This window comes from Cornus florida, unplaced genomic scaffold, assembly GCF_030987335.1.
Source record: "Cornus florida cultivar Cherokee Brave unplaced genomic scaffold, ASM3098733v1 CherokeeBrave_3.0.0_Hap2_Chr11, whole genome shotgun sequence".
Taxonomy (NCBI): domain Eukaryota; kingdom Viridiplantae; phylum Streptophyta; class Magnoliopsida; order Cornales; family Cornaceae; genus Cornus; species Cornus florida.
In genome coordinates this window covers 100,718,321-100,860,555 of record NW_026775581.1, presented here as the reverse complement: position 1 = coordinate 100,860,555, position 142,235 = coordinate 100,718,321, and the positions used below count along the sequence as shown (strand labels likewise).

The 142,235-nt window shown below is 36.8% G+C and overlaps 9 protein-coding genes, 1 long non-coding RNA gene and 1 pseudogene across 14 annotated transcripts; 5 read left to right on the top strand and 6 right to left on the bottom strand.

The window, feature by feature from the left end:
• Positions 1 to 3,485: 3,485 nt before the first annotated feature.
• Positions 3,486 to 12,057, bottom strand: LOC132283868 (uncharacterized). Its single transcript, XM_059785903.1, has 6 exons — positions 11,245 to 12,057; positions 5,386 to 5,438; positions 4,786 to 4,873; positions 4,579 to 4,677; positions 3,852 to 3,988; positions 3,486 to 3,771 (listed from the first exon to the last, which is right to left on the bottom strand). Exons 1-6 carry the CDS (start codon positions 11,887 to 11,889, stop codon positions 3,735 to 3,737), a joined length of 1,059 nt encoding a protein of 352 aa, XP_059641886.1. The 5' UTR covers positions 11,890 to 12,057; the 3' UTR covers positions 3,486 to 3,734.
• A 5,151-nt stretch (positions 12,058 to 17,208) lies between these two features.
• Positions 17,209 to 24,645, bottom strand: LOC132287147 (beta-galactosidase 1). The gene is made up of 19 exons (XM_059789664.1): positions 24,199 to 24,645; positions 23,918 to 24,013; positions 23,713 to 23,825; positions 23,547 to 23,613; positions 23,328 to 23,420; positions 23,059 to 23,202; positions 22,443 to 22,531; positions 22,232 to 22,337; positions 22,047 to 22,134; positions 21,134 to 21,252; positions 20,877 to 21,041; positions 20,532 to 20,704; positions 20,309 to 20,418; positions 19,707 to 19,816; positions 19,404 to 19,514; positions 19,213 to 19,323; positions 18,609 to 18,814; positions 18,185 to 18,521; positions 17,209 to 17,805 (listed from the first exon to the last, which is right to left on the bottom strand). Exons 1-19 carry the CDS (start codon positions 24,370 to 24,372, stop codon positions 17,695 to 17,697), a joined length of 2,523 nt encoding a protein of 840 aa, XP_059645647.1. The 5' UTR covers positions 24,373 to 24,645; the 3' UTR covers positions 17,209 to 17,694.
• A 20,368-nt stretch (positions 24,646 to 45,013) lies between these two features.
• Positions 45,014 to 51,817, bottom strand: LOC132285575 (uncharacterized). Its single transcript, XM_059787768.1, has 7 exons — positions 51,561 to 51,817; positions 51,347 to 51,468; positions 49,683 to 49,772; positions 48,827 to 48,879; positions 46,880 to 46,982; positions 46,234 to 46,339; positions 45,014 to 45,248 (listed from the first exon to the last, which is right to left on the bottom strand). Exons 1-7 carry the CDS (start codon positions 51,781 to 51,783, stop codon positions 45,238 to 45,240), a joined length of 708 nt encoding a protein of 235 aa, XP_059643751.1. The 5' UTR covers positions 51,784 to 51,817; the 3' UTR covers positions 45,014 to 45,237.
• A 1,109-nt stretch (positions 51,818 to 52,926) lies between these two features.
• Positions 52,927 to 59,817, top strand: LOC132286094 (putative pentatricopeptide repeat-containing protein At1g17630). Of its 3 annotated transcripts, none has more exons than XM_059788359.1 (2): positions 52,927 to 55,715; positions 58,940 to 59,802. In XM_059788359.1, the coding sequence occupies exon 1, from the start codon at positions 53,195 to 53,197 to the stop codon at positions 55,358 to 55,360; it is 2,166 nt and encodes a 721-aa protein (XP_059644342.1). In that variant the 5' UTR covers positions 52,927 to 53,194; the 3' UTR covers positions 55,361 to 55,715; positions 58,940 to 59,802. The 3 variants fall into 3 exon arrangements, 1 of the variants encoding a protein (XP_059644342.1); XR_009472679.1 differs by lacking the exon at positions 52,927 to 55,715 and adding an exon at positions 57,208 to 57,645 and having other exon boundaries at positions 58,940 to 59,817; XR_009472678.1 differs by lacking the exon at positions 52,927 to 55,715 and adding an exon at positions 57,760 to 58,757 and having other exon boundaries at positions 58,940 to 59,817.
• Positions 59,818 to 63,562: 3,745 nt separating this feature from the next.
• Positions 63,563 to 67,887, top strand: LOC132284452 (3-epi-6-deoxocathasterone 23-monooxygenase CYP90D1). The gene is made up of 8 exons (XM_059786564.1): positions 63,563 to 64,061; positions 64,356 to 64,680; positions 64,994 to 65,143; positions 65,246 to 65,491; positions 66,018 to 66,107; positions 66,233 to 66,418; positions 66,523 to 66,644; positions 67,529 to 67,887. Exons 1-8 carry the CDS (start codon positions 63,820 to 63,822, stop codon positions 67,620 to 67,622), a joined length of 1,455 nt encoding a protein of 484 aa, XP_059642547.1. The 5' UTR covers positions 63,563 to 63,819; the 3' UTR covers positions 67,623 to 67,887.
• Positions 67,888 to 76,838: 8,951 nt separating this feature from the next.
• Positions 76,839 to 90,090, top strand: LOC132285131 (protein FLX-like 3). Of its 3 annotated transcripts, none has more exons than XR_009472443.1 (6): positions 76,839 to 76,956; positions 78,634 to 79,174; positions 79,329 to 79,480; positions 82,484 to 82,563; positions 82,686 to 82,875; positions 87,876 to 90,090. XR_009472443.1 is itself a non-coding variant. In XM_059787298.1 (5 exons), the coding sequence occupies exons 2-5, from the start codon at positions 78,645 to 78,647 to the stop codon at positions 82,767 to 82,769; spliced, it is 846 nt and encodes a 281-aa protein (XP_059643281.1). In that variant the 5' UTR covers positions 76,839 to 76,956; positions 78,634 to 78,644; the 3' UTR covers positions 82,770 to 83,030. The 3 variants fall into 3 exon arrangements, 1 of the variants encoding a protein (XP_059643281.1); XR_009472442.1 differs by having other exon boundaries at positions 82,686 to 82,948; XM_059787298.1 differs by lacking the exon at positions 87,876 to 90,090 and having other exon boundaries at positions 82,686 to 83,030.
• A 1,775-nt stretch (positions 90,091 to 91,865) lies between these two features.
• Positions 91,866 to 95,077, bottom strand: LOC132285129 (phospholipase D alpha 4). Its single transcript, XM_059787295.1, has 4 exons — positions 94,979 to 95,077; positions 94,171 to 94,731; positions 92,872 to 94,072; positions 91,866 to 92,764 (listed from the first exon to the last, which is right to left on the bottom strand). Exons 1-4 carry the CDS (start codon positions 95,063 to 95,065, stop codon positions 92,328 to 92,330), a joined length of 2,286 nt encoding a protein of 761 aa, XP_059643278.1. The 5' UTR covers positions 95,066 to 95,077; the 3' UTR covers positions 91,866 to 92,327.
• A 3,624-nt stretch (positions 95,078 to 98,701) lies between these two features.
• LOC132285130 (protein gamma response 1-like) lies at positions 98,702 to 102,373 on the bottom strand. Its single transcript, XM_059787297.1, has 4 exons — positions 102,138 to 102,373; positions 101,832 to 101,939; positions 99,707 to 101,116; positions 98,702 to 99,456 (listed from the first exon to the last, which is right to left on the bottom strand). Exons 3-4 carry the CDS (start codon positions 101,112 to 101,114, stop codon positions 98,753 to 98,755), a joined length of 2,112 nt encoding a protein of 703 aa, XP_059643280.1. The 5' UTR covers positions 101,115 to 101,116; positions 101,832 to 101,939; positions 102,138 to 102,373; the 3' UTR covers positions 98,702 to 98,752.
• Positions 102,374 to 120,572: 18,199 nt separating this feature from the next.
• On the top strand, positions 120,573 to 121,655 carry LOC132286257 (PRA1 family protein F2-like). The gene has a single exon (XM_059788539.1). It carries the CDS (start codon positions 120,677 to 120,679, stop codon positions 121,262 to 121,264), a length of 588 nt encoding a protein of 195 aa, XP_059644522.1. The 5' UTR covers positions 120,573 to 120,676; the 3' UTR covers positions 121,265 to 121,655.
• A 14,407-nt stretch (positions 121,656 to 136,062) lies between these two features.
• LOC132282712 (uncharacterized) lies at positions 136,063 to 140,991 on the top strand. Its single transcript, XR_009471830.1, has 2 exons — positions 136,063 to 136,514; positions 139,116 to 140,991. It is a non-coding gene; the product is annotated as an uncharacterized LOC132282712 (long non-coding RNA).
• Positions 140,992 to 142,024: 1,033 nt separating this feature from the next.
• Positions 142,025 to 142,235, bottom strand: part of LOC132281689 (pleiotropic drug resistance protein 1-like) — a 5,713-nt pseudogene continuing 5,502 nt past the window's right edge.

Genomic DNA, 142,235 nt, shown 5'->3' with positions numbered 1-142,235 from the left:
TTTTGTTTTTTTCCGTCAAAACAGAGACTATTTTCAGAGACTGAATGAAGGAGACCCTTGATTGTGAGATTATGCCATAAGATTTTTATGGAATGTGATGTTTTTCATGGATCATTTAATTGTGAAGGCAGTTTACCATTTTTTTGATACAGGTCAAGTAAAGAGATCATTCTTGTTGTTGATTTGAGTCGTTCCCTATCCCACATGATTAGGCATCGTAACATTTTGTCAACCGAGGCTTGAGAATCCGGTAAAAAGTAACAATAAAAAGCTGTTAAATATTCAGAAATGACGTATTTTCTGATGAAGTTAAACAGTATTCATTCTACTCCGGATATGTGATTGCTTCAGTGGATCGATTTGATTGTAGGGTTTGTGGGTTAAGGCCGTGATCAAGAGCAATAGAAAGCTGTGTTGTTGTGCTCTGGGTGTTTGGAATGAGACGAGTTAAAATGGATATGGAGCTTGCTTTGAGAGGAGTGCTTCAGTTGATCTTTTAGTTATTATTTATTTTTCTTTTGATTGTGCTTTACCCTATACCTGCTTAGCGTGCACGCCTGCACGATAGCTTTGAGTCCTCTCTCTCATCTAAGATTTGGGAGTTGGACCCTTCTGATCATATATATATATATATATATATATATATATATATAATTTTGCTTTGTGTCTGAAGGCGTGTCTTGTATTTTATTTTATAGGTAGCCTACTCGCAACCATGCATATGTTCTCTAATTATTTATCATTGCTCCTTTGTCACGCATAAATGTTGCCTCACTGAATTCAACAGAGTGCTTGTAACACATTCATCAGATAGCTATGCGTTTGTTTTTTTTAAAAAATTTCTAGGCGGCTGACAAGCTTTACATGAAAAAAAATAAAAACTCGGGAAGTTTCAGAAATTGCGCACTGCCTAATTGAAATCAAGACTCTAATTTATCATTAGGCAAACTGAAGTGACCCCAGAAATTCCAATTTCCAATAAAACACATGAATAAGTTGTTTCCCGAGCTTATTAAAAGTTCATTTCCTGTAACATGTTGGCATAGTCTCGTGCATTCCAACGCCAGACCATGTTTCAACCTCCCTATGAACTTCAACAGTTGTGAAGATATTAATTCTGCTGTGTTGCATTTTTTTCAATGCTCAGTCATGGATAAAGGGCTTAACAGCACCTTCATTACTCTTATTCCTAAGATAAAGGTAGCAAACAAGATTGGGGACTTTAGGCCTATTGCTCTTTGCAATGTCATCTATAAGATCATTACCAAATTGTTGGCTAATAGATTGAGTGTTGTTCTTGATCAAATTGTGGGTAAGGAACAAAATGCTTTTGTCAGTGGTAGGAAAATTCAGGATAATCTCATCATTGCCTCTGAATTATTGAGAGGCTTTGGAGCTAAGCATACTCCTCCTACTTTAGCTTGGAAGGTGGATCTTCGAAAGGCTTATGACTCAGTTCAATGGGAGTTTCTGTTTAGTCTTCTACAGCTCTATGGCTTCGGAAATAAATGGATTGGTTGGGTTAAAGCAGCAGTGACAACTGTTCGATTTTCTATCATGGTGGATGGAAGTCCACATGGTTTCTTTCAACCATCAAGAGGCCTTAGACAAGGTTGTCCACTTTCCCCTTTGCTCTTCACTTTGGTCACTGAATATTTATCTTCCATGTTTGAATTTGAGTGTCTAAAGGGGAACTTAGTTGCTTCTCCTGCTGCTGTCAAGGCAAATTGTTTGGCCACTCACCAATTTTTTGCTGATGACTTGTGGTTGTGAGAGCTAATATAGCTTCAGTATTCACTTTGCGAAGGATGATGAAACATTTTGAAGAAGTCTCTGGCCTGGCAGTTAATAAAGAAAAATCAGAAGTATATTTTACAAGGTCTGTTAAGAGGAAGAATACTGTGCTGAGAATTTTGGGATGCAGGCAGGGGTCTCTCCCTTTTACTTACTTAGGCCTTCCTATTTCTGACAGAGGAATTAGGAGGTTGGATTGTAAACCTTTGATGGATAAGGTTGTTGCTGCAACTACTAGATGGGCTGGTATGAACCTTTCAATGGCAGGTCGCATTGAGTTATTAAGAGCTGTGGTTACTCCTATGGTTTTATACTGGTCTTCAGTTTACAGTATTCCTGCTACTGTCATTAACTTAATTGAAAGAAGGATGAGAAATTTTGCTTGGGGGCATAATGAGATCAACTTCAAGCTGCATAGCATGTGTTGGAAAAGAGTCACTTCTCCAAAAACAGAAGGAGGTTTTGGTTTAAGGCAAATTAGTGACATTGATAAAGCTGCAAAGTGTTCTTTAGCTTGGGACTTCCTTCTTTCGAAGGATAGGTTGTGGGTAGCATGGTTCAACAAACGCTATTTAACTAATGCTTCCTACTGGTCTGTTATTCTAAAGGTTAATCATTCATCCATTTGGAAGAGCATTGTATCAGTTAGAGATACTCTTAAGGTACAATGTTCTTATCGCATTGGCAATGGTGATAAGATTAAAACTTTTATGGATCCATGGTGTGAGGGTCAATTTTTATCAGAGGTTTTCAGTTATAGAACCTTGAGACAGGTATCCTCTAATAAGCAGATTGACTTGAGCAGTTTCATTGTTCAAAATCAGTGGCAGTTCGATGATGTTCCATTTGTTGTTCAACAATTTTTCCAACAATTCAAGATTCATGGTGGTGAGGACCAGTTATTGTGGAACAATAAATCTTTTACATTCAAAGCTGCTTGGGACTCTTGCAGGGATTCAAAACCTGAAGTTTTTTGGTTTGGTTTGGTTTGGAATGGGGGTAGACCTCGATGGTCTGTGTATAGTGCTTTGATTATTCAAAATGCTGTCCTAACAGGTGCTAATTTGCAGCGTAGAGGAATCTCTTTAGCTTCCAGATGTGGCTTGTGTGGCTGCAATGAAGAACATGTTGATCACATGTTTGTGAAATGTGTGTATGCTTGGGAGGTCTGGTGTGGCTTAGCTGGTATATTTCATTGGAGTGTTCAAAAGCTGAACTCTGTTAGCTCTTTCACTGCTGACCTGCAAGCTCAATTTTACATTAAATCTTGCAGGAACAAAGTGCATAAGATGTTGTTTACAGCTTCTATGTATTATTTTTGGACTGAACGAAATGGTAGACTTCATACTGATGTTATTCGATCTCCTTCTTTCCTAGTCAAATGCATTGTCTGGGATGCTCTTGATATTGCTGGAATTAGTCTTCAAGATTTTTTAAGTTCATAGGAGTTTCAGGTTGTTGCAGGTTTTGTCTGCTCTTCCCTAGATGTGCTTGTGTGTCTTAGTGAAGAATTGTCTTCACTTTATTCTTGTACTATATTGTTTTATCTTACAAAATTTTTCTTCATTTAGGAAAAAAAAAAAAAAAAAAAAAGAACTTCAACAGTTGTGACTATCAACACTACAATGTCTCTTCAAATATAAAAAATTAAAAAGAAGAAAATAACACACATGAAATAGACACAGAAAACCTAAAAAGAATAAAAAATCAACTTGAATGATGAGCATGTTGTAGTAATCAGAGGAGAACAAAATATGGCATATAATATACTTCGACATATGCTTGGGCAGATTAGCTTAGCTTTTGGCAGGAAAACCCAAAAAGAGGATAAATTGTTATGGCCATGTAAAATTGCAGAAATGGCGCTTGATTTGGGGTATTAGATTGTGAATGCTGCTGTTAGTAAAACCAATTAGCACATTCGCAAGCAACGCCGACCATCAGCCTGAGCATGATCTAGGTTTGCCATTTCTCTGCCTGCACATGCAAAAACATCATTATTGATGAGCAGTGCCAAAAATGACTACGGATTTAATATTGTAAGATCAGAAACCAACCAAAAAGAATCTTTCTTCTCCTGTGCTAGTAACTCTTCAAATGAAATTTCGTCAAACTCAGTATCTGTGCTATCTGTGCTTTCCATCAGCTCACCAGATTTGGCTTTCAATGCCATGCAGGCACCAATTTCAAGCATCTTCAAGTTAAACGGGAAAGATTATAATTCATTCAGCATCATCATCGAACTAAAACATAAGACTTCATTCTAGGGAGATATGTTCAAATCCGGTTTAAGTGAGATAATATAAAAGTGAGGAAGATAAGGGCGGATACTACAGTAATCTTATCAAAGATCGTTTTTAAGGAACAAAACCAAGATACTTTACCAGAGACCATCATCATCTTACCAAAGATTTGACAGATTGTTTTCAAGGAACAAAAACAAGATACTTTACTAAAGACCATCGCATTATTTCATCTAGCTTACTTTCAATTAAATGACAGCTGTATTTCATCTAGCTTACTATCAATTAAATGACAGCTGCACTTCTCTAACCACGGTACTAAGATTGACATGTAGCCATGTGCAAGGTTCTCCATAAAAGGGTTCCCAACTAACTGAATGTAGTCACTTATTAGTCATTTGCATAGTAATCTCTAATCAGCATTTTCAAAACTAGCAAGCACGAAGAACATTCAAATTCAGGCCAACACAATTGATATTTAAAGCCTCCTATGGAGTTAATGTCTTCAACTAGGTAAGTTATAAACCAAGGTCCTTATTACCTTCTTGTATGCTGGCGAAAGCTTAAGCTGTTGCTGGAGCCAGTTATATACAAATGCATCTTCTTCTAATCTCTTCTGTTCTAATTCTAGCTTATATATCTGCATGTACCCAAAAAAATTAACCATCTTTATATATGTAAGATAATAACAACTCCTATTTGTTTTTTACAACAGGCAGAAAATCAATAAGCTAGTTCTGTCATCAACCTGTTGATGAAGACGGTCAAATGAAGACCTGTCTGCCTTGAATAGTAGAGCCTTTGTTATTGTGAACTTCCGTTGGATGACCTCAGACCTGTTCAACAAGAAAATTTGGTTATGATTTTAATGATATATATTCAAGGAAAAAGGAATTATTTTAAAGCCTATGTCACAGAGAAAATCCAGAATTATTCAAGAATGTATCATATGAAGGTTGGAGATCCATGGTACCAAAAATATTCATATTTTGGAAGCATCTCGAAAGAAAAAATTGATAATTTTAAGGAACGAAGTAGGAAACAAAAAAAACATATGTTGTTCAGAAGCTAGTCCGCTAATAGCTAAATTTGGAATCTTACAACTCTTCAATAATTATTCTTACCGTTTAACTTTATCATGCAGTTAAATTGCAAACTATATAAAAAGGATTACATATCTTTACTAAAGAACACATAATTTCAAGGATAATAGGTGTTACTATGGTCACTATCAATCTGCAAAAAGATGAACACGTGTCTGTTGCATGTTCAGACATGCACACACACACACAGAAAAGAAAAAGAAAAAGAAAAAGATCAGTTGTCTACAAAGAATTTGATAACATACTTGTGCTTTAGCTCATTTCTTGCCTCAACCAAGCAATTAACAAACTGTCCAACCTGAACACATAAGCATGAAAAAGTACATAACTGTAAGTGCTGTTTCAGCCAAATCGTTCATAGCTTGCATTATATGATTCATCAGTTAAAAAAGAAGAGAGAGAGAGAGAGAGAGAGAGAGAGAGAGAGAGAGTGTATAACTGGGGCAGAAAATTTATTTGCACCAATCAAATCAACAGGCCAGGTTTCTACAACTATTATGTTTCACTTGTGACATAAACTTCACGCCTAACTGAACAATGAGGCTCTGTTTGATCCATAGATTTAGTTAAAGAAAGGAAGAGGAAAAGATAAAGAAAGGAAAAATAATTTCCTTGATTTTTCCTCTCATGCTTAAATGAGATTGGAATTTGAAAATTTCTCAAAAATGATAGGACATGAGCTAAAATGCAGAGACAGATTTTCAATTTTCAAATTTATTGCACCATCTTATCACTAAAAAAAAGTTTGACAGAGTTCTTTTCTGGCACCGTGCAATCACATGCAAAAGAGTCAGAAGCATTCTGCTTGCCCTTTCTATCCATTTTACTACTCACAGTTTCCGAAGTCAGAATACTCCAAGACAAGCAATTAAAAGTGATAAAACCTGCACATCTATAGTCATACAGCTAATTATATACACTATAAAATTATCTGGCATATCCGCAAGTCAAGTGCATTATTCCCCTTGATTTGGAGTACACTTGTTCGGTTAGCATAGACACTGTTCATGAAGCAAAGTCATCGTACAATTCTAAAGTAGGATGTGAAAAATAACCGGGTTCCGCCCATCAGGCAGGTCTACATTAATATGCCTTTTGGTACTTATACTGATCCTGCTCACTAGAAAGTCAAAAACTCAACCTTAGTTTGGTGACACTTGATTACTGTTTTCCTTTCATAGTTATAGATAAAACGGTTTGCTAATAGTCTATCACATGATTTATGTTTATCTATAGTTTACTTTATGATATTTTTATATGTTCTATACATAGTTGTTAAAAGGTCAAGGCGTTTGCCAAACAAAAAAAAAAGGTCAAGGCGCCCTAGGGTCTATGTTGTCACACCCTTTTCTTCATTCTATTTTCATTTACTTTACATCATTTTTCTCAACAATGACCTTTCACAAAATATTCTCAACAACCAAATGAAGCCCACGGTTCTTTAACAAATACACACATCCATACCCATCCCAACACAATATGAAACCCTTAAACAGACGAGCCTTTTCCATAAAGCAGATCCACCAAAAGATAAATAATAATCATAAAAATAAATTGTCATGTAGTTGCACCATATATCTAGATTTTGGGGAATGGAATTGTCAGGCCAGAACCCCAAGTGAATAACAGCATTGCTGTGCCGATAAAACATATGATTATGAAGACAATAAATTCAATGCTAAATTGCCAATTGCAGAAAATTCACGCAACAAAATATTAGTAATTGTTAAGAATGGGTTAAAAATAGACATTGCTGGCTCAAAAGAGGAACTCAAACTCTTGTTTTTTAGGATGGTATAACCAAAATCGAGAAGTATTGCAAACCAAAGAACATTTACAAAGTCAAGATATGCATGTGCCATAGAGAAAGAGAGGGAGGGAACGAGCCATTCCCAAGAATATGAATTTAGCAATTGCAAATATTATGCATATATGAGAAACTAACTGAAATCCTCTTGACCTACATAAAGAGGAGATAATGGTTCCAGGGGTGCAATGATGGCTGCAAGTACTCCATCCAGGACCACACCATAATATATGAGGCAGTAGATAAAACCAACAATGGCTAATTATATGTACGGAAAGAACAGAAGTTTAAAGAGGATGGAATAGATGTTGACCACGGTCCTTGTCATTTCCCTGACAACAATAATTATCTTGGCATGGCAGTTTTTATGACATTACTCGCTATTGGCAGAGATCAACAAAAAATGTGCTACTGTAGGTAATCAGTTCCATATTCAAAATCATAAAGTACAACAAAGAAAACAATAGGTCCTGCATGCAATATTGTAAAGATCTATAGAAGCAAGGTTGGTGTACCTAGTTGAAGCGGAAATATCAACACTGTAACTCGTAAAGAAAATAGATGTGTTATGGGAATGAATCATGCGGCAATTACAATGACAATCACATTCTTATTTTTCGAGCTGTCCTACATAACATATGCTTGCCCATTCGCACCAGTGCAGATAAATAGTGTTTTTCTATGCGTGTGAGATATTCTGAATGTATGAACTTAGTTTTACATCCTTATGTCACGTGGAAGTCTGTGGAAATGAATTATGCGACCATTGCAATTTTACAGTTATGACATCTGTTACTTAATATATGCATGACCACTAGTTGTTCATGTGTTTGTGTGATTGTGTGGACATAATCAAGTGAAGGTGTTCAAACACAGGCGATGACTTAAGCCAGAGCTTAGGCGCTACAGTAGCAGACTTTATTGAGCACTTTTGAAAGTTGACACAGACCTCATATTTCATGATGGCACTTATTTATTTATTTATTGATCTTGTAACCTTCTTTTCCATTTCAGCAAGCATTAACTGCCAGTGGTTAGAGTCAGTTGTGAATTAGCCTTAGGCTCAGGTGCAACAGAAAGCAAAAATTTTCATAGGAATAGCATGGATGAATGAGTATGAAAATGGGACTTTTCAAGTGACGACTGGGTTGGTCCAAACTAAAACCCAATTGATCTGAAATCCAATGATGGCCTGGGTTTGTAATTTTCTTTTTCCTTTTTACAATAGGTAAGTATACCGACATATACATGCCCACGCTGAGTATTGAACCCTTCACCGGAGGTGGAGGACATATACCTCAAGCAAAGACTTTGGTTGGGCTTGTTATTTACAACATTGCTTAGCAGATAAATAATAGAGTTGTGGACGGGGTTATCCATATTTGGTTTTGCATAAATTCATGGATAAAACCAAAAACAGTATCTGAAATCTGCATCAGTATCCTACATTTATATATCATATTAGGCCAAAATTAAATTGGCACTCAACCAGAACTGACATTACAAACTAAAGTTGGATTGGTTTTATCAAGTTAAGAAGCTTAGTTTTATCATCAATATCGGTTGAGTGTTGACTAAATTAATTCGGTGAGAAAAACGGGTCCATACTCAAGTTAATGCTAGACAGCATTTTTGTTTGGGTTTGATTACCAAACCAATCAAAAGAAACAGTTGCACCTGGAACGTGGACCACGCTGGAACATGGTATTGGTATAGATACTAGAACAAGGTATGTCACATACTCTAAATGTGGTAAGATCAGAGTATGGCTTCCATAGTGACATAATTAGAATATGATGAGGTGACACTAGTTGCTGGAGTGGTTTTCTTCAAACCTTTAATGACATAATTAGAATATGATGAGGTGACTTGAGTTGCTGGAGTGGTTTTCTTCAAAACCGATAATGAGCGGTGAATTAGTATTATTAAAATGCATAAGTTGTCCAAAACAATGGGAAACTAGTTGTGTTAAAATCACGTAAAGGCATTGTACTACCTCTATCCAAGACATGTTGGGGCTCAATTTGTTATTCTCCTTTCTTTTATTCTTTTCCAGGAAAAAAAAAGATCTATACAAAAAAGGGGGAAAATAATGACATTTTTTTATGAGGATAACGTTCATAATTGTCAGTATTTTGCCTTCTAAGAACATCACCATCCAGCATTGGTCCCACTTATCTGAATGCAATTTGGTTTGCCTTGCATCTTCAAAAAAAGAAAAAAAGATATTTTTCCTTTTCTCTCAACTAATGAAGAATTGGATGAAATCCATGAAACTTGACATCTTGAAAACAACCCATAATTAAACCGTCTTACATCAGTATCTTTGCTGGCATCCAAACTAAATTTACTTGCTGATACTCTACTAGAATCTTCCATGTGGGATATGTATTAGATCATTCAAGCCCTACATCATTGGTATTCTACATACGTTGCAACAATCACAAGTAACAAAATTGAGTTTCATATTAAACTTTTATAACCTCTTCCCTTTTTAGTTGAGTGACATACTTATCGGACACCATCAATGATCACCATAAGGATACATCAGAAACTTGACGGATGGTACACCCTAGTGTTTGTATGCATCAGGTGGACAACTCGTATGAGTCCCCAAAATCCTTAGATAGGAAGTTTCGACAAAAACAGTCCTAGTACCTAAATACATAACTAACCCAGTAACCCCGATCCCTGATACCTGACACATGTACCTCAGTAACATATCATGCATACTTCCTGGACTGCCACCAACTATCATCTCCAGAAAATCCAGAAAGAATCCTCAGCCTGGTATTACCTCATGAATAATTGCCTCACCCATCATTCAAATGGTATATAAAAGATTAAATATTTTGAAAGCCAAATTGATAAGCTTGTAAATGTATGGGTTTATAACAAGCTAATGTAGGCTGGCTCTACATGAGACCCTTACACCTTGTAGGATCCGGAATAGGAAACCTTCTAGCTTCGCTAGTCCAAGAAATGAATTGTGAAATAGGCCAGGAAACGTACACTTCTGCAATCCCTCTTCCTTGAAACACAATCATCATCCTCCTTACCTTTATCCCATACGAATGGGGTTGTATAACCATACAACCTAAGTCTACTTTACCTTCTAGGCAAGCAACTCCATCTCTTCTAACCGATGCATCTTTCGGTCTATGTTTGTGTATGACCATAACACCCAAGTCTACTTTAGCATGGAGATATATTGCATACGGTTGTGCAGGTGGCAAAGCATAAACTCTTTAGAGTGACCAAACCATTCTTACAGGCAGCAGTTTGGGCACTCACGTGACAGCCTAGGTACTAGAAGTTCCTAAAAGCTTAAGCTACCCTTGCCTACACGACCATGATGTGGGGTGCCGCTCAATTTTAAGGGTGTCTGTCTAGGCACTCGGGTGCACATCTGAGCAACGGGATAATATCTCAAAGCTATTTCTTCCCCAAATTATTATTCTAAAAATTATATCTCAACAATCAGTTCTTTTTTTTTTAAAAAAAAAAAACATAAAAAAGTGATATTGATGTGAGGGTTATAAGAAATCAACTTTTTAACTCAAAAGAACTTGAATGTAAAAGGATGCAAGTCACAGGAATTGATAAAGTAAAGAATACAGAGTATATTGTTACTTCAAAGTTGAAAACGTATTTTATTTTCCAGTTGAATATAAACTTTGATACCGTAATTGTCAACAATATTCACACTAAATGCTCATTTTGTGTTTTCTTTATACCTTATACGTTGTCAATATATTATTTATTGAAAATAAAGTAAAGTTTAAATGAAGAATTATTGCATTTTGCTTATGTGAATTATCTAGGTGACCTGTTCTAAAAGGAAAGTCTATTGCCCTGAATAGGGGTTGCCTGGACGTTTTGACAATCACAGAACCAGGCAAAAGCCAATTCTAAAGTTTTTGGCACTGGTGAAGAGGTTTCCACCATCCTCCTAGAAACACATGTTTATGTTTGAATTGAGGGTAAAGAATCATCCACTGATTATCATGAATATCAATAGATGAAAAAATGGTTAAACCGAAACTAATCTTATATAAGAATTCCAATAACACTATTGAGTACAGCAGCAGAATGGCAAGTCAGTATAAAACCAACCCAAAGAAAATTATACATATCTATAAAACTAAACAATCATTAAATAACAACAAAGTTGAAAATTCCTTTTTGAATTATTTTTTATTTTTTTATTTTAGTTTCTATACAAAGAGTGAATACCTAATGACAATGAAGAACATTTAAAACAAAAAGACAAAAACTGGGTTAGAAAATAGAAAACCTGAGCCAGTGTCAAGCCATTAGCCTCATGGGACTTCACAAGCTGATCATATTGTTGCTTGATCTTCCTCTGTGTTACACTAGACGACGACGTAAAGGGATACAGACACACCAAATCTTGCTTCTCCTTCGCCCCCAATCCCTCCTTCCCCACACACCTCCCATCGCCACCGTCTTCAGAGTTCGAATTAGACCTCTTCTTCTTCGCTCTCTTCTTCTTCTTACTCTTCTTCCCACAATCTTCCCCACCCGAATCAACCCTTTCCCTATCCAAACCCGGCCCTTTTGGAACCGGTTCACCACACCCCTCATCACTGAACAGAGTATCCCATTTGGGCGAATTGGATGGTAAGATCTCAAGAAGAAGCGAATGGGTCAACTGGGTGAGGTTTGATTCATGGGTTTGTTGGGTATTATCTACAATTTTCGAGAGAGGACATTCGATAATCGAGTTCGAAGCTTGTTGCTCTGTTCTCTTGAGTCTTTTGTAGAGGGAGAAGATGAGAATGGAGAGGGAGAGGAGACAGAAGGTGAAGAAGAAGAGAGGATAGAACATGGGTTGTTGTAATTTCGACTTATTGTCCATTACAGGTGGAGGATTAGATAAGATGAGATAGAGAAAGGGCGTAGAAGTAGTCGCCGCCATTGATAGTCATTTACACACAGAGAGAGAGAAAGAGGAGAGAAAAAGAGAATTGCGTTTTGTTTTGTGTTGTTGTGTAGTTTAAAATGGTCCAACCCAATCTAAAGAGTGATACGTACTCAGTCCTCAATTTCTATACCTAGTAACAGGGGATGATTCTCTGAATGTTCTAATCCAATCCTAATCTTCTATTTCTGTTTCTCTCTCTGCTTTAGATTGAGAAAGCTTGTGGCTAGAATGACGGCAAAATGTTATTGAGTAACATGACAACCAAAATTTACAGTTAGTGCCTAATAATAAATTTTCGAGTTAAAAGATTGGATTTACTTATCTCAGCAAAATAAAATTACATCATTATTCCTTATTATCTTTTAAATTTATTCCACTTTTAGGTATAAAATTTTATTACCGCTAGAATGGAATGGAATTTTCCTGAAATAAAAATTAATTTCGCAAATAACATCACAACTGTGATCATCACCACTCGCATCACCACCGCCTTCTATCATTTCACCACCACCATTGTTGCCTCGCCATTGATTTCCACTACTACTGCTTTTGCCAATATCACTACCACTAACATCGTACCACCATTCTATAGCAATTTTTCATTTTTATATTATTTTACGCTATATTTTTATATCAGACTATTTTAAGTTCGGATAAAAAAATCATCAATCATATCATTTTTCATAAAATAATAATAATGAACATTTCATTCCATTATTATTCTCTTTTCATTTTTATTCCATTTTAGTCTTGGGTGCCAAAATAGGCAATTAAACTCACTTTGATTGTGGTATAAATTTAGCTTCTCTTTTAATGCAAAAATTACATATCTCCCTGGATTTAGTGCTTAATAATAGATTTTCGAGTCAAAAGATTGTATTTACCTTTGTGACCAAAATTAAATTACATCATATTGATTATTCTCTTTTCACTTTAATCCACTTTTCAATGATATAATAACAATTGAGAGTGAAAAGGTAAATCACTACTCCTTTAAACTTTAGTACAGTATTTAACAGTGGGAGTTCATTAAAAAAAAAAATTTTGAACCACGGGGTCCATGAAGGTTTGGTGCAATATTAAACAAGCTAGTTCATTAAAAAATTTCGAACAAGAAATGAGGTTAATGAGAGTATGCTACACCTTAGTGGAAGTAAATGTAATTTATTATGTTATTAATTGAACATGATACATATTAAGTGCTTCCAACGTGACAAAATTTCGGTGTTAAATTGAATTCAGCAAGTTGATGAATGTAGTCAGGCCTGTAAATGGGTTCGATCTAGGTCGGATCAAGCTCAATTTGATCCGAATCCAATTAGATTAGTATTAGTATTTTTTTTAAAATCCTGTCTCATAACCCGATGGATTATTTAAAATATATATTTGATTTTCATTATTAATAAATACCTGATCTGATAACCCCAACTTGTTAAGGTATAATCTATTGTGAAAAAAATAATATCACAAGAGATCGGCAAATAATGATTAGGGAAAAAAATAGGGAAGTTGAGAAAAAAAAAAAATATGAATTAAAAAAAAGGAGTGAATAATTTAGGTATTTGGCTATTTGTTACAAGTAATAAAAACACTTGAGGGAAAAAAAAAGGAAGAAAGAAAAAGATAATGATAAAAATAATTTGATAATATGTAATATTATAACATAAATTAATATATTAAAATAAAATATATGCAATATTAAAATATCAGATTGAGTTCGTTTTTTTCTCGGAAAGTATAAGCAACACACTATAATGGATTTGGATCCTTTAAGTGAAATCTTCTTTAAGTTATTCTAAGTTAAATTTTCTGTCGATTGACCGTGACATTTAAATCTATCTACGGTGAATCAAAGCAATTTTGCAGTTTAAATTTTTTTACAATTTAGATTTCAGAAAAAAGATAGTGAACTAGAGCTTTTAGGCACCAAAAATCACGTTAATGTCGTTAAAGTATGGTGATTCAAAATTTTTCAAATTTTGGTAAAGTAGATAGATTTTAAATGTCACGTGCCAATTTAGGATAACTTTGAGAAAATTTAACTTGAGGGATCCAAATCAATAATATTATGTCTTTACGGAGACTCAAATACTCAACCTCTCTCCATTTAGGAAGGAGAGCTTATGAATCTGAGATAGTACCCATTAATCAAATTGAGTTAACATCGGATAAAAATCAATTCAATTATAATTAGAGTACTATACTTACACCAAAGAATTAAGCAAAATTGTTAGACTTATTATTTCTGGTTGGTCAATGCATGTCAAATATAAAAAAAATACTTCATTATCTAATTCATTGGTGAACAATCAAATATAATAGACTTAATGGTTCTCCCAACTCATCAGTGCAAGTTTCATTATTCTTATAATTTATATCTATTTTGTTTAAGTAACTAATTATTGTTATTGATTAAATTTTAATCCATGTATGAATTACCAGAGAAATAAAAGTGACATACATAACAGAAGTATGTAAAGTGCATGCCACCAAAAGAAATGGTCCAAACTGACTGGTCTTCGTGTCTTGCACTCTAGATTCAGTCTTCTCCATCTAGGTTGAGTGAGGTTGAATATACTAGAAGCTTTTTAGTTTAAAAAAAATAGGGAAGTCGAGAAGAAAAATAAAATATGAATAAAAAAAGGAGTGAAGAATTTAGGTATTTGGCTATTTGCTAATAAAACACTTGAGAAAAAAAAAAAAAAAGGAAGAAAGAAAAAGATAATGATAAAAATAATTTGATAATATGTAATATTATAACATAAAATAATATATTAAAATAAATTATATGCAATATTAACATATGAGATTGAGTTTTTTTTTTTTTGGGAAAGTATAAGATTTTGTTTGGGTGGAAACAGCTAGAAAAGAAAGGAAAAATAAAATTTTAATAAAAAATTTAGTTTCCCGCATTGAGTATTTTCCTTAAAATTTTTCCACCAAAAAACACGCTTGAAAATTTTATTTTCACGTAAAAGTTCACAAAATATCAATTATACAGTTATATATATATGTAGAATATCAATGATAATTTGGATAAAATTTCTCAAAATAGTTCCTGCTTCTAAATAGAATTTTTTTATTTTTTTTAATTGTCTATTCTATGTTGCAATTCTAACCACTCATAATCCGTATATATATATATATATATATATATATAGGGTGAAATATTTGATTTTCTCCCAAACACTAGTATTGCTTCTTATCTCTAATTTTTTATTTTTTTTAATTTGTTTATCTTAAACTAATAATTAAGTTTTACTTAAAAAAAATATTATGAAGCCTTATTCTAAATATAAATAATAGAAATAAATATAAACAATTATATATTTGAATTTAATAATCCATCATTTTACTTTATAAGAATAATTTTGATATGTATAATCATTTTCTTTTTACTTTCATGCTATCTAAACTAATAAATTAATATTTTTTTATAATTTTTTTGGATAAATTTTCATGCTAACTACATGCATGTTAGAAAATCTATTTTATTTTCATTGACTTTACTTTTCTTTCACTTTCTAATTTTTTTTCTTTTATTGCTTATTTTCATCTAACCAAATAAAGCCTGAGTAACGCACACTATAATATTATGTCTTTACCGATACTCAAATTTTTAACCTCTCCACCTAGGAAGGAGAACTTTTGCAATATGAGATAGTGCCCATTAATCAAATTTAGTAATCATCGAACAAAAATCAATTATAATTTATATATATTTTATTTAACTAACTAATTATTTTTATTGATTAAATGTTTTAATCCATGTATGAATTACCAGAGAAATAAAAGTGACATACATAACAGAGTATGTAAAAAAGTGCACGTCACCAAGAGAAATGGTCCAAACTGACCGGTCTACGTGTCTTGCAGTCTAGATTCAGTCTTCAAGGTTGAATATTCTAGAAGCTTTTTAGTCTTTGTCCTTCAATGACGGAACAAATTCTATTATTTTTATAAATTAGACCATTTATCTTATCTTATCTGAAAATGCATATACTTGGTTTAATTAATATTTACTATATAGTTTTATCATTCTTTTTCAGCTTGCATATGTAGTCTAGTCATTTCAAAAACATGTGCCCATGGGCCTACACAAAACCGGCCAGAAGCCCAAAGGCAAGGAAGAAAAGTCCAAGTAATTAATTGGATGAAAAAGGAATTAACAAAAACTTTACAAAGAAATGGTCCAAGCCCATTAGGACCAACAACCCTTGGCTGAAATTCAAACTGTGGAACATCAACAGACTGACAGAGGCATTGAAGAAGAGTTATCGCAACCCTAGATCAGGTGGGATAGAAAAGAAGGGTTCCTTTTGGTTGGGAAAAAAAAAGAAAGAAAAAAGAATGGATTTATACTATGTTTGGGAGCAGCAAATTTAACTAAATTTCTTCAGATTCCAAACTCAAGCAGCCGGATTCTGTGCTTCCAAATGTAACATTAGGGGGATTCCCATTTGATGCAATTAACACGGCAAGAGGCCACTTGCTACAATTGACAAAGAGATTAGGAATCGAACAGATTCAATGATGGAGTTCAAGACTTTGATCGGAAATGAGGTATCACTCTGCAAAATCCTAGCATTCCTTTCTTTCCACATATGATATCACTTTTTTCTTTTCAATTGGACAATGCCCATTTAAGGAAACTTTGACAAAAATTAGGATTGACATGGAATCCACATTTAAACTGTAGAGCATTCAAGATCATTGAAGAGAAGGAACATCTATAGAATAAATGTGGATTCCATGTCAATCCTAATTATTGGCAAAGTTTCCTTATATGGGCATCATCCAATTGAAAAGAAAAATGCACTTTTTGAGACGAAGGATACAAACATTAGGTTGGATTAGGGAATTCAACACTCTTTTCTCTAGTGCTTAGTTTTTCTTGCATAGCAAGCCAAAGGCAAAAATAGTGTTTTGAAATAGCTCTAGAGAACCAAACAAGACTATGACAAAAAGAGTGTTATTGTCATTAGCTTCTTATAGAGCACAAGTGTACCTAAAAACCCTAGGTAAACTCACAGTATTGGACCAGAACATCAGCAAAATAAAACTTTCCAGACAGTAACTATGACCTCCTATTATTTAGGCCAGCTTATACTTCAAGGGGACACCTCTATTTTACTGGAGATCCACCAAAGATTTTGAATTTCAGCCAAGCTAGTAAGGAAATGAAACATCTTATATGACTATGAAAGATAAAAGAATGCAGTTCAGTCTTTATATTACAGTATTGGTTTGCAGTTGCATAATACAGCTACAGCCGAAAAGCCTGAAATTGATGAAGTCACACACAAAAAGAAATAAACCAAGACAATATTTCATAAGCTTGATATAATTATCACCAATTTCAAAGCCTTCTTACAAGGACAAAGCGACGAATCAATTGCTTCCAAGAGAGGGATTTACACTGAAAATAACATTTTAAAATCACTAAAAACCAAGAGCTTATATGTTCTATGATTAGGCACATGGACTCGCTTGTCGGTCCCAATGTGCCAGTAACCCCCTGTGCCTCCAAACTTTTTCTGATATGCGCAGGCCAAGATCTGGAAGACAGCAGCTAGTTTCTATACATAAATACTTCTCCAACAATCATCTTCACAATCTTTGTGGGCTTTGCACCAAATGTTGTGTTGTAAATTTCTACAACCTTCACTCTAGCAAAAGCCAAAACCAATCGTCGCGGTGATCTTGAACGTGTTAAAATTTGCTAAAAATGTAAAAGATCTCCGAAAATTTGTACTTAAGTGTAAAAATAAGTTCATTGTCATCAAATGCTCTGCATCATCAGCCGCAAATGGCTTCTACAGAGAGTTTCTTCATGACACTTGGACATGGATCTCCTCCAAACATCGCAGGTGCTACAGTTACTGAGCATGACTGCTGCCCGATGCAGTACTGCAAGATAAGATTCATGTATTTAGTGTCCCAAAAAGGGGGGAAATGGTGATTGATAAAAGATGAGCATAGTGACCTAAATTATAATTTGACACTAAACTTGGCTGCTTAAATTCAGGCAAGTTGGTTGTTCCATGTGAAAACTGGCAAAATATAATTTCCCAAAGGCATTGCTGAATATGTGAGGAAGGGAACAAAACCCAACTTCGGAGAACAAAGACAAATAGAGAGTTGCTAGAAATAACCGAACAACCTGTTTGCCATAATTTGAAAATGAATTTTCACTACTGAGTTAACAGCACAAACACATTTGGTATCCTTGCAGAAAGTATAATAAAATAAAAAATGGCATAAACTCAATTGAGATATGAGAATATACCTTGTAAAATGCATCATAGGAGTGATGGGCGTGACAGCTTCCCTCTCGGTAGCTTCCACAAACCCCTTCTGGTGTTCCAAAACTAGCAAATTTAATTGATGAAATTTTCTGACCAGGGGCACACCAAAGGTGGGCTTTAGGCCTCAGGGGTTTATTGACTTTACCAGAGGACTGCAACTGCCAATTCACAAGAGTTGGCTGCCACTCATAAATATCAGCACATACACTTTGTACCTCTCTCTTCACCAAGGAAATACCAGATGGATTTCCACCCCATTCTTCAAACACAACCAATAAATTCCCCGTCGGATTAAGCCAGGAACGAGGAACGTGATACCTGAAATTATCAATCACTGGTAAGTCAATTAACTATTTTATCACATTGAAAAACAAAGTTCGAAACCAAGTAGGTTTTTTCTCTCACCATCTTTGAGACGCCTCCCCACAATTGCTAAGGCATTTCTTCTCACTAAAATAACCGGCATAACTACATGCACCACAACTACCAGATGCTTTGTAGCCAGGCCAGTAGCGTCCGATGCTTTCACCATTTATCCATACCTGACCTTTACCCATGCTATTCATATCTAGAGCCAAAGGTTCATTTCCGGCTGGAGCATTGAAAGTAGTCTGAAGCATGACAGAGAGAAAAATGTCAGTCAGCAGCAGCAGACTCCGTAGTAGTGTTTTTTTAAGGGTGTATTCGGGTGCACACTGTTCACTTGAAGCATTATCTGATTAAAAATATTCAGTGTTAATGGTTAATGAATGAAGACGTGCTGTACTTCTTCCTTATTTTTTTGGTTGAGGATGAGCAAATTTCTGGAACAGAAGAAGAAGAAGAAGCAAGAGAAACAAAGGAAGAAAAGAAAATTTGTTTTCATGAAACAAAAAATTGTTTGTTAGAAACTAAATTTAACACATTAGAACTGTCTGGTGCACCATCCAAATAACACTTTCAGAATTTACACATTTTATGTATTTTGAGAATAACAATGAAGCCTTGGCCCAAAATTTGAAATACTCACCTTGTACCATGTCAGTGGCTGTTTTTGAGCCACCGACAATCCTTCGATCCACTCAACAGAAGAACTCCCACTGAGTGAATGAAGACCCAGAGCTTCTCCTTTTAGACCAATCTGATCAGGGACATTCCAGTCAAATAATTATCAAGGATTTAGGGCAATGAACTAAGACAGTAAAATCCTTGAATACAAACCTTGTAAGTCCATTTCTGCCATGACAAGTCTCTCTTCCCCTCATTGAGACCGTACAGTGAGACAGGGCCAAGAACACCAGCATTCCATGTTTCAAAATGTGGACCAATATTCTGAGCTCATAACACAGGCAGTTCAAAAGCATAGAGAAGTCAGATTTAAATTTTCATGAAATATGTTTTATGAACAAAAGATCTGTTTGTCAGTTTGGCATGACTGGGTGTGTATTTTTTTATTTTACATATATATATTTATATATATTCAGTATAGGCATTGTATGTGTGAATAAGAGAAAGAGAACAAACCGGTAGACCCAGAGCAATGCTTAGCAGTGTAATCTTGTTAAAACCAGCTCGCAGATTCACACCCTTACTAAATGTTAGTTTTGGGTATTCTAAACTTCCATAAATAGTTCCTGTCAAAAATTAGGAATGTATTAAGAGGAAATAAGTAAATGATGTCCAGTTATAAATTCAGCATTGCCTAAAGTAGTCTTCTTTGTTCTTTTGATTAGCAAGCAAGATCTAGGAAGGATGATATCTATTGCGCATTGGTATGCTTCATACTAATCATCAAACAAAGTTATAGTGTCCTACTGTCATGATTTTAGGCAATTTTATTGTTTTGTTTAGCTTAATAAAATAGCAACATCATTTTTGGCAGTAAAAGTAAAAGTCACACAGAGCAGAGGTAAGGATAACTATAGAAGTGACTCCTTTCACCTCATTTTCTTTACTTAAAAGAACTTAATTAAAAGAGGACAATACTGGCACCCACTTATATATATGCATATTCTAACAACTCAGCCAAATAATAATAATAATAATAGATACTCTAGCGATACGAAGATGTTTATCATAGAAGTTGCACTGAAGACATTTTTAATGTTGACCAATATGCTGCCCACCTGACAGTTGACCATTGATGAAAACATGCAAAGCATGGCCAGCAGATAAAACTGAAAGTACAGGCCACTTCCCACTCTTCAGAAATCCTTCGTTACGGTCAATCTTGACACTAGGGTTGAAAGAAAGTATGAATAACACAAATGAGTGACTAAACCGGTGTAATAAAAAAAAAAAAAAATTGTTTTTGAAAATCAACAACGTGCAGCATTGTAGAGAACTCACTCTGTCGTGTACCACAAATAATCAGAGGCATCTCTGGTGGTATTTATCTGCTCCAATAACCCAACCATTGTAAATGAATTTTCATCGTAAGAGGCTGTCTCTTCATTGTATGACTGCCAAGAGAATCCTCCACGAACAGGACTCATCTTCATTTGTGCACTTTGAGCGCCAACCTGTACAAAGATTTCAGTTTGATGTCAATTACTGCAAAACTTTTGAGGGGAACTTCCTGCAATGTATTTTAAAGCTTTCTATTTCTTCATTCTCAACTAAATATAAATATGTGTGTATATACTAATATTGAGAATAAGGATAAATCCAATTTAAGTAAGAGCCCGTTCTCACCCTTGCTGTGTTATAAACTGTGTTCTTGCAGTCTGGAAGAATGCTGATAGACCAAGGAGGCAGGTTGTAATGCATATTCCGGAAAGCCACTTTTGCAAAGGAATGCGAGTTGTAGTTTGCAAGGAATGCAGCACAAGCTCCAGACTTTGATTTAAAAACATGAGCCTGTATGGTAACAATGAAGAGGAGTGACGTTCAATTTCAGGACCAAAATAAGATAGGAGATATGGTTCATAGAGAGCTCATGTAAATCTAACCTCTTGATAGTTTCCAAGAGGCGTCACAGTGGAATCTCCAGATACTAGCGCTGGCTCACACAGCTTTATTGCTCTATGCAGATCTTTCAAATGGCCCCATTTAGGTTGTCGTAGTAGCCCTAGACATAGCAAGAGTCAATACTCCATAAGTTTTCTGAGGAACATAAAATCTTTGAAGGTTTTACAATTTGGATCCTGTTCATAACATGATACAAAATAATATATACCAAAACTAAAATAGGTGGTCCGGAAACTCTTATTTGGTGTAAGTCAGAATTTTGAATGAAAAAGACAATTAGTTATCTTAAATGTATGGTGATAAAAATTGTCCATCTGAAGAGAAGGTCCCACCACTGAATTGGTTAATGTATGCATAAAAGATTAATATTTGCTTGGACATTGTAACCTTAATGATTTACAACAATCTTCATACCAGGATAAAAATAGATATAGTTATTCCTGACCAAAACAATTAGAGATAAACTACAAATAGGAATGTCGCATTCAGTTGACCTTTTGCCTACAAGATCTAGTGTCACCCATCAAATGAGGGGGTTCAGGTTCTGTACAATAAGTGGAACATCATCATGTCACCACAGGGGTATAGCTGTTATTTCCCCCACCCCCAACAACAAAAAAATATATCTACTGAGTTTCCCCTCTTGCATTTTGTAAAATGAAAGAAGCAACCTTCACCATGGTGTTGCGAACTGTCTATGGTGATATGCTGGCAATTGCAACACTTAAAGAAAAAAGCTGACTGCAACCTCAAACCTGCCTTCTCTTACTTTAAATTCAAACTAGTATAACAAATATTAGCAGCCATGTTGCATACCACTCGAAATATATGATACGTGCTTAGAAGAACAATGTCAAGATGAACAAACTCCAAGATGATGATCATGTGGCATACCGAATTCGTCAAGAGGAGCATCATAATCATAGCTAGTGGTAATAAAAGGGCCACCAGCTGTCCTGCCGAAGTTTGTCCCTCCATGATACTGGAAGCATAATAGCAAAGGAACAAATAAGAATAATTCAGTTGAACTCATCCATATATTTGATTCACTTGGTAAATACATCAAACAATTCGCTTACCATATAATAATTAATGAAAGACCCGCCCTTCTGTATAAACCTCGCAACTGAAAACGCCAAATCTTCAGCTGGACGAGAAGGAACTGGACCTCCAAACTCGGTAAACCTTTAAGAAAAATTTAATGAAACAATCAAAGAGGTAAGGCCTCACAAATCTCTGATAAAGAAACAGAAAATTAAGCCAGTATAAATGACAAGTATGAAAATTTACCAGCCAGTCCAAGCTTCAGTCCATATCTTTGGTTTATAAGCCTTATTTGGAGAGAAGTAGTCACAGTAGAAACCATTGCAAGTATTTATCTGTGCATGATGAACAAAAATAACAAACTCATTATTTGGAAGCATAGTCATATACTATAACTATTCTAAAAGATCCTAAGATTCAAAGAAGAAGTTAAGGAAATAATTGAGATCCTGTAGGAATGAGTATTTGAGTTAAATATCGACTTCTTTTGTATTTCTAGAATTGAAGAAAATAAAGTAAATATTTTTTTAGACACGCCACTATAATGGAAATTGAAACAGATGTGATGATAATGACAAGTAGACATGGTCATTGGTCCATCATTACAGAATTCAAAAGGCCGGTGGATAATTAAATAAAAACAGAAACACAACATATGAGAGTGAGAGAGACAGAGCAAAGCCTAGCCATGTGCAGGGGGATAATTATTCAAAACCATACTTGACCACTCAGGGGACAACACACTGTTACATAGCAACCCCACTTAAGGATGAGGAAACATAACATGGAAACAATCAAGAATTGGTGTAAGAACATAACAAAGAAAAGGCAAAAGAATTCACAAAAAGGCTATGATACTTACAATGGGGTCAGGGGCATCATCTTGCTTGCACATGACCCATGGGACTCCGGTGCGAAGACCCACAGCCATTTGAGCTGCCCATTTCGAATAAGCTCGACCAGGAGCACCAAGTTCATACTCCATGGGTCCATACTCATTCTCAATCTGTCACATACATCACAGAGAAAGATGCTTCTCTCAATTTGCTTACTACTTTTATTGAATGATAACAATTTACAACCAAAAACTTAATTGGGTAAAAAATGGAATACTTTCAAGTTTTCAACTACCTGTGATAGAATTATTGGACCACCCTGAGATTCGTACAACTTGTTCACTTTCATCATATTCACAATCTTTGTGGTAAATTTTTGCATTGCAGCCTTCATTACAACATTTCAAGCAACAAAATCAGAGTAAATATTTGCAATCAAATAAAATAAATGGAACAGAAATAGAAAATGAAAATAAGGATGATGAGAATGAATCTTCATATGCAAGAGCCTTACCTTAAAAGGGCCATTATCTGTTCTGAAACTGATACCTGGAACATATTTGAGCCAAACAGGGAAACCCCTGATATGAAACAGAAAAAGTGCTCATAAAAATCAAAACTTAATATAAAATACAAACCAGTGGTTCCTCTTTACAGAAAATTAACATTAATCAACTCACCCAAAGTTCCATTCAGCACAAGCATAGGGTCCAATCCTGAGATGAACATATAGACCTGCTTGCTTCACCAGGCTTATAAACTTAACCAGGTCATACCTTCCCCCAAAATAGTACTACAAAAATAAATTCAAACAATTTAATTAATTAGTATTAATATTAAAACACCCACAAATAAATAAATAAAATTAGAGTTAATTTATATTACTTTGCCAGGTTGAGGTTCATGCCCATTCCAGAAAACATAGGTCTGTATAACATCCAAACCTCCTTCCTTTGCCTTCTGAATAAGATCCGGCCACATCTGCCACAACCCCACAACAACAAAAGAACTCAAGAACAGACTACACTCAAAAGAAAACTTAGAGAGAGAAAGAGAAAGAGACCCATTACTGAAAACCGTCAATAAAACTGACATGGTGAAAAAAAAAAAGAAAAAAAAAGGAGGGAAATCAGAGAGACTCATGAAGTACATTGACAAATATATACCTCAGGAGTGCTTCTTGGGTAGTGAATGGATCCAGAAATAAGGATCCTCCTTTGCCCATTAACAATGATGGCCTTACTGTCATATGAAACAGAGGCTGTGCCACCAGAAACCCATGAACACAATAACACCAGCACCACCACCAACACCTTATACATTACAAGTTTCAAACCCATGACCAAAAACCAACCTCCTCTGTTGTGGCTTCACAAAGCAATGGCCTTTTTTCTCCTATTTCTCTGACCCTGGCACTTTATTCTATACTTGGAAAGACACTGCGTTTAGAGAGAGAAAAAAACAGCTGTGTTGTGTTTTTCTTGTCACTGATCTTTTATTTTCTTTTCTTTTCTCGAGAAAGTGAAAATGGGAGATAGAAATGTAGATAAATAGTAGTAGCTAGCGGGTGTGCATATTTAATGGGGTGGGTTGGGGACTTGAGAAAAGGGGAGGCTTCATAGCTGATTTTAAACACACAAGCATGTAAGGTCTGAAAGAAAAAGGCAGGAACCATTGTGGTCCATGTGGGACCCACATGAGTGGACCCTTTCCTTTATTTTATTTTATTTTATTTTATTTTATAGATATAAATTTGGAAATAGATCCTATATATTCATGTGTATGCATCAATATAGGGCATACTTTGGCCTTACATATACACTAACACGGAGTTTCATTCTATAAATATATTTTCTACTCAGCTTTGTAACCTTTGTTTATTGCAACTTTTGTGTATTGTGTATTGTGTATTGAAAAAATGATTTTTATGCTAAAAAAGTGGATAAGATTAAAGAGCTGTTTGGCTGTTGTGAAAAGGTAATATAGACGCGTTTTTTTTTCTGTACATGCACAAAGATTCTCTCTCTGCACAATCCCAAGACGGTCGTCGGTTCCTACTTTATTGGCCAATACGTTTATGCTTGTTTTTTGGTAGTGTCCAAACGTTTCCTTATGAAATACTATATGACAATTTTGTCCAAGTATCATTTGGCAGTATCGGTGCTTTAAGGCTCGTGTATTACTGTATTAGTACCCTTTTTTGGTAATCAGAATCAATATGAACGAGTGATGATGATCAATATGAACGAGTGATGATGATCACTCTTTGAAAGTTCAACTAATAATGTTTGTCACGGGTTGGGTATAGGGCACACTAGCACATATAGTTCCCTATGAATATAGTGGCAAAATGGGAAAATGACTCCAACGCTAATCTGAAATTTTACATTTTTTTTTGTTTTTTGTTTTTTTTCTTTCCACAAACAAAATTGTCCACTTTCACTTTGAGAAATTGGAGAGAGATAATTAGATTCCCACTATGAGATTTCTCAAAAAGGTAATAAGGGGTTAGGTCTAGTTAATACAGTAACCAATAAGAAAAAAAATAGTATATATATATATATATATTATAATTTGATAGAGGTATTAGTTTTAATGCAGAAATAAACAAATAAGTACCCAAAGGGCTATACATTGCATAAAAGTATAAAACCCAACTCATATCAAATTATATATATATATTAGTTTTAATGCAGAAATAAACAAATAAGTACCCAAAGGGCTATACATATATATATATATATATAATTTGATATGAGTTGGGTTTTATACTTTTATGCAATGTATATATATATATATATATATATATATATATTTTATACATTGCATAAAAGTATAAAACCCAACTCATATCAAATTATATATATATATATATATATTATAGCCCTTTGGGTACTTATTTGTTTATTTCTGCATTAAAACTAATACCTCTATTTTAAGGAATTACGTAGTAGTTTTGTTTTTGTTTTTTATCAAGCAAATACTTGCAAATACACCCTCACCTCCCCTCTAAAGGATCAAGAAGGGTTACAATTAGTTCTTTACACTTGTAAATTAAATCTTACATAACTTTGATCAAACGGATTGGTGTGATTTAAATTAAGATGCATAAGCAGGTGATATTATTTTTAAAGTCACCAAATCCGAATTAGTATTTATATATCATTCTTCCTGTAATTTTTATGTGACAATGTGAGCCTTGAGCCCCATACTAAAAACAATCAAATCACTAGGTGTGATTTAAATTAATGAGTAAATGCTATTGTCAAAGCGCTCTCGTCTCGCGCTTATAAGTCACACTATTCTTATTTTTTAGAATTTGAAAGAAAGAATTAATTAAGAAATAATCATTTCCAATAAGAAAACAAATCAAGTTTTTTTTTTTTTCTAACTTATCTCCGCTTTCTCTCTTTATCTCTCATGATTAACACCCTCGACCAATTAGAGTGGAGAGAGAGAGGCTAAAACAAGATGCCTCTTTCTGATAAAGGGAACAAGAATAGAAGGGCATAAATAATGAACATTACATTCCATCCAAAATCAAGCCGCTTTACAATATCAAATCTTTCAAAAATGAACATTATAAAGGTAGATTGGTTGAGGGTGTTAATCAAGAGAGAGAGAGAAAAGAGTTTGATTTGTTTCCTTATTGTAAATGATTCTTTTTTAATTAATTGTCTCTCCCAAATCTTTAAAAATAAGAATAATGTGATTTATAAGCGTGAACTCTTTAAAATTAAATTGCATAACTTTTAAAGGTATGATTTTGGAAATTACCAAATCTAAATTATTGTTTTAGAATTTCTACAAGATTCTTCTTATATTTTCTATGTGATAGTGTGAGACTTAAGCCTCGTATTTAAAACAATAAAACTATCCCATAGAAAAGATTAGTAGAATCAAATAGAAATACTAAAAATCTAATAAGCAATTAGGATAATGGAGAATCTTTCGCTTTCATAAAATGGAATATATGGTTGTTAACTTAGTGAAAAAAAAAAAAAAAAAAAAAAGGCCCATGCAATCTGTTATGACTTATTTGTCCCTCAACGAAGCAAAAGAAAATGGCTTGCATGCACTTCTCCTACTACCCACCAATGTATGATTACAAACATACCTACCTGCCCCAGTTTTTTAGACTTTTTGTAACCAAATCAATGAACATCACTATTCACTAATATACCATTTTAAAACCAGTTAGGGAACAATTATCATATGATGTACAACTCATTTAGTTTATCAAAAAGGATTTGACAAAGGGTATATTGGGTATCTCACTAATTAAAAGTGACGGTGCGTCGGTTCCTTTTTATTGTAATAAAAATGTAAGTTCTCCATGCAAGAAATTGCACGAATAATATAATAGTATTTTAATTAGGATTAAGATCAGGTCGTGTATAATAATTTTGCAATTTATAAAAGACGAGTGTGTATGCGTATTCATTCCTCTCACCAACTCATAATTTATGGTGAAGACAATATGATTTCCTTTATGTTTTAAATCACAGATTCTGAGTATATTTTGAAATAAAACTTTTCAAAATATTTTTTTTTGAAAAATATATATTTTTTTCAGGTAAAAGCAAATATCTACGTTGAGGTTGAGAACGAGTCCGTAGGGTTGGACATGTAAAATAACTTGGCAAAAATTGATGAATATGTTATTTTTGTTAAATTTTAATTTTTTTTTTCTTTGTAAATATTTTACGATAACCAAATATAAGAAAATAAAAAATAAATATATTTTTTGAAAAATATTTTACTTCTAAACAAACGGAGCCCAGAACAAAATAAAAAATATTGTGGAGAAAAGGCCACAAGTTGCAAGAGAAATAATTTTTTCGATAATTACGTGTGTAGGTGCAAAATTTCGCTCAACCAATAATGACTGAGAAAAATAAAACAACTCACTCAAAAACAATAAAAATAAATAAGAACAATGTATAGAGAATTGTGGAATTGCTTCATCCTTTATTAGAGGTCTTAGCCTCTATTTATATACAAAAGATTGCAAAATTATGGTAGGACTCGCGTTGCTTGCCCTCCAATTCTTTCTATATAACCATTCTTTTCTAATAGAGTTCTTTCCATTGTTGAATCTTCCATACATAGAAATTGCCTTGTACAGAACTTCCTATCCAAATTTTCCTTCTACAGTAAATCCTTCAAATGGTAGGATTTGCGCATTCTTGGGCTGAATATATTTTGATCCGGCTGGGCTTGGGTAACAGGCCGGATGTTAAATACTCATACGCTGGGCTGACGACAAGCTGGGCTGATGACTTCTTGATTCGGCCCTGATGGAAGTTGGAGGATAACTAACAATGGTCTTGGGCTGTAAATACCCTCAATTTGGGCTTGAGCATGATAGGCCTTATATGTCCTTGGAATGTAGATATGGGTAGTGGTGACGTGTGCGCTTCTTATTGGAGGGAGTTTTTTCCCTCCACACTTTGCCCCAAATTCCATTTTTAATTGAGTGACGGCTCCTATTAAAGAGGGAATTGAAACCGGTTTTTACTTTGCTTCAGAAACGGTTCGTGGTCTTTCATTCTTAATCCGTCACACAAGACTTTGCAAGAGTTACATTTGCCCTCGCCGTACTTCTGCGTCCTTCATTCCATCGCTCCATCGCTTTGTCAGGTTAGTTTCGCATCTTTCTCTTCAATCTTTCATTATGAGTACTTCATCTACTCCCGAACGTGTAGACCTTGGGGATTCTGAATCCACACCTTCATCTTCCCCTATTCGCATTAGGGCTCCCCCTCCTAGGGTTTCTACAGATCGCCCTTCGTTGAATCCATCAGGTACTTCCCCTCTTCCAACCGAAACATCCACCTCAGGCTCCGATTACGTTCTTACCCATGAAGAGAAGAAAACAATCATCTCTATTCGCCGCATCAAATTCTCTATTGCTTCGGTAATAGAAGAATTTGATGTTCCTGAAGGAGTAGACATTGCAGAATATCCCGAGGGTGCCGATTTCACCTCCGGCGAGGGGATTGAGGAGGATGAGTTGCTTCTTTCGGTAGGGCACCTTAACGCCCTCCGATTCCCTCTTCATCCCTTCTATCATTTAGTTTTCAATAAGCTAGGTCTTGCCCCCCTTCAAGTAAATCCCAATTTCTTTCGCATCCTTTCGGCGTTGTTGGTGCGCCGGAAATTAGAGGCTCTGGATTTGACCCTTGCCGACCTTCTGCTTACTTACAATATATCTAAGCATGGAACCGAGCCTGGTCGCTTCTTTTTTACCTCTCCCCTTCATCAAAGGATATGCACGAACCTTCCTTCATCCGAGAAGAAATGGAAAGAAATGATAGTTGTAGTTAAAGGAAAATGGTTCGTGTCCCAATCAATTGCGCTTCCCATTCCGCGCAAATTCGGGAAATTAGGTATAGAATATTTAACCTCCCTTCATACCAAGTGTTCTGGCTGTTTTCCTTGCCAAGTCTTAATATTTCGCCGTATTTATGAATTTCTTGGTGTTTTTTCAGCTACATTCCCAGCCTCCGCAGCAAGGAACAGACTTTCTTTTCTTGAGGAACGAGTCTGGAGTGACCCCTCGCCTATCGAGGACCTGCTAACTTCCTCCAACCTCAAGGACATTGCTTCCAGTGCCGTTGCTGCAGACCTTATGGATCTGGCTTTACCATCCTTTGACAGTTTCCCTATGACCGAGGAGGAGATTTGGCGGGCTGAAGCTTTAAAAAAGAAAGCCGGAGACGCCCAGCCCTTGGTCGTCATTGGCTCAACTGAGGATGAGGTGGAGGTTAAGGAACCACCATTGAAGAAATCTCGCCTCAACCCCTCTTCCTCTGGCAAGGGCAAATTCCCCTCTAAAAACAGAGGGAAAAAAACTGGAGAGGCCGAACCTGAAGATGAAGTCAGGGCCTTTGTTCTTCCTGAGACTGGGGCTCCTTGGACTCCTTCCTTCGCCAGGGCTGACAAGTCAGTCCTACACTCAGGAGATTCTGTGGTTACAGACCCTTCAGCTGCACTGGCGGTGGCTCGAGGAATGTGGCTCCCAAAGGACGAGGAAGCCATCAGCCAAATGGGGTTGGAGCAACTACTCCCCTCTGCCCCAGTCCGGGCCATAGAGGTTCGCATTGCACCTTCAGAATTATGTTACTCTTGCTTGCTTGTGTTTCTATTTATGCTTATATTTGCTTCCCTGTTAAACAGAGTCTCTACCACACCATGGCCCTCTGCGCCACTGCTGAAGCTCAATCCCTCTCCATCAAGAAGTTGGAGAAGGATCTTGACAATGCAGAGAAGAGAGCCACTACTGCCTCTACCAATCTGAAGATAGCTTTTGAAGCCAAGGATGCGTATAAGAGGCAGTTGTCAGCCTCTGAGGCTAAGGTGGATTCTCTTCAGGCCGATGTTCAACGCCTGACCGAGGCTCTTACTACTTACTTCAAGGCGGGGAAGCAAATGCAGGGGAGCTACTCCTGTCTGGCGCACCTGGCTAGTGCTAAAGCATTCCGGTCTGGCTATAATCAGGGTTCAGGCCCTAAGACGATGGGTCCGGACGCCTTTGACAAGCAGGTGGGGGTGCACTTCCCATACGATGAAGGGCCAGAGGCTTTGGAAGCTGAAATTCGCTTTGCCGAGATGGTGAAGGCACACCTGAAGGGTACTCCCAGCTCCCCTGCGCCTGCGGCTACCTCAAGTCCTAATGTAGTGGATGCTTTTGAATCTACTCCCTTCGATCCGAAGAGGAAGTAGAACTATGTATTTTGTTTTTATGAACAGCCTGTTTTGGGATAATGAATATAACTTTTCGTTTTAAGCTTGCCTGACTTGTTTTTGCTGTATGTTCTTGATACTGTTCATATTTCTCTGATTTAACTGTTAAATGAACCCTCCTCGCCTTCTACTTGCCTTCAGTAGACGTATACATACTCTTTCCTTCTCATGTGTTCCTGATGTGGGGTGGAATATGATGAACTTATGACATATCCGCATACACAAGGTATTAGACACTTGGAGTCCGGAGGAAAGAGTTCTGATCTGAGTATCAGAGGTCTAAAGCGAATTAGTCCTGGGCACTGAGTGTGGAGGAATATTGCTGAATAGGACACTTAGGGTCCGAAGCTGTCTCGGATACTCAGGATCCGAGGCGAATTATTCCTCGGCACTGAGTGTGGAGGACTAGTGCTGAATAGGACTCTTAGGGTCCGAAGCTGTCTCGGATACTCAGGATCCGAGGCGATGAGTATTGCTGAATAGGACACTTAGGGTCCGAAGCTGTCTCGGATACTCAGGATCCGAGGCGAATTATACATTCCTTGGCGTGGGGCCGGAGGGGGGTTTTGCCGAGCCGAGCACTTAGGGTCCGAGGCGAGAGAACTACTCCCCGACGCTGAGCCTGAGGGGAGGTTTCGCAGAGCCGGACACTTAGGGTCCGAGGCGAGAGAACTACTCCCCGACGCTGAGCCTGAGGGGAGGTTGTGCCGAACCGGACACTTAAGGTCCGAGGCGGATGAATTACTCCCCGGCACTGAGCCTGAGGGGAGGTTTCGCCGAGCCGGACACTTAGGGTCCGAGGCGAGAGAACTACTCCCCGACGCTGAGCCTGAGGGGAGGTTGTGCCGAACCGGACACTTAAGGTCCGAGGCGGATGAATTACTCCCCGGCACTGAGCCTGAGGGGAGATTTATCTCATATTTTTCCTCAAATCACTTATTATGAGGCCGAAGACTCAAAAATGATAGGAGGCCAAGAAAGCGAGTAACAGTGGCTGTGAAGTTCTCCATTTGTTGACTTTAGAGACCTGCCTCCACTGATAATCCCTTCTTGGCAGCCAAATGTTGTGGACCACGCATATATGAACCGCATTTCTTTTCTATTTCTATCCGATGTGGGACATAGACTAAATGTTGTCAAAAAGTCGGTGTAAGGAATGCCTCTGGTATTGAGCCTGACAGCCTTAAATACCAGTGAGCCCTCCTTATACCGTAATTAACTATTTGAATATTCCCATATATAACAAAATGTGGCACATACTGTTTTGTCGATGTGGGATAGCTTGTGTAAGCATGCTGGGTCCTAATTCATGTGTTTTGTGTCTTGTGTGCATGTTGGTTTTTGTGTTTGTGTTTTTGTTCTTTTTGTGTAAAAATCATTGTAAATGCTTTGCTTCTAACGCATAGTGCGACTTGGCGTGCGCATAAAAGTTGCGTAATCATAGAGTTCGTATGCCCCAATTTTTATAAAAAGAAACAAAAATAGAGGAGAGTTGTGTTGAAGATAGAAGCAAAATAAAGAAAAGTTTGGCTGACTGTGGACATATTCAGCCTTATTTGTGCAGAACTTGTAGTAAAATTGACAAACTTAACTAATGGAAATACCTTTTCAGGTGTATTGCGTTCCAAGGACGCGCAATGGGACGTCCGCCAGCTTCGGCCAAACGATATGCTCCTTTCCCCACTACTCCGGTAACTCTGTAGGGTCCGGTCCAATTAGGTTCTAGTTTCTTTACATGAGCTGTCTCCTGCTTCAAAACCCAATCGCCTACCACAAAACTCCTGAACCTGACGCGTTTGTTATAACTGTTACACACCTGTTGTTGGTATGCCGCGAGTCGAATTGCTGCTGCATCTCTCCTTTCGTCCACCAAATCAAGGTTATGTTCGAGTTGTTGCTCATTGTTCCCTTCCAGTACCAAGGATGTCCGAAGGGTTGGGATTATGGATTCAGTGGGAATGACAGCTTCGGATCCATATGCCATAGCAAACGGGCTTTCTCCCGTGGGTCGTCTTGGAGTGGTTCGATAGGCCCAAAGCACTTGAGGGAGATTCTCGTACCACTTTGTCTTCAATTTCTCCAATTTTTTCTTCAAGCACTCGAATATCGTGCGATTAGTTATTTCAGCTTGCCCATTGCCTTGTGGATGACTAACTGCAGCCAACTTTTGCAAGATTCCATGTTCGCTAAAGAATTTCCTTGTACTTCTGTTATCGAGGTTCTTACCATTGTCCATTACGATGACTTTTGGTACCCCAAACCGGCAAATAATGTTGCTCCAAATGAAATGTTTTACTTCTTCGTGGGTGATGCTAGAGAAGGCTTCAGCTTCCACCCACTTGGTGAAGTAATCCGTAGCCAGAAGCACATGCTCCTTTTTGTCCATGGTTTTGGGCAATGGTCCTACTATATCAATCCCCCATTGGGCGAACGGCCATGGATTAGCCATGGCATGCAAACCCTCGGCAGGTTGGTGCTTTAAAGGACCATGGCGCTGACACTTGTCACATCGTCTTGAGTATTCCTCGGCATTCCGAGCCAAGTATGGCCAGAAATAACCTTGGGTTAGAATTTTGTGTGCAAGGGATCTTTCTCCGGAGTGGTTTCCACAATCTCCTTCATGAACTTGTTTTAGAATTGTGAGAACCTCAGTAGGGGTTACACACTTGAGATAGGGGCCGGAGAATGACCTTCGATACAACTGGTTATTGATGATGGCGTACTTAGCCGCGGTAAGCCTAAGCTTCCTTGCCTCAGCTTTCTGATTCGGGAGAACCCCTTCCTTGAGGTAGGCTTCGATTGGATCAATCCAGCAGGGCTCGCGTGGTACTTCCGGGATCACCATCACCTCTTGCTCGGGATTAATGCTAGGTCCTTCGAGAACATCAATTGGAACAAGCCGAATCAATTCTGCATCTGAAGATGATGCGGCTGCGGCCAATCGATCTGCTTCGGCATTTTCATCTCGTGGTACCTGATGGAACTCGATTTGATCGAATTCTCGGATAGCACTCTCTACAGCATCTTTGTACGACTTCATACGTTTCTCCTTGGGAGAATATTGCCCTGTCACTTGATTGATCACAAGCTATGAGTCACTAAAAACTTTTAAACATCATACCTGTAGCTGTTTAGCTAGCCGAAGTCCGGCGAGCATTGCCTCATACTCGGCCTCGTTATTAGTAGATGGGAAATCTAGCAAAATTGACTGCTGCAGCTTGGTACCCTCGGGTGTTGTGATGTCAATACCGGCCCCTGCCCTTTTCCGGTTGGACGAGCCATCAACTCGCAACTCCCAGTATGGCTCTGGAAGTGTCGGTTCCTCAGGTTGATCTTCGTACTCTAGTAGGAAATCCGCTACCGACTGCCCCTTGTGAGATACCTTCGGTGCATAGGTGATATCAAAAGAGCTAAGTTCAATAGCCCATTTTGTGATTTGACCAGACAGGTCTGGTTTAGCTAGGATAGCCCGTATAGGGAAACTTGTAAGTACCACTATGCTGTGAGACTCAAAGTAATGTCGAAGTTTCCTCTTGGCATAAATTAACGCCAGGATTACCTTTTCTGTCTTACTGTACCGTGTCTCGGCATCCGTCATCATTTTGCTTGTGTAAAAGATTGGGTGTTGAACCCTGTCTTCTTCTTTGATCAACACTGCACTTGTTGCTACAGCCGATACTGCCAGGTACAGGATGAGAGTGTCTCCGGGCGTTGGAGCAAAAAGGATTGGGGGTTTTGTCATGTAGCTTTTCAATTGATTGAGAGCTTCCTGCTGCTGAGGTCCCCACATATCCTTGTTTTTGGATCGAATAGCATCAAAGAAAGGTTTATACTTATCAGATAATCGGGATATGAACCGGCTGAGAGCCGCAATTCGGCCGGTTAGCACTTGCACTTCCCTGCGGGTTGTCGGCTCCTGGTTCTGTATGAGTGCCTTTCCCTGAGCTGGGCTTACTTCTATTCCTCTTTTATTTACGACGTGCCCAAGGAATTGTCCTGACGAAACGGCGAAGGAACACTTGGTGGGGTTCAGCTTCATATTGTATCTCTTGAGAGTATCAAAGACCTCCTGGAGGTGCGTCGGGTGGTCCTCTTTCCGTATACTTTTAACCACCATATCATCGATATAGGCTTCAACTGTATCGCCCAGCAGATTGCTGAAGATTTTATTAACAAGTCGCTGGTAGGTGGCTCCGGCATTCTTTAGACCGAAGGGCATCACTCTGTAGCAGTAAGTGCCCGTTTCTGTGATGAAAGCAGTTTTCTCCTCATCGTCAGGATTCATGGGAATCTGATTATAGCCGGAGTATGCGTCGAGGAATGTGAGCCTTTCATAACCCGTCGTAGCATCCACCATTTGATCAATCTTGGGCAGGGGAAAGCTATCTTTTGGGCAAGCTTTGTTAAGGTTGGTATAATCTACGCATACCCTCCATTTCCCATTCTTCTTTTGAACGACTACCACATTTGAGAGCCATTGTGGGTATTGCACCTCTCGAATGAATCCTGCTTGTAACAGTTTATTTACCTCCTCGGCTATTATGCGATTCCGTTCAGGTGCGAACCGTCGGTGCCTCTGCTTGACTGGCTTGAACTCTGGGTTAACCCTCAGACTATGGCATGAGACTGCAGGATCGATCCCCACCATGTCCGAGTGATCCCAGGCAAAGACATCCGAATTGCACCGAATGACCCTGATCAATGCTTCTTTATCTTCGGCTGTGCAAGATGAGCCAATGTAGGTGATCTTCTGGGGGTCTCCGAGGATTACCTCTATAGCTTCGAGGGACTCCTCGGTAGGTGCTTCAGCTTCGGCTTCCTCCTCTGACTTGAGATACTTGGGCAGAGGGTACTGTAACTGCTATTTGATCGTGTCTTTGGGATTCGCCTCTGACTGAGGTGACTTCGACGCTCTCTTTGCTTCATGTAGCGTTAGCATGTAACATTCTTTTGCAGCAACCTGGTCTCCCCAGAGGTTGATGACCTCTCTGCCATCCGGGGATAAACACCTCATTACTTGGTGAAGTGTAGAGGGGACTCCGTTCATACGATGGATCCAACCTCTCCCCATAATGAGGTTATAAGATGGATGAATTTCTGTTACGACGAAGTTTTCCTTCAGAGTCCTCTTTGCTGCAGTAACGGATAGATTGATCACCCCAAGCAGATTCACCTTAGTACCATCAAATCCCATTAGGGGGCCAGAAGTTGGCCTGATGGATGATAGTGAAATCCCCAACTGATCAAAAGCTGTTTTTGTAATAATGTTGGCGCTATTTCCCGGATCTATCAGCACTCTCCTGATCATGTAATTCGCTACCAGGAGGCTGATGACCAAGGGGTCCTCATGTGGGCGCTGGACTCTAGAAAGATCGTTGTTACCGAATCCAATGTTGATGCTGCCTGGTGCAACCGTGTTTACCGAAGACAACCTTCGTAACTTATGAGCCTCTCGCAGCCTGGATCTGTACAACTCTTCAGACTCTTCATCATCCTCTGACCTTCCGTGTATAGCATGGATAACCTTTACCTGACCGCTCTCTACCCGTCGAGGGTTAACCTCCCGAGGTTTTACGTGCTCCTTCGTGGCGAGATACTCCACCAATTCTCCTCTCGCTATCATGCTTTCTACTTGTCGCTGTAGGGACCTGCAGTCATTGGTGGTATGCCCATAATCTCTATGGTAGGCACAATGTTTGCTTTTGTCCCTCTGCTCCAAGGGTTACTTCATGGGCTGAGGAGTTGCGAACCTCGTCTTATTCTCTTGGAATAGGCGCGCCAAGGTAGTACGGAGAGGGGTAAGCCTGTCCTCTGTCCTTCGCCTTTTCTCAGACGCTTGGGTGACTTGTGTGGCGGTATGAGGGACCTTCTGCATCCTTGTGCTCGCAGCTTTCTTTCGAGACTTGTTTTCCACCGTGACGAGGGTAGCGTGCTGTGCACGGTGGGCTACGTTTTCCTCCAACCGGATGTAGATTTGTGCCCTAGCGTTCAAAGTCTGCATATCCGGGGGGGAATATTTGACTAAGGATGTGTGAAACTTGGTTCCCTGGATCATCGCCAACTTAAACGTTTCGATTGCCGTGGCAGGATGGCAATCTGCTATCTCCGAGGCCTCCATGTTAAACCTGGATAAAAAATTTTGCAAAGTTTCTCCCTTCCTTTGCCTTATGGTGAAAAGGCTGGCGATACTTTTCTTCTGCTTCTTATTTCCGCAATACTGGGCTAAGAACATGGTGCACAAGGTCTCATAGTCAGGGATAGACTTGTGTGGCCTATTCCTGAACTATTCTAACGCTGCTCCGGTTAAACTGGTAGGAAAAACCTTACACATCCACGGATCGTTATGATCGTCCAGTGCCATCTTTTGCGCATAATGATCGAGATGCCGAGAGGGGTCTCCTGCCCCATCGAACTGGGTGAAGGATGGCATAGTGAACTTCTTCGGCCTCTCCACAAGATGCACCTCGTCAGTAAAGGGGGTCTTGACCAAGGAATTCTTGTGCTCTCTAGCCATCTCGGCTGGTGTCTGGACTCTCAAGAGCTTCTTTTCGTCGAAGGCATCTTGTACACGTGCGCCATCTGGAACGCCATTGGACCATACCGTAAGCCTACGGCTAGACTCGGCCTGTTCGTCCTGAGTGCGATGCGGGAGATTATCCGAAGCAACCGCCTCGGATCTCGTCCCTTGCTTTTGCTGAACCTCACTAGGTCGAGCCCCGTTGGGTGGTGTCTCGTTAGCTGGAGGCTCGTAAACCGGAGGTAAATTCCGGGTGGGAGGTGGTGCCGCAGCATCGCCTGGTGGTGGTTGTGGCGTTAGCCTGGCCATGGCCGTGTGCAGCGTATGAGTCTGGTGCTGAAGCGCAGCTATCTGGGCGACACTCGTATCGTTTGCTTGCCGGAGTGTCTCAAATTGGTGCAAGAACTCTTCTCGCATCTTTTGCATCAATTCTATCTGTTGATTCATTACTGACTCTCCGTTTGACATTCCAGACACGATTAAAGGATTTAATTTGAAGAACAAGTGGGAGTATATTTCTATACGCTTCCCACAGACGGCGCCAAAGTGTAGGTGCAAAATTTCGCTCAACCAATAATGACTGAGAAAAATAAAACAACTCACTAAAAAACAATAAAAATAAATAAGAACAATGTATAGAGAATTGTGGAATTGCTTCATCCTTTATTGGAGGTCTTAGCCTCTATTTATATACAAAAGATTGCAAAATTATGGTAGGACTCGCGTTGCTTGCCCTCCAATTCTTTCTATATAACCATTCTTTTCTAATAGAATTCTTTCCATTGTTGAATCTTCCATACATAGAAATTGCCTTGTACAGAACTTCCTATCCAAAATTTCCTTCTACAGTAAATCCTTCAAATGGTAGGATTTGCGCATTCTTGGGCTGAATATATTTTGATCCGGCTGGGCTTGGGTAACAGGCCGGATGTTAAATACTCATACGCTAGGCTGACGACAAGCTGGGCTGATGACTTCTTGATTCGGCCCTGATGGAAGTTGGAGGATAACTAACAATGGTCTTGGGCTGTAAATACCCTCAATTTGGGCTTGAGCATGATAGGCCTTATATGTCCTTGGAATGTAGATATGGGTAGTGGTGACGTGTGCGCTTCTTATTGGAGGGAGTTTTTTCCCTCCACAACGTGTGGACGAAAATTGCGCGTGTCCAATTATGAATTATGAAATGATATAAGAGGCCTGAGCGAAAAAAATTTATATCACAGCAAGTAGGAGGTCTCTTGCACATGTATAACATTTCATAGGACACTTGCGGTCAAAAAAAAGTTTGCTATGTAGAAAAAATTTCATAGAGTAAATTATCTAAACGCTATACTAATTAGGATAGTGGGTAATGACCTATCTAAAATGAAGTACTTATAAAACTTTTTCTTCTTAATTTTCTTTTTAGGTAAGTTCTTCTTTTCTTTTATTTATTTATTTTTTTCTATTTACCAAATAGATATTGTATTTAGCAAAATGCATGTAACTATTCTTAAAGTTACCTTTTAAAGTGGATGGTGAACATTGAGTAAAGTTACTAAATGTAAAAATAATTTTAAACGATGAGGTCAAAAAATCTAAAACAGAAAACCCATTCATGTTGAGTGCATTTTCACATTATTATGAGGAATTGATTTTGCTTACAGAGTTAATGGGATCAAGCTGTTGTTTCCAACAACCATTAGTTGTATGTTGCTTTCAGCAATACTTATTAATGATTTTTTGACAAACTGCTTCAACATTTGAGATCCATCACAATAATTATAACTAATAATTGAACTCATTATTTTGTTTCTATACACAAACCTGAAAAGAAATGCATGTGGGTCAATGCATTTTATTTTTATTTTTTAAGAGCTACCACCCATTGAGTGAGACCATGTTCCTAACTCTCAAAGTCATTTGTCAAGTAAGGTTGAATTAAATTCTTAACCACTAGTTTTAAGAGGGTCAAATGGATGAAAAGTCATTTTATAGGTAAATTAGAAAGAAAAAAAAAATTGATAACTACTTACTCGAAAAGCAAGAGTAAAACTAGTGACATGTGACACAATTTTGACCACTAATTCTAGCTCTCCGCATTTTCCTCACTACCAACATCTCTAAACATTCATTTAAGGAATGAAAAAAAACACCACATTACCATACTGGTTTGATTATTAAGTGAAGTATAAAATAAAAACATGAGGGGTAGTTATAAAAATGAAGACGTGGCACATTTTTAATCATTGGGTAGATATTTGGAGATGTTGATAAAGAGAAATACTTGAAGAGGATCAAAATTTAGGTAGTATTATTTATTTCATGACGTTTGTTCATTGTGTGTTTTTAAGGTTAGGAGTTTGAAATAAAAAGACATTTTTTTGTATGTAGTGATAAGTCTGTATTTTTAACTCGAAATTTGGCAGCGTTCTTTCAACCCAGGCACACTCACCCACTAGTCGGGAATCCACTTCCATTTATTCTTCTCTTCTACGAAGCACTAAGACCAATGAGCGGGGAAGTTTATCTTAACTAGCGATAATATTTATTTAGGCGGTGATAATGTTACGTACATCTAATTTTTCCTAAACGGTTTAGTGAGTCAATGACAAAAGCAACCTAAATTTGCGCTCCAACCTTTCAAAGACCGAAGCCGCCCACGCTTATCCCTTATGCCTTCATGGTACAAAATCTTATCCTATTATTTAGAAGCCCTATTCTAATTTGTGCAAGGAATTAAGACATCCAACTCACTACAATTAATGTATCATGTATATGTCTGTATCAATCAATATATGCATAATACACACAAATTTTGGATGATTAGCTGTAAACTTTTTCCAATTGGGCCAACATGCAGCACATTTTTTGTGGTTTTCTGTCAGCAACCTTCGTAGATATTGACCCCACTCACTCCCTTTTCAACAACATTTTTAACAAATTATAAAAGCCATCTCATCTTCTTCTTCTTCTTCTCAAGGATAATGACATGTCTGGTTAATTATCCAGATCTCTCATTCATGAATACTAAGAACCATTTCCACTACTGCTCAGTCAACAGGACAAGCCCAAGACGTGACCCATAGTGGGTTCTTGTGAATATTAACTGTGCTACATTACCATGGTTGGTCAAATAGCTGCTCTATATAGCATTATCAAATGACCTAGTTGATAGAACCCCTAACTCTTTGAGCCGTTTTCGAGTCCCCCCTCCTATAGTTTGTCAAAAAAAAATGCAGCAATTATTAGTTTAAGCAATAGAACATTAGTCTAATTGGTACAACATCTCCTTCTTTAAAAGAGCCTTGCAGTGGGTGAAAATAATAAATTGCATAATTCGTCATGTTCACTTTTTCTACTTTTTTATATTTTACATATATGACTAATCAAAACTTTTCGATCAAACAATTCACGCTAACTCAACGACCTTACAATTATTTTTCAATTGTAATTAAACTTATTGATGATCACAAATTTCATAGAGCAACAAGATGAGAATGACACATCACCAAAGCTGTTGGACCTATGAGGCTGCAGCAAGATTAGGATGACACATCAGCTATCTTGGTGGGACCGTAGGACAACAAGGACTATATCCATTAAAACAGTGTGATGAAACATATATATATATATATATATATTTGACTTGGTAATAAGAAAAAAATGGCCGTATGACATCTACAAAGAGCGTAAAAAATGATCGTATAAAGATCAATAAATTATGAAATAAAAGAAAAAAATTAAAAAATAATCTTCAAATTTATTGAGAAACAACGCACCAGCAAAAATTACTAAGAGAAAAAATAATAACGGGAGTAACCCACAGGATGGACTAGTTTGCCACATATATGTATATAGAAGGATTTGGCTATGCATTACCATCCACATCAAATAGTTACACTAGATAGTGATTTTGGTGGGGACACTTCTTAGAACTATCACGCAGTGGGCCTCTAATTGTGTGAACTTTCGAGGGAAAGTGTGGGCCCATATGAACAAGCAAAGCTGTATATTTGTCATCGTGGGGGTGGACTTTTCAAGTTGAGGGCCTACTTGGCCTTTTAGATATTACGAAGTATTAATATACAGAATATTTGGGCCGAAATGATTTTTTTTTTTTTTTTTTTTTTTTTTAATCTGACAAGAAAACAGTCATGCGACACAAGGCAAAAATATGGTACCATTGTCCAAACAAAAAAACACATTCATCACCAAAAGACACACAACTATCCAAAACAAACACCCGCAAACATCAAGATATCATTCTTGACAATTACCTTACCTACATCTAAAAGATAATTGTCAAAAAAGAATAATTACTTTTTTTTTGTTCCATTTCATTAAAAAATACATTTGTTTGATTATATATATATATACATATATAAAAGACGATAACAATTTTAAATAATATATTTTTCATTATCTTTGAGAATTATTTTAAGAGAATAGAACTATGGTTTGAAGTATCAGTCACGGTTGTGGTATTAATAGCGATTGCGATATAACGGATTCAGACGATGTAACGGATTCAGACAAAGTCAGTGTAAAATGTCACACACAATACGGCAAATCATAAATAGAACCAAACAATATATATGAGGTAAAACACATGCATATGTAGTAGAATCAGGTAAAACACATAATTTATTTCTACAAGTTTCCAATGGCACTATGTGACATCTCATAGTAACGAGAAAAGAAGTTGCTAACATTTATATGTGTGAACATCTTTTAACTTTGAAATCGCATTATGAAAATAATCGTAAACACAGACGGAAGACTGTATAAAGTGAATAATATTTACACAGATTGGGAGATCGTGACAGAAAGATTCAAGCCACCGTGAAGATCGAGAAAATAGTGTACAAAACAAATAATATCTACATGGGGGCGAGTCAGAGGCTGATCATGACAGACTCTTCTGATGAAGAAACTTTGAATTTATTAAATTTCTGATTTTTTATTTTCACTATTATTGAAAAGAGAAAACCAGTTTAAGGGAATAGAACTAAAAATAAAAAAATGATTTTGTGTGGTCTGCATTGTCAACAATCTCCACCTTACCTTCACACACACACACACACACACACACACGTCTGTCTGTATGGTTATGTATATGCATTGAAGAAGAAAAAGCGCACACACACACACACGTCTGTCTGTATGGTTATGTATATGCATTGAAGAAGAAAAAGTTTTAGGTGTTAAGTGCATTTCACCTAGGAGTCGGTGGAATGGACCAAAATAGTGATGAAGCAAAGGCCAATACCATTAGTCCTAATTCCTAAACTAATTTAATATATATATAGTGTTTGCAGTACATTGACAAGTACCTAACTTACATTATGCTACTTTATTCCCATTGATGAGTACTTCTACACGGCATTCTGACCACACCATAGATTGTACAAGATGCCAACGATGATGATAATGTTTGCCATTTACATTGATAAAATGCAGACTCATGCTCTGGTATCATTAAAAAACATTATTACGCATTTTCATACAAATTTATATATATATATATATATATACACACATATATATAGGCAAGTTTGTCTCAGATTTACCTTTAAGTGCTTTCCCTAAAGAGAGATTGTTATATTATTTAGATTATTTTCTAATTATATGATGCATTTGGAAACACTTTCTAGAAGTATAAATATTTATTATTTACATTGCCTAAGTTCCTATCTAAAACAAGCAAGTAATACCCAAAATAAGAAAAGGGTTTTTATTATTTATTATTTATTTTTATATTACCTTTGGCCTTTGGGTGTCTTTATCAGGGGTAGTGCTTTTAGGTAAGTACTTCCCTTATGCACACTACAACTTAACTGACCTTGAGGACTAGGGTACAAATTTTAGTTGAACCACCATCAACTCTTTTAATTACTGGATTTCAAACTACTGGATTTCCAGTTGGCAGACCTCATTTTCACTGCATTAATGCGGAGCCACAGCTCAAACTTACCACCTCTCTCTCTCTCTCTCTATATATATATATATATGTGCACACGAGTATACATTAATAGTATATGGTGGAAATGGTGGGGCCAACCCATGTTCTAGACTTTGTGGCCCCTTGGCCATTGCATGCTGATGGCTGGTCAATGTCACAGTCACAGTCACAGTCTTCAAGGACAATGGACGCTCAACAAACCAACCCTACAGAGAGATTGACTGTCAGGACATGTGAATTAAGTTGCACATTGGGCTAATCCAAGATATTCTGAGTCTTTTGGCAGTACAAGGGGGCCAATAGTTGCACTTATGCCATCTATGTTAGTGCCCACATGCCTTTCAACATCAAAACTGTAAAACCTAATTTTGATCCCAAAAATATCATAACTAAGTAACAGAGATGGACATTAGTAGGTGGTATAATTTCTCATCTTTAAATGAAAGGTGAAATGTTGAAACGTTGCTAACCATAATATCATGAGTGTATTCGTCTGCTTCAACTTTTAGAAAAATAAATAAATAAATACTGGAGCTACTGCAGATGAGGATGAGGATAACACCTATATCTATGTGTGCATTATACACACTGCAGCCTTAGCCACGCAAACTTTATCAATATGGCTTTTATTTTATTCCTGAGAAAGGGAAAGGGAAAGGGAAAGAGAGAAAGGGAAAGAGAAAGGGAAAGGGAAAGGGAATGCTATCTCTGTTATGTGATGGGCTTGCCACATACTCAACAAGGTTCTTAATGAGAACCATATCCAAACTTCCAAGTCTAATTGGCCTACATGATCCAGTAGAACAGTAATGTTTGTGTGCGTAGTAGCTTTTTGTAGATGCAAGTTATACAAAAAACAGAAACCCAATTGCCTATTCAGCTATCCACAGTGTGGGGTTCTCTATTGATCTACTGAAATCCAATTGCCTTATCTGTACAAAACTATGTATAATATATTTTTTTAAGGTTCTTGGTGGATATGAATGGAAAAAAAAAAAAAAAAAAAAACCCTTTAGAATACTTTTTATTTATTTATATTATTTATATAGACTTTTAGAATATTAAAGTTCACCCAATTACAAACTCATATCCTGACACTCCATAAAGCAATAATTAGCCCAACTAGTTATATTGACGTTTTTAATTCTAAATAGGAATATATTGCAACATTTGAGCTCATATGTTTTTCACAATATGTGGTTTGTTAATATAATTTATTTTTCCTCAAATTGTCCAATGGCTTCAACTATTTACTCCACCCAAAGTTTTCGATAACCATTCTATCATCCGTGCTCCTCAACCCCCAAGAAGAATACGCGCGCGCACACACATATATAAAATAATATACACACATCTATTTATGGCATTACACTCTACACTAAGTAATGGACAATAGATACATTGATATACACAAGGCATACACACAAACTCTTGCATATCCAGAACTTTGATCTCATGCATTTGTGGTGCAACTTGAGCACAAAATGTAACAGGGTGAACATGAAAAGAGAAGCAGCCAAATAATTCCCCTATACCATGGTTTTTGTTTTCGTTTTCATTCTGTTTTATTTGTAGTATATTAGGGCATTAGATATACCCTTGTAACCACGTGACGGCCAAATCATTCCATTCTTTGATAATGCTAAAACAAAGTTTTTATCGGGGGTACATAAAAGTGGTTATTATTCACCAAATTTCTCCAGAATTTCAGTTGAGTTTTTCAAATATGTAATTGAGAGAGACTGATTTGTTAGAATGCTAACGAATGTGAATTACCAAATTAGTAGTATTTCAATCAAGACAAATAGCGTTTCTGACAAAAGCATAAGACGTAAACTTCAGATATTGATTGATTTTTGAGTAATTTCTATACAAAAATGAATCTTTGAAATCTCTCACCAAAGGGTGCTCTGTAATTGACAATGAAAGATACATGCATGCCGGTTCATGGCACAAACCAGTCTTCACCCCCATTTCCGAAGATGATGATCCTCACTCCCTGCCTGGAGGAAAAGGGAAGACAAAGAAATCATCATTCAATCATCTGGCAATGGACAACCACAAAACTGAATATAAGTACGTCGAAGAAAAGCTACAACATCCAACAAAAATGCAATATCTGCAATCCTTCCCAGCAGAATATAAGGGATCACCTTGTAGCAGCATAACATGAAGGGTTCCCTTGGCAATATTTAAGAATATAAACAAGCATGAGTTTTCATATAAACACAAGTATCTCTCTATAATAGAAAAGGACAAGAGGTACGCTAAAATACCAGTCAGTCAAATTGCAATTGAGTGAAACATAATATAGAACCCGACAAAGTCCTTGAACCTATATCACTAAGATCAAGAAACAATTAGCGAATTGACAATTCATGCCGCTGGATTCTCCCGATTCATAAAATGTAACAGTTCCCTGTCCGTTTTCAAATACAATGAAACACCCTTGGTAAACAAGCTAAGTGATATATTATACTTCACTTTGTCATGAGATTTGGGAATTCATTCGATCAGGCAACAATACACAGTCCATGCCCAACGCATTTACCCAAGTCCATAGATATCAGAAAGATGAGTATGGGGTAACACGGAAACTAAAAGGGAAAAAAGAAACCCCCCCACCCCTCCCTTCTTTCTTTCATAAGGGATTATTTGCCAGTTGCGATGTCCTTCTACAGTACCTATATCACTACATTCTAGATGAACAGTTTCAACATAGCCAACGGTACCAGAAAACAAAGAGAGTCCAAGACACATGAAAATAAAGAATAACCAGGAAACATTCATGGATGCAAAAGCATGAGAAAAAGAAAACCTTAACACAAATATGTGCAGTGTCTCCCCCACAAGTAAAAATAATAAAACAAAATGAATATGTGCAAGGAAAAATGTAATATAAGAGTATATAGTAGCAGGTATACCACAGAATATGTGGAATGCCCAAGAACTGTAAGAAGATGTGCACTCTAGATATTGTTAACTTACTATTTGCTTCCTCTAGGATAAACTGGGTAGAAGCACCAGACGAGAATCCCAACTTCAGCATGATTTCTTCCAAACGCTTCACATTTGTCAGGTATAGATAACCGATCTACATAAAGTCACAGAACAACATTATTTAAACAAAGTCAAATAATTCTGCTATATTATAGCTCAGGATTCTTCGGCAGATATCAGAAGACAAGTAGAAAAATGATCAATAAATCAGCTAACTAAATAAATATTTGAACATCACAAGGTTGCTCAGCTGAAATCATAGTATGACTAGAAAATAATACTCCTAAATCTCTGCCATTCTGTCGCAGGAAGTGTTTGTATGGTCATTTTGCATTTTCACTTTAAAATGATGTGATCAACATTTATTTGTTTGTTTGAACTTTGAACTGAGTAACATAAACAACCACGCAAATACTCGATGCATTTCAACAAAGCTAAACACAAACACCTATTGTTGGATATCATCCTTCCAGGAATGAAATAATATGTTTCTTTTTAGATTAGAAGATCCCAAGAAAACCGCCAGCCACAAGCAAACTGACTAGTGTTTCAAGTCAAGCGCTCAGTTGAACCAGTTTACGGTTCCATTTCGAATATAAGATCTCAAGAGAACAAAAGGCATAAAGGAACTGACTAGTGTTTCCAGTGAAGATGCTCTGTTATAAACTGCTACACCAGCACGCTTTTTGGGCCGTGTTTTAGCTGCGCCAATATTTTTCCCCCACCGAAGTACACCCCTGCAGTTTATGCTTATCAGATTCCACGATTTAAATTAGAAACTTTGCATATGATCAGAACGGTGGAGTATTCCCCATCAGCAATTTCAAACAAATTGAGCAGATAACTCTTATAAAGATTTACATAAAAGGCACAACATTTACAGAGGTATTCTGAAAAAAATTGCAGATGACGATGTGCATAGACTTGATCATAGGAAGAGCCCAGCAGGTCTTTGAAGTAATAGGAAATAAATAAACAAAGAAAGCTCTCCATAGTAAATTTAAGTTGAAGGACTCTAAAATTATGCAACACAAATCAAGAAATTCACGTCCCAGGATATCAAATTTAAAACTTTTGATGGCCTAGAAACAAGCTAATTGATAAACTTTAAAATAGGAATAATTATATACTGTTTACAAATCCAAATTTTGAGCAATGTGAGAGTTTGGGGCAACACGTTGGAACTGCATACCATACTGAGTCATCTTGCATAACTGGTATCAACTGTGCGTTGGCAATATTTTAAGATACTCCGGCATTTGTTATCATATCACTTAATTCGTATTGGAAAGCCAGGGGTTATGTGAAGCCATGAATTCCATTTTCTCCCTTCTTTTTACATTTTTCATTATCCAACCATTTTTTCTTTTCTGATGGGCATTTTTCATACAAACCTTCTAAAACTCAGTGCGGCATGTATCTTCTGGTGTATTTCTTGTATCAACTATGCACTGGGAATACATTAAGAACCTGCCTCAGCATGTTGTCATCAAATTACTAGATAGCCGTTGAAAAGCAGGTAATGCATAAGAGTCACAAATTCCTTTTTGTGCCATCACTTTTCACATTTTTCAAGTCATAACCTACTTTTTCTTTTTCTCATGGGTATTTTTTGTTCTATGACCTATTAAAAGTCTCACTAATCCACTTCCGCCCTCAACCAGTCCACCTTGTTGAAGAAATTTGGAGATTCTCTGAAGGAGTTTTTCCCTTTTCTCTTTGATCTAGATATCCATTTTCAGAAAGAAAATAAAAATGAAAGAATGTTTTCTTAGTAAAAGAAAGCAAAGCTGAGGCCAAGAACATTCGAGGTATAGAACAGCCTTATGTGAGCCAAATAATAACAATTTACGAAGGCCAAAAAAGAGAATTCAGCAATAGAGACAGATAGGGAGCACCAAAGACAAAGACATTCTTGAGTTTTTTAAATTGAGGAGCTATAGGTTCTCGATAGGATTCTTCTATTTTGCTCTCTAAACTTGCACAAAAGCAAAAAATAGGAGCCATGTTTCATATAATCAGATTGCCTGTTAAGGCAAATTAACACACCAGAAACTCAGCATACCTAAAATCAAATTGCATATAACCTGGACGATTCTCTAAAAGAAGAAAAGGAAACCACAAAGAACTTGAGCAACCAAACAATGAAAGAGAAGGTGGCCAACTGATTCTTTTTTGTTGACTAGCACAACAATATAAACAGATCTTTATTGTAAGACGTGTATTAAAAACTTTAATATCCAAGACTGACAACTCTGGTAGTGGTAACATAGGCCCAAAACTCAAGGAGCCAGAAGTAACTCATATCCTCCTCCTCCTCATCGTCCTTGCTTTTATCCCAAACAAATGGGGTCAGTTGTGCGGAAAAAAAAAATCTGCTTCCACAACTAGGGCTAGACTACAGATGTCATTCATTTATTGTTTCTACCATGAATGATATTCATAAAATTAGTTCTAGTGTTCAAAATTCTGACCATTTTTTAAATTATTCACAATATGAAAGGTAACTATGGTCATAAAGTCATTTGCCAATTCAACATATCAAGAAAGACCTATGCGAAGCATAAATTATAATACTAACCTTTCCTCTTCTGACAAGTAATTATCATTGAGAATTTTCTGGAGCAATGCATCCTGAAACTCAGCAAACACAAATATTCAAACTATTATTATTATTATTATTATTTTATTAAATATTCAAACTATTTTCACAGGAAAAAACCAATAAATTCAAGTGGAGAAAAGAAAATAAAAAAATAAAAGAGAAAGAAAGACAGAAAGAAAAAGGTTAATCTATTTGCTAGCCAAGCAACTAACTACTATCTTAAAGTCCCATGAGCAGAAAAAGTGGTCTAAAGAGAGAGAATGTATAAAAAATAACTTTATCAAACACGAAACTCTCTTAGATGGTGCTTGAACTCTAACACAAAACAGATGAGTGTGTTAATTCTACGTCAACAGCTTTAATCCTATAAACAGAAGAATAAACATATTTGTAGGTGGAAGGTACAGAAAGGAAAGGGTCCCCCACCCCCCAACACACACACACAGAGGGCAGGGAAAATAAGCATCTACAGCAAAAGTTACAAATTAAATAACTTAGTTGGGCAAAAAGAAGACGGACTTTTATCGTTTAATCGGCTCAACATTATACCCTAGCGCCTAAAGATGCTTATTTATTTTTGTCTAGGTAGGATTATCATTCTACATTTTCCCAAAGAACATCCACTGTGGATAGTGGTTCCATACCATAATACTAATCTATTTAGACTGACGCAAGCTCCAGGTTCAAGGGAAAGGTGTTCACTCTTCGAAAAATTTGAAACAAACCGAAAAATAAAGAATAAAATTATCTACAATATATATACATGTATACATAAACTTATTGCTGACTTTATCTAAATATCAACAAAAGAAGGAATAAGAACATTTCATACTTGGGCCTCACAACGTACAACAGCCATCACACGATCATTGTATTCTTCAATATTAAGCGGAGGAAACAAAAAGTGTCTCCGAGCATAAAGCTGCAATAATAAGATTTCGTAAGTTAAAGTTCCAGAATATTCGTAAAACTATCAAAAATTCGGTAAGAAGATATGTTTAGCAGCAACTAAGAAAAGACTGACTAGGTGTGTTATGGATAACTTTAGGATCATGAGAGAATTACAAACTACCTGATTCAATAATAATGTAGATTGCCTTTTGTTAAGTACATTGATTGGCAACTTTTGAGTCCTTTTTGACTTATAAATTTGAACCTCTAAACGTTTGTAATGATGAGTAAGTATCTGGTTTGCCAGTTGACAATATGATTTTTATATTGCAGATTTAACCTGTCGCTCCATGCAAGATGCTTCCCAACAAGCTATGTTACATGGACTCGGGTATGTATCCATGCGTCGGACGTGTCAAATCTCTAAACAGGAGGACACACGGACACAGCTAAATATTCATTTTATTAATTATTTTTTTTTTATTTTCTAGAGTAAAGTAATGTTTTTATCTAATAATGTTCAATGTAGGCATTTAACTCATTTTAAAGTAATAATATAATGTCATTAAATGATATGATATGCTTTTAAAGTACATGTCCAACCAAAAGTGTTGGACACATATCCCATACCCATGTCCGAGGGATACGTGTCCGACACGGGTACTTCACTACTTTTGGAGAGTCCATGTAACAGAGCCAACAAGTTCTTAATAATTCATCAAACGTCGTATCATATCCTTCTTCTCAGATCCATCAAAGTTCAATTTGCTGTGATCTGCTGGAGTCCTCCTGACAACATATTTCCAATCCTTTATATGTTTATTTAATTCTGTATTTTACCACAATTTTCCATCAGTAAGTTAGGGTTATTTGCTCTAATATATTCCAAACATTTTATTCTAGCCCTCCCAATTATACAAAAAACAGTGGCTTATGCAATGCCCAAAGAGAATACTGTCTTTCCATGTTTTAAAAGTTGATTCATTAAATAACAGTATTTCCATGTACATATGCTATCGTTCTACTTCCATTTGGCACTTTATCCCTTTGGAAGAATGTTGCATAGTGGGAAAGTGCTGCATTTATTTCTGCATTATCACAAAATACCGCAGAACACATACTCATATGGGAAATGTACCTTGCTTAGAGCCTTAGATGAACAGATGAGATTACATTGCGAATTTTCTTGTCCATATATGGTTTGTGCGAACAGATGAGATTAATTATCTTAAACACACTATCTAATTGTGAACTTGACATTGCGAATGAAACCCAAAACGTGAAATGCCCGCCATCCCATCCAGGAAAGGCCATTAAAGGTTTTATAGTATTTCGAAAGGAAACCCATTACTTGTTGTAACTTCAACACATATGAAGCTAGTACTATTATATTTGATATTTTCCTCAATACAGTAATCTAAAATAAGGTAGAGCGGAACTATGTTCTAGCGTAATGTTTTGTCAGAATCTCATGCATGCAATAAAAATATATAATTTAAGTCATCTATAAACTGTTTTGGTGTCAGGGAATTAAGACAAACAGTTGGTGAACATCACAAACAGATGCTAAATAATCATCAATACCAAAGTATAACGAATACAAACCTCGTATATGCAGTCTCCAATGTAAGCTAATGATGCCGCATTATACACAGATCGAGGTTTCTCCACTTTCGGTGGATTTGGCAACCATGTCTCGTAACCCAGATACGTTTTCTCCAATTTCACTACTTTCCCGATCAACTCGTGTTAGTTATAATCAAGTACACATAAATATATATACACGCACGAATATATATTTGATAATAAGTGAATTTACCTTGCTTGGAGTTTTGAACATGGGTATTGAGAAGGATTGAAGCAGGTGAGTCCGTACGAGTTGTTGAGGTAGTAGTTGTGGAGATACTTGGTTTAGGGATTTTGGGGGTTTTGGGTGTTAGGCGGTGAGGGTTGTAGGAGAGTCTCTGCTGTGTGTCCCATGAAGCTTTCACCTTCACTGAAAGTGAATGTGAAAGTGAAAGCATTGGCAGAGCAACGGCCATATTCTAGTATGAGAGGGACAAATGCAATCCTTTGCTGCAGGAAATAACCAAAATCCACTGGGGTCGGACATAGACGGGTTGGGTCGGGTCAAGTAGTCACCAAGCTAGACCACTACTTATTGGAGCCCGGATCCTTCGCACTGTACAAGTTATACGGCACAGATGTGATTGCACAATGTTACACGGTTGTAATGGCTTATACGTAAATAATCACTGGTTTTGTTTGGCCTTAAAATATTTTTTTTGTTTGGACTTAAAATATTTTTTTAAAAATATTTTTTTATTTTATGGTGTTTGATTGTAGTAAAATAATTATAAAAAAAAATTATAATTTAACAAAAATAACTTATCCATCAATTTTTAACAAATTATTTTACATATCCCTTCCGATTGACTCGACCTCAATTTCGACATAGACCTTTGCCAAATATCGACAAAGTAAAAATAAAAAAATATTTTACGTCGAAACAAACGGAGCCGCCTTAATATAATTCAACACGACAAATTATTGATAATTTTGTACATAACAAGCTTTGTTTTTTTAATCCCTTGTTTTGTTTAAATTGTAATAAATCTAGACATAGTAAATAAGCCATTTTGATGAATACATGTTACTGTAATAAATTAATATTTCATACAAAAAATAATTAAATAATAAATAGAAGTTTTGTATTAAACTTTAAAATTATATTTTATAATAAAACCGTTCATATTATCTTACAATTAATTGTAATAGAATTGAACAAATTGTATATTATAATAACTTATAGTCATGACATAATATATGAGAACCAAATTTATTTGAAATCAATAACATAATCACATAAAAATCACAACATACAACTTTAATTTCAATTATTTAGCACATGAAATTAGAAATCCAAAAAAGAAAATTGATTTTTTTCCTTATAATTTGAATTATTTGGTATGCTCGCATTTAGTATGCTCACTATATGGTAAAATAAAAAAAAATTCTATTACGTGTTTGGGACATTTTGTAGCATAGTGATAATAACCGTATCACAAGCGGGTGAGACCGACCCGAGACTGCGTCGTCTGATTTGGTCCTTTGGACCTTTGGTTGCTCTCTTTTTACCCGGAAAATTGAAGAACTTCTGGCGCTAAACATCCCCTAATAAGCAAAACCTTTCAATATACTCTCTATGCCTCTTCTACTCTCACCAACAAGTCTACACATACAACACGAGTCGCTGTTACAGCCGCTCCGGCGACCCCGTTTCGTACAGTGACCGGAGAAGGTAATCCTTTTATTACCCTTCTCTCTCTATATGCCTCGTTAAATTCATATACTACATGATTTCGTACTTTTAAGTCTTCAATTTTGTAGATTTCAGTTTTGAAACATCTGGTTGATGACAACACAGCCAAATTGGAAAATCTTATAACCTTCATGCTTCATGGTTGTTCTTCGAGACTTCTCATTTCGAACCCACAATATCTCTATCTACCCAAACTCTCTTACCCATCAAATTTCAGCGGTTGGGTCTCTATTACCAGTCACCATAACCGAACCCAGATCAAGGCAGGCCACTTCTGTAGCACCCATAATGAAATCTTCGATTTCTTTGATCACCTTCTTCGACAATGCACTACCATTCAACAATCCAAACAGATACACGCCCAAACTGTTCTCACTTATGCATATCGGTCTGCATTCTTGGCTGCTAGGCTGGTGTCGGTCTATGCTCGTTTCGGGCTTCTTCAAGATGCCCGGAAAGTATTTGAAACCACCCCAGTTGAATGCAATTCGAATTTGCTTTTATGGAATTCAATTTTGAGAGCTAATGTTACGCACGGAGAGTATGATGAGAGTCTCAGGGTTTATCTTCGGATGCGGAAACTTGGGGTTGGGGCTGATGGGTTTACTTTCCCTTTGGTTGTAAGGGCTTGCGCTATGACGGGTGATTCTGAAATCTGCAGGAATGTTCATACTCATGTTTTGCAGATGGGATTTGGACACCATCTTCATGTGGTGAATGAATTGATGGGTATGTATGGGAAGCTCGGGCGAATGGAGGATGCACGTAGGCTGTTTGATAGAATGACTGTTAAAAGCCTTATTTCTTGGAATACGATTATTTCGGGTTATTCGCTGAATTATGATTGTGATAGTGCTTTTGAGGTCTTCCATCAGATGGAAGCTGAAGAGCTGGAACCGAGCTCTGTGACATGGACTGCATTGCTCTCGAGTCATGCCAGGTGTGGGCAGAATGAAAAAGTTTTGCAATTGTATGGTTTCATGAGAAAAAGAGGAATTGGATCTACAGCTGAAGCACTTGCTGTGGTTATATCTGTTTTGGGTGTGTGTGACGAGGGTGAGGTGTTCCATGGATATGCCATAAAGGGTGGTTTTGGGAATTACTCATTTGTGAAAAACTCACTTATATGTATGTATGGGCAACACGGAGCCATAGAAGATGCTGAAAATTTGTTTTCAGAAATGAGCTCAAAGAATATAGTGAGTCTGAATGCTTTGATATCATCCTATGCTGAATCTGGTTTATGTGATGAGGCTTATGCTATATTTTCACAGCTGGAGAAGTCAGATGGGTATCCAATGGTGAGACCTAATGTGATAAGTTGGAGTGCTGTTATCAGTGGATTTGCTTCAAAGGGGCGCGGGGAGGAGTCCCTAGAACTATTTCGGAGAATGCAGCTTGCTGAGATGATGGCCAATTCTGTTACAATTTCCAGTGTTTTGTCGGTTTGTGCAGAGTTATCAGCGCTGCGCCTTGGCAGGGAAATCCACGGCCATGTAGTTCGAGCTATAATGGATAGTAACATTTTGGTGGGAAACGGGTTGATTAATATGTATACAAAATGTGGAAGTCTTAAGGAAGGGGATTTGGTATTTAAGAAAATTGATGGTAGAGACTCAATATCGTGGAACTCAATGATTTCTGGGTATGGGATGCATGGACTTGGTGAGAATGCTCTATATACTTTTGAGGAGATGATTAAAGCTGGATATAAACCAGATGAAGTTACTTTTGTTGCTGTTCTTTCTGCATGTAGTCATGCTGGGCTTGTTGCTCAGGGACGTAAGCTTTTTGATCAGATGGTAAGAGAGTTCAAGATTAAACCCCAGATGGAACACTATGCTTGCATGGTTGATCTTCTTGGCCGTGCTGGGTTTCTGCAAGAAGCAAGTGACACTGTGAAAAACATGCCAATGGAACCTAATGCTTGTGTTTGGGGAGCTCTTCTGAACTCTTGTAGGATGTATAAAAATACCGATGTTGCAGAAGAAACTGCTTCTCGGATTTTCAGCCTCCACTCTGAAACTTTTGGGAGCTACATGCTGCTCTCAGATATATATGCTGCAAGTGGGAGATGGGAGGACTCTGCAAAGGTGAGATTCTCAGCAAAGACAGAGGGTTTAAAGAAAAGCCCTGGCCAAAGTTGGATTGAGGTGAAGAAGAAAGTATATATGTTCACAGCAGGGAATGCACTACAAACAGATATGGAGGAAGTTTATAGGATACTTCAGGATTTACGTCTTCAGATGAAGATTGAAAGCCATGTACCTGACAAGCTAGTATTTTTTGCTTTCTAACATCAACACAATGAAAATTGAAGCCAAACACCAGATTAGTCCTATCAAATTCGATGTCATTTCATGTGAATTTGTAATTTGCTCAGTGATTTGGGGTTCAGTGGAGCTTCAGATATGGCGCTGTCCGGTCATCGTTGAGCAGGAGTTACTATGACAGGGCAGAGCCACCGCGCAAGTTTGATTTGGATGGGTAGTGGGTTGAATCTGTTTGAGAAGAATTTCTATGTAGAGTTGCCGGCTGTCGTGGCAATGTCACAGAGCGAGGCAGATGAGTATAAACGGCAGTGAGTGATCACCATTGAAGGCCAGGATATGCCGAAGCCGGTCTAGACTTTTCATGACACAGCCTTTCCAGGTACTAGTTTTAACTTTTAACATGACTTCTCATAGGAAAATTTGTTATATTGCAGCATGATAATGGTGAATTTGAAAAACTTGTTTATGGTTATGATTTATCATATGTTGTAACTTGTTTAAGGTTATGATTTATCATATGTTGTAATGCAGTGGTGGGAATTTAGGATTGGTTGGACTTGGTTGATGGGCTTACAATAAACTTTGATTCGAATTGCCAATTCTATTATAATTTGACAATGAATTCAGTTTGCTTGGGATATATTATTTGGAAAGGGATAATGGTGAATAAAGTTTAATGCAATTTCATTTAATTTGCATGAAGTTTGGCGGAATACTCCATGTTTTGCAAGGTTCCATTCTCCAATGCTAATGGTATTGTGTACCTCTCCTGGACTGCAGTGTCTATTATCTGTGCTGTGCTTCAACTGTTTTTCCATCTACCTATAAAAAAATGTCTTATATTACTGCATTATTATTTTCATGTTTAATAGAAATATTATTCATCAAACTATTATTTCACCACATTTATTATGATTATTTTTAACTGAATGAAAGAAATGAAGAACAAGTATTGAAAGACTAGCGGTGGGATATTTTGATACGGGAAAATTTGTATAGGTTTAGCAATATAAAATCAAATCCCAAGCATATGACTCCAATAAATTAAACCTTTTTTGTCACAAATACTGCAATGTACATATAAGAATTAATCTTTTACACTACATGGCCCTTAGTGTGTTCAATTTTGTCACAGTACTTCATGTGTTGCTCGTTGGTCACTCACAAACCTAGCTTGGCGTTTCAATTGGTTTTCCCTCATACATTACTTTTTAGGCTACTACATGAGTTTCATCATGATATAACACTTGTTTGACCTTGACAAGTTCAATCTCAGTTCAACAAAGCCTCATAAAAGTCCCAATAGGGGATGGGCCGGTTGGCAGTTGGGTATATGAATTCTGTTTCAACATTCTGCTCATCTCTTATATAAGTGTTTTGGCACCCTCACAATCACTTTCTATGCTTGAAATATTCCCATATGCAACTCGTGGCTCCATTTTTAATGGTTACAAGTCCCCACTTTTCTTCTTCTCCTCCCTGCCCCTTTTCTATATGATCTATCTGAGGTAATGAAGTTGGTTACTCGAGAATACTCAGGTTTTCAGTTTTCTTACACTTTGTCACTAACCATGCTACTCGAAATCAGCATAATGAAGTAATTCTTTTAGGTATACCTAATAAAATTAAGGCATCTATCCTCAAATTTTTTTTTATTTTTTTGGTAATTTCTGCATCCAGCTCTTCCTGCTCATTAAACACAATCGTCTTAGTTTGTTGAAGCGTCTTTTAGTTGTATAGAACATTTGTGGAGTGGTGGTTTGGATTGATTGTGTCAATGCTTTATTTCTTTTTGGGTGGTTTAGGTATCCTGCTCCTGATGATCATCCACCCCCCCCCCCCCCCCCTTATTGGTGGGTAGCTGGATTCCAAGTGGGTGTTCTAGGTACCATTTGAGTTGGTAGCCTGTGGGCCAGGGAGAAAGGATGCATTAAGAAATATACAGTTCCTAACCAAAGAAAAGGAATATACTGATTCTTACATTTCTTGCATTGCATAGTTTTTGTCTCTTTAAGCATAGGGGAGAATGTCTGGACCTTAGATTACTTCATGTCTTATTTCCTTTTTTTGTCCTTTTCTATTTTGGATCTGTGGTAGATGTGAAGGATGTGAATATATTATTAACTATGCCTTCCTGGGATCCATTGAGGATTATGATCACTGCATTGGTCAAACAGGAAGGACTGGGGCCGAAGGAGCAACATACGCTTTCTTAACAGCTGCTAATGCTAGATTTGCTAAAGAACTTATTGGCATCCTTGAGGAGGCTGGATAGATGGTCAGTCTTCAGCTGGCAGCTACAGGACATGGTGCACCTCCACCTCCATTCTTAATTATGTTCAGTTATAAAGGGGACCGGGAGTGATTTACCCAAAAGGAGGGGGGGGGGGGGGGGGGGGGGGGGGGGGGGTGAGTGTCCGAATTTATCTGAATTAGTGATTTTACATTTGTATATATGCACATGAATAATGTACTTACATTTAGGTACATAAATCATTTCTATGTTTCATGGAAATTGAATAGTTCTTCTGTTCTTGATGTTAGCATTTGAAGGTCCTAATTCAGTGTTTCTAGACTTGCCATTGAGCAAACCATAAAAGAGTCCCGCTAAGGGGCAACAGTACAATAATCAGGTCACCTAGCTATGAACCATAATGTCAAAATTGCATCACAAATATAAAAGTTAGTAGTAAACAAAAGGGTCACTGCCCAGTGTTGTCCCCACTAATCGAGGAATGGTAGCACTTTTTACTGGTATCAGCTTTTGGGGTTATCTTTTGGTGGTTTGCCTCCTGAAAAATCTTTGGGATGTATAGCTATGAATTGTTGGTAAAACACTTTTGGTGGCTGAGAAGACAATTTGTGATTCGGAGTCCTATACTTGAATTTTTTTAAACTGTTTGGTTTAACTGACCCTTGAACTGGGTATTATGGTTCATTGGTTCAACTGGCTGGAGAGAGAGAGAGTTGGGGGAATGGTTTTGGAAGTTCATGAAACACAGTTAAGGGCCTGGTTCTCAGTCAGGATGGTCCAATTGGCCCCTCTGGTCTGGGTTTTAAAACATTGCTAATTGATAACCCAGAGTGGGTCCATTAGAGAAGATAAGAGTTATCACCATGATTAATGTTATATTGTCAGTTTTATGACTCATGATATGATGCCACTTTAATTTTCTTCTACTTGTCATGGTGGTTGGCTCGACTGCTATTGTTGTTGCCTCATAAACAAGTGATGGATCTCCACATATTCAAATCAGTGGAGCCTAGGATTAGCAAATGTTCACAATTATTTATTTATTTATTTATTTATTTTTCGAATGGTAAAGCAAACACACACCCCCTTTTGCCCACACCTGGGCTCGAACCCCTCCCTTCCTCTTTGAGGATGGGGAGGTTATACCGCTAGGCCAAAGACCCTTTGGTAAATGTTCATAAATTATTGCTTGCTTTATTTCTGATCTATAACAGTGCATCAATTAGACAGTTTGATCCAGAACCTACTTAATGTGTATGTGTAATCTGGAGTGTAAGGTTTTACGGGTGTGTGCTTGTGCATGTACATGTTGCTAACGAAAATTTTTTTTCCTATCTTACATCAATTAGGTCATGTGGGTTTACGAGATCATGGGAGGGGTTACGGTGGTGGTGATCCTTGGAGGTACTGGATATTAGGCACAAAGATGAGTGCCAGTATAGAAAGATCATTGCAATCTGCTCACAATATTGAGAAGGCTTGTAATTTTGGTCAACTGAGGGCACACTATTGCTAGGTCCTTTTCAGTCATTCGTGTAATTTACTAGTCTCCTGTATTTGTAAAATTAGAGAGGACCCCTTTGATATTAGTAGAGTGGAGCTCAAATATCTTATACTCAATTGATTTTGGGATAGGTTGTTGATATATCTTGTTAAGACAATCTTGAGTTCCATCATGATGCCAAAATTTCCTTTCTGCTTCACATTTCTTCCTTTCTTTTCTTGGTTATCTTAGGCTTATAGCCTATTTAGTTTGGATATAACTTCAAAATGGCAAGTCTGAATATGTTTTCACGTTCACCTTGTCATCACTGAGAGATGTGGACACCATCAGACCTCTGGAGCCTTTTGTACCAAATTGTGGAAATAGATTTTGATTTTGCAGCTTATTGATTTAGATGATGGGACATCTCATTTGGAACCTATTGTATGAATTCCTCCGCAGAAGAATGATAAAAATCATAGGCTTCCTTTGCCTGGTTGAGATGTCGGTTCCTTTATTTTTCATACTTCTGTTATGCAAGGTGTATTATAGCAAGCTGGACAAAATGCTCTCCCCTAACAAATTTTTGGCAATGTCCTGTTTGTTGGGTGCCTTTCTAGCCGATATATGTGTGTTTGTCTGCGCTCAAGTTTATAAATATTTCTTGACATATATATTATGTTATATATATATATATATATAGTCAATTCTGTAGTCATCAATAATCAATGTCCATTTCCCTGTTATTCATGAACCTTTTTGTAGGGAACCTATCTTTTAGGAGTCACAGGAAGTGCTCAGATTATCGGCAAGATCATGAATAAAATACTTCATGTTTCTTTAGTCATACACTGCTCCTTTTTTAAAAACTTTTCTCATTAGTTGTGTACTTTTACCACATTTGATTCTCAATTTCTTCTCTTGGGATACAGACACAGCAAGTTATGCTTTCTTGCTATGATCTCCTCCTCAGAAAAAGTTTCATGTGCTCTATCTAAATTGCTTTTAGGGTCATTGGAATCAAATATGAAATAGGCACACTCATAAGAATCAATTATATAAGAAGGCTTTCCTTCCAATTCATCATAATCCCCAAAATGGCCAACCCTAAAACAACCATGAAGAACCTCCTTTTTCCAAACAGATGCTTAAGTTGTGATAGACATGCAACCAAACAAGGGAAATATTCTTCTCTCTCCTTCCCTACCTTCTTTGTTGCATCCAAAGGGTTTTTTCTTTTTCTTTTCTATCGACTATAGGGTGGGGGGCAAATAAAGTGTCTGACCCTTTCCGCTTGGGCATCACCACCACCCCTTGCATCCAAAGTTTTGAGACACACAAGAAAGGGGTTTCTCTTTTTATTATTCATTTCAACTTCGAAATTTTAAAAAATTGTGAATTCATTTCCTTTCCTGTCATATTTGTTGACTCCATTAGCTCATGTCATGTATTTAAAGTGTAAATTTAAATTGGTTTTGCCGTTTAAGAAACTCAGAAATTGAGCATAAAAGAGTGGCATGAGTGTATATGAAAGCATGCACAATTTCCTAAGAGGATGTGGACACCCCCAAGGTGCCCACTGAGAGTTCCCACAACATGCAACTTTCACATCAAACCAATAACAACTACCAACACTCATTTATTCCCCATCTCTAGCTCATATGCTCTCTTCACCTATCACAAAATCCAATACTTTTGAACTGTATACATACATGTATCTCCAAAATATTCTCTTGGATTCTTGAGCAAAGATATGGCTCGATTAACAATTAAGTGTGTGTGTGTGTGTGAGAGAGAGAGAGACAGAGAGATAGGGAGGAGCAATTTAATGGAATGATGACATTGGATTAAAAAAACATATTTAGAATAAGATAATGAAAGAACACAAGTTAGGTAGTTTGAACATAGAGATAAGGAATGTTGGGGCATGGAACTCAATATATAAAACACAAAGGCATACAAAATTTGGGTCATTGTTTAGAATTAAATATTAATTAGTTGTTCACAGTCAAAGAGATTCATTGAAAGTTATGGGGTAAAATTATTAGGTCCCCTTGGAAAGAGGTCGACTTGGATTTAATTATACTCTTTTGGTTTTGGGCACTCTAATTTGAGCCGAGGTCATTAAATGACGATATTGCCCAGTTCAAAAATCAGGTTGTGCTTTAAAAATTAAGAGCAAATTTGACCTTCCGTTGTCCTTTAATGAATAGGTGTGTTAGTCCATTGCTCTAATGGTATAATCTCTTCTTCCTCAAACCTATCACTCTCTGTAAGGGAGATAAAATGGGCAGTTGGTCAAATCTAGTATGGATCGTACAAAGATTCTTGTGGTTCTGGCAGGATTCAGCTACTGACAAACAAGAACAGAGAACTTTCTCCCTTTTTCGCCTGATTCTTTGATTGAGCGTATTTAATGGCTTTGATTTCCCATTTTGTTCAAAACCTTCGGCGCAGATATCATTATTCTTTTATGATAATGTTTTTCCAAATATATATAAGGCGTGCTCAAGTGGGCATTGTGTATAATTAAGAGTATTTTTAGTAAAGAAATAAAAGAGGCACATGAGGCGTCCCATATAAAATGAGAGATGAAAGTAACATGAGAGGTTGGCCTAGGTGTGTGGATTGGGTGATGATTTCGGTGGAAGAGAGGGGTGGACAAAAGTAGAGGCAAATGATGATGGGAGAATGTGTTGGATTTATTGAGTCTCACATGAATGCACGAGGCCACCAGCTGAACTGCAGGGGGGGACTCTCAATCCTCCGTGCCACGAGACAATGATAGACGTGGGGACGTCTCTAGCGCTTTTTTTTTTTTTTTTTAACAAACAATTCATAATTCCAGTCAATATTTTTAAAATATTTTGCCACTTCATTCTACCTTACTATACAATCTAAGACTTACAATTCCATATCTAAATTAACTTATAGAGATGAATATGTGTTCTTAATTAATTATAAATATAATAATAAAAAAAAAAGAAGTTATGACGAAGGCATGAGCTCACTAAGATGGCAGCACCCTCGTTAATTACTTGCTCTTATTCAGATTATCCTGTTATCAGTCACTTTAAATCAGTGTTATTCTAATATGTTGTACTAAACAAAATTTGTGGATAATTTTCTAACTAACCAAGATTATGAAAATGAAACAGAAACAATTATAGATCGTTGGTCATTGATGATGGCGAGTGATGCCGTCCCAATCGCAGCGCCAGTAGATGAAATGAGGTTCGACTCTTTTTGGATGTAAAAAGTGTCTAAATACTAATTAGGAGAAAGAAAAAAATGACATTCTGGGTGATGGTACAAAGAGAAACTGAAGAGGGAGAGAGAGAGAGAGAGAGACGACAGTCGAGGATGATATAAAGAAGAGTCCGTGTGTAATGTTTTATTTGGTAACTTATACTAATAATTCTGTAAGTATTGTCAAAGTGTGGGAAGCATTCATGTGGCGATCTTATGGGGTGGGTGTGTCATGGTCGGGTGAAAGAAGGATTGGCAGGCTATCACACTAGGCGAGGTATATGTGCACAATTTCATGTTGTCTGAGTGTGGAAAAAGAAAATGTTATATAGTATATATATGTAAGATTTGTACACTTCAACTTGTATGAGGCCATTTTCAATAAAGTAAAAGAGCAAAATCGTGCGGGTTTAAACGGCCGACAATTACCATGCGGTGGTTACTTGAATTGTCACTCAGTAAACAATTCTTCAGAATTCAATAAACAATTCTTAGAAAAAAAATTTTAACCAAATTTTCGGAAAATAATTTTAAAAAAATGTCAACTAAACTACCAGAGCATATTGTTAAACGTTGTTCTCATTTTCAATTCTAAAAAAAAAAAAAAAAAAAAAATCTCTAACCCAATATTTTAGTTATCAAACAAGTTTTTACGCCCTTTTTTATGTTTATTGTATTGAATTTTGTAAAAATAATTTAAGGTTAATAAACATGCTTTTTTTGTTTATTATTTTTAAGAAATATTTTTAAGTTATCAAATATAATATTTATTTATTGATAAACAAAAATGCACATAAACACTGATTATATTTAAATTCAAAGAATAAATAATATAAAAAAAACATCAAACGGTGCTTTTATTAAACGTGATTTATATTTTTTTATTCCATTTTTTGTAAGATGGCAACAGAAAACAGAAAATAATTCCTATTTGTAAACCAGTAGCAAGTGCCACTAAACTTGACTCTCAAAACAAAACAAAACAAAACAAAACAAAAAAAGTGCCTCTAAACTTGACTCTCAAAACAAAACAAAACAAAACAAAAAGTGCCTCTAACTTGACTCTATTTGAGTGAGAGTTTCGATATTCACACGATTCATAAGTAATCCAGAGCAGCCTTAAAGATTAGTTTGGAGTCACTTTCGACTCAAAATGTGACCAATAAAATTTTGGACCAACCTGTACTAACCTAACCGGTTTGAACCCGGTTTAATCCAACATCAATTAGCTAGCACACACACTGGAGGCTTTAGTATGTGATGACTCCTTTGATCTCCCCAAACATGCTCCCTCTTGTACACACTAACACAGCACAAAGACTCTCTCTCTCTCTCTCTCTCTCCATCTCTCTCTTCTTTCACTCGTGTGCACATACAACATGCACAATAATTCCTCCATCACCAAAATATATATATGAGTACATGATTAACCGTATATATATATACTTGAGAGAAGCACAGTGTCCATTTTTTGAGCGGTGAAAAGTATCTAAAAAAATGGACAGTTTGTGGATTGATGTGTTTGTCACAACAATCTTGATCTTGTCCGCCATATTAATCCTCATCTACAGGGCCATTAGAAACAGTGGTAGTATTAGATCATCATCATCACCATCAAGCTACAAAAATCCACTTCCTTTAGGCACTCTTGGATGGCCTCTCCTCGGCGAAACCATCGACTTCATCTCCTGTGCTTACTCTGACCGCCCCGAGTCCTTCATGGACAAGCGTCGCACCATGTAAGTCCCATATATATATCATGAGCATTTTCAATATTCTTCATATAACCCAATTTTATTACCAACTTATATAAGTTAGATCTTTTATATATATATGTGACTAGCTAGCTATGAGTTTGCGTTTGTTATATAGTGCTTAAGTAAAGCTTCAACTAATCAAAAGTGAATGGAAAATCAAAACTTTGAATTGGGTTGGTGTTAATTTATGCTATTTTGATAAATATAGATTGATGAGTATGAATATTGAATGATGAATTTGTAATAACAAGGTTTTTGAGGTGTTTATATATATAGGTATGGGGAGGTGTTCAAGTCACACTTATTTGGTAGTCCAACTATAGTTTCTACAGATGCAGAAGTGAGTAGATTTGTTTTGCAAAGTGATGCAAGGGCTTTCGTGCCGTCTTATCCGAAATCTCTGACTGAGTTGATGGGGAAGTCTTCTATATTGCTCATCAATGGAAGCTTACAAAGGAGAATTCATGGACTCATTGGAGCTTTCTTCAAGTCTCCACATCTCAAAGCCCAGATCACTCATGACATGCACAAGTATGTTCAAGAATCAATGGCAAATTGGAGAGAAGATCGCCCCATATACATCCAAGATGAAACAAAAAATGTTAGCTCTCTCTTACCTCTCTCAAAAATGAATTTTGATGTTTGAATGTTGGTTGTAGCTACTTCGTGACGTTGTATTAGAAAAAGCTTTCGTCTCAGCTGCCAAATCAAGAACCAACGCATCAATTCAACAGCTGAGGGCACGAACTCATCTTGAAGTGTCATCATGATAGACTTAATCAAGTAACATGATAATTGCATGGGATAATAGTAGACGGCATGAATAATTATGTTGTCTTGTAAAGTTAGTAGTGTCATAATAATTGTGTTTAATATTCTTTCTAAGATGTTGCTAAGAAGTAGTATGTGTTCAGATTGCCTTTCAAGTATTAGTCAGAGCATTGATTAGTTTGGACCCTGGTGGAGAAATGGACTTTCTAAAGCAACAATTTCAAGAATTCATAGCTGGTCTCATGTCCTTGCCCATAAATGTACCTGGAAGTAGACTCCACAAATCATTACAGGCAAGTTATATATATTTATATGTACTACTATGAAATAGAATTTTGTCAATATATATTCCATAGTGAGTCTCTTGAAATTTTGAAACTTTTAAATTGTTTCAGGCAAAGAAGAAAATGGTTGAATTAGTACATAAAATCATCGAAGCTAAAAGGGATGGTGGCTTATCAAGTGTTCCAAAAGATGTTGCAGAGGTCTTGCTCAATAATGCAAGTGAAGAGCTAACAGATGATCTGATTTCAGATAATATGATTGACTTGATGATACCGGGAGAGGATTCAGTGCCGGTTCTCATGACTCTTGCTATAAAATACCTTTCAGATTGCCCCGCTTCTCTCCAACAATTGGTGGTACGAATGCAAATTAATTTCTTCTTAGCTTCTTAATTTTTTCAGTTCCAATGGCCTACTTAAGTCCGTCAGTATGAAAAATTGGCGACTATGGCTACTGTTGCTCCTCAACGCATAATTTATGTGGGTCCCAAAGTGACATTTGTCTCAGTCGCAACTGTTAGTAGCAAAATCCGCCCCACCTTATGTGGAGAAGTTGTCTTTTTGTTGTTTTTCTAGAATCCAAGTTCACTGCTGTGTCCTTAATAATTGGTTCTTGTCCTTTTCAAAGTTCGATCTCCACAAATGCCATCAATGCCTTCTTGTTCCTTCTCAATTGTGTTGTCATACATCTTCCACCGACACATTTGCAGTGATCACTGTGGCTAACAAGGCCTTTCTTATAGTAATATCTAACTTTACTAGCTATGTGACAACAATTTTATGCAACAGTAAATAATATAACTATTCGTGACATGCATGAATTACTACTCATTTGTTAGTTTGCCCTGATTGAACTCTTGATCGATGATTCTTGATCGATCAGGACGAAAACATGGAGTTGAAGAGGCTCAAAGAGCAGCTTGGAGAGCCATTGAATTGGCGCGATTACTTGTCGTTACCATTCACACAAAATGTAAGTGTTAAGAACTAATTAGTCAAAGAAAACGAACTAAAATAAGCTGGTGTAACTTTTTTTTTTTTTTTTTTGATAAGTAAAAATAAGCTGGTATAACTCATGCATTAAAATGTTATTAACAGGTGATTACAGAAACTCTAAGGATGGGAAACATTATCGTTGGGGTGATGAGAAAGGCCATGAAAGATGTGGAGATAAAAGGATATCGGATTCCAAAAGGATGGTGTGTTTTTACGTACTTCAGATCAGTTCATCTTGATGAAAATCTATATGATTGGCCTCAGCAGTTCAATCCATGGAGGTGGCAAGTAAGATATATATATATATATATACCCTTTTTCTTTGCAGCTTGTTTGGTTTCTTTTTCTTTCTGTTGTTTAATTTCTAGCTCTGAACAATTGGGATTTCACAGGAAAAAGAGACAAACAATTGTAGCTTCACTCCATTTGGTGGTGGACAAAGGCTGTGTCCAGGGGTTGACTTGGCCAGGCTGGAAGCTTCCATTTTTCTCCACCACTTTGTTACTCAATTCAGGTGATGACAATCCCACTCCTCTCTCTGTAGACAATGGGAATTAGATTTTAATGAGTTAATCTACTAGCATCAACCAACGGACATTACCTCAAATGGCATGATCATTTCTCTTTTCGGTAAGGAGATTGAGAGTTTAAGCCATGCTAGGAGCAATATTGTGACATGCTTCAACTTTCGAAAAAATCTACTAGCATCATATAGATATATAAGCCATATGAGGTGACTAGTACATATTGCACACAGTTTAATTTCCAAAATCGGTTAGTAGCAAAACCATTTTCATCTAATACCATATCAGTGAAGACATTATCCTGCTAAATAGTGGCACCTTGTATATCAACTGTGTATGACTAGAAGGGCATTATTATGTTCGCAGACATTGTACCAAATAATACAGACTGATGACTATGAATCCATAATCTAACACATGATTCATGGTAGACCCAACTCACTAATCATTGCAGATGTGAACTTGATCGACAATTGTACAATGGTTTGGGACATGCCAATCATTACACATGTAAATTATTCAATTAGATTATTCAGTTGTCCCAAAGAAAAAAAATGAGCCCAAATTAAATACGGGTCCTATGTGACATAATTATTCGAAGAGGAATATTTCCTATAGTCTCAAATGTGTTGTGTCGTGATGAATATCAGTCATTAGAATGCATGAAACCCACCTCATTGACTCGTCAATATATCTTATTGAAATGTATCTTGATCATGTTCATCGACAATACCAGTCGAGGTGAACTTGATTTGCACTTAGCAACTACACATGTTACATTGTATCTAACATTATAAATCAATGGCGATTGCAAATTGATAAAGAAATAGTAATATATGTCTTGATGAATTATAATTTGTTGATTTACATGTAGGTGGGTGGCTGAGGAAGATTCAGTAGTCCACTTCCCCACAGTAAGAATGAAGAAGAGAATGCCAGTTTGGGTGAATAGGAGAAGAGAAACTTGAGATGCTTTGGGCTAAGAGGAAGTTCCATACAAAATTACAAATGATACAAAACAAGACCATGGAAAGAAGAAGACAACGAAGGATCAAACAAGAAAAAGTAGGATGCCAGAAGGCACACGTGTGGTGGGCTTCTCAAGCTGACACACATTAAATTTGTCTTGTTTCTTAGCTATATATATTGCACATATGTAGACAATTTATATATCTATTGAGAGGGACCCGTGAAATTTTGGTTTGATTTTTCATTGATTGCTTTGGAGCTTCATTCGTTGGTTAGCGGCCGTGGGTATTATATTGTATGATTGTTTTTGTATGTAAATTGGAATAAAAGTCGGCCAATGGAGCTTCTCTTATTGCGTAGTGGTGGGTGTATGGATATGATTGGGTTCATGGGTCCCAATAAACAAAGGGATTAAAAAGAGGAACTTCTTTATAATTGGCAAAAACTCGTGACCCACCCTAGTGTCGTTTAATCGTGGTTTAAGTCTTTGTGAAGCTAGTATTCTATCTTTGCGAATGAAACATATTTGAACTTATCAATAAAAACTTTTTCGATTTGACTTCTTGACCAAACAAATCGATGTAAATGACATTGCCCTCATAATCATTTATATATGTTGTTGGATTGAACACCACTAATCAATTGTTAGGCTTATATTAATGGGTTGTTCAGGTATATATTATTTTTTTTTTTTTCTAAAGGTAGATGTAAATTGTATTTGATAGGTACAATTCTACAGGGCAGAGAAACAGCCCATTATACAAAAGGCAACATTAGCTGGCCCAAACCATAACTTCATCAAAGAGGCCCAACAACTTAAACAAAGTTTGATTACAATCCCAAAAGCAGACCAAAATTCAAAAAGTTAAATCAATCAATGATATTTTAGATCATTTTAAGTGATAAGTGAAATAATAATGTCACTCTCACTAAAATTTTAGTTCTTCTTTGTTAGGAAGAAACAAGATACGAGGAAAAATAGGAGGGAATAAACAAAATTCATTCGTTCAGTAGGAAGAAGATACAGAGAAAGGAAAATAGGAGGGACTCATCCCTCATCCTTTACAAATTTTTATTCGTTCAAATTTGAGCGGAAGACAGAAGAGAAAATAAGTTGGGCTATTATAAAAAGTTCAAATTGCATAATTATCCTTCACAAATATTAATCGTTGGATTTTGTCAACCGAATCTCTCAGCAATATCTGTGACGCAGGTAGCAAACTCTCTCGCGCACTCGGTCTATACACATACATGGATCTACATATAAATATGGTCAGTCTATCACTCTCACTCTATACACATACATAGACCCACACATGAATATGGTCAATTTACAAACTGATTTGATTCACGTGTTAGCGGTTAGTGGTAGAGTCTGCTAAAGCAATATGATCTCCGTCGACATTCATTCTCTAAATCATTTACCCAAATAGTAAGAAATGAATATCTCTACACTTTATTAGCACCATTATTGCACCTATGATAATATTATTATCAAAAGATCAAAACAGTTAGTGCAGCACCATAGATCTGTATTAGGTCAATAGGAATATGGTAGTCAAAGTTGATAAACAGGTGGCGATGAAACCTTTTGATGATGACCATTGATCCACGGCTGAAAAAACAATTATCCAATTAAAGTCAACCCTGCAAAGGCTGGGGGTGCATGGATTCAGAGGACTAATACAAAAGTATGTCAAAAAGTCCCAAAACCAAGTCCAGTCTGTAATACCCCTAATTTAAAAGGATAGTCTCGGCATTTACTTATTATTTTTGTTGTATTTTTTTTTTTTGCATGATTATTTGGTTTAATTATTTTATTTAATTGTTTACCTGTGTGACGTGTATTTAATTGGTATCTATTTATTATTGTTTACCTGTGTGACGTGTATTTAATTGGTATCTATTTATTTTTTTAAATTGCATTTTATTTTATTTAATTGATTATTAAAGGTTTTAATTTAGGAAGTAATTTAGGAAGTATTTTAATTAACTATTTTTTTTTCATAATTGAGGGTTTAGTTTCTTTAGCCGACACAGGATTTAATTAAGTTCTATGGGCCGGTTAGGATTTAGTTAGGGCTTTAATTAATTTAGGGTTTTGGTATAACTCTATAAATATATGGGTATACGTCTGTCGAGGGTTTCTAAAACCTTATTCACCATATTCCCGTATACAGTAAAGAGAGAAGTTGAGAGAACAGAGCGTCGTAACGGTCTGTCAAGGAGAATAACAGAGAGGACCAAGGGAGGTGTTTGGTGGATTAGATCAGAACCAGAGGAGGCTAGAAGGTAGTCAGTGGTTGCCGGAAAGCTTAGAACAACGGCGTCAAGGTTCTGTTTATAAAACTGTACAGGCAAGTTCTTATCTTCCTCCTTCCCTTTGATTTGTGTTCTGTGCACCTGGACATCTCTAGGAGATTAATTGGCCTTAAACTGAACCATGCATGTTTTATATATGTTTTACTTGATCGTTTTATCTGTGAAATTTATTTACAAAACAATTATAGCACGTATGTTTTCTTGACTCTGTTTTGGCGTAACGTCTTACTGGTTTAATTTTTATTTGGAATCTTACTGAAATCAACCGAGGTTTGATTGGATACTAGATGTAATTTAAGACTTCAAATTTAAAATTGGAGGAAGAACAGAGGGGTTGGGATAAAACTGATGTCGCAATTTAGTTTCAGTATTGTTCTTCAACTATGCTAGTTTAAATGGCTTGATTAAACTCTGTAATTGTTTGCAAAACTATTATAAACAATCTTGGGGAATGCTTCTAGACTAAATTACGAGTCCTAAGATTAGTTTTAGAGACCAACAGAGTGGTTGGATTTGATCAGAGAAGGAGCGGACGGACTGAAACGAAGCAACGGGGACAAGGCTCTCAGAGGAGGTAAGAGCCGGCTCCATGGAAGTGGGAGCCGGCTCCCACAACAAAGTAGAGCCGGCTCTAAGAAGTCCTAGAGCCGGCTCTAGGCTGGAAAAGAGCCTGCTCCAAATTCTGGAGCAGGCTCCCTTGTTGTTTTGATTTATTTTACGGGTTTTTTTTAATTTTCTACATACTATGTTCACTGTTGGAGCATGGAGACTGTTTGAATGAATTTGGAACTTTACAGAGGGATCAAGGAATGAATTTTGAGTGTTATTAAGACCCTAAATTGAGTAAAGTTTAATTCTAAGTTATCGGGACAAACAGTGTAAAAATTAAGGCACTTAACAAATGGAAGTTGAATTAATTGTTGAATTAAAATTCAGCAATTTGATGGAACATAATGTGTTTATAAAACTTGTTTTAGAATGCATTCAAGTGCATGATAAGGTCATTTAATTATTAATTTTGATCTATGCATGTTTAGGAGGCTAGTTGCTGAATTATTAAATTGTTTTCTGCAACTATATGGTTAATGCTTGGATTTAAACTGCTGAAATATTTAAACAATCTTCTGAATTGTTTTAGCAATTTATTGGTTAATAATAGGATTATTTAACCTATTCACATGCATGATGGAGTCCCTGACATATTAAATTTGGTCTATGCATGCTCTGGATGTTAGTTGTTGATTTGTTAAATCGTCTCCTGCAACTATATGGTTAAATGCTTAGATTTAAATTGCTGAAGCTTTAAATATTTTTCTGCAATTGTTTGGATGGTAGTTTTTGGTCTGTAAATTATTGAACTGTTATATATGTTGTAATTTATATGGATATGGAGGATGGTATGTACCGGTATGGGACGGTGACATACTAGGGACGGTTTAGCTCAAAACGCATAAACCTAACCTAATGGATTAATGGAATGGATTGAAAGATATCGAATCCTAATTGTGACTAAGTCAGATCAGCTGTAAACAAGTTGGATGACTTCCTGGATTAACGGATGGTAGTTAAGTCATATCAACTGAATAAGTTGAATGACTAACTAGTTGGTTTGTTGTATGACAGTTTAATAAATAGTTGAACTGCATACCCTGAATTTGGACGAACTTTATATATATGGTTATGGTACCACGAGTTGAGCTTGAGTCTCAGACTCGTTGGTTAGGGTGCGTATATGCAGTGGATGCGTAGCTGGTTATAATAGGTTGAGGTGTACCCTGTTAGGTCTAGGTACTCATGCCCACCTTTGGGTGCGTATTCGCATGTTGCCTTCTATTCAGGTTGAGACCCCTATTATAGACTGGTGAATGTCCCTTAGTGTGGATATATTTATACGTATGGACTAGATAGATATTGTGAGGTGTCTACGGTGCATCTGCGTATCGGGTCACTGTATGGATTGCAGTTAGATTAGAACTTGCTCGTGGGTCTGACCCACTCCTTTATTATTCTTTTCAGGTACAGGACGGTTCCAGCCTTAGAGCTTGATCGTGCTTGTCGAGGACAGTCTCACCCTCATCTGATTTCGTAGGACTGCTCTCGATATTTCTAGTATTATCTATTTTCAGTTTTCAGTTTCAGTTGAACTTTTGGTTAGGGGTCCATCAGTGGATTCCCAAGTTGTAACCTTGAAGTTTTGGAGGATTGGATTTTCAATTTTCAGTTATACATGGAGGATTTTATAATTAATGTTACTTTCAGTTTTATTCCATCACTTTTGTTTCATTTTGTCATCTGTGTTTGCTTTAAAATACTTTAATTATTTGATATTCCCTCGGGTTTGGGCCTGGGCCTGATCAACCCGTGTCTCGGATCCGAGGGGTATCACACAGTCACTCCAAATTTCAATTCTCGCACAGACACCACCTGCTTCACCAGTAAAGGCACTCTGACATGATGGAATCCCTTTCTCTGACCCCACAAGGCATGTAGATAGTGGGCTATTTGTTTATTTATTTATTATATATATATATAGTTTATTTCATGATAAAATATGATTATATATATATATATATATATATATATATATATATATATATGTTAAACAACAAATTTAATTGTACTTATCACATAATAAAAGTTTAAATAAGTGGTAAAAAATAGTAAAAATAATTTAAATTTTCTTTCCCTCCTCTCCTAACGAACAAAGTGAGCTATGAGCTTCTTTTCTTCTCTTCCATTCAACCTAACAAAACGAAAGAAGTTCGTAATTTCTTCCCTAGGGAAGTCTCATTCTTCACTTCTTCTCTCCCTTCTATCCAATTTTATTCCTTCCTACCGAACGAAGCCTAAGTGATATTTAAAAGGGTTAACTTCAGTTACACCCCCTGTACTTTGTCCAATCTTCAAGGAGACCCCCTCACATTTGCAAAAATTCAGTCAGACCCCCCGTCAGACATTGTCGGCGGATAAAAACAAATAAATAAATGTAATGACTAATTTACTCTTTGTTATTTTAGAAAATAACAATAACAAAATCGACTCACTTTTAACTGATTTGCTCTTTTTCGGCGAGCAAGAGCGGGACGGAGAGAATTGAACAACATCGATGGTGTTTGTGTTGGAGTCGCATTCGATGAGAGGAGAGAGGAGAGAAAAGACAAACACTTTATTTCTCTACTGTTTTAACCTAAGCATGAACCGCGGCGGCGAGCAGTGCCTCCAAGTTGAGGCCGGACAAAACTTACCGGTGAACCGAATGATGACGACGCTATTTATTTTCTTCATCGATGTGTATTCCAAGCCTGGGCCAAGCTGAAATTCCATCATTCTCATTAATCTATAACTGAAATTATCTAATGAAACCATCAATTCGACCATTCATACTTTTCTCCTGCTATCACCAATATTTCTTTCTTAGATCCCTAACTGCAGAAGTGGAATGGCATATCTTCTCTCTCTAAATTTTTTTTTTTGGAATTTTTTCTCTCTCTAAACTTATTGATGGTATTGTAACCTAAGATAAGTAATCTATAATCTTAAAAATGTAATCACAAATCGATAAAACACAAACATCCAAGAAAAGCTAACCGTTGAAGCAATTTTTTAGCGGCAACGTTCTCTCTGGAATGATGCATCGCCTTGAGGACCAAATTAAATGACACAGTGTTAGGCATAATGCCGTAGTTCACCATTTCTGCCACCAAATCCAGCATCTTGGTGGCCGACGCTCTAATCATCATATTAGCCCTCAGGTATTGATTGTACAAGTTCACGTCAGACTGATTAGGCTTCCCTTTAGTGTCAAACAACTTGACCCAGAACTTGAAAAACTCCTTCATATCCTTCTATCGCTGCGAAGTCATCCAATTAGCGAAGACATTCAAGATGGTCGGGACGTCTAGCTTTTTCGAGAGGAGTTTGACTTGTTCGATAGGCAATTGGTTGATGATCCTTATGGGGATGACTTCCTGAGATAGAGAGGCTGCTGTGTCCGGGACCGGGTTTCGCCAGTCCTTGCTGTAGAGTGGACTGCCTAAGGCTGGGTTGGGTGGCAGTGGTGTTTCTGATTGTGTTGGTGGTGGTGGTGATGCTACTTCTGATTGTGGTAGTGGTGCTGATTGTGGTGGTGGTGGTGGTGACTCCGCCAGTTGGGGCTATTGCCGGAGAAATGTGAAGGTTGTGATAGATTTAATAGAATCGTAGCTTAGGTTTTTTATGAACGGTCGGGATCAAGCCAGATTGCCATGGAAACCATTGATGAGTAGCTTTGTGACTGAGCATCTAGCTCTGCAACCCCTTATCTGTCCCAATATCCAAACATAACTGTTGAGGGGGATTTTGATATGCTGTGTAGACAAACAAAATCGTTGAGGGGTAATTTGGGCATTAAAATTTAATTTTTTGCTTATGTCAGCAAAAAGTGTCTTTGACCAATTTTGACCATTGACTGAGAGGGGAGACTGATGTGTGTCAGAAAAAGTAAGGGGTCTGACTGAATTTTTGCAAATGTGGGGGGGGGTCTCCTTGAAGATTGGACAAAGTACAGGGGGTGTAATTGAAGTTAACCATATTTTAAATGATTTATTAAACTAACATAATTGTATAAATATATAATTCAATAAGAATGAACTCAGACGAGACCTAAATCTAAAACAAAAGGTTACATCGAACCAATACTCTATTGAAGTCCATCCAATAAGAGTATATAAAAATATAATCCAATAAGAATGCTACCGACAATTATTAGGGTGACTGTCGCTTCACACACTTTTAATGATTGGTTGAAACCAATCACAACTTGTTATTTAGAAAGTTGCTAGTATTTGTAAATATGGTTAAAAAGTATTAAGGGAGTTTGCGAAAAGGAAGTCAAGAAATGCGGATGAGTGTCATCCATGAGATCGCACGGGATAAGCTTCTCCCGCGAGGCCTCGTGGATCACATGGACCCGCGAGGTCCAAAAGGGATCTGCGAGGACCAAAAGAGCATCAACAAAGTCATCGTATGGTATTTAATTCAATGCCCATGAGGGGGCATTTGTGGTACTTTGGGATAAGGAAATGGGGCACTCTTCCTCACGGATGTACCTTGAGAATCTTCAGTTATATTTCTTCGAATGAGGGAATGAAGGTATAAAGAGACTCTGGGTACATCCCAGGATTGCAACGACACATCAAGGCAGTGATTATGCGGTTACGACAAAAAGGCATTTTGGGAATATGATTGACCAAAACAGTCGTGTAAATTGAAGGGCAAGAAATAACTCAAAATATCACTCACTCCAAAGCCCATAACCTAGCGTCATTTATTACGGCACAAACCGAGAAAGTGTTAAACCAGTTTTGCTTATAAAATAAAAGAAAGCTAATCGCAAGGCTATCACCGAGGTTAAGAAGGTAGAACTGGTTAAATAACACAATATATGTGTGGGAGCTATATGTACTTGCGCGTGGTAATATGGTTCAAACAACTATGGTGACATATCAAGATGTATGACATCATAGTCCTAAAGGGAAAAATGAGTTGATCGTGGAATGGAGGATTAAGAAAGAAGTTCATTAGATTATGCGGTATAAGGTCGCGGCTAGTGAGCATGCGGGTTCATTGACTGCATACCATGAAAGCCTTTCACGAGTACAAGAGACTTGCACCCCTTCAAAGGTATATTTGTAATTGACCGAGATGATTACAGGTAGCGAATAACAGCTGTCACATACTCGAGTCGTGAACCCTATAAATACCCCTAAGGGCCATGCGTGGGGGGACTCGTCAAGAAGGCTCTACTTCCACTCTACATCATTTTTATGTTCTCTCCCATTTATCATTTTTAGCTTGTTTTCTTTCTTTGTCCAGTTATTTTATCTAATTCGATTCTAATCAAAGTATAGGTGATTTCTTAAGTTCTTTTCGTGCCCTCTTACCTTCATAACACTACTCTATTTTAGAATGTCATTTTTTTCCTCGAAATATGTGCAAGGACAACAAAAAAAACTATTTTAAACATCAGGACAAATTAGTAAAATTATAAAATTTGGTAATAGCCAACTACAAAGTCTAAAGGGGGAAGTTTCTATAATTTTTAAATACACAATAGAGGTCTTGTAGTTTCGCTTATTTAAAGAGGAGTTAATTTTCTCTTTTTTGTTAGTTCATTTACTTTTACTCATGCTTTTCCAAGCACAACATAATATTGTCATGATTATGGACCTCAAATGAACTAATTGAAGCCCAACTTGAATTTATTGTTAAAAGAATGGCTTTATTGCAAATTCTCTACCCAAAGAACGAGAAAGACTTTCATGCACTTTTAATAATTCGTTACTAGTATTATCAACAAATTGTATTTATATTGTATAAGTAAAAGTGCTTTATTTTCGTGAGATCTATCACTACGTGTCCGTATTTAATAAGCTAGAGATACCATATCATCACTACAATTAGCGCAATTAAATTTTTCTCCAAAAGAATGCTGAGCCTTGTTAGAAGTTAGGACAACTGGGCCTTACCGAGCTTCCATGGACCAAGAAAGGAACATTTTTTAAAATGGTAAATTACGACGACATTTTCTCCATGTTAGACAAATTATAAACAGGTAAATCATTTAGCGTTTATTATTTGGACCTCTCATGAGATTTGGTGTTTTTGCATAAAGACATCCCTTCGAAGTTCAAAGTAATAAAAATTACATGATCTAAGCATGTGTAATTTGTTCAAAACCTCATCAAAGATTTTGATCGATGTTTCCTTCCATCTACAACCCTAGTGTAATTTACCTTTTTTAAAATGCCATAAAAAAATAACAATAATAAAATAAAATAAAATTTCAAAAGTGCGTCTGGAGCCGCACCAAGGACACGTAGTCCTCGTGCCTGTTTTCAACTTTTAATAGAGCAATCAGGTTCGTCTTAGTTATTGCAAGTATTGTCTACGTAGGAAAATACATAGGAGATACATCTGAGTCGTCTCCTGAAAACAAAGCTCAGACTCATCCTTCCCCGTCTCCTCTAGAAGGTTTGAATTTAATTATAATTTCTTATGCTGTTCTTCTTATTAGTTGCTCGTAGAATTATTAGATTTTAGGGTTTTTGTTCAATAATATTGAACTTTTACATCATATATGTTTTAGGGTTTCCTGTTTCTGACATTTTCACGCTCATTTTCTTCCCTACCCAGTGTTTGGTTTCCCAGAAAAATTTCGGTAAGGAGGTTTCCGAGAAATTTGAGGAAACTATAGTGAAATTAAGAAGAAAATCGTCGATTATATTTTTATTGCTAATTCGATTTTGTTTATATATAAAAAGGAAAAGATATTAATTCAGCTAGACTATATTGTTGCTGTTGGCTCTGTTTATGGGTTCTGTCGATTGCATGTAAGGTCTAAAGTTTTTTCTGAAGTTTCTACGCAATCAAACTGATCATTTTCATACTTTTGTTTTCTTATAAAGCAAAGTTAAAGGCAAAGTTTAGAGTCCTCTCTCCCTCTCAACATTTATAAATTGAAGGGAACAAAGGTTCTATTCAAATATCTCTCTATTAGTTGAATTGCAGTAGATTATGTGCTGGGTTTTGCCCAACTCGTCCATCTCATATAAGCCAAGTGTGTTTATATGTATACTGATTCTGTAGTAAGGACTGGTGTTGTGTGTAGTGTTTTGAGGTTTGTGAGTTGAATCTTTGTTCGTCATTGTAGCTCTGTATTCACCCAGGTTATGGCCATTGTGTTTGTAAAGTTTTCTTCTTTTAATATAATTATTACTTACCGAAAAGAGAAGCAGAATTGGGGTTATCTGTTTCCTCGAGTCCTAAAACAGTTGATCTTAGCATGGCCACCATGCAAGGATATAACAAATGCCGCCAATTACTTTAAGCACGGGTAATATATATTAAAAAAAAGTGTGTAAATAAATTGTTTTGGGCAACCAACAGAGGGTTTAGTTTTTCTTTTTAAGTTTATTTTTCCTTTGTTTAGTTACCCTTTTTCTCTTTGCCAAGCCTTTATTGACAGTTGAACACTGTGGTGCTGTTGGTTAGAACATGTCTTGACTTGCTATACTAGATTATATTTCTTGACGCATGAGTTGATTTAGGAAACTGATATAGATTTATTGTGAATCAGTAATTTATACTCGTACATGTTTTAATTGTTATAATGGTGATGCTGGAACATGGTGGATATTAAAGATAAATGTTTATATACTTTCCTTAACAATTCATTTCATATATAGTTTACACAGCTTGATTGTTTATGTGTTTGGAATTTGGATGTCATGGAAATTGGTTGGCAAATTTTTTTTATTTTATTTTTCATAGCATTCAAAGGTACAAATCAATCATGATTAGTTGGGCCATAAGTTTACGAAATGCGAAGCCGTTACTGCAACTATTTATATAGTACTGGTCTTTTGATTTTATCAAACATTGCCAAGTTTGGTAGAAGTTATTTACAATAACGACTCATTCAAGGTGTGGCTTTGTAAAATATTAATGGGTAATATACAAATGGAGCAATTTAGTTTTCACACAGCATATGATTGTTTATTAGATTTTTTTTTTTTTTTCTTTACAAAAATTCTGCAGGCTTTAATGCCGCACCTACTTAATGATGACTTTAATTGCTATCTTGTTAAACGACGTTAATACCCATGTTATATCAGAGTTTTTTTTTTTCACCATCTGTTTTTTTGCTAGGTTTACTTGAAATGGCAGGGAGAAATCGCATGCCTCGTGATGCATTCGATAATCGGCGTGGGTATCCCCCAGAAGGACCTCTTGTCCGGGGTCCTTTGACTCGGCCAATGCCACCTCATCCTGCTTTGATGGAAGAAGAACTTGAAATGCAGCATATTGAAATTCGGAGGCTTTTTGGTGAAAATCAGAGGCTGGTTGAAGATCGTATGGCTCTGCAGAGAGAGTTAGGTGGTGCTAAGGAGGAAATTCATCATATGAATCTTGCCATTGAGCATATTCGTGCAGAACAAGAAGTACATTCAAGGGAGCTTATTGAGAGAGGGTTAAAACTGGAAGCTGATCTTCGCTTGGCTGAGCCTTTGAAAAATGAGGCAGTACAACTTCGTGCTGAAGTTCAGAAGCTGAATACCATTAGGCAGGATCTGGCAGGGCAAGTTCAGACCCTTACACAAGACCTAGGAAAACTGAAAGCTGATAATCAGCAGATTCCACTTATGCGAGCGGAGATTGATGGACTACATCAGGAGCTTTTGCGTGCTAGGTTTCTTCTTGCCCATTGTTTTATTTATCTTGTTTAAGACCTGTGTGCGCCATGTGATGTTAGCTTTAACTACAGGCATTGTCATATAATGGGTCAAAAGGAGAAAGAAAAGGATCAACCCCTCAAATGCTAATATGAAAAATCTGTCTTGTAGAACTGCTATTGATTATGAAAAGAAGGGAAATATTGAGCTGATGGAACAGAGGCAGGCAATGGAAAAGAACTTGGTTTCCATGGCACGTGAAGTTGAAAAGTTACGTGCAGAGCTGGCAAATGCTGATGGTAGACCATGGGGTGCTGGTGCTGGTATATCCCTCGTCTTTATCACACACTACCTCCTTCCCTCTCTCTTCTCTCCCTCTCATATTTTTCTTGCTTCCTTTATTTTCTTTAGGAGATGCACCCATATTTCACTCTATTTATAGTTATTTTTGCACATGTATCATTTTTGAAATAGTTAGTTTCCAAATTGGTAACAAGGACAGAAATTACTGTTTTTTTTTTTTTTTTTTTTAATGAATTCTCCGAAGTAATGGTGTTGGAAACTAAATTCACCCAAGGGTAATGATAATTCACAACTATTTGGTGTTGTCTATGTGAAGCCTTTTCTGCCCCTGCTCCATCTATCTTCATATCTGTCATATAAATTCTGCCAAGAGCTTATATTCAGTCCTTTTTATGGATTTTTTGTCCATTTATTGTTTTCAACTTGAACAACACAGTTTTTTGCTTGAAGAACATATCATATTTAACCTTTTATCGCCTGACTGAACCATTGTAGCTAATTGATTCATTTTGTTTTTCGTGTTGTTATGAAGAATTCTTTTACCATTTAGTTTTGCATTCATTCTTGTATTTCTGCCCACCCACTAGATATAAATAGCGTATGAGATGTTGAATGTTTTCATCATTTGATGAAACATTGTGTTCTCCTGTCTTCTTTCTTTTTTTGCCATTTTTTGTTTTATTATCCTCAGACGATTGAGGTTCATCCCGAGTTAGGAAACATGAGACATGAAGATCATCCTTGATCTGGGTGCTGTATTATGTAATAATAATGACCTTATCCTTCGTAGGTTAAACCAATTGTAATGCATGCAATTTAGGAATTCTCTAAGATCTTAGTGTAGTCTTCACAATCTTTTTTAGCGGAATAGTATGTTTTCCATAGACTTCAGAATTGTGCACCCCTTTTCAAATGACAATGTAGCCTTGGCTTCTTGATGCACTCCTCAATATTTTTGAATAAAAAATGAGTCTTTGTTAACTCAAAATGTGGAAATATGTGAGGAAGCAATTGATTATCTTTTGTCATTATTGCTAGGCTCTATCTTTTAATTTTATTATCATGAAAACCTTATATTTCATAGTTAAACCAATTGTAAAGGATGCAATTAAGTCTGGGTGACACTATAGGAGATGAGATTACACATTTGGCCAGGCCAGTGGTGCAAGATTCATATATCATAGGTTATCCAAGTTGAAAGGTCTCATCTGGGTCATCAGCAGTCACTATAGAATGTGTGGATGAGGAAACGAATCAGGTCATTGGGGCTTGTGATTAAAAAGACTACAAAGTCTCAAGGACTGTAATCTACTTGTTTGCAAAATTATATTTGCTGAAATCTTTGAAGGCTATATACCATTTTACCCCATAGGTTTGACTGCAAGCATTGGTCCCTCAGCTTTTTTCTATTGACACATTTGATTGTGAGTTTGATATTGTGTCATCTAAGGACCAGAGCTGGAATTGTTTGCTGCCTTAGGTTTGATGCCCTATTAATTTGAATTTGGATGAGAATCCCACTGTCGATCTTTTCAGCTTGTTGATCTTTTCTTTGACTGGCAGAGAAAATGAGTTAGTTTAGCACCCATAATGATTTAATTTAGCAGCCATAATGAGTTACCAGTATAGAATAAGTGGTTTACATGATGTTGTAGGTGTTTTTACCAGTTCCCAGTGACATTATCACATTGTAGTACAGTTGTGATGTAAAAGATTTATCTTCATTAGAGAAGGGCTTTCAAAAGCAGAAAGCTGTCAATTATTGAATCAGGTGATTAGAAATTCAATTAAAGAAGAACAACTTTATTCACAACTGCTCTTGGGGATGCAGTTGTGTTTTAGATGAATCAATGCTTCTTTAAGACATTACCTTGTTTCCCTTCATGTTTTTTAGCATAAACTAATGTACAAGGGTTTCCACTTGTTTAGCTAGTATGCCTGTTATTAGTCTTCCTAGTTCTAACATTTGATTTTTCCTCCTTTGTGACTGACACATTGGGCTCATGTCCTTTGATATTGATGGAGAAATTCATTTCATTGGTGCAGTTTTCTCTGGCAAAGCGTGTTTCAGTAGTTATCCGCTTTCAAGTTCTTTTACAGAGTTTGGTCTGCCTTCGTATTTAATCACCATCCATGATTTGGTTCATAGCAGCCCAAGTGTATGCAGGAGTTCCTTTTACTCACTATACTAGCCTAGGTGACAATATGATCATCGGGGATGAGCGGGTGGCTGAGTGTTATTGTTAAGCTATATATTCCATGTCCTCTAATGCAAGCAATTGGTAATATTAAGTATATATAGGATGAAAGTTTTCAACCAATCATTAGTGATAAAAATAAGAGGAGAGATATCTTGCAGGGTAAAGGCAACCAATTCAAAGGAAATGGTGTGCTTTTGTTGTTGGTAAAATTTGAGAAGGTATACCCTTTGGGGTAAAAAAAAAAATTGTTAAGTTAAGAAATTGATGGGAAAGGTAAAAGATTTCTACATTAAACAAGAATATGGTGCCACTCATTAATTTGATGAATTCTGTTTCCACTTTAATCAGTCTCGTCTATTGTGTATTTATGTCAATACTTCTAAATGTTTCTTATCATGGCTAGGGTGATGATGTGGACATAGTTTTCACATTAATTTGATATGGTCATGTAGGTATTTTTAAACTTCTTTCTCTCTTGCATAAGGAATTTGTTATTCTTCTCATTATCACTGGAAACCGTACAGTCATTGTAAATATAGAACATGTAATAATGCTTTCAACTTTTCTATGACATTTTGATTACATTCTTTTGCTATAGCCCATTCTGATACATACGTTTAATATTTTGCAATTTTTCATGTCCTTTCTCTCTTAGAAATCAAACGGCCCTAAATGTTTCCTTTCTAAGTCTGCTTTTTAAAATTAAGTTCTTATCTACCAATCAATGTAACAAAATTAAAATATCTTGTCAGTCTTATATTAACTTTGGTCGTTGTATTGGTTTGTTACTAAAATCTTTATATTGATATCTGGTGTCTAAAGGTGGACCATATGGGATGAAATTCAGCAACCTGGAGGGGGGATTTTCTGCATCTTATGGAGATGGATATGGTGTTCATCTGGTATAAATACTCATTATATGATAATTTGTTTATTATTTTTTATTTTTATTTTTTTTAAATGACCATGCATTATGGTGCAGCATTTTTGGGGAGGGAATTAATATTTATATAATGTTTATCAGGGTGCTGCTGACAAGGGCCCGTTATATGGACAAGGTTCTGCTTCTTGGGGAGGACTTGAGAAACCTCGTGTGCCTCGTCGTTGAGATCTGGATGGGTTGAAGCTCTGAAATTGCAAAGAAGGCGCTCCTTTTGGCAGTTTGTCGGCTTTCCGATATATTAATAGTCTAGAAGGGCTTGATTATCCTGTATGTGCGTATCAAATCAATAGTTTTTTATCTTATTATAGGTGGTTATCTCAAGTGACTTCTATAGGAGAGTCAAGGTAACTCTGCTTCAACTAATTGAAATGATAATTTACATTTGCACCTGAGATTAAAATATAGTAGTTTGAAACATTATGGGTTTATCTTTTCTAGGTCTTACCATTAGCCTTCTCTTGTTGATACCTTCTATTTGGGTATATTTGCATGATTGCATATATTATGGCTTCTCATGCAAGTTAATTGCTTTTTAATAATGAGTTTCTCTATCTAATTACATGAACCCTAGACAAAACATTTTCTGAATATAGTTGTTGGGTACATCCCTTGTTTGACTGATTAGTATGGATACTGGAAGAATATGTCAATGGTTAGTTGTAGGGAAGCGATTTTTTAACATAGATTAAATTTTCAACCATCGCAGCTGATTCTCCTTGTCAAAAATTAATGTTGCACATGTAATGTTGATGTGGTTTTACAATTAGTGAATATGGTAATTCACACTACACGGAGTGAGAAGTTTCCTGGATTCAATTTCATTTGTTTGGGCATTGCTTTTTGGATCTTGGATAGTAATCCTTCATATTTTACTTCACGCGGATTATGAGAAATTGAAACACAGTTGTGAGGTCTATTAAATTTTATTGACCAAAAACACCCTGGAAATTAAATGTTTGCAGTGTTGAGCAAGTCTTTTAGCTTTGTATCAGATGAAGTACTTCTTGTGCTTGGAGCGCCGGCACCTTTAACTATTCAAAGGGACATTTTTTCTCAGAATATGTTGTTAAAGCACATTGTATAGAAGGTAGATAACATTTAAAATTGATGGAGCAGTAAGCCTTGAGAATCAATAGTTACTGTTGTAGTGCTAAAATACCAGTTGGCTCTTTGGCGTGCCCAAGCATACTCTTTTAGTTGTTTAGATTGAAGGATGTCATGTGAAGTTGGAAGTGGACAGGTCCCTTATAGTCGGTTCACGGTTGAAGTTTACACGAAATTGTATTTCTGGTTTCTGTTGGGTCTCTGATCTGTAGCACATTAGGATCTTAAATCAGTGGCTGCAATGAATTATGGTGGTTTTTTGAACCGTGAACCGAGTATCTCCTATACATTGGAACTATGGATGTGAATTAATAGTTCCTTGCAGTTCTTATCAGGAACTTGTACCACTACCTATTGCTTTGAGGTGGTGCTTGAAGGGTGGATGGTGTTGTTGTTGCCACTTTGTGAGGAATGTTTGTATTTAGCGATTAACTTTTGTAGGCTGCAGACGTCGTTTTCAATTTTTTATTGTATTTCATTCTTGGACCATGCTTTATCTTCTGAAAGTGTGTCAAAGGGTTATGTTCTGGTTTTAAGTTTGTTGGGGTTAGATTGGATTGGAGCCATTGCGGGTGAAGAAAAAAGTACTGTTGTTCTTTACTGGTCCTCTAGTATTTGTTTGCTGACAAAAGCAAGATCCAAAATTTTATGTTTTGGCTATGAACTTCCTCATACTTGTTTGGGATCAGTATGAGTTAATGTTTGGTTGAAGTATGCCATTTGCATTAAATTTCTGAATTTTGGACAAAGTTGGTGCATCACAAAGTGGAAATAGGGGATCTATTAGATAATATATTTACTTTAGGTGGCTTGCGGGAAGCTGGAATGTCAAGCTGTCATTTTCTCTAATTGTGGAATTGGTTTGATCCACAGTACATGCCAGGGATGCGTAATGGAGTTTGCATATAACTCATTTTGGACGGCCCCCAGATGAGTTTCTCAGACAAAGTCTAGGATGATATTGTGTTTTAACACAATAACTTTTATTATTCATCAAAAAAAAGAGGTTGGACAGTGCAACCTAAAACTAGCTTGTTGGAATATTAGATTGAAGAGTTTTCCATATCCTTCAACCTTATTCAAACTATGGCCACGTAGTATTCCTACATCTCTTGTTTTGGCTCGCTTTTTTTTTTTTCTTTTTTCTTTTTTCTTTTTTTTTTTTTTTTTAAATTCTTCATGTAATGTGTAGTTGCGCAATATCATTCAGCAGTCGAGATACTTTGGTTACCTTCTTTTATTTGGTCAGTACTTCGGCCACATTCATGGTAGACAAGTTCCTCCTTCATGCGTGAAATTAGCCTGGAATACCTGAAGAAATGATGGTGGATGTGCCATGGGACGAGGGGCTGGCTTCTTCTGTGGGGCTTCATAGGCAAGTTTTCCGTCTCTGTTCTATTGGTTTAATGGGTCCTGAATTTTATGTGTACTTCTAAACTATAACTTGTACTTGATCTGCCTACGTTGCCCCTTTGACATCCTTTAGATTAGATGTATATAATAATTTTTTTTAAGAACTTTGTTTAACTAGTCACAAACTGATTTTAGGCTTTTGTCTCCATTAGAATCTATCAACCTGAGAAATTGCTATTTCTCTTTTGGGGTTTTAAAGTCTGTAATTTTCAAGTTAGAATTTGCACCTTATTTATATTGAGAAGAGATATGATAACATGTGGTTTAACCAAGGTTTATGACCTTAAATTGAGTGGAATGATGAAACATGATTAATGTAGCAACCTCAAATAGTTAGAAAAGGCTTTCTTGAGTTGAGTACTTTATACCTAACCCCCGTTATGATGAAATCATTTAGAATAAATTTTATCCCGAATTATATTTAACCACTCATTACTGGTTTGTAGGTCCTTTTCCCTTTCCTTGTGTTTTAACTTTTGTGCGTATGTGAGAGAGTATTTCATTTGATGAAAAAGGAAATGAACGTCTATTAGATGAAAGCAAAGGTAGAAGTAAACCTAACGAGTCTCTCTTTCATTAGACAGGATGATGGTGTAGAAGAATATCCAACTTGTTGCTTTTAGTATCCATTGGACCAGATATACCATTAGAAAGGATGATGGTGCAAAAGGATATCCGACACTTGTTGCTTTTAATAACCATTAGCCCAGATATATTACTTCCCCTGTTACCATGCTGTCAATAAATATCAAAGTATCTAATGCATAGAGGATTACACATCAGAATAGTAGCAGTAGCATCATTCTTCGATGGCGGCAGATCACCTCAGTAGTCAGTATTTCTGGATATCGGTCGACATGGGGTGTTTCTTTCTACTGAGGCTCTGAGCAGTTAAAAGTTACGAGGTAGAGTTGTTGATGCAGTAGCTGGATGCATCATTATGTTGTATAATTTAGATTGGCAAAGTTGATGTAAAGTTGACATGAGGTTGAAGGCCCTTAAATATGGAAAGGTTACTTTAAATCTTTTGTCCTGTTGGGTGAGAGAGAGGGACTTACCTTTTGAGGATATTTTGTGCTTTGGATAAATTAGAGCATGTGGCACTACATAGTTTTATCTTTCTTGTTATTCCTTTTGTACATGTACACTGCTGTGCATGGATGACATTTCCTTCTGCGCTTTTTAATACAAACTTACAGGAAAAACAATCATATATTGTACAAGTAAGGTCTTTCTTGGTTTCATGGTTATTGAATTTTTAGTGAATTGTATTCTTAGAAAGGCTTGTGGGATTGAGAAAGTACAGGAAATTAACTACTATGTGCTGAAACATGGTTTTGAGGTTATTGATCAATGAGTCGGTTATATAAATGTTTCGTTACTTGAGCTTGATTATTCACAAAGGGTGTGAATATTGATATGATGTTATTCGTAGAATTAAAACAGGTTGTGTTAAATGGAGGAATGCATCTAATATATCCTGTGAAGTGTATACCATTAAAATTGAAAGGTAAATTAAAGCAAAAAAAGTATGAACAAACTTTGCGGAGGGAAGTGTGGTTGCATTGCAGATGTTGAGATGGATGTGTGGCAAGAGAATAAAGGAGATGGTTGAAGTAGCATATATTAGGAATAAAATGAGAGAATTGATTAAGATGGTTTTGCCATGTGTTTTGAAGACTAAGAACTGCATTAGTTATGAAGAGTGACAATGTGGAAAGTGCATTAGTGATGAAGAGTGACACGTTCCTTGTTGGAATCAAAATTAACATGGGTTGAGGCAATAAGGAGAAATTTGATAGTGTATCAGTGGAGCCACCAGAGAATCTTTGACTTGGATAAATCTTAGAAAATATGGATTTGGTTTCCATGTTGCAGCTTGAGACTAGTTTAATTGTCTATGGTGAACCGGGGAAAAAAAAAAAAGAATCCTTATTTTTTGTGTCTCAGTTCATTTTTTAGGATCATATCTTTTATATGAGAGAAGATGCTTGTTTTCTACTAGATGCAAACTCCACACGCTTGGATGGATTGGGGCAGTGGAAGCTACTTTAAACTCCTAGCTGGTTGTGACAATTGTGAATCAGGGAGGGTTGGCTTACTTCATTTGCTAGCAATGCTAGGTCTAAAGTTAGATCGAAGGGATTGGATTTCTTATTTTTATCTTATGGTTAATTCTTTTGAATAGTATGCTTTGGTCGAGGCATGGAAAATAAAGCAGGTATCGTCTCCAGTATTAGATGCTTCACCGGTCTTATCATCTTGAGATCTTCCATTGATTGATGATGGTGGTTTGATATTGTATAAAAGTAAAAGTAGTTTATGCGGTTATTCTTTTTTGTAAAATTCTCAGAAAGAGAGTTGCATTGAGGTTGTAGAAAAATTCAAATGCAAGGTAGAAGGATCATTTTCTCCCATTTACCACCTACATTATCTCAATTTGGCTCAGATATTAAATGAACACTAAACTCTAGGAATTCTTAGTGGAAGTCAAGAACAAATGTTAGAGTGAAGGAAAGTCACTTGTGCTTTAATTGGTGACCTGGGATGTAACTCCTCAATGCAACTGCAATTCTATTTTGTTTCTCTGGAGCATCTTTGTTTTAATCTTTGTTATAACTCCTCATTGCATTGTTGTTGACGTTCTGTCTTTGGTCTCTGAATGATTGCATGTTTATCACATTCTATTTCTTTTAAATGAACTTGGTGTTTGGTACACATTTATTGATTTTTCTGTTTTCCAATATTTTGCAGATGAAGAACTGGTACTAGTGCTTACTTTCTGAGATATTGTTGAAAGGTGAAGCAAGAAATGAGGTATCCCTTCTATGAAAAATTGAATCAGGTAACATTTAAAAGGATAGTCACATTAAAAGTGTGATGCTCTAACCTGTCAGCTAAAAGGGCTTACATAACAGAAATTTTACTCTTGGGGAGTTCATGTAACGTAATGAATAAGAAATTTTTGGAAAAGTAAAAGATGCTTTTTTCAAGATTTTTGGCTAATCAGCCAGAATAATTAAGTAGAAGGACCGGTGAAGAATGTAGGTCGTTAACTGGTGGTGTAGAGAATTTGCGAGAGTTACTGAAGTGCATTTTATCCACAGGCTGTGTTATATGGATAAGAGATTTTTGGAGAAGAAAAAGATGCTTTTTCAAGATTTTGGGTTAATCTACCAGAATAATTAAGTAGAAGGAATGGTGAAGAATGTAGGTAACTAACTTGGTGGTTTTTTATGGTCTAGAGATTTTGCAAGAGTTTTTGAAGTGCATTTTATCCAGGTTAGATTGTTTCATGGGTTGAAGTAGCCTTAAGGGCCACATTTTTTCCCTTGTAGATATTTGAGGCTGTTTCAAAGAGGCAAATTGCTGGATCTTGCTTTGACATCGTCTAGGGTTTATTATTATACTAATTCTCAAATGAAAGGATGTCGGTTGCAGATTATGGTCATTTATATGAAACCTTGAGGTGGATTTGTATGCTTGCCTACAATCTTTTTGTGTTTTTCCTAAGGTGGGGACATACAAAGTCAAGGCAATATCCCTAGAATCGGCAATTGTCACTTTTTCTAACTAGAGTCACAAAATCGATTGACTTTTAACAGACTTAGAAGATAGAAATAACTTAGTGATACCAAACTCCTACTTTCTAAAGGGAGTTCAGGGGTTCAAACGTCGGTGGAAGCATGTGTGTGTGAATACCAATTAGGAAAAAAAAAAAAAAAGAAATGATGATTATATGATAGCGATTTTCATTTAAAATAATACTCCCTCCGTCCCAAAATACATGACGGGTTTGGGAACTATGACTCACATTTTTGCTCAAGAAGGCAGAAGGAAGTGTCCTAGTTTTTTGTTTACTTTTTATTATTCCAGCACTTCCAGTAATTGTTACTTGAAATGCTACTCTTCTCTTATTTTCTCAACGGTGCTTGTTCTGGTTATCTTGATGTTAGCATATGGTAGAAGAGGAGGTTATTCTTTTAGGAACCTTGAAAAGCTGAATCTGTCTCTTGATATATTATTGCCTTTGGTTCTTTTTCTTCTGCCTTTTCAAATGAAATTCCTGTGCTTCGGGCTTGTAGAACAGTCAGGTATTGAATGATAGCCGATTTGCTATTGTTGTTAATTTTCCCTTTTCGACGGGAAAAAGTTATAGTAATATACAGATTGCCACTGTATTTTGTTTACTCTTCAAACTTGCTAGTGCGGGGTAAATCTTTTACCTCTCGACTTTTATCTTTGGAAAAATTACATATAAATGGAGTCAAAGTTCCATATTTAGTTAGAGACTGAGTCAAAGTTTCATATTTCTCTAAAATGGATTGCTGAGGTGGCACATGATTTTTTACTGTTTAAAAAATTGTGGTGCCTAAAATGCCCTTCTCTAACAAAAAAGTAGTACCTTCAGTTTAAAAAAGTAGTACCGTCGGAGAAAAAGTAGTACATTCGCGGGTGTTTAAAAACATGGTACCTGGACGCCAAAAAGTAGTACTTTCAGTTCAAAAAAGTAGTACCTTCGAAGAAAAAGTAGTACCTTCGCGGAAGGGTATTTTAGGCACCACAATTTCTAAACAGTAAAAAATCATGTGCCACCTCAGCAATCCATTTTAGAGAAATATGGAACTTTGACTCAGTCTCTAAGTAAATATGGAACTTTGACTCAGTCTCTAAGTAAATATGGAACTTTGACTCCATTTATATGTAATTTTCCCTTTATCTTTTGTCCTCCATGACATTTTTGTTAGGTGAGTTGATTGAAGAATTTTCCATTTGATGGACCCTGTTTAAGCTCTGTTTTAAATATATATATATATATATATATTTCAGATAAAATATATATGTTTTATTTTTATTTTTAGGTGTTTGGCAAAGGTCTAGGTTGAGTTCATCGGGTGGGGCATGTAAAATAGTTTGTCCAAAATAAATAAATAATTTATTTTTGTTAGATTTTTTTTTTTTTTTTTTTTGTTAAATATTTTACTAACAATCAAACACCATAAAGCACCGAAAATATTTTATGCTCAAACAAATGGAGCCTCAATGTATGGGATGTGTTGGATTTATAAGCTGAAGGAATGCCTAAATATATGTTCAATATACGTACATATAATCATATCCAACCAAAAAAGGAGAATATTGAAACCAAAAATATGATAGACAGCAATATGCAAGGAAAATATTAAGCAATATTCAACTTGTGCGTATGAAACCGTCAAGGCTGTTCCGTCCTATACTTTGTTACATGGACCCCGCTTATATATATGTTGGGTGAAGTTTTGTTTTCATTAGACAAGAATGGATATTTATTTATTTATTTTTGTATTTACACACACACACGTTTTTTTAAGATTTGAACCCCTAATCTTCTTTTGGAAGTTAAGAATGGATATTTATATTATTCAAAGTTTTCATTTGTACAGTATTGAAGTAACAATAGTGCAATAAATGGATCTTATAACATATTCCCTCGGTTTCATATTAGTTGTTCACGTCGAAAATTTTGACTCACTATGACATTTTATATTTGAGTCATTTGAGATTATTTTTAGTCTTATTATATCTTATTCATTTTTTGATGAGTCAAAGTTTTCAAAGTGGATATCTAATATGGTACAGACTTACTAAGATATAGTAAGACTTCAAATATAGTTTATACATTAAAAAATAAAAAACCCTAGATGCATGTAGTAATAGTATTAGAATGCTATTTTGGTGTAAGGTAGCTTGTGTCAACCGTCCTAACGAAAATATGTCTCATTTTCGGTCGGTGTTTTGATTTGTAATTTCACCACTTTGATTTTGAAAACTTTATCACAGTAATGGTGAAAGTTCACCAATTTAGTGCTATTCATTATTGAAGTGGTGAAATTCAAAGTACAAAACAACATGGTTTTGATAAGTAGGTGGTACTTTTGTGAGTCGTTGAACTTGCACCCTGGGCTACTGTATTAGAGGATTTTCGTTTTATTTTTTTCCTTGACAAAAACTTCAAAACGATGTTGATGAATGCAAACCGTCCATAAATTTTTCTGTCACATTTTCATTAATTTCCTTCTTTTTTAAGTCACTCTACTCTACACATCCACTTTAACATTCTCCTTTTCAATACGCGAAGGCCATTGATAATTCACGTGATTAAACAAAATAATTTAACGAAGGCGATTGATAATGAACATGATTAAACAAAATAACTTATTATTATCGAGATATATATATACACAACTATTTACCGATGCACACAAAACATTTACATCTACATTTACACAGTTAAACAAATTGCATATTATTAAAAACTAAATGAGGTGAGGTTATAAGACTGGAGAATCAGAAAGTAGGAAAGAAATTAAATGAAGGGGTAACACATTAGAATTTCAATAGATGCAAGCTTTGGGGTCATCATCGTCATTGTGGTCCTTGTTCTCCTGTCGCTATAATCACACTCGGCAACAAAAAAGACTAGTATTATAAAATGTGTAAGCACTCTAAAAAGGTATGCAAAAGTGGGTTCATCACTGCGTGTGCTGAAATTCAAAGGAAATATTGTTGATTGCTAAATTTGTTGATCAATACTGAAAATTATGGAAAGACTTTATGGGATAGTACTCAACATTAAAATAGTCGAATATTTGAGTAAAGATGACTGTTCAAAGGTTGAGCAGTTCAGCAGCCATTAAAATTTCCAATTTCTGCTTTTATTTATGACTATGTAAAATCTAAAATCATACAAGTTTGAAACTCCTCACAAAAATCGAAGTTCTTCATATTGATATATATATATGCTGCACATGATTGAAATGGAAAATGCTAAACAGAGGATGGCCAATGTCCAAAGTTACCAAATTAACATTGCAACAATGATCTGTTAATTCCATTTCAAGTGTTCAGAAGTACAATACATAGTTTTACAAGAAGAATTTGAATAGAATGAATACAGCAACAGGCAAGTGGGTTAGCGGTACTAGGTTCCTACTTCCTTGAAGGAGGTCAGGGGTTCGAGCCTTGGTGAAGGCATGTGTGTATGAGTACCAATTAAGAAGAAGAAGAGAGAGAGAGAAAGAAAAAAATAGAATAGAATGAATATTGATACCTATAAAGAGCTTGGAATGTTCACATCAGAAAATAAGCTCTTCCCAAAGCAAAGAAGTAAAATAAAAATGAGCTGATCATGTGTATCCAACACTGACCTACTCATCATCTTTGTGCTCATGTGGTGAATATAGGTGGTAGAACTTTTGCTCTCTTCCCTTTGACTGGAGTTTTTGTGTCTGGAAAGTGACCATCACTGTCCACAACATCATCAACACAACCATCATTGCTGATACTCACAGGGTATGTGACCAGATGAACACCTTCCATGTCTACTATTTCCTCTCCGCTAAACACTTCCCACATTTTCTCGCCTATGGAACGGATCATCTGCACACATTCCAGGCTCTGAGGTTCTCGGAACATCTCTTCTGCTCGTCCAGTATGCTCGTACCACAGTGACATACGGTATGATTGAATATCTCCATCACTCACTCCTTTTTGTTCACCATTTCCTAATTGGTAGCACCCTATTGCAATTTCAGTGTCGCGTTGTCCATCCATGGATCGCTGGTTTATATTCGCTGATCCTATCATCATGTAGGTGTCATCCACTGAAAAACAAATAGCAAATCACCAACAAAAGTATAGTTAATACATAATTTTCATTGTCATAGTGAAAGATATAGAATGTAGGATAAGTGAATAAGAATGTTGATACCTATCATGAGCTTGGAATGTACATAAATCATGAACCTCCTATGTTTTTGAGCATTCCAGTACTCTGTTGCAGGATGAGGAGAGTATGGAGGAATGAACTCCCCTTTGCCCTCTACTTCCCGGTTCGCAAGGCAGAAGAAGTTCAAGTAGTCTCTTGGATGTCCCGGTTCGCCACTTTCTTCAATTGCATCTCCAATCAACCTATACATCATCTTCATTGTTTCTCTAGTCCAATGCAGTATATCTTGGACTGGTTCACTTTCTGGTACTCCTTCTGGCCACATTGGCATTACAATATATACTGCAAACCTCTCCTTTGCTTTGATTTTGCTTGCCACTTTAAGTGCAATCTCAATGGGTATCAAGTTTCTGCAGCCACAATGCTGATCTTTCTTCTCCCACAAATGGCATCCTCCAATGAAGTACTGGTTCTCGATATATATAAACCTCTCAGCGCGACGAATTGCTTCTACATAAGCTTCATGGACGCTACGCTCAACAGTAAAGCTTTTTGGCAATTGGATTGCAGACTCATGGTCAATTGATCGAAAGACTTGAACTTTCCAATCCCTTTCAGTGGAAATGCTTGTAGGAGTAGGGTGGTGATAGAGATCTGCTATGGTGCTAATGGGGACTAGCAGAGAAGGGTCACATTGCTTTGTCCACCTTTGCTCGAAATTGGTCAGAACATCCCAAGCAGCTTCACCAATAATACAGGCATGAGTATCATGCCATGGCTCTCTTGGCCCACCTTTGTGAAGACTAGCTCCAGAAATGCTTGTCTGATAGAAATCACGACAATGTGATTCTGTATTGAGGGTACGAAACAATGAATGCTGCTCTGTGTCATACCGGCCATCACAGAGGTCTAATCCACCAACAAAACTCATGATCTCTCGATTGCCTGAAGAGAAGCGCCCACGTGTGTCAGCAGTTATGGTCTTTTGATGATGAGTGAAGAGCATGGGAAACTTGTGGTGTAACCGGGGACACAATCTGCATGCTACCTTGGTATGCTTGAAGTAGGCGAAGGCATCTTCATCATGAGTACTCATCACTCCTTTATTCTTGATTATTGGCAAGGAAGTCTCGTCATTCCAAATCATGACCCTGACAGACACACCTTCCTCTGCCTTCCGCTTCAACAATTCACCTAGTTTTACTCCTAGTGCGTGTGGAATGTCAGTTTGAGGATCGCGAACCTGCAAAGAAACAAATCAGATTTTGGAAACAGAAAGGGGGAAACCAAAAATGATAGCATTTAGCCGAGACAAAGCGTTTTGTTTTTTTTTTTTTTTACCAGCGCCATCTTAGGATTGAGAGACCACCCTGCAATGTAAATCAAATGCTTGGCACCGTCTAGTGCTTTATACACATCCTCCCACAACTTTCTTGGGCTCCCACAGAGATCAAATGGTGGTTGAAAGGTAGTGTGATGATGAGCATCTTGATAGAGCGTGACGCTGCAGTTAGACCTTTGCGGAAATGTAGCATTCTTTAGCCCCTGAAATTCTCCAAGCTCAAGTAATTTCCCCCACCTTGGTTCAAATTCTGCTGGTTTAAACCATAACATGAATCGTAGCTTGAGCTCGGGGTTTGGCTTCCCATTTTCCATGTTGAGTGGGAAGAATCCATTAATCAAACTTAATTCATCCAGTATCTGATTGGCTTGGATTTGGAATTTCCCCAAGATGGAGCACTTTGTCTTCATTGTAATGGTTATTGTTGAGTTGGTTGGATGAGCACAGAGGATTTGAAAGGTTTGATTCCAAACTCTATCGCTCTCATGGCTTGTTGTTGCTACCTTCTTTTGGTCTATCTTGATGTTCACATAGGCTGGTTTTCCATTCCCAAGTAAACACTGCAAAATAGAGTTCCAATTGATCAGATTTTCCACTGCTTGGGACAACAAATAGTGAAGTTTGATAATCCTACAACAAACTTTATGCTATGTTTGGGACCACCGAATCAGTGCCTTGGAATTGGAATTGAACGAAATTTAATTCAAATTTCGAACTAAAAATTTCTCTAATTCCAAATTCAAAGCGTCGATTCGGTGCTCCCAAACGCAACATTACCAGGTTATAGTTCAATTATTTGTTACTTACACTGAAAGGGAATGGTGTGTTGCAAGGTGTGGCATGGAAGATGGTAGCTTCAAGTGTTCCATGGAAGAACTTGTGATTTCCCTCCATTGCTTTTCTTTGCTGTAGCCTCCAAAAACCTTCTTAATTGTTTTAGAGAGAGAGAAAAAGTCTTGTTTTGGCATGTAAAGAATGTGTCATGTCACCATTCATATATAAAGGCATGTAGATTTGTTATTTGTAATATAAAATATGAAGACTTGGGATGCAATTGAATGGGTTGGCAGTTTGGAAAAACTTGTGAAACTATGCATTTCTAGTCTTAGGGGCAACCCTCAAGTCTACCATTAAATTATCCTTCAAGTTGAAGTTTTTAAATGTAGACTTGCTCTTTTGCTTACCAAATGATTGGAATCAAAAGCTGTAAGCATTTTTGTCTATCCTTCCATAAGATTAGATAAGCATTAAGCTCTGGTCAACTAAGCAAACGAAGGTTGGGGCTATTTATTTATTTTTAGTTAAAAGAAAAATAATTGTTTAGCCGAGCACTTCAATAGAAATATATGACCGAACAATCATTATCCATTGAATGTAGCATAAGGGGACCTACGTCGTTCCTCTTATGTTGAATCCAATGGTTTATTTGATATAAGCCTAATATTTTGGCTGAAATGTTAGGTTTATATATCATAACTCTTTCGATTTGTGTGGATTCGAAGTTTCGAACTCCTCACCTTTCTTTTGAGGGAGGAAATGTTATACCATTGGACTATCCCATTGGTATGTCATTCCGACTTTAGTGCCTTAGAAGAGATGCATTAAAATATGAACTCAAGTTTTAGCATGATTTGCACAAAGTAGTTGATTGTCCTCAAATTGAAATTTGTGTTTTTACCCTATACAGTTTAGTTTTATCACTGCACCAATGACTCTAACATGATATGCTATCTTTTGTGAAAAAGTAGGTGTAATCAAGTGTGTATTTTGGTTAAATTTTTAGAATAAATTTCATTTATCGTACAATTAGAAAGCGTAAACAGTTCAAAAATTCATTTTGTTGAAATTTTCTTCAAACTGGTTCGAGAAGTCCGAGAGAATAATATTTTGTACCTCTCTAATTCTTTTCTCTTTTCAGAGTTATTGAAAACGGTTTTTTCAGAAAATTAAACAAGTAAGTCCCAAGAAACTTCTGGGAAACATTGACCTAGGTTGGTTCTGATTTTTTATAATAGTTTTTCAGTTCTTGAGGACAAATGATAGATCAGTGCTCAAATTTTTATTTGGTTGAGTGTTCTATTAGACCACAGGATTTTAAAAAGAAAAGAAACAAAAAACAATTTCAAAGAAACACTCTCATGATGAATTCTCTAATTGTTTTCAAACAAAACGAAATAGACACATTTTCTTTTCCTTTGTGTGTTTTGACAGAAAACACTTAAAATATGGTTGCAATAAACAATTTATTTTAGTGAAGGCTCTTCCGAAACTATGCAGTTAAACTGCAAACAACCCTTGAGGTTTCTAGAAAAATGGTGGGCAATACAATACAAGTTTCGGCCCAAAAAATATGACCCAATAAAATATTCAACTTCTAGAAGATCTAAATTTGTAAACTAAGCCATCTTTCGAATTGGTCACACCATTCCGCCCAAAATTGTTTCATACTTGGTGAATAAACATGAAGGAATAAAAAATAATAATAAGAAAAAATTATTTTTAATAAAAAGGGGAAACAAAACCAATGGGTTTTACTCATTCCGCATTTTGTACCAGCAAACTGAAGCACTTGTACAGCTCACCATTAGTAATATGATACTAAAACTATCAATTTTTTTTTTTTTTTCATTAACTTTCCGGGCTAGCCAAATTTAAATTAAAGAACTGTGCTATGCCCTATGCCCTATGTGTTTAAATTAGGTTCTTTTCTTATATTTATTAAAGATGACTGTATAGTCGTTGAGACCCAAATACTCAGTCTCACGCACGCATCCACAAATGTCCACTTCGTTTAAAAGGAAGGGATATATATATATGTGTGTGTGTGTGTGTGTGTGTGTGTGTGTGTGTGTGTGTAACACTAACTTTGAGTGTCTGTTTGTAAGAGTAAAGAAGCACTTCCTACTCCAGTAGTAACATTATAATTATAATGCCTTTCCATGTTTTTTGGAATGAGAATGTTTGAAATGGATTGCAGTTGATGTAACAATCCCAGATGTGGTTAATACCTGAAACTTATTGGATCATTGTGTTATGCATGGTAAAAAGTTTGGACCAACAGAGAATGAGGTCAATATTTTTGGACCAATAGAGAAAGAGGACACAAATTCTAATACAAGGACTACTTTGTGTAATAAGATACTAAAATTTAAGTCTATCTCCAATCTTTTTCTCATACATCAGGTTCTAAACCATCTTTATCAAGCTTGACTTCAAAAATAATATCTTTTGTTCAAGCAGAGGTTTATACTTCAGCTCAATAAGGCGACTTGTCATCTGAAGAAATTATTACCCATTTAAGTGAGGTTTATGCCTTCGTTGGCTGCTGCAATAAGGAGTGAAAATGGAGAGATAAAATTCACTTATTATTACCAAGGCTTATGACCTAGTGGTATTTCCTCTTTTCAAAATGGAAAAATATAAGAGGGTTAAAGCCTCTCCAGGTAAATAGGTGATAGTTATTTGTCAGGACCCCAAAAACAAAAAAATTATCAATTGTTATAAGTAGGGTAAATTATTACATATTTTTCTCAAAATTCACTTGTTATAAAAAGTGAGGTAAATTACTACCTATCTTTTTCTAAATTTGTGTTGCTTTGCTTTGCTGTCTTTTCTTTCCTCATTTTGGAAAAAAATAAAAATAAAAATAAATAAATAAATAAAACATGATATAAACTTTTCCTCATTTTTCTTTCCTTTCTTTGCCTTCAACTCTCTCTAAAATGTAAAGGAATATGTCATCTTTTGAGTTATCTTCTGGATCCTCTGTTGTTTAGTATTACTTTCTGGTACACAGTTGGAATGGAATTAACCGAAAATTATAACCCAATGGTACTTCCTCACTTTTCAAATTAGGAGGTAGTGGCTCAAATTCTCATACAAATTGACATATTAAGAATAACAAAAACTATTTCATTACAGGAGACCATCTTGTTATTAAAATGCAATGCCATGTTTTCGATTTCAGCTCCTGATATTCAATGCACTGTTACAAATAGGCTACATACTTTATGGTCATAAAATTCAGAGATAATTATGGTCAATCAAGATTCAGTTCCAAACCTAACTTATAGGTATAGTTTTAGGCACAAAGCTTTTGAGATTCAAATTTTTGTCCCAATAATTCACACTATTCAACACCAATATTCGAACAGGGCAATTGGGAAGTTTCTGATGGTAATATAGGCATTGAACAACTAAAGAAAGCCTACTATTTGTTTTGCCTCTCACACATCCTCCCAAGTCCCAACATGTTTTCCCCCTAAAACATTACTAGTATCTTTTATGAATTTGCCTGGCATATGAATCCATAATAGTAATGTAAAACATCAATTACAAGCTTTTGCTTATCCGGGTTTTCATTTTAGACTTCTCATATTATGTCTTTGAATATCAACCTTCGAATTAATGGCAACATCATAAACAGGATTTAAGCCTAAAACATAACATGATGGCTACACGTTTGGAGGCCTTTTCGAGAATTCTCTCCCTGCCTTGGTTTTGGTTAAACAGTATGCAGCAAGAATGATATTTTATTAAACTTAGCTTCAGTCAAATTAATCAGTTATCAATCCATGGAACTCACATTTCAGATTCAAATCCAATATTCCAAAATCCTTCAGGAGTCAAAGGAGGTGCATACCTATACCGATGCCTTGAAACGCCATCATGATGCTCACAGCGCAAATTCTGCTTCATACCATCTGTTCCCTTTCCTCCATCGTTGTCAAGAACAGCATCATAGAATTTCTTACAATCCTTGCATTCAATTCCTTTTAAACTTTCCCTCTCAGCTTTCTTTCTTACTGATTCCACATACTTAAAAGTTCTTGTTCCAGGCCTTGGAACTGGCATTTGAGGCTTTTGTGGACCAGGATCTACGTTTATATCCTGTGTTTCATCATCGGAGCTGTTAGAATTCATGTCCTTTGGAACTGGGGATAGAAGATCATGAGCTTCCCCCTTCAAAGCCCTCTTTAAGTTCCCTCTAATGTTCTCTAAGGGAGTATCGAGAAAATCATCGTGTGGGTCAGGCCCACCTCGATTCTGATGAGACCTGGTTTCTCTCCAATAAGAAACGGGACGCTTTGAGCCAGCTAAGGGGCCAGATCTTCCATTAGTGGGGCGTTTTGGTGAAATGAGGAAACTTGTACTGGCAGGTGGGTCGGAGCTCAGTCCTTGGGTTAATCCGACTCCTTTGTGATCCTCCATCTTATCTCGGTCAATCTTCTGTTTGGTCATCTCACAAGCAACCGCAGAAACATCAAGAGTTCTGTTTTCAATATCTATGACACCAGAAAAGAAGTCGGTCAGCATTGAGGATAATTACAACAGTAACAACTGTGATGCAGTGAATCTTGGGTGGTCTTGTTTGAGACAGTACACGTGCATGTGTAGAAGTATCTGAGTTCAATCCCATCATAAACGGTTATAAGTTTAATCCTACAACTAAGAATAGCATTACACAATTTCCACCACAAAACAAAACATTGCATTTAACAAAATGAGGATATAGCAAAAAGCAGTAAAGCTTACCAGGTGAAGTTAATGGATTCTGACACTGCCTTGATGAATCACTTTCATCTCCCATTCTGTTATTCGGGAGCATATTCTCTGTAGTAAGACCAAATTTTTTGCATAAAAAGTTGTATTGAGATTTCAGACTTTTATAAGCAGCAATTACATCTCTTTTTTTCTTCTTCTCAGACATCAACTCGGAGTCCTTCACTTTGATCTGTTGGAGTAATTTTCCACGCAATGACATCCTATCAGATGACTCATTGCTCTTCTCTCTGAGCTCCACTTGAAGATTATCAATTTTCTCCTCTGAATTTTTTAGTCTAGCCAGAAGCAATATTTTCTCCTTACCAAGCTCTTCCAACTGTTGTCTAGTCCTCAACATTTCTGAACCTTTTAAATCTATCTGTCGGAGTAGCTCTTCTTGCAATTTTCTTCCCTCCTCCACCTCTTCAATTTTCTTCAGGAGTGCATTTTGGAGCCCAACAACATCCACTGAGCTTTCCGGTTTGGCTGTAAATAGTTTTTTCTTGTTTTCACAATCCCTCAAGAGCTGTTCATAGTTCACCATCTTTGACGCTGAGGCTAGTGATTCTAATTTTTTTAGCAAATTATCTTGCAATTTTCTTCCCTCCTCCACCTCGTCAATTTTCTTCAGGAGTGCCCTTTGAAGCCCATCAGTATTCCCTGCGGTTTCCAGTTTGGCTGTCAGTAGTTTCTTCTTGTTTTCACAATCACTCAAGAGCTGTTCATAATTCACCATCTTTAAGGCTTGCGATTCAATTTGTTTAAGCAAATTATCTTTCAACTCCTTTACCTTGTCTAATTCCTTAGACTTCTTCATGAGCTCACACCGCAGTTCCTCAGCTTCAAGCTGTAGACTTCTTTCTTTCTTCACAAATGTATCATATTTTTGCTCATGCTCTTTCAGCATCTTTTCCATATCACATATCACAGTGTCTTTTATTTCAAGAAGTCTGAGTATACTATGTTGTAATTCCCTTCCCTCGCCTAATTCTTCAGTCATCTGTTTTAGCTCCACTTGCAGTTTATTAACACTATTAGGTGACTGGCCTTCAAAATTCACAAACTTTGCCTTCTCCTTCTTCAGATAGTGATTTTCTTCGAGAGCTTGCTGCTTTTCAAGCTGAAGCTTTTCTATTTGGAGTAACAGTTCTTTTTCCTTCTCTTTCCATACATCTTCTGCAGCTTTCTTGGCCTCGGAGTAAATATTCTGCAGGCTTCTAGATTTTGATTGGAAATTCGGGAAAAGTTGGCTGCAGAAAATATATTCTATCTGAGAAATCCTGTCCTTTGTTTCTTGAATTGTGGCAACGAGTATAGTACTAAGCCCAGAGACATATTTTGCATCCCCACTGTCAACGGGATACCCTGGTTGTGGAGACCTCTGCAGATCCCCTTCCATCCCTGAAATTTATTAGAAGACAGCGAAAATGTGAGAGTTACTAATGCATCGCCATAGTTGCATCAAACAGACCTCTTCTCAGTATACTGGATAATGTTCAATTAAGAAACAACAAGTCATTGCATTAAATCCTTTTTTTTCTTCAGATGTCATAATGTGGATTCAACAATAACAGAACATGTGTTTATGTATATTTATTGCTTGACTTCAATTTCTTTTTTTCTTAAGATGTCATAACATGGATTCAACAATAACAGAACATGTGTTTATTAGTTCATGCGTATTTATCTTCAATACTTGATGCTACAACATGACTTCACCAGTATAATCACTAAAATAGAGCCCAAATGAGGTTTTTTTTTTTTTTTTTTTTATGAGTTAAATGAAACTTAAATTAAAAGTAGTTACCACCAAGGGCTTAGCAGAAGTGTGATATATGTTAAACAATTTAAATTTTTAGCAGCCTGTTGTTTACATTAATTTTGTAGCACTAACCTTTTTCTCCACAAAAAAAAAAAAAAAAAAATTCTCACATTTTGCTTGGTAGCATTGAAAATTCTAAAGCCTAATATAGACTACAAATAACAATCTAAACATCAGTATGTGTAAGCACTATGCAGAGTACTTTTCTGGTTTTCCCATCCAGAGTGACAAACACTCCTCACCGCTAACAGCCTCGAAACCCTAACTTTCCGTGATGATGAGAGAAAATCTTACCTTAAGCTCGCTGGAAACAGACTCCTGCTGGTTCGACGGAGCTAAAATCACAAAGGCCGTGACCGATCTATCTCCCAATTCAGAAAACACATTGAGCAGTCCCTTCACCTAATCACAATCGGAACCAGAATCACTCACACGGCAAAAAAAATTCAATATACAAAATGAAAGAAAACAATTAAACAACACGATCTACAGTGAAGAATAACAAAAACCCCCAAACCTTATTTGGTTCCCGCTAGGGTTTTTATTCAGTGAAGAAGCATAAAATGGGTATACCGTGTTCATATCGAAGAGAATGCTTACCGAGATTGTAATCGGAGCTAGGGTTTTACTCGTATGTGGTCCAAGATCTATAGTGAGAAATTGAAAGGAAATTTTTCATAGGTGTCTGAAACCACGCGGCATGAGTTTAGATTGAGATCGATAGTGTGAGAATAAATTTCGGGAAATGGAATGAACTTCTATGGCGCGCTTTGGCACTCTTTTTTAGTGATTGTCTTGTTTAAATTTTTAGCAGCATTGCGTCTCTTGGAAGGAAACAAATGAGGACCGAAGATGAGAAATATATATATATATATATTCCACCAATTGTAGAATTACCCCTGATTCAAAAGGGTAAATAGGTTGCTAAAAAAAAAAAAAGGGTAAATAGGTATAACATAATTATACCGAGTATGACATTATACTTTTATTATTATTATTTTTTTTTACTGTAGTATTGTGGGTTGCATATGCATAGTTTAATTATCAAATATTTTAAGAGTTCGATGATAATTAAAAAAATAAAAAGACAATTAAAATAAAAAGACAAGCAAATATGAAAACCGTCAACAATTGACGTTCACTAATCATTTTAATCATTTTGAACCGTGATTTTTTTACTGTTCAATTTTGATTCTAAATTCAAAAGGACCTGTTGTAATATAAATAAATAATAATATAACACATTTAATGATTGCAAACAAATATATATTCCAAAAGTAAACATATTGTTCTCACAATATATATATATATATAAGGAGTACATTCTTTCATGATTCGGTTCAATTTGATTCCATATCTCAACGATTTTGATCTCAATTATAATTTTTTTAAGAATCATTGGAAATTATTCAATTTTAATTTAGTTTTGAAACATATCAAAGTGGACTGGTTTGCAGTCCTCATCACGGGTTTCATACATCAGCCTTTTAGAAATTTTAAAACACTTCTGAGAAATTTCCAATGGCCTAAGCAAATCCAACACATATATCATGAATTTTATAGATGGATCAATTTGTCTCTTTTCATCTATCTACTCCTTTAAACCTAATTACGCATTTGCTACTTTGCATAAAATAAAATTCACGAGCAATCTATGAATTGACAACTTTTCTCTTTAGTTATTTTTCTACTGTCAAGGTCTTCCATTCCTTAATTCCTGAACTGAACAAGAGTTGAGTAGTTATGTGGATCATTGGCTAAAGTAATCATAATTTTAGTGAAGATGCAAGAAATTCCTTCTCCTCTTTCTCTCTCTAGAATTCTTACACCTCAACCCCCAAAAGATCCTCCTCCATTTCATTCCATCTCCTATTTATAGATATTTACAAGATATTTACAAGATATTTACTGATTGCTGGATCTGGGCCTATTCCTTCGTAAGCCTTGGTCACCTTTGATGGGCTTACTCTCGTTCGGCCCATATGGCAGTGTCCTTCTATGGGCTGGCCCAGCTGTACGGACTGAATGCTATGTTTGCGAGTCGGATCTGGCCCATGTCATCCGGGGCCTCCTCAACTGCCCCCATAATTGCCCCTTATTTAATAAGGGGTAATTATTGATGGCGTCTCATCATGATGTTGACGGCTCGAGATAACCACGTGGGGGAGCGGACGGTCAGATCCAGAATCAATGTTCCGGGGCTCGAGGGATTTCTCGCCTTCCCGACGCTTCGGCCCTCGGGCCCCCTCGCCTTTATAATGCTCTAGAATTCCACTTCACTTCCCTTTACCGTCTCCATCATCAGCCAAGTCTCTCTCTTTTCTAGAACAGTGCTAAGCTTTCTCTGGTGAAATCCTTCAAGAGTCATTCTTCCAGCGATCTTGCAGTCCTCCGAGGTTAGTTTCGTTCTTTTTACTTTCGGCAGGCTTCCATTTACCCTCTTGTAGATTCTTCTAGCACTTCCACCATGGTTGTAGATCTGGATGTTCTTCGTATGAGACTTAGACTTCCTGACAACATCGAAGTTAGGGTTTGCCCCCAAGACGTTAACATTACGACCGGCGCCGGCCTCCTGCCCAGCGAAGTCTTATTCACGAACCTTCAATTGAATGTTGTTAGGTTCCCTCTGCACCCTTTCTTTAGTTATGTCTTCAATAGATTGGGGATATCCCCTCTGCAGGTCAACCCCAACTTCTTTAGAATCATATCTGCTATGCTCTTGTTGATGCGTGACAGAAATCTGGACCTCGACCTCATAGACCTCCTTCTGTGCTATAAGGTGAGTAAGATCCGTACTAACGAGCCCTTCTACCACCTCTACCCGTTCGAGAAGATGTCCATATGTACTGACACAATAAAATCTGAAAAGGGTTGGAGGGATAGCATAGTGGGCATTAGTGGGGCTTGGTCTTCGCCGGCTGCAGAGGGTTACCCAATCCCGAGCGCCTTTGGTGTCTGCTCTGTCTCCTCCTATAAAAAATTCAAATCCCATAAACATGACTGCCCCTGTGAAACATGCGTTCCTCGTTTTTGCACTTTCTTATGCCGCTCCTTGGGAATACCTTGTGATGACTTGAGCTATATTGTTTGCAGGGATAGGAGTAACTACTTGAAGAGATACGTTCTGAACGATATTCCTTCCTGCTCAGATCTCCTCACTTCAGACAACCTCTTAGCGCTCTCATCACTCGGCTACAACATGAGCAGACTTCAGATTCCCTCTTTTGGCAGGAGGAAAAATACTCCCCCAGCCACTCCTGCTGCTGGGGCGACCTCCTCTCCAGCGTCAGCTTCTTCTTCAGCCACCATATCTGACACTGTCCCGAGCGCAGTGGCTACCAACCCTGTTGCCAGCGCCCCTGCTGCCAACCAGAACGCGTCCTCCCCAGCTACCATAGCTCCTGCTGCTGCGGGGGGCGGTCGGGACAAAGAACGAGGCAAAAGGCCTCATCCTGACAGTGAAATCGATCCTGAGGAGGAGCCTCTCATTAGAAGGACCCGGGTCTCTGGGCCGGGTGCTCTCTTGCACCGAGCGATCAGAGCTCCTTCTCCCTCTGGGCCTCCTGCAGCTGGTGGCTCTGCTTCTGCTTCAGGCCCCCCTTCTATCCCCAGCTTACCGCCATGGGCCCCTCGGTACACCCGAACGGATGGGACGTTCGTGAAACCGAACGAGACCATGCTGAAGGATGGCCAGACCGCTATGGCCTACTACAGGAGCATGTGGACTCCGAAGGACCTTGAGGCGGCAAAGGGCCTTTCCCAGAAGGATGTGTTCAGCCGCTTTCCCCAATCTGCTATGGAGGTGACTTTTATTTTCTAACTCATGAATTCTCTCATATTACTTGGTCTTGCCTTCGCCCGTTCTGACTATTGGTTTAACCGTTTTTAATGTGCACCTATGCAGCATTGTTCGGGATGATGGCCATGCAGAAGCAGGTGGAGATGGGGAACGCCAGGGCCCGTAAGTATTCTGACAGCCTGGAGGTGGCTAATAAAGAAAACGACCTCCTTGCCATGAAGAATACCGAGGTGCTGGTTCGGCTTGACAAAACCGAGCAAGAGAGAGATGTCCTGAAGAAGGAGAATGATTCCCTTCAGGATGAGAAGGACGCCCTCCAGCTTGAGAAGAGCGTCTGGCAGACCGAGCGGGAATCAATTAGAGAAGAGAAGGCAGAACTCCAGCGCCTTCTAGCTGATGAACAGTCTGCTCGGATGGCTTTTGAAAAAAGAGCTCTGGACGAGCGTACCGCTCTGATCGACGCGATCAGCAGAGTGGGTGGTGGGATGCTGGCCCTTCACGCTCGGTTCTCAAGGGTCGGTGCTCTTAGGTATGCTCAAGGATTCCGGGAAGGTTTCGCCGACCGGGTTCCGGATGAGGGACAGACCAGCTCCACTCCGGATGAGGTAGACAAGGATCTGGGGATCGAACCTCTGGGGGTCTATATCGACCCAGAACCCACCGAAGCGGAGCGTATATTTGATGAGTGCCAGGACATCGCATCCTCAAGGATCATCACAGCTCCTCCTACCGCTCTGCCACTGACCGCTCCTCAATCGTCAACCGTGGTTCCTTCCATAGCCACTGCTGACGCTGAACTCCAGCCGAACGATTCAGTCATTCACCTTGATTCCCCACCTCATGAAGGTGAGGCGGCTGATGGGGCCGAGGAGGCGAGTCGGCACGACCAGGATGCTGTTGGTACTGAGGCGTCTAGCTAGGGCTCCTTCGAATTCTTCCATTTCATATCTTCTTGTAATGATGGACATCTCTCTTTTGTAAACTCAATGTTCAATATTAATGAAACGACAGAACTCTTTTTCCCTATGTGTTGTGCTCTATTCAACTCATCTTCAGTACATACATATCTTTTCTCTCTTTTTCTTTTATATTAGCTTTGCCGTGTGTTTGTTTATGGCACGTGCCACTTGGCTTTAAGTTTTTAGCAAGTGCCTGGCGCTCGGCTAGGATGCCACTTGCCACTTGGCTTTAAGTTTTTAGTAAGTGTCTGGCGTTCGGCTTATAGTGCCAGCTGCCACTTATCTTGCTTAAGTGCCTGGCGCTCGGCTAGAATGCCACTTGCCACTTGGCTTTAAGTTTTTAGCAAGTGTCTGGCGTTCGGCTTATAGTGCCAGCTGCCACTTATCTTGCTTAAGTGCCTGGCGCTCGGCTAGAATGCCACTTGCCACTTGGCTTTAAGTTTTTAGCAAGTGTCTGGCGTTCGGCTTATAGTGCCAGCTGCCACTTATCTTGCTTAAGTGCCTGGCGCTCGGCTAGAATGCCACTTGCCACTTGGCTTTAAGTTTTTAGCAAGTGTCTGGCGTTCGGCTTATAGTGCCAGCTGCCACTTATCTTGCTTAAGTGCCTGGCGCTCGGCTAGAATGCCACTTGCCACTTGGCTTTAAGTTTTTAGCAAGTGTCTGGCGTTCGGCTTATAGTGCCAGCTGCCACTTATCTTGCTCAAGTGCCTGGCGCTCGGCTAGAATGCCACTTGCCACTTGGCTTTAAGTTTTTAGCTTTAAGTTTTTAGCAAGTGTCTGGCGTTCGGCTTATAGTGCCAGCTGCCACTTATCTTGCTTAAGTGCCTGGCGCTCGGCTAGAATGCCACTTGCCACTTGGCTTTAAGTTTTTAGCAAGTGTCTGGCGTTCGGCTTATAGTGCCAGCTGCCACTTATCTTGCTTAAGTGCCTGGCGCTCGGCTAGAATGCCACTTGCCACTTGGCTTTAAGTTTTCATAGTAGACCGTTGGAAAAGAAAATTCTTTTTTGTAAATTTCAGTAACTTGCTCATTCATACGTATTTGATTGACAACAAACAACATCCAATTAAAGCCAGAACTTAGCTTTTATTGGTAGTACCTCTTCAGAGACGTGGCGTTCCAGGGCTTGCTGACCAACCTTCCCGCCATGGTTTCCAACGTATATGCCCCCTTGCCAATGACTTCTGCAATTCTGTATGGGCCTTCCCAGGGTGGCATCATTTTTTTGACCATCCCCACCTTTCTTTTCAGAACCAGATCGCCAGGGGCAAAATCCCTGTGTTTTACTCTCTTGTTGTGACTATTCGCCAGCACTTGCTGATACGATGCTAGTCTTATAGCCGCTGCGTCCTTCCTTTCGTCTATCATGTCGAGGTTCAATCTTAACATCTTGTCGTTCTGATCTCGACTCCATGCTAAGCTTCTGATAGTGGGGACTAAATGCTCAACCGGTATAACTGCCTCGGTACCATACGCCATTGCGAACGGGCTCTCCCCAGTCGGCCGCCTTGGGGTGGTTCTGTAAGCCCATAGAACGTTCGGGAGTTCATCCAACCACTTCCCCTTATGATCTTCCAGCTTCTTCTTAATGCAGGCGAAAATGGTTCTGTTTGTGATTTCTGCTTGTCCGTTGGCCTGAGGATGACTTACTGCAGCCAACTTCTGGTTGATTCCATACTCCTCCAGCAGCTTTCTTACTTGCCTGCTGTCGAGGTTTGTGCCATTGTCCATGACTATTGATCTGGGAACACCGAAACGGCAGATAATGTTGTTCCAAATAAATCGTCTCACCTGAGTCTGAGTCACGCTAGGATACGGTTCTGCCTCCACCCATTTAGTGAAGTAATCCGTGGCCAGTAACACATACTTGTTCTGAGCTCTTGCAGTTGGCAGAGGACCGACCACATCCATCCCCCATTGCGCGAAAGGCCACGGCGAGGCCATTATGTGCAATTCCTCAGGTGGTTGGTGGATCAATGGTCCATATCGTTGGCATTTATCGCACCTTCGAGAGTACTCCTCCGCATCTCTTGACATGTTTGGCCAGAAATACCCTTGTGTCATTGCTTTATGCGCTAACGATCGCCCGCCAGAATGATTGCCACACACACCCTCATGAATAGCTCGCAATACCTGCTGCGACTCCGCGGGGGTGACACATTTCAAGTACGGGCCAGAATAGGACCTTCTGTACAGCTGGTTCCGCACGATGGCGTACTTGGCAGCATTCTTTTTGAGTCTCCTAGCTTCATCCCTTTGCATAGGCAAAACGCCATCTCGAATATAGGTAATGATTGGGTCAATCCAACTCGGTTCATACGGTATGACGTTGACTTGCCAAGGGTCAGAGTCCATCGGTTCTTCGAAAATAGATGGCTGGGTCACTATTCCTACTGGAATCACCCTCGCCAATGTTTCACCGCAACTCGAAGCACTGCATGCTAAACGGTCTGCATCTGCATTCTGTTCCCTCGGCAACTGTATGAATTCAATCTTTGCAAAGTCCTTGGCTCTACGCAGAACGGCAGAACGATATGCCCCCATCGTGTCATCCTTGGTCGCGTACTCACCATTTACCTGCCGAACAATCAGCTGCGAGTCACTATACACTGTCAAACTTTTGATCTGTAGCTCTCTGGCCAACTTTAATCCATTTAGCAACGCCTCGTATTCCGCTTCATTATTGGTGGCTCGGAACTCAAGTCTGAGTGCTTGGCTCAAGGAAGTACCCTCTGGGGTTTGCAGTTTGATCCCAATCCCAGCCCCCATCTGGTTAGAGGAGCCATCCACAAAAAGTTTCCAAGAGCCGCTTCTAAGGTCCTCTTCTGTATCTTCGGCGTCACATTCTAGTAGGAAATCGGCTACCGCTTGCCCTTTAACAGCTGTTCTCGGCTCATACGTTATGTCAAATGAACTCAACTCTATGGCCCACTTTGTCATTCTGCCCGAGAGCTCTGGCTTGTGCATAAGCGTTCTGATTGGGAAAGTTGTTAGAACAGCTATGGGGTGGGATTCGAAATAATGCCTCAACTTTCTTTTTGCATTTACAAGTGCAAGTACCACCCGTTCGGCCTTTGAGTATCTTTTTTCGGCCTCCATCAGTGTTTTGCTTACATAAAATACCGGGTATTGCACCCCTTCCTTGCAACGAATCAGAACGGCACTCGTCGCGACACCAGATACTCCAAGATATAGAAATAACTTTTCTTCCGGTTCTGGGGCTGACAGGACTGGTGGATTCTGCATATATTGCTTCAAATGAGTCAATGCCTGTCGTTGCTCATCCCCCCAGACCTGCCTTCCATGGCTCCGAATCGTGTCAAAGAATGGTTTGCAGTGATCTGACAATTTTGAAATAAATCGACTTAATGCAGCTATTCGTCCTGTTAGGGCTTGCACCTCTCTGATCGTCTTTGGCTCGGCATTCTTAATCAAAGCCTCTGCTTGAGCGGGGCTAACTTCGATGCCCCTGCGGTTGACCAGGTGTCCCAGAAACTGTCCGGAACTCACACCGAACGAGCACTTGGTCGGATTGAGCCTCATCCCATATCGCTTTAGTACATCAAATACCTCTTGCAGATGCTTCAGATGATCATCCTTTTTCCTACTCTTTACCACCATATCATCAATATAGGCTTCGACAATCTTACCCATTTGATTCTTAAAAACTTTGCTAACAAGTCGTTGATAAGTTGCTCCCGCATTCTTTAGCCCGAAAGGCATAACTTTGTAGCAGTATGTTCCTCGCTCGGTGACAAAAGAAGTTTTTTCTTCATCTGCGGGGTCCATAGGAATCTGATTATAACCTGAATATGCGTCCAGAAAGGTTAAACGCTCATACCCAGTGGTGGCATCCACCATTTGATCAATCTTAGGCAACGGGAAGCTGTCCTTCGGACAGGCTTTGTTCAAATTGGTGAAATCAATGCATACTCGCCATTTCCCATTTTTCTTCTGCACCACAACGACGTTGGACAACCACTCAGGGTAGTGCACTTCTCTGATAAATCCCGCATCAAGCAGCCTATCGACTTCTTCCGCTATGATCTGATTACGTTCTGGAGCAAATCTTCGCTGCTTCTGTTTCACTGGTTTGAAATTGGGATTGACATTCAGGGAATGACAGGATACGGAAGGACTAATTCCAGGCATGTCTAGGTGACTCCATGCAAATACGTCGACATTGTGGGACAAGAAATCCACTAGCTCTTGCTGCTCTTCTCTGGTCAGTCTTATACCTACTCTGGTAGTTCGTTCTGGCCTGGACTGATCGATCTGCACATCCAGAAGGGGCTCCTCGGTCAAGTCGACTGACTCCTCCACCCTATTCTGCTCGAGCGGAGGTTCTTGTAATTACTATCTGGGGCTTGTCGAACGGACGGGCGCCTTTCCTTTCCCAGCATGCTTTAGTGTGACGGAATAACACTCTTTGGCTGCGACCTGATCCCCCCGAATGTCTATTACTTTATCTCCATCGGGCCCGAGGCACCTCATGACCTGATGCAGAGTTGAGGGTACACCTCGAACTCTGTGAATCCATCCTCTTCCCATCAGGAGATTATACGAGGGGTGAATTTCCACAACCACAAAAGTTTCCATAAGAGCTCGTTCTGCAGCTTGAACTTCCACTTCCACCATCCCGACGGGTTCCACCCTCTTCCCATCGAACCCTAATAAGGGATTTCCGGTGGGCTTGAGCCTCTCTGGTTTAATGTCGAGCCTGTCAAATGTGTCCCTCGGCATGACATTCGCACTGCTCCCAGGATCGATCAGAACTCTGCGCACCAAGCAATCTGCCACTGTCAAACTGACTACCAACGGGTCGTCATGAGGCAGTTGAACACGCTGCAGGTCTGTCCAGTCGAACTTTATCTGCATTGACGGGCTCTGCTGGTGTAGAGTAGTCACATTGCCGACCCTTTTCTTCATCTGCGCCTGCCGCAGGCGCACCCGGAGCAGCTCATCTGACTCTTCACTAGGCTCGGGTCGACCATGGATAGCATTGATTATACGAACTGGTTGCGAATTGTGGGAGCTTTGTTTATGACTCCTTTTTATTTGTTCCACCGGTCGATTCTGCTCCATCGCCGAACCTTGAACATAACTCGCAAACTCCCCTCTAGCTATCAACATCTCCACTTGCCTCCTCAGGTTCCTGCATTCGTTAGTCTGATGACCGAAATCAGAATGAAAAGCACAATGTTTAGTTTGATCCCTCTGTTCGAGGGGTTGCCTAATTGGCAGTGGTGGATGAAACTTGTCTTTGTTCTCCTGATACAGCCTCGCCAGAGTGACCTTCAGCGGAGTAATCAACTCTTCCTCCCTGGACCTTTTTTCGGCCTTCCAAGTGGTCTGACGTTGCGGCTGAGCCTGCTTCTGCCTGATCTTTGCCTTGGACTTTTCCTCGATCGACACAAGCGACGTTGTCCGAGCATTAGCTGCCTCCTCTTCTTCTAGGCGCACAAAGCCATCGGCTCTCTCATTGAGTTCATCCATAGTAGTCGGCGTGTTCACTACCAGACTGGTGTGAAATGGAGTTCCGCGTGTCATGGCTAACTTGAAGGCTTGAACTGCCGTAGAAGGGTGGCATTCGATCACCATACTCTTAGTGAGATTAAACCTGGTAAGAAAGGCCTGGAGACGTTCATCCTTGTGCTGCCGCATCGTGAATAGGCTCGAGATGTCCTTCGGCGGGCGTTTGTTCCCGTAGTACTGGCTTATGAACCGATCGCACAGGTCTCTAAAACTACCAATGGAGCTCCTAGGCAAGTTTTTGAACCAGCTGAGCGCCGGTCCGGCCAGGCTTGTAGGGAAACATTTGCACATTAAAGAGTCGTTTTCCGTATTCAGGGCCATTTTCAATTGGATATGATACACATGATCGATCGGATCGGTCGTTCCGTCAAACAGAATAAAGACCGGCATAGCAAACTTCCTTGGATGCGGCGCATTCAAGATCTCGTCGGTGAATGGTGAATCCACCGTCCGAGCTGCGGATCGGAGAGCTTCATTCTCTCTCTGGAGTCCAGCGGTAGCTCTGTGAGTTACGGTTCTGCCCTCCGAACCGTGATGAGTGACAGTAACCATGGAGGGCCGGTAAGACGGATCGAACGACCGTTCCTCTATGAACTCTCTTTGCCAAGGCGACGCTACTCGACGGCGATCAACCTCCATCACTTCCTCTCGGTCAAACCTTTCCCGCTGCGGATCAACGTGAGTCGATCCTTCGTGATCTTCAACTCGACGAACATTTGGCGGCAAATTGTCCATCATCCTTTCATCACGGTGGTGAGCTGACTGATTGTTCTCGTCCTGATCGCCTTGATGCGCGATATTAGATTGAACACCTCCTTCTCCGACCGGAAGTGGATGCGAAACCGCAGGTATTTGCCGATGCTGCAGTCCAGCTTTCAATTCTGCATTTTCTTTTTTGAGAGCTTCAATCAAGTTCATCAACTCTTCAAGCTTTGTTTGCTGGACAGCCTCCATCGGATTGGAGCTTTCACCTATCATTATTCCCGAACGGAGTAAAGGCATTAATCTCAAGTTCGCGAGTAGATCTGAGCTTCGTGAGTAGGAATTTTTAGATCTGGATTCTAATTCTCCGAATTATGCTCACTGTTTACGAGATCTGAATTGTCTGAACTCTAAATCCGTCAGATCCTGCCACAATCGAACAACTCGTAGATCTGAAGTCACTCCAAAGCTTCAAGAATTGTAATTCCTCCAGAGCAGGTCACAATCGCTCAGCTCTGGATTCAAATCCCAAAGATCGAGTCTCGATCAACCGAATTGGTTTGAATCCATTCGATATTCCTCATTGATCAACCAAACTTCCATGCGTTTCCCACAGACGGCGCCAATTGAAGATGCAAGAAATTCCTTCTCCTCTCTCTCTCTCTAGAATTCTTACACCTCAACCCCCAAAAGATCCTCCTCCATTTCATTCCATCTCCTATTTATAGATATTTACAAGATATTTACAAGATATTTACTGATTGCTGGATCTGGGCCTATTCCTTTGTAAGCCTTGGTCACCTTTGATGGGCTTACTCTCGTTCGGCCCATATGGCAGTGTCCTTCTATGGGCTGGCCCAGCTGTACGGACTGAATGCTATGTTTGCGAGTCGGATCTGGCCCATGTCATCCGGGGCCTCCTCATTTAGTCATCTAATGGTTTGTGACTTTTCTGGTATATCCCAATGATAGTTAACTTGAAATAATTTTTTCATAATATGGTCATGCATTTAAAATAAATGAGGTAGGGAGGTGTTGCTCGACTGGTAAAATGGTTAGGTCTAAAGTGTCCCTCCCTATTGATCTTAGATTCGATTTTTTTTCCTCCTTAAGTAACTACTAACCATTGCGATACTAAAGAATAAATGGCTTCTTCAGACTAAAAATAATTGAAGCCGAGAGATATGGGTCTACCAAAGGAAACATTATCATCTTTTGGGATGGATCCATTTTCAAACGCACTCTAAGCAAGCTTGTGGATGGACAATGTTTTGTAGTAAAAAGGTTTGAAGCCCAGCTGGTCTAATATTTAATATTAATTTAATTTGTAAACTTTAAAATCTCTAAAATTTGCAAATCATATATTTACATATACACATCAAAATATATATTTTATAGAAAAAAAAAAAAAAATTCTAGTTGAATATTATATGTATTTGAAAAAAGTATAATTTTTTTTTGGTTACCTTTTGCTCTTTAGAGTTATAGGGTTTTGTTTTTATTATTTTGAAGATATTTTATGATAATTGTAGACATGAAAATTTAATTGATCACCATTTGGACCTAGTCAACAATTTAGAGTATAATTTTTTTTTTTTGTTTGGATAAATAACAATTTAAAGTATAATTTGGGTCTGAGATTAATCTGATCCATCATGAAATGTTGGTAATGGGTCAAAATGGAAATTACCCAATAACAAGATTCACTTCAAAAATAGAGTAAATGACCCAAACCCCCTTAACAAATGGGTCAAAAGATAATTTTGTATAATTATCAGAAATAAATTACAAATTAGATATATCTATCAAAAATAATACGTACAAATTACAATACCAATCTCTCAACAATCAAGCAACCAGAAGACTCTAAGCATCCAACATTAAAAGCTTCAAAGCATCCAAAGCTTCAAAGGAAAAGAGCAACAAGCATGCCATCATGGGTGTGCGGTTAGTTTCAATCCGATCGATTAAGTTTCAACAATCCTTGAATTCAGACAATTAAGGAAATCAAATTGAGAAAAATTTCTTTTATTTATGACACTCAATTTTTTTTATTGAAATTAATAAATTAACATTTGACCACTATTTTCATTTATATTGATATACGAAATTTGTATGTACAATAAATAATATTTAATTTTTGGTAAAATTTATCATACTAGTCAAAAGGTACTAATTAATTAAAGAAAAAAAAGCCAAGACTTAAATTACCTATTGCTCTCTCTTTGTATAAACAATATACAGTGTATATATATATATACAGACACAATTGCTTTCGTTAATGTATTGTTTGATTTTCTACCAAAAAAATATATGGGGAGCTTGTTAACACCTTGAATATATATTTTTGGTTATTTTACTACATGATGTGGGAGGAAAATCTAACAAGACAATTATAAGCGGAGTGAATAATTATCCTACCTATTTTTATTATAACAAATTAATGAATTCATAGTTTATTATTTTCACTCCCGCAATAGTATGAAACAGATTATTATATCATCTCAATTTTTTTTTCATTCTTTCTTTATTATCCACACCCACACACACGAAATGTTTTTTTTCTTTTTTTGGTGGTTCCCTTACCTAAACTCACTCTTAGCCACATGTTTCTCAAAAAAAATGTTGTTAACATTGCAAGATTTTTACTTATTCACGCTATACTTATGAGAATTTGAACTCTCGATCTTTTATTTACTGTATCAAAAACTTTTGAGTTGTAAGGATATTAATGAAACTTTTTATTATACTTGTAGAAAAAAATTTAGATAATCTTATGAGGTTCCGGCCAATCACCATTAGACATATAAATAAATAAAAATTATAAAATTTTTACACAATTATTTACATATCCAGTAACGGAACATTTAATAACTTATGGGACCTATAGATTGCTACTTTAAGTTTATACAGTGGTACAATTTCATTAGACATAAAAAGGAATTCCTGTTGGAACATGTCACTGTGGACTGACTATCTTTTATCCCCATTTTTCAGGAGACTGGGTTGGTTTCTCTGGAGATTTCAATCATTGCACATGCAATGGTCAATAATGGTAGAAAGTGACCACCACTTGGTATATAATGTGCTCCCCCAAATTATGATGCCCACACCAAAAAGTCACAAACCACTAGATGGAAATGGCATCTTCCATCTGCTAGACGTTAATTGACTACGTAGCAACTAAAAAGATTTGTAGTAAAGATGTACCAAATCTTCAGTGGTGCATTTTCAAATCCCAACCCAAATTTTATTTCAAACTCAATTTTGCATTGATTTGAACTGCTATCATGAGAAGCAAATAGCATGCATTCAATTATTAATCCCAACCCAAATTTTATTTCAAACTCAATTTTGCATTGATTTGAACTTCTATCATGAGAAGCAAATAGTATGCATTTAATTATTAATAATTGAATGGAGTTTGATCAGTATTTTCAACTCATTTATTAAAAAACCAAATCCCAACAACTCAAGCTTATACTTCATAAAGGGTTGGTGACTTGGTGTGCGACCCAAATTATTAAAAATTGTTAATAATAATTAATTTTATTTTTCTTTCTTTTTGAGCTAAATACCACACTTAATTCAACTTAAATTGCTTATTTTTAGGTTGACTCCCAAATGAGTTTTAATTTAAAGGAGTGTTAGGGCAATCGCGCAAGCTATTATCCATTCACGGTCAGCATCTCTAATTGGTTAAAATAACAATTATGAAAGTCATAATTAATGTGTCTTTCTTATTTTTATGAAACCTTAAAACATAAACTTTGCATATATATATATATATATACAAACATAAATATAATCTTCATTCTTTTCTTTGTAATTGAAAAAATCCCCTTTTATATATGCTCTCTTGATGGATTGGGTTTTTATCATTTAATTGAAGTAATATTATGAGATTGAGTTTTGGTTGAAGTAAAATTGTAGAATTTCAGTTTTAGATAGTGTATGAAATAGTAGATATTGTGGCGGATTTAGCTAAATCCTGTTAAAAAATTCGTCATACCAACTTCGCCCCTATTCCGAGAGGGGTTTGTAATTTGTATACTATCCCCGCCCTTACTTTGGCAGACAAAATACCAAGTCCACCCACCTACTCCGTTTAATTGCGAGGGTGGAGCGAGTTATATTACTTTTATTATTTAGCAAAAAAAACTACCCCAATGTGCTCAAAATGAGCAAATAAATAGCGAAGTAACAAGAGTCTTAAAATTATATTATATTATATATATATATATATATATATATATATATATATATATATATATAAATTAAGGTACATATATATAATCGGGGTGGGTTTATCACTAAATCCGCTTCTATCCCAAACCCGTTTCGGGTTTTTAATTATTTTACCATATCCGTCTCAAGTGGGGTAGGTTTATCACTAAATCCGCCTCCACCCCAAACCCACTTTGGGTTTTTAATTATTTTATCATATCCATCACATATAATGGAAATGAAAGAAAAAAAAAAAAAGGAAGAATCCTTTCATATTAGGATTTTATGTTTCTTATTTTTCTTCTTTCTGAATCATTCACGAATATATGAATTTAGAGAGGAGAGGGAAAAAAAGGAAGAAAAAAAAAAAACAATCATAAAGGAAAGAATTTTAGAGAGGAGAGGGAAAAAAGGAAAAAAAACAATCATAAAGGAAAGAATAAAGAATACATATATATATATATATATATATATGTGTGTGTGTGTGTGTGTGTGTGTATGTATGTGTATATGCACCAGAAAAAAGAATAGAATTTTAAAGGGTAATTTAATCCTAAAAATTTATGTTTTAAAGTTCCGTAAAGATAAGAAAGACATATTAATGATGACTTTCATGGTTGGTATTTCAACCAATTAGATATGTGACTATAAATAGTCTGCCCCTTACATTCCTCTTTAATTAAACATAGAAAAATAATTATCCTCCGAAAATGGAGGGCCAAACTTCTATCAGATTTCAAGCGAAATTCCCAATTTTTATAGTGTTCAACGATCATCTTTCATTTTGAATTCACAACCACTATTGAATTTTTAACTTTCATCGGTAGTGAGTTTATGTTTTCAACTTTTGTTGAAACTTATTTTTTGAGGGATAGCATAACTCTTAACCCAAGATGATGTTAGATTAATAAAAATAGAGAGTTAAATTTTGATATTTTCAAATTTACTAAAAACATTAATTAACCTAGATAATTGAAATTTGACATTTCAAATTTCACGGAGACATTAACGGACTGCCGAGACACATGCACCATCGGGTTGAAATTGACTTGACTGATTTCGTTTGTGCACTAATAATAGCTAATAATTAGATAATGTTTTTTTACCCTAACCTACTACCACGTATAGGTTCGCTTTTGGCAATCACAACAAAAGATATTATTCTTAATAAAATACATTGACAACTTTTACAGTGAGCATCCAACATGCCACGTGGTAGGGCTGACCGGCCTCGTTGCTATCTTGCCGTCTTTACTTCGTCGCCGTCCCAACAACGATTGGTGTGGTCTTGTCCCCACCTTATCCCCCTTAAGAAGGGTAGTTGAAAAGCCGGGTCTCTATATACAACAACTCCGTATATCATATTATGAGTTGTACTACTATAATTCACAATCACACCACCACCCTGTATCAACCCTCCATCACCCCTCATCATACCCCATCGATCTAAGCCCTCCATCCCCTGATCATCTTTATGCAGAGTCCTTCAGGCTTCACTCCACATTATGATTTAGTTTTATAATCACCTTTTTATTTGACTAAAATAAACTGTCACAATTTTATTTTATTTATTTTTTTAAAAGATATGCTATGATAGTCAGTATTTCTCTTTCCCAATGTTGTATAAATCTATTTAATAAAATTTTAATATCACCTTTATTATTTTAAAACAAAAAATATATATTGTTAGAGACAAATTCATTTAGAATTACTGAAGGACATTCCACGGTATAACTTTCTCATCTTAGAGAGAATATCTGTTAATGCATTGGATTTACAACTCCGATATGGGCAATCCCATAATCTAAAATTTAAATATATCATATATGTATTATAGTCAATCTAATCCAAGTATCCAACATAGAAAATTATATAATGTGTTAAATATATAATCCCTCGGAAATTAAATGTCCCCTTTTGGAATCTAATTTTGTAAGTGGATGAATTTTAATATATATTTTTATTATATTAGTAGTGAATGAATTACTAAATATATGTGGATCTACAAGATGTGATTATTTACTTTTTATAAGTTTAATGTAAAAATGTTAAATCGGCAATGTTACAAAAAAAGAAAAAAAAATTAACTTTTCAAATGAAACATTTATTTTGAGGTAATCAAAAATAGAAAGGTGGACATTCAATTTGAGACCAATGGAGTATAATATAGTGTTGTGATGTGTATCATCAAAAAAAAATTCTTATCAACACTTTCTTCCCCCACCCCTCTACTCCTAATTGTTTATTCTTTAACAAATTTCTATTACCAAAATAAAATATAATATGACACCCTTATTGGATCGAATATCTATTTAATAAACATATCAAATATGGATTTATTCATAAAATATTCATTGAATTATGGGATTGGATTGATAATAGACTTATCAGATTGGATCAGGACTGATCAGATCCGAATCCGACCAAGTTTAAAGGAAGGATATGCTTCGAATCTGGACATTAATAAAATGGTGTGTGTGTTTTTACTTTTTACCTTTAAAATATATATATATATAGAATTAGTAAAATTTAACATGACTAAGGGTATTTTAGTATAATATATAACTTTAATTATATTTTATTATTATTATTATTAGGATAAAGTGCATTAAACCCCTGAACTATTGGGGTATGTGTAAGAACCCCTGAATTATAAAAGTTGCAAAAAAAAAACCTGAACTATTGGGGTATGTGCAAAAAAACTCCTGAACTATAAAAGTTGCAAAAAAACCCCCTGAACTATTAGGGTATGTGCAAGAAACCTCCATGAACTATATATTTTTTTGCAGTTTACCCCATCTGCGCGAATTAATTGACTGAAAGGAACGATGAAGTCGAGGAATTTGTTTCTGGGATCGGTGGGTTTCCTGACATAGCTCCATTATAGTCGTTGCACCACCCGTCAAATCCGTCGGCCATATATATTGCATTTCTTTGCACCGTTGCGTCAGCCCATCGCCGTCACCACCTTGCCCCCTGTTCAGCGCACCTTGCTTGCCGGTCCATTCCACCGTCCATTCTAAGCTCGCCGGCCCATTCCGCCATCTCCATAGCCGAGCATACCGCCGTCCGTGTTTCGAGCACACAGCCGTCAACAGTTCACCACCCGAGCCCCCTTAAGCTCGTTGTCGCCTCCACAGTTCACGACCAAGTCAACCGAGCTCTCATCACAGCCGACTTTTCTGCGCACAAGCCGCCTTCATCAGAGACCGAGCCATCCCGCCGACCTCGGATTTCTTTGGTCTTTTCTCTCTCTCTAGCTCTTTTATTTTAGGTTGTGTTGGGTGAAAAACATCTTTTGGCAAGAAAAAAAAAAAAATGTAAGAAGTGTATAAGTTAAAACGACGAAGTGATAAGGGTAAACTGGTCTTTCAAAATTTTCGGTTCCGGAAGCTGATGTCATGGGGGTAAATTGTAACAAAATCATAGTTCAGGGAGGTAAATTGCAACAAAATCATAATTCAGGGAGGTAAATTGCAACAAAATTATAGTTCATAGGGGGTTTTTGGTAATTCAGGGGGATTTCTTGCAAATGACCAATAGTTCAAGGGGGTAAATTATAACAAAATCATAGTTCAGAGGGATTTTTTGTAGTTCAGGAGGATTTCTCGCAAATGACTAAATAGTTCAAGGGAGTTTAATGCTCTTTCTTACAATTTTTATTTAAAAACTTATTTTATTTCTTTGACACATTTATTTTCTATTTTCTTTTTCTTTTCGTCTAGAGAGTTTCCATGATAATGGATACACCTCAGCCGCATTGTATAGGACCTCTTGACTTAATATATTCACTATATCACGTCGTTACGCGTTCTCATTTACACCGCCTTTTCTTCCTTCTTATTCTTCTCGTCTTCCCAAACACACTTGATCGCGGGAGAGAGAAATTGACATACATTCGCCGGAGAATCGTCCGAAATGGCGGCGACGACGACGTATGGGACGATACCGACGTCATCTCCGGGAGGTTCAAACCTGGAGTACCTTTCCCGCGTGAAGGAGCGGCTGGCATCGGGCCTTGGAGATCGACGGCCGTGGAAAGAGATGTTCAACTTCCGGTCAATCAACCTCCCGGCGACCTTCAACGACGCACTCGGACGGATCAGAACGAACGTCGCCTACTTCCGGATGAACTACGCCATCGTCGTCCTCTTGATCATCTTCCTCAGCCTCCTCTGGCACCCGATCTCGATGATCGTGTTCGTCGTCATGATGGCCGCCTGGGTGTTCCTCTACTTCCTCCGGGACGAGCCTCTGGTGGTTTTCCACCGCACGATCAACGATCGTGTGGTGCTGATCGTGCTCTCGGTTCTCACGCTCGTTTTCCTCTTCTTGACTAACGCGACGGTCAACTTACTGGTGTCACTGTTGATCGCAGCGGTGGTTGTGCTGGTTCACGCCGCTCTGAGGAAGACTGACGACTTGTTCTTGGACGAAGAAGCCGCCGAAGCCGGTGGCTTGTTGGCCGGAGGCGGTGGCGTCGCCTCTTCTTCTTCTTCGACTTAGTAGTAGTAGTGTTCTGTTTTCAGTTGCAACTTGCAACACTTTCAATTTGTTTGTGTTCCACTAAAATTAGGGCTTTTTTTTTTTTTTTTTTAACATCTCTTTTATTGTTTTGTTGCTTGTTTTTCATCTTAATATTCCGTAACTCGTCCTATGTATGCGAGACTTGTGACTTTTGAGAAGTTAGAAGAGACAGTATTACCAGAGAAAATACTTTGTATTTTTTAAAATGAAAAAAAAAAAAAAAAAATCTAACAACCAACAGGTAGCTCTGGAATTTTGAAAAACAATAATGCAATCAATGTATCTCTATTTGGAGGACAAAAGTTTCGGCAATCATGCATTTGAAAACTTAATTTTTGATTTTTTAGAAGGAGAACGGATCTTGTCAAAAAGGCTGAAAAGCTAAGGTCCAAAAAGCTAGGGTCCTGTTTTAAGCGGTTTGGTGAATTTTTTTTGGGTAAAAATAGGAACCTAAAATTTATTTTAAAAAATTCAAAACCAGAGTTTTTTTTTAACTGAATTTTTTTAAAACAGTTCGAAAACAAAAAAAAACTATTTTAATAAGTTTTTGAAAACTGAAAATAGGTAAATCATATTTTGACCGAAGCACTTGGATTGTGGTGCTAACTGCTCTTCAGGTATGCGAGGTCTAAAATGAGGAAAGCCTAGGAGAAACTAAGAAATCAAAATGTTGACCAAAGCACTTGTGTTCCTTTTATTTGATTTGCGACTAACCGTTGGTTTCTATACCAGTTGGGTTAAAAAATAAAAATAAAATTCATTACACAATATGAACATTGCTACCTTCAGAATCTCAACTGCCAAACAAATACGTGCAAAGTGCAGTATTGACTGCATTGGAACTATTGAGATCAACTTGTGATGTAATTTTAATTTCATTGTCGTTCTCTCATATTTTTATTTTATTTTTACACAAAAAAAACTATATATTTTAATTTTTTTATTTTATTACCATCACATATTTTCAACAATTTGCATATGATTCAGAATAATATTTGTAGGGGCTTTCAAGTCTTCATTCTGTATCAAATATGTGCACGTTTGCTGATGTGATGTGGCAAGGAAAACTTGGCCACCACTTTAAGTGATACATACATATAAAGATCAATTCTCCCAAGTATTTAAAGCAGATGAAGCAGAGTTAAAGAAGAACCAATTGTGAGTGATATGGGAGACCCAACCTGCAAGAGCAATTATGGTTTATCGTATCGTTCGATACGCGATTTTTTTATAATTTTGATACGCGAATCATATCGGTCAGTTTTGATTGATTTTGTCTGAATCCGTTACACTGCGGTTGCAAATGAGGAAAAAACAATATGAGTAATATATTGTTAGAGTGTTTCTCAAGTTCATCATAATGCTTTATTTGAGGTGGAGAATTTTTCAGTTGAGGTGGAGCTATAAAGAGTTTAAGGTGGAGTTATGAAGAGATATTTGTTCAAGGCGGAGCTATGGAGAATCACGTGAAGATTGAATTTTGAGCTAAGATGGAGATTGTTGGGTTTGTGGCTCAAAATTTGTGCGCAAAAAATTAGGGTTTTTTTTTTTTTTTTTTGGAAGTGCAAGAAATAGTTTCCTGATTGGTTTTGGAATCCAGAAGACTTGGGGAAAAAGGCTAAAGATTTGGGAAATAAATTATGCCTACTATTTTAGAATTAAAGATGGATATGGTAACTTCTTGTAGGTAAGTTGATCCTTGTCCAACAAGGAATTGGATTTGAGGAATACTTGTCTAATAAGGAATTGAGTTTTGAAGACTCTATAAATAGAGATGGGTGTGAGAAGTTTAGAGAGAGAGAGAGAGAGAGAAGAGAGAAAAAATGTAAGGGGTTTAAGGGTGAGTGCTATGAGGAGAGGGGAGAGTATATGTAATTCCCGAGTGTATACATGTAGCCTCAAAAGTGATGATGAGTGAGTGAGTGGGGTTTTGACATGTGGTTGTATATTCTTTTCCTTGATTCATAATAGAGAAATTTCTCTCTCCCATGAACATAACCCTAGAGTAGGGTGAACCATATAAAATATTGTGTTGTGAGTGGATGTGTATGATTGTTATCTCCATATATGCTTGTGTTAATGTGATGTGATGATATTTTCGCTGTGTGTGATGAAGGAGGGATTTAACTCTCAACAACAACCGACCATTAAATGGGTTGGATGGAGTTAATTATCCCCAACAACTGGTATTAGAGTCGATGGTGGGTCAGAGCCTGTAATTGGTCCTGAAGATCAGTATAAGAAGATTGCTGCGAAGTTTGTCAGAGCAGAGGATGATAGCGAGGTGCTATGGAGATTCAATCAAAGTTGATGATGACATGAAGGTATGAAGAAGGTGATAGCGTGAAGCCCTTGAGGAACAAGTCTTGTGACAAGCCAGAAGATGCTCGTTTTCAAGATGGGGCAAAGGTGATAGAGGTGAAGCCCACGAGGAACAAGTTTTGAGGACAAGTCAAGAGTAGGTGCTAGTTCTCAAGATGGGGCAAGGGGTGTGAATAATGAAGGGGTTTGCTCTAAGCCTGATAAAGAGCAAAGGGGAATATGATGAGTGAAGAGGAGAGGTTTATTTCTTTAATTCAGAAAAACAATTGATGAAGATGAGTTTGAAGATTGGTGGGTTATCATGCGTGAGCAATTGAACACCAATGAGATGGATAGAGAAGATAGAAAAAAATGAAGAATGATGAATTTGAGAAAAGGTGGAGATTGTTAGAGCGTTTCTCAAGTTCATCATAGTGCTTTATTTAAGGTAGAGAATTTTTCAGTTGAGGTGGAGCTATGAAGAGCTTGAGGTGGAGCTATGAAGAGATCCCTGTTCAAGGTGGAGCTATAGAGAAGCACGTGAAGATTGAATTTTGAGCAAAGGTGGAGATTGTTGGGTTTGTGGCTCAAAATTTGTGCGTAGAAAATGAGTTTCTTTTTTTCGTTTTGGAAGCTGAGAAAAATAGTTTCCTGATTGGTTTTGGAATCCAGAAGACTTGTGGAAAAAGGCTAAAGATTTGGGAAATAAGTTACGCCTGTTGTTTTAGAGTTGAAGATGGATATGGTAACTCCTTGTAGGTAAGTTGATCATTGTTTAACAAGGAATTGGATTTGAGTAATACTTGTCTAATAAGGAATTGAGTTTTGAAAACTTTATAAATAGAGATGGGTATGAGAGGTTTTAGAGAGAGAGAGAGAAGATGTAAGGGGTTTAAGGGTGAGTGCTATAAGGAGAGGGGAGAGTATATGTAATTCCCGAGTGTATACACGTAGCCTCAAAAGAGATGATGAGTAAGTGAGTGGGGTTTTGACATGTGGTTTTATATTTTCTTCCTTGATTCATAATAGAGAAATCTCTCTCTCCCATGGACGTATCCCTAGATTTTGGTGAACCGTGTAAAATATTGTATTGTGCGTAGATGTGTGTGATTGTTATCTCCATATATGCTTGTGTTGATGTGATGTGATAATGTTTCTGCTGTATGTGATGAAGGAGAAATTTAACTCTCAACAACAGCTGACCATTGAGTGGGTTGGAGGGAGTTAATTATCCCCAACATATATGAGTTTGACCCGTCAAAGTAAAGAATCCAAAACCCTGAAGATGTCTCAACCGAATGCTCCATCTGTTATAACATTGATGTATGCCACTAGAGTGTCTCGTGAGGAACTGAGTCGACCTTGAGCAGAGAAGCAAGAAGTAGTGAAGCTATCTGAGTCTTTTTCAAAGCAAGGATTGAAGCTGAACATTATTTATCATTTCACTATGAGCTGTACTTGTGAGCATTTGGTTCAAGCATGAAAATGTTGTAAACAGGAGAGTGCTATAATAATTTGTAGTGAGATTGGTGAGAGTCCAAGCATTAGGGTGATGTGGACAGGGTGAGTTCAGAGTGAACTTATGGTGAGTGGTGAGTAGTGAGCGCTGTGAGTGAGATTGTGTGAGTGTGTGTTTCCAATTTGATCACAGTGAATTTGCTGAGCACAGCCTCGAGGACGTTTCCTCATAGGGGCTTTACCTTTAGGCTATGTTTGGTAGGGTGGGTTTGAAGGGGAAGGATAACATTAGTTACGAGAGAAAGGGAAGGAAATGGAAAGGGAAAGAAAGGGAAGGGAAGGATAATTTTAATTTAGTATTGTGTTTGGTTAATTATTGAATGAAAAAAAAAGGGAAGGATAATAATCATGTTTGAGAAAATGAAGGAAAGGAAAGGAAGGAGAATTATTTTAATAAATTTACTATTATGCCCTTTTATATTTTAAAATATAAATATATATATATATATATATATATATATAAATAAATTTATATTTTAAAATATAAAAAGGGGACAAATATATATATATATATATATATATAAAATTGTCTCCTATAGAAACGCGATCGGCCACCAGAAAATGAATTTTTTTTTTAAGGCAAATCATTTTAGCCTCCATCTCTATTCTTGTTTTCAACTATAAACTTGCCATTTCTGTCTCTCTCTCTTTCTCCAACTGCAAACTACTACAAGAATCAGAAGTTCAAAACCCATATATTTTAGTTTCTATATTTGTCTGCAAGAATCAAAACTTCAAAACCCATATCGGCATCATTTCAGATTGTTCAAAAAATCAAAACCCAATTTCAGATTCCATCGCCCGCTGTTCCAATTCGGGTTCGCCGTTTGCAAGCTTCAACCGCTGGCCCTCTTTCTCTCAACTTAAGCTTACCTCCCTTTCTCTCTGCAACAGCTAAATCAAGTAATCAAGGTCTGTAGTTCTTGTTTTGCAAACTAAATTCACATGTAATCAAGGGCAAAATTGGCATCTGAAATCACACACCAAGCCTCTCTTTCCTTTCCCTTCATTTCCTCCCATCTTTGGGAGGTTAATAAATTTACTGTCGAAGGCTTGTGTTAACCCTCCAAACCCTTCCCTTCCTTTCTCTTTCCTTCTAATAATTTTTGCCAAACACAAATTTTTAATCCCCTTCCATCACCTTCCATTCCCTTTCCTCCCTTAGCACTTCCATCGCCCAACATTATAAGGAAAAATTACAAAAATCTCACAAGATACCAACTCCCCCTTTCTTGGCATCTATATATATATATATATATATATATATATATAAAAGTAGGGACATTGCATAGGTACGTGGAGAGAGTTCACTTGTATTGAAAATTGTGATGTGTTCTAAAATGATAGAGGATTCTTGAAAGTCTATAGTAATACGTAGATTAGAGAATATTTTTTAAGTGTAGTAAGTGATATAAAAAAACTTATGAATATCTAGGATATTTTGGAAGAGAAAATCTTAGCTATCAATTATAATGCATTCTAGCCGTCTATTGGATGGGAGGATGTCTATATAAAAGCAGTAATCTCATTTGTAACTAAGAGTTAGTATAAAGTTAGGGCTTGTAGAACAAATTTTTTTTTTTTTCATAGTAATGTATTCTGCCACCCAAGTGCTTATGAGAATGGACTTCAAAATAGTTTACTCCCTATACCACTTTAGTCTAGACAAGTAATAATTCACAAACTGACCGAAGTGAGATATATATATGGTGAGTTTTGTAATATTGACAAAATATTACAAATATTACACCAATTATTCAGACCTTTATCTGATCAAATATTTGTCATTCCACTAATTATTGTTATTATTATTTTCTTTCTTTCAACTATAATCAAATCCATGGAAATGTATACTTGATCACTTTGATAAGCAGGAATTTGAGAATCCTTTGATCCTTTGAGTGATTATTCTGGTAGAAATATTAACTCCTCCTTTTTATCGTTGACAAAGAAAGTATCGTCTTTACATCCTCACACATGCATGCATAGAAACAACAATTATACACATTCACACAATATTTTAAATGCTTCACCAAACTTTAGGACTACATCCCTGAAGAGAGATATTTTATTATTATATGCAATAGGAATTATATATAACACATACTTGTTTTGAACCATTAAAATTGGAATTCTCACCTCAATTATTTTTAGGGTAAAGTGGAAAAATAATTGTGCTATATATAGAATGTACAAATATCTTGGCATTTTTTATATATAAAAAAAGAGTTTACATTTTTTAAATCGATCAAATAAGGACATTTTCACAATTTGAAGGCTAAACTATCTAAAATGCCCTAAGAACAAAAAAAAAAAAAAAATTGAGAGAGAGGAAGGATATTATTAAGGGTATTTTATGATTTTTATAAAAAAAAATTGATCGATGATCAACAAATATTATAGAACAATTTGAACATATTTTTAAATGTCAGATATTTAGATGCACAACGCACAACTAGTTGCGAATTACAAATTTACAAGTAGGAAAGGTTGGAAAGTTGAAACATGAAAGGGTTAATTTATTCTTTTAGCAATAAGCAATCATACAATCAAGCATATAATTAAGTTCATGTATATGTTGGTTGTATCAGTCATACAACGTTATTTATTTATTTATTTTTAAAAACTCAAGTAAATTGATTAATATTAATACTAATTACATAGGTCTTCAGCTTGGGCTGAAGAGACAGGTCCAGTGGCCCAATGTGTTGTCATACATGGGAACCATAGCCCAACCAAACAATACACAAAAAGAGAGGAGCTAATATATTGTCTGTGCAACTGGAATGCCCTGTTTGGCATCCCTGATCTTAGCATCTGTCCATTCATTTACCACACTTGGTGCAGGACGGTGAGGCTGAGACTCCCAAGCTTGATTAATCCAGCGGAGGAGGAGGGCAAGAGTTTGGCATACCACGTTATTGATATCTCCACTCAATAAAAATGCATCATTTAATAAAATTTGACTCGCTTACTTAGAAAAAAAAAAAGCTCTAAACAAGTTAATATGATGCAATTTTATTAGGCAAACATTCTGATAACGTGGTATGCCTGGCACAGAGGGACGAACGTAGTACCAAGGACCCAGTAATACTGTAGTAGGGACATCTGCGCACTGGACCCTTGGTTATTTACTTTACTATACTCCCCACTAAAGCAGCAGCAGTAGCACTCTTTACTCACCAAGGCCCTTGGTTATTTATATTACTACATTACTTCCTATAATTTTTGTTAAATTTTTAAAATGCCCCACTCTATATTCTTGCTTCAATTAATTTTTTAATCCAAAAGATAATAAAGTAATTCCTTTCCCAATCTCTATCTCCATATCACTCACAGTAATTCCCACTCCATCCCCCTCCTGGACCTCCCCCCTCTTTGTTGTTTTTCTAAATGTAATAAATCAAAATATTTATCAATTTTTGCCTCAAATCTGAATTAATTTTTTAATCCAAGAGTCATGTTGCGGCTGTTGTGAATTGCAAGAAATGAGATCTTAAAACAATGTGAAACTGTTTAATTTTGACATAAAATTACACTTGAGGATGAAGGATATTCAGTGACTTATAATTTTCACTTAACAAAAGGAAGGAGAATATAGAGAACTTCTGACAACTTGAATGGTGAAACAAAGGGTCTAATTCCATATTTGAATTCTGAAATTAGAGTTCAGTGCGGCCAGGGTGCAACTTGGGCTGGCTCAATCCAGCCCAGCCCCAATGCAACTTCAACCCGAAATTGAGTTGGGTTGGGTCAAACCGAATTGTACCCAACATGAGTTGGGTTATAACCCGGACCAAATATGTTCGGTCAGGTCGGGTCGGGTTCACGGGTTAATTATATATATATATATATATATATATATATATATATATATATATATATATATTTGATTATATTTGATTATATTTTTAGTAACTAAACCAAAAAACAAAATACAAAATCTACAAGAATCAGAAGTTCAATTCCCATATATTTTAGATTTTCAGTTTATCCATCCGTCTGCAAGAATCAAAAGTTCAAAACGGGCATAGCATTTCAGATTGTTCAAAAAATCAAAACCCATATCTTTCAGTTTCAAAACTGAAGTACATATCTAAATGGTCATTCATCTCCAAATAAACGAAGCATAGAAGGAAATTAGTTTCAACACAGCTGAGATTAAGAATAAAAGTATTACCAAAGGACTAATGATATTATAGACTAAATAGAGTGCACTTGGATTCTAATAAAATTATGAACAAATCCAAACATAACCAAGCAACATGTTATGGTAACTATGCCAAAAAGAGATTTTTCACACCCAAAAAAATTTAAAATCCAACTGGACCAAACAATTCAGTATTCCCATTTCTTCATCTCCATACCATCCGAAGGGCTTCCTTTAACCTTTGAACCCACTTCTTTCCAGTTAGTTGACAACACTGTTCCATTTGACTCAATCTGTAGGGTAGCACCCACAAAATAAATAATATTACTACTTGGGATGGAACATCAAAATCAGCAGTATATATATAATACCAAAGTATGAAAAATTCCAGAAGACTTCAAAGTACTAATAAACAAGCGATACCAAAGTATGGAAAATGTAGATAACTTGATATAATTACATGCTATTTAACTTGAATACAAAATAAAAAAATGCCTGTAGTTGAACTCAAAAGAGCATTTTCATCACAAACACAAATTCAAAACTGTAAGAGCATTTTCATCATGAAAAAAAATTCAAAATTGTAAAGGAACTACATAGTCTCACATTGCCATTAAAGTTCTAGGAGATGCAGATGAGTTAATATTAAAGTTCTTGTTTTATGTGTGTGTTGTTCCTGAGAAAAGAAAAGAGAAGGTGTCAATTATAATTATATGCAGCTTTGTCTTTCATCAAACATTTGATCAACGTTATTTTCAACCCTCACTTGTCCTTCAAGCACTTTCAGTTGAACCAAATTATTCTAGTAATAAAAGTCTAAGTTATAAGTTAAACCAATTGTGGCCTCAATAGTAACCTCAATCCACCTAAACAATTAAGAACAGTTCCAACAATTTATATCAAGCTCAAAATCAGTAGTCTTACAAAAGATTTTCTCATGCAACATCAAAATCAGCAACGTAGATGTCCTGGAAAAATTTGTTCAAAGCTGCATTTCCATGTAACTTTTCTTTTTTCAATTGCCAACTATTCACGGAATGGCTAACTTTCAAAATCATCAGCAATTCCTACAAAATGCAAATTAAAAATATAAATAATACAGTCTACTGAACAGTCTAAACAATTTCTGTTTATACTTATTATTAAAGTGGCCACATAAATAAAGGGGCCACATAAATTATTTATACTTATTTATTAGACTGTTTATACTAAAATCGAGCCCAGTAAGCTTACTCAAGTGTACAATGGATAAGCTTACTTGAGTGTCTAATATAAATAAATATAGACAGTCTAAACAGAAAGGGGACAAATTAAGTATTCAATACCTTATTCGACAACCTCATGAGCCTCCAACGTCTCTTCAATCCCAACTGGATTAGGTGAAACTCTTAGCCAATCTTGAGCACAAATCAAACTTTCTACAATTTTCGGAGCTAAAGAACTTCGAAATCTGTCAAGCAATCTACCTCCCGTACTAAAAGCAGATTCAGAAGCAACTGTTCAAGTGCCTTTTGAAAATCAATGGCGATTTCAACATTAGATATGTTGAGTTTCATCTAGTAGGAACATCCAAACATAAAGACTTTAAACTCCAAATTCTTTCCTCCTCAACACATTTTTAAAAAGTTTACAATCTTGAAGGAGAACTCCTTACATATTTCACAAACTCACGAATACGAAGGATGAACTTTTTTACCTCATTTATTCCATCATTCACAATAAGGTTCAAAATATGTGCAAAACACCTCACGTGAAAATAATTCCTCATTCAGCAACAATTCATTTCTTTTGTTTAACTTCTGTGCCAACTTTGCTGCCGCCGTGTCATTTGAACTTGCATTATCTACGGTGATGGTGCGCACATTTTCAAGAACCCAACTTAATAAACATATATCCACGGCTTGTGCAATAGCCTCACTGCGATATGGAGTTGGAAGCACACAAGAATTTATAATTTTCTTGTGTAACTTCCAATCTCTATCAATAAAATGAGCCGTAAGGCATATGTACCCAAGGTTTTGAATAGAAGTCCATAAATCGATAGTGAGACACATACGTGAAGCAGAAAGTTCAAAAAGTGTCTTCAACTTATTTCTTTCACTTAAATATAATTCAATACAATCCTTCGTAACTGTGGTTCGTGAAATCATATGGAATCTTGGTTCTGCATAACTTATAAACCTTTTAAAACCCTCATTTTCGACAAAACTAAATGGCAATCCATCAACAATAATCATCCTAGCAAGCTCTTTTCGAAGAACATCTTGGTCAAATGTCCAATTGGGATCCTAGTTTTGGGTTAATGCTGAGAATTTTCCAACTTTATCCTTATTATAAAGATAATCAGGATACCTATTAAGATGCCTACTAATGGTAGTAGTACCATAACTACTCGGACAATTATATGGTTTGTGACAATAATTACATGTGACTGTCATGTATGATCCGTCCACCAACATTTCTCTTGTAACATGGTCCTAAACAAAAGATGTAGTCTTATAGGGTTTTTTTTTTTTTTTTCCTTTTTTTACGATTTACCTCAAAACAAGTTGAAGAGTTTGAAGTTGGTTGGGTTTCATATCCAGTTTCTTCCATGTCTGACATCTTCAAGAAATGTTTGTTGCAAAAATATAAAAATATATAAAGTATCTAACAATTACAAACCTGAATAATAAATATATTACACAAAATAAAAAAGAAAAAATGAAGAGAATAGTTTACTAAATATACATATCTACACCTTCTAATATGTATATTTGTGTGTATATATATATATATATATATATATATATATATATATATTTGGATATATTAAGACATTTGATACGAGATAGTTTACTAATTACAAACGAAGTGGTGTATTTGTTTTGTACAATTTAATCAAGCAGCAACAAACAACAATATGTAAAATTGTGCACGAAGTTGAAGCACCAGGGGAAAAATGAATCTACATGTCCTTCCACTTCCACTGCTGTTGAGTCAACCAAACCATAGTAGGCTATCAATATCATATTGAAAAATCATATTTATTGAAAATCGGTGTCAACATGAGGTAAAATAATACTGAAGTTTAGATTTCCAAAATATATATACATTATCAACCATGGAATGCCCTCGTGCAAGTGTATCACAAATACAAAGTCATTGATGCAATATGCATACATACTTGAAAATGATAAATTTTCGTAATAAGAAGTTTATACGGATATATACACAAATATTTCATATTAGAGTGTCAACAAAGACAACAAATTCTTATTCCTCATTACTTAGACAAACACCACCCTAAATCAAAATAGGTCAAAAGAAAAAGGAAGAAAAAATCAATACATAATTCGATCAAACAATAAAGATCAAATGCAAATTAAAGTAAAAGAATTAAAATTCAGAACAAAACAATGTTAAAGAGCAGATAGGCATCACACATAGTGACACACACACATAAAACCCTAGTATTGGTATAAAAGAAAAGGCCCAAATCAAACGATCCACATAAATTGAACAACATATATCTGTGAAATGATAATTGTATTGAGAATCGAAGACCCAGATATGGAAAGAGTGTGAATTTAAAGAAAACCTGTTCTTTGGTGGCAAGAGCGGTGTTTCAACTTTCGCGGGAGTCGCCGAGAGATGTGAGATAGAGGGAGTCGCTGAGAGATGTGAGATAGAGGGAGTCGCCGGTAGGTTGCAAGCTTTGCTGCTCGTTTCGACGATACAAAGAAAGAAGAGAAGGATAAAGAGAGAGAAAGTTAGGGTTTGTGACTTTGTGTTTATCGTGGATTATTATTATTTTTTTTTTATGAAATGTTTAATTTGGGTTTTCGGGTTGGGGTCGGGTTGAACCGAGTCCAACTGAATAAGGATGGGTTTTGAAAAAATCCAACCCGGCTTAAACCCGAATTGTGAATTTATATGTTTAGATTTTAAAATTTATGGGCTGGACTCGGGTTGGGCTGGGTTAGCCCGCCCAAGTTGCACCCCTAGTACAGGCCATAAGATATATCATTATGCTTGGAAATTAGGGTAGAGTGTTAGATGAAGACAATAGAAAGAAATCATTAGGTTGTTTGGTCCTGTTTTACGAAAACAAATTTATTTTAAATAATTAAAAAATATATTATTTCTGTCTCAAAATATATATCCTTTTTTGAAAATTTAACTTTTTTAGAGTATGAGTTTTAGTATTTTATTTATTGGATTGTTTGTTGCCTAGGAGTGGTATTTCAATCAAGAAGTTGTTTAGGCTAGATGTGAAATTGGCACCACATTGGTAAATCCAAACATAACTATTAAAGTTTACTTGTGGGAGTGTTAACGCTTTATGAGGATAACTTGGGCCAGATATGAGATTGGCTCCATATCGGTAAACTCTCACACTGAATAGAAGGTTGGCGGTTTGCTGTAATATGCTCAGGTGACATACCGCAATGATATGAAGTAAGACAGATAGTGAGGTGTGTGTTTAGACTACATGTAGTTTGCACATGTAATGAAATACAGTAAAAATCACTATATTTGCTTGAATCTTAGATGGAATCGGTTTTGAGACTATGGAACTGTTTAGACTAATATATTACTTGTCTATGTATTTATGATCCACTATTGAGGAATTTATGGAGGAGAGTGTTCTAAAGTTTCAATTCATTAATTTTGATAATTGTGTTTTCTAAATAAAAAAATGAGTGACCACTTAACTTTTATAAAGTGTGTTACAATCCATAATGTCATTTTATAAAACTTAGAGTGCATGGATCAAGTGGGAGATTGTTGAAAATTATATATATATAATAAAAATTATTTTATGATCTTATGCACTACGTTTTCTAAAGTATGATTATTGATACTTGATGGATTGGGTTGTACTTTCCAATTTGGTTTTTATAGTATGGCCTTTATACCGTTGGACTGTGGTTTTCTAACTTACTTGGTGTGATTTAATTCTAACTACTAATATCTAAGTTTTCATGATAGGAAGGGAGACTTAGATATGCTTGTTTGTAGCCGTCTCTCGTTGTTATTATATATAAGGGTTTTAAAACTCTTATTTAGACATATCGTATCGACAACTCTCAGAAGGGGATAAAACGTTTTAATTTTTCAGATCTCTCAAAGGGCACTAAAGAATTCTCAAAGGTATCTAAAATTTAATCTTCTAATCAGGTATGATATCAAATCTTCTCTTTAATTCATGATTAATTTTGATTTCTACATGTTATTTATTATTTAAACCCAACATCTGTTTCTGTATGTAATTTCTCAGAGTTGGAATTAGTCCGCCCACAATTGAAATCAGATTTGAGCATCTAAGGGCCTGTTTGGTTTGTGTAGTGTTAGTGGTGTGTGGTGTTCCCTACAGTGCTATAGTAGCCCATTTCAGAACACATGTTGTTTGGCCCGCCTTGTTGTGTTCTCAACAGTAATGGAACACTTGCTCCACAAACCCAAATTTTGGCCCAAAAGCTAGAACAATAATTTGTTGTTCTATGTTGTTCTAGCCCATCTTTTTTATTGTAGCGGAGGTCAGAGGAAAATTTTTATTAGGGCAAATCATTTCAGCCTCCCAATCGCCTTCGTCTTTATTCTCGTTCTCAACTCTAGAACTTGCTCCCTCTCTCTCTCTGTAACTGTAAACACAAAATCTACAAGGATCAGAAGTTCAAAACGGGCCCTAAGCAATTCTCCATCTTTCCCTCTGCAACTGCAAACTTGTATGAGTTTTGTTTTAATTTTTTTTAGGGCAAATCATTTCAGCCTCCCAAACGCCTCCATCTTTATTCTCGATCTCTCTATGCAATTGCAAACTTGTATGGGTTTTGTTTTAATTTTTTTTAGGGCAAATCATTTCAGCCTCCCAGATGCCTCCATCTCTATTCTCGATCTCTCTCTACAACTGCAAACTTGTATGGGTTTTGTTTTAATTTTTTTTAGGGCAAATAATTTCAGCCTTCCAAACGCCTCCATCTCTATTATCGATCTCTCTCTGCAACTGCAATAGTGGGTTTTATTTTAATTTTTTTTAGGGCAAATAATTTCAGCCTTCCAAACGCCTCCATCCCTATTCTCGATCTCTCTCTCTGCAAATGCAATAGTGGGTTTTGTTTTAATTTTTTTTAGGGCAAATAATTTTAGCCTTCCAAACGCTTCCATCTCTATTCTCTCTCTCTCTCTCCCTCTCCAAGCGCAAACATGGATGGGTTTTGTTTTAATTTTTTTTAGGGCAAATCATTTCAACCTCCCAAACGCCTCCATCTCTATTCTCGTTCTCAACTCTGCAAATCCAATTTTAGGGCAAATCATTTCAGCCTCCCAATTGCCCTAGTCTCTCTCTCTCTGCAACTGCAAGTCTGGGTGAATGGGTTTTGTTTTAATTTTTTTTTTCTAATAAATCAACTAATCAAGCTCTGTAATTCTTGTTTTGCAAACTAATCAAGTGAAGTAATTAATTTATTTTAATCATTAAAAAAAATAATAATAATTTCTATTCCAAAATTCTCAGAGCAAATTTTCGTCGCCAAACATGTTTTGTTCTCCTTTCAGAACACTACACCACACAACACTTATTCTGTTCTAGGTTAGAGCATTACACTACACCACACAACACTTTCCAAACAGGCCCTAAATGTTGACGCAGAAGCTTATGTAGGAAGCAGAGCTTTGCCATCTGTCATCAACTTTTCTGTTAATACAGTGGAGGTAACATATGGAAATTTGGTTCACTAGCTCTTATTTTACAGATTTTGCCCAAGTGTTTCTTCATTCTAATTTATCCTCTGTTCAAGAGGGTTTATTGAACTGTCTCCATATACTTCCAAGTAGAAAGAAGCATATGACTATTCTACATGATGTTAGTGGAACCATCGAGCCTTGCAAGGTGTGTCAGGGGAAGCCGGTCGCCTTGGGCCTCAGATTTTAGAGGGCCTCAGATTGTGAGGCCCATAGGGGATGGAGAAAGGTCAAAAGAAAAAAGAAAAAAGAAAAAAGAAAAATAAGTTAGGGTAAGTTTCAGACGACACAATCTGCCACGAAGTAGAAAGAAGCATATGCTAGTGGAATCATCAAGCCTTGCAGGTGAGTCTGTGCTAGGGCCGGCCCTGGCCCAAGGCGACAGCGTAGCCCTGGGCCTCAAATTTTGAGGCCCATAGGGGATTAAAAAAATAAAAAATAAAAAATAAAAAAAAGTTAGGGCAAGTTTCAGACGACACAATCTGCTTCGACACTCCGCAGGGCTCGGCCTCCGCTATCGCCTAAGGTCACAAGGTATGTTCATCCTCTCTCTCTCTTGTGACAGTCTCTTCTTCGATCTTTTATATATGTTTCTTTCTTTCGTTCATCTCATCATTTGATTTGTTCTAACTTTGGTTAGTTCGATTCGGGCCTTTACCTTTGTTCCAATAGTGAAAAGTAGCTAGGGTTTTAATTACCGCAAAAAAGAAAAGTAGCTAGGGTTTTGTGTGTGTCACTGTGTGTGATGGCTATCAAAAGCTGAATGAATATATTATGGTTCTCTTAGTATTTTAATAAATGTGTGCCTTTCTGCATGTGTCTTTCATGGCGATCGAGACCATAATCTATGGCAGGTACTTTTTTGTTTTTTCCTCTCCCTAAGTCCACTCCAATCTCACAACAGCAGCAACCATACCCCTTTTCCTCATAATTTTTTGCATTTTCACATTCAATCCCACGAAAATTAAGGATCCCTTCTAGTGGGTTGAGGTAATAATTAACTTTTTCGATCTCTAAATTATGCTCATACTTAAAAGTGCAAAATTAAGGGTTTTTTATTTTTATTTTATTTTTATATGAAGAGACATACCACCATTATTGATGTTATTTGAAGTTGGCTCAGCTAGAATTTCAGTTAATAATACTGTCAAAGCACTTGCCATCAGAATGTACAGACACTTGGAAATCAAGAGCAGGCTTTAACAAAACAAAAGTTAATGGTTGTTAATGGTTTTTTCTATTAATTTGCACAGGTCTTCTGTAGCAATGATCAATCAATCACTACATTGGCTCCCAAAAACAAACACACACAAAGTGTAGTGTAGTTAATATAAAGAGTGAAAGACAAAACTATATATGATAGTGGATGCCACATGTAACCTAAAAGTCCCACTACTTCTTCAGTACTACAAGTTCAGCCTCCTATATATATATATATATATATAGTCACCTCATCTCCACATATTTTTGTCATCTGTTATCATCAAATTTTAGTAGCTATATAAACAATGACTGTAAAAGAAGCTGCAGTTTTCTGTTCTCTTCATTTTTTATTTTGTGCTTGTGAAAATTTCGCACTCTTTAATTGATAAATGTATTGTTATTAGTTAGCTGTCTTATGCACACTGCACATGCGCAAAATTATTTATTGGTGCTGATAAAAATTTATAGTTATTAGTTAGTTGTTTTAAGAACACTGCACAGACGCACAATTAATTATTGGTGGTGATTTATACTTATTAGTTAGTTTTGTGCACAATTATTTGTTGGTGGTGATAAATTTATAGTTATTTGTTAGTTGTCTTATGCACAATGCACAGGGGCACAATTATATTAGCTATAGAATTTGAAAACATCGTGTTAAAATTTCACACTCTTGTAATTCTTTTTTGCGCGTGTGAAATTCAAGGGCCTCACATTTGAAAGTTCGCCTAGGGCCTCTCAAAATATTTGGAATCTTAGGGCTGTCCCTGTCACTCTGTACTCCTCGTCCGATTCATGAATCAAATTCTGATTAGTTCAATTCTCTTCCCATTTTCAAATTCTGATCACTCTGTTGTTAGCTTTAGCCGGAAAGCTTGATCCAGTCATATATTATTACAGTTGACATCAAAGAAAGATTAGAAGCAGTATTGGCAGGGCCGGCCCTAACCCAAGGCAACCAAGGCGGTCGCCAAGGGCCTCAGAATTTAAGGGGCCTCAAAATTTATAGGCCATGAATGATGGGCCACCAAAAAAAAAAACTGTAACCAAATGTAGCAAATTATTTAAGGGGCCTCAAAATTTATAGCCCTAATGGGCCACAAAAAAAAAAAATTGTAACCAAATACAACAAATCATTTAACGGGCCTAAAATTTTTTTTTAAGGCAAATGCAACAAATCATTTGAACAGACTCAACTCTTAAGCTTACCCCCTCTCTCTCTGTTCTACAAGACTGCAACTGCAACAATCAAAAGTTTTTTTTCCTCAAAAATCAAAAGTTCAAAACCCAGAAAACTGAAAACATCACATCATCATCACCTTCACTCTTCTGTTCCTCTCTCTCTCTCAGTTCCAGACTTCCAGTTCGGGTTCGTAACTCGCAATAGTTGAAAGGGTTGTTCAAGTTCAACACTTCGACTTGTTCAGCCGCTTTAGCGTTATCTCTAACTCGTTCCGAGTCGGCTCAAACGCAGACCGCATCGCAGCTGCATCATCATCGTCTTATTCTTTTGTGTGAACTCACTGAACACTGTAAGTTTTCTACTTTTAAGACAAGTACAATACTCTAATTCAAGTGGTTCTTAAACCAAAAAATTATTTTAATGGATTGCAGTTAATATTAGTTTAGTTTAAATTGTTTAATGGTTCAAAATCTATATCAATATATTTAACTTTTTAAATCATGATACATATTGAAATAATTATGATGGTCCACTGAAGTTGTATAGGTATGGGACGGGAATGTAAAAAAAATGTTACTCTCAGATTAATTAATATTGAAGAACTTTGGCAGAACGTTCCAAACAATAAAATAAAAAAAGAATGGAAAGAGAATGATGCCACCTCAAATTATTATTTCATAAAATAGAATGCATAAAGTTGGAAGTTCTTATGGAATTATTGTTTGACAGATGAATTTGTTGTAATACAGGAGTTTAACTAGCAATCCTTCACTTGAAGACATATCTTTTAGACATCTCATGAGGTATCTTTGTTTTTCTGTAAATCATATTATTGCATATTGAGCCATTGAGGTAATCTATATTTTCTTTCAGCAAAACATTTTTTTTTAAAGTTTAGTTTTATGTTGATTGTGTTTCCTGTTATTTAGATTTATAAGATTTCAAGATTTATGACAATTATGTCTACAAGAAAATTTGAATCTGGGTATGAAAAAAAAGAAAAAAGAAAAAAAAGAATTGATTCAATCTCAAAAAGACGCTATTCATAAGTTTTTTAGGAACAAAGCACAAACTGAGAGTTTAGTTGAAGATTTGGTGAATGAAGAACATAGGAATGAAGAAAATCTTAATGAACATGGAGATTCAATGAATAGAAATGATGAGAGTTTAGTTGAAGATTTGGTGAATGAAGAATATAGAAATGAAGAAAATCTTAATGAACATGGAGATTCAATGAATAGGAATGAGAATCAACATTAGCACTTTAATTGATAATTTTGCAGCTCAAAATGCAAGACAATCACATTTACTTTAGGCTCCGTTCGGTATGACGGAAGAAAATTGGATGGAAGGGAGAGAAGAAGGGAATGATGAGACATCCCTAGGGAAGAGATTATGAACTTCCTTCATTTTGTTTGGTTGGATGGAAGAGACGAGAAGAACCTACCAAATTCCTTTGTTTGTTACGAGAGAAGGAAAGAGAGAATTTAAAATTATTTTTACCATTATACCCTTCTATATAATATCTACAAAAAAAGTTAAAAAACAAAAAAAAAAAAAAAAAAAAAACTTAAACAAGTACATACCATATAACTATATTATAACATGTCAGTATTTTCCAAACTCCATATCTCGACCAAATAAGGGTTACAGAGGTCAGGCTCAAGGCAAGCGTGGGGTACAAAAGTTTGAGTTCTTTGTGTAGATGTTAGGTAATTGTGTTACAAATTAATGATAGATTGTCACTGTGAGGCAATAGCAGAAGATATCTAATTTTTTATATATAAAAAATATACCAAAATAAATATTGGCAGACGGAAAAATGCTAGTTTATGTGAAATTATTGGTAAATTTTCAAATTATTATTCCAACTGGAAGATCAAAAGTCAATGATTTATTGCTCTTTGAGGGTTTCATTCTTTTTATTTCATCAATTGAAAAGTTGTTTGTTCTCTTGATGGGTTTAACAAGACAATTAGTTACACGACAAGTTCTATCCTCCCTCGATCGTTTACTTAACTTGTATGCAAAAGTATAGAGTTTTCGATTCCTTCATTGGTGCGATTCTGGATGATTGAGGGTGAAAACTTAGTATATCAGTAGCACAGAAAGTTAAACATGATCATCAATAACTTTGTAGAGTTGTTAGAGCAACCCACTCTGTACAACCAATCGCCTATATATATTATAACACATGAAGCAAATTTGCTTGTAAATACAGTCGATCTATGTATATGTACAGATCGAGAAAGAGCAAGAGAGAGTTTCTTATGAGAGATCGCCGGAGTTTGATCGAGTTCAACGTGAAAGTGAGTTCTTCTTGATAGGGTTTTGCGTGAGACGAGATGCGTAGGGTTTATTTTTTAATATTTGGGAAGGATAATCTTGTAATATAGTATTTTAATAATAGCTCTGCTTGTTTTCTCTCGTGTCTTCCGCCCAAATTTGGGCGGATGAAAATTTGTAAAGAAGGAGGGGGATAAGCCATCCCTCCTATTGTCCTCTCTCTCCGTGTCTTCTTCCTACCGAACGAAGGAATTTTGTTCCTTCCCTCCTATTTTCCTTCCTTCCTACCGAACAGAGCATTAATGAAAATTTCGCTTTTATAAATTTTTTTTTTTTTTTTCGCGTGTGAAACTTATGTATAGAGGGCCTCACATTAAAGTTTGCCTATGGCCTCTCAAGATTTTTTCAATCTCAGGGCCGGCCTGAGTATTGGGCATGTAAAGATAGCCTTACAGTTTTGTTACAATTCACAAATTTGCTGAGGCGTTCCAGTCATTCCATGTTGGACAGAAACTAGGAGACGAGCTTGCAACCCCATTTGACAAGACCAAAAGTCACCTAGCTACTTTGTCAACCAAAAAGTATAGTGTTAGCAAGAGAGAGCTCCTGAAAGCGTGCACCTCTAGAGAATTTTTGCTGATGAAGAGAGATTCATTTGTCTACATCTTCAAGCTCGCACAAGTATGCCTTCCTTCGTATGTCTATATAAATATTCTTATTTTGGTCTTAGTGTCATTATTAACAATAAATTGCTCTCTTTCTTATATCTTACTGTAATGGCATTGATTACAATGACCCTCTTCCTAAGAACTGAGATGCACCGATATTCAGAAACTGATGGAAGGAAATATACTGGTGCTTTGTTTTTCACTCTGATTATTAACATGTTTAATGGATTACCTGAGATTTCCTTGACAATTGCAAAGCTTCTAGTCTTTTAAAAGCAAAAAGCTTTTTGTTTTATCCCCCCTGGGCATATGCACTTCCCAGATGGATCCTGAGGATCCCATTACATTATTAGAGGTTATCGGGTATCCCTCACTTACTGCTCAAAGACTTGTTCAGCTTAGTTCCCCATATCTGCTGCAGATGATAACTAGTCAAATGTTCTCTGCAGATTTTTTAGACAGTACTTGCTCATCTTACTTGTCAACCAGATGTCTTCTGCATTGTTCCGATTTATAGGGGCAATGGGCAGGAACATGATTATTGCAAATTCATTCAGATCATTGGGTGGCTTTATCCTATCATGAGGTGGAAAACATGAGTCAATCTTGAGAAACAATTCTTCTCATACTTTTAAGACTTCATATAATATATATATATATATATATGCAACAGAGGATATAAAGAAATGCTGGATTTGGGGTTACTAGATGTCACCATTGATAAATGGGCAGACTGCAATTGCAGTAAATGAATTCCTTGGGCAGACTGGAATAGATACATGATTCCAACTATTCCCAAGGAATTCATTTACTGCAATTGCATTCTGCCCATACATCAATGGTGACATCCAGTAACCCCAAATCCACCATTTCTTTATATCCTTTGATGCATAAAAAAAAATGTATTATATGAAG

Bases quoted from the DNA above. Each gene is read 5' to 3' on its own strand.
- LOC132283868 (XM_059785903.1), bottom strand. From the start codon at position 11,889: ATGGCGGCGACTACTTCTACGCCCTTTCTCTATCTCATCTTATCTAAT. The intron at 4,678-4,785 runs GTTGATGACAGA...GGGTACATGCAG, and splicing joins TTGACCGTCTTCATCAACAG to ATATATAAGCTAGAATTAGA. The intron at 3,772-3,851 runs GTTGGTTTCTGA...TTGCATGTGCAG, and splicing joins GAGAAGAAAGATTCTTTTTG to GCAGAGAAATGGCAAACCTA.
- LOC132287147 (XM_059789664.1), bottom strand. From the start codon at position 24,372: ATGGGTTTGAAACTTGTAATGTATAAGGTGTTGGTGGTGGTGCTGGTG. The intron at 23,421-23,546 runs GTAAGGCTCTTG...GTTGTAATGAAG, and splicing joins CAGATAATGGCCCTTTTAAG to GCTGCAATGCAAAAATTTAC. The intron at 17,806-18,184 runs GTATATTCTCAT...CTTATCTTGCAG, and splicing joins CCTATGATGCATTTTACAAG to TACTGCATCGGGCAGCAGTC.
- LOC132285575 (XM_059787768.1), bottom strand. From the start codon at position 51,783: ATGGCCGTTGCTCTGCCAATGCTTTCACTTTCACATTCACTTTCAGTG. The intron at 51,469-51,560 runs GTAAATTCACTT...TCGGGAAAGTAG, and splicing joins TGTTCAAAACTCCAAGCAAG to TGAAATTGGAGAAAACGTAT. The intron at 48,880-49,682 runs GTATGAAATGTT...GCTGAGTTTCAG, and splicing joins TTGTACGTTGTGAGGCCCAA to GATGCATTGCTCCAGAAAAT.
- LOC132286094 (XM_059788359.1), top strand. From the start codon at position 53,195: ATGCTTCATGGTTGTTCTTCGAGACTTCTCATTTCGAACCCACAATAT.
- LOC132284452 (XM_059786564.1), top strand. From the start codon at position 63,820: ATGGACAGTTTGTGGATTGATGTGTTTGTCACAACAATCTTGATCTTG. The intron at 65,144-65,245 runs GCAAGTTATATA...AAATTGTTTCAG, and splicing joins GACTCCACAAATCATTACAG to GCAAAGAAGAAAATGGTTGA. The intron at 65,492-66,017 runs GTACGAATGCAA...TTGATCGATCAG, and splicing joins CTTCTCTCCAACAATTGGTG to GACGAAAACATGGAGTTGAA.
- LOC132285131 (XM_059787298.1), top strand. From the start codon at position 78,645: ATGGCAGGGAGAAATCGCATGCCTCGTGATGCATTCGATAATCGGCGT. The intron at 79,175-79,328 runs GTTTCTTCTTGC...TCTGTCTTGTAG, and splicing joins CAGGAGCTTTTGCGTGCTAG to AACTGCTATTGATTATGAAA. The intron at 79,481-82,483 runs GTATATCCCTCG...TGGTGTCTAAAG, and splicing joins ACCATGGGGTGCTGGTGCTG to GTGGACCATATGGGATGAAA.
- LOC132285129 (XM_059787295.1), bottom strand. From the start codon at position 95,065: ATGGAGGGAAATCACAAGTTCTTCCATGGAACACTTGAAGCTACCATC. The intron at 94,073-94,170 runs GTAAAAAAAAAA...GTTTCTTTGCAG, and splicing joins TCAATCCTAAGATGGCGCTG to GTTCGCGATCCTCAAACTGA. The intron at 92,765-92,871 runs GTATCAACATTC...TTTGTTTTTCAG, and splicing joins ACATTCCAAGCTCATGATAG to TGGATGACACCTACATGATG.
- LOC132285130 (XM_059787297.1), bottom strand. From the start codon at position 101,114: ATGGAAGGGGATCTGCAGAGGTCTCCACAACCAGGGTATCCCGTTGAC. The intron at 99,457-99,706 runs GTAAGCTTTACT...CTGGTGTCATAG, and splicing joins GAATCCATTAACTTCACCTG to ATATTGAAAACAGAACTCTT.
- LOC132286257 (XM_059788539.1), top strand. From the start codon at position 120,677: ATGGCGGCGACGACGACGTATGGGACGATACCGACGTCATCTCCGGGA.